This window comes from Phalacrocorax aristotelis, chromosome 1, assembly GCF_949628215.1.
Source record: "Phalacrocorax aristotelis chromosome 1, bGulAri2.1, whole genome shotgun sequence".
Taxonomy (NCBI): Eukaryota; Metazoa; Chordata; class Aves; order Suliformes; family Phalacrocoracidae; genus Phalacrocorax; species Phalacrocorax aristotelis.
Genome location: NC_134276.1, coordinates 4,690,649 through 4,801,489, shown reverse-complemented (window position 1 = coordinate 4,801,489; position 110,841 = coordinate 4,690,649). Strand labels below are relative to the sequence as shown.

Sequence of the window (110,841 nt, the reverse complement as noted above, 5' to 3'; positions counted from 1 at the left end):
CCTCCCCGGTTGCAACCCCAGGCACGACTGTGCACTGCAGGCACATGTGCTCCTCGCTCACTAAGCTTTGCTCTTCTCACAGCCAGCCAAAAAAATCCCAGCCAGACCCCATGATGGGAGACAGATGCGGAGCCACTCCCAACATCCTGCTCTGCCTCACGCGCTGTCTACCATATCACCACCTAAATTGGTTCCAGCATCATCCTTGCTGCTGATGAGGTGCAAAGCAGACGCAACACAGCCAGATCTCCCCGTGCCAGCTGGAAGAGGTGAGATTTGGTGTATAGTAACATGCTCGATTCAAACGGGTGCCATCAGTCAAATCTAATGCCAGAAGTTCAAAATACCTCTTCACAACATGGGAACTGTTTGGGCCTTGTATTTATCCTCAGTGCTGCATAACATTACCCATTACCTTTATAGCAAAAGATAGGAATTTCAAGGTTGAGCAAGAAATTTCTTGAACAGATGCCAACACATCGCAGAGTAACTGGGTAAGAAAGCCAACATCTATCCACCCCGTGTGCTGTGCGCCAGCTCTACCGTCTGCCCCACCACACCGAGGCCAACATGAAAGTGTGTGCTGGCCATCAGAGCCAAAAACAATGATGAGTTTGGGGCACGCAGTCAAAAAAGTCAAGTGGAAGAAAGAAGGTCGTGGGCTCTTCTTCTGAGGAAAGGCAACGGGAGGTACGTTGAGACTGATGTGAGTTGGAGCACAGGGCTGGCACTGGCTCCTGGATTAGTGGTGGGATCGCAGGGAGGCAGCCCGTGAAGGTCTGCTCCAAGTGAGGAACGTCACATGCAGCGAGTAGATAGGAACCAGGCACAGGAGCAGCAGGGAACCTGAGAGGCAGATTTTGGCTGCTTGCAATGGGGCTGTAACGCAGAGGAAGGCCTGGGGCAGAGACAGGACTCTGCAGTCTTTGGTCCCCTAGGTAAATATGGTTGACAACCTCCCCAACCAAGGTGTGCGACAGGGTTGAAGGCTTGTTGTGAAGTCTCTGGAATTTCTAATTCTTCTGGCACTGAACTGAGGCAGGAGGAAGCTTTGCTGCAAGAAGGCACCGCGGGCCAGTGCAGTGCTCAGCCCCAAGGGTGGCATGCTCAGAGCGTGACAACATTCTGCACACCCAGCCACCAGGCACAGGACCTTATGGAAGAGCATCTCTTACGTTGAGGTCAGCCAACAGGAATTTGCATGCAGAAGATGCAGCACCTGTGCTGGACTGTACTACTGGATGATGTTGGATAAAGTTTTCCAAGAGTAGGTGGTAGAGCAGAGCACACAGGACGTGATTTCAGTGCTGTTCGTAAGGACTTGGCCACCTGTGCAGAGTCTGATTTTCTGTTCCTGGCGAGTCCCATATTGCCATCTGTCTTCTCTGAACTATTCACGCATACATCATTGGCTCAAGCATCCACTACTTCAGCTGCTGCACCGCTGGATCCAGCTGTGCTGGGTGGAAGCTTGCAATGCTTCCAAAAAGGGGCTTGGCCGAGCAGGGCTGTAAAGGGACAGAAAGGGATTTACGATTAGTTAAGCACATATGCCTGTTCTGGGATGCTCAAGAATAGGACGATGGTGTAAGTGGCTTTGGAGCACTGTGCTGAGAGCCCGCGTGAACCTCTGTACTGTTTCTTCTCCCCATAGGCTGTCACCCAGTGCTGTACAGAAAATCATAAAGTGGTACCTCTGGCTTAGATGGATGTCAATGCAGAGCAAAACAAATACCCACATGCCTATTTATTTATTGTGTTATATGAACTTCTGAACACACACACGCACACACCCCACAAGCAATAATGCAAGGCCCGGATTATCTATAATCCACTGACAGCTATCGATCCATGAGGCTATCAACAAGCTGGAATGATACATATGTCTTATTCAATGTGCAAACATTTGCCCATGATAGCATTGGCAGCAAGAAGACCCAGATACATTCTGTGAATAACACGGTACTCTAAATAAGACATTAAGACTCTTTCTATACATCCTTAAACTGAATTACTGAGGAACAAGGCATTTTCTCTGTAAATTACTTGCTGCTATAATTCACGGATCAAGAAAAAAAGAAATGCGCTGTTTGAGAGCAATAATGGCCCAATCCTTTCCTCTGAGATGTCCCTAGACAGAGCCCTCCAGAGCATCAGGAGAGCTGTTCTGCTGCTAAGCAACAGGCAGATTCCCAGCCAGCTGATGGTTTTACAAAATAGATGAGTGCCAAAGGCAGAATATGGGCAAATGCAGAAGTAGATTTCTTCTCCCTCAGTTATTAGCCATGGCCAACAAGTTCATTCAGATTTGGCAGTCAGCCGGTGTTGTTTCAGATTTTCATCCACGTCTCCAGGTGAATGGAAACAGAAATCCTACGTATTCGTTCCCGTGCCACTAACACCTAGACCTAAGGAGCGCTTCTTCACTTGCTGGGAATGAGATGTCTCTTTGAACACCAAAGTCCAAAATTAGAGGTCAGCCTTGCCAGCTTGCTTGGAGCTGGCACGCTCCAGGGAAGGATTTAAGTCTTTATGCCAGGTGAGATTTTCCTTCCCTTGCCAGCTGATTTTTTCTGCATGCAGACAGCCCTGTGTGTGAAGGCAGAATGAACTATGGTGAGACAGCAACAAACAAGTTGACTGTGAGTGTGCATTCACACATGTTTCTGTGTGTCTCCTTGCAGCCATCTCATATGCCAAGGAAGAAGGCTTTAATCCAGGAAATAAAGCACGGTCATAATCTGTTCACAAGTAGCACAGCTGAAGTTTCTTGTAGCACCTTTAACCTGCAACTTTTCACCTCCAAAGTGCAGGAGAAATGCAGCTTTCCAGAGAGCACTACAAAATCAGTATTCATCTACAGCCACATCACAGAAAACTCACACTCCATGAATATAAAACGTCCATGAGGTGTATAAAATATTCCTTGAACATAAAACCAGGTACAGGGCTGAGCATCCAGAGCTTTGGAAAATGGGATCTTTCCAGACTCCTTTGGGAAGTGAAGGTTTTGTTTCCTTCCGTGCAAGCTTAAAGATATCTATTTGTGTAATTCAAAGAAGATCCAACTCTGTGGGAAATCAGTTCCAATAAATGGGCAATCTAGGGGCTTAAACTGAATTTGGTGGCTGTGCTATAGTTCCTTCTTGACAGTGCTGGCCACATCTTCCTGCTTCCTCTGCTGCTTGTCTTGCAGAGTCATTGCAATGCAAAAGAGCTCCATTTCCTTGAAGTCAGCAAATATTTTTTAAGCAACCACAGAATCCACCTAAAAAACAAAAACTGGCCTTTCTCTAGACACTTTTTTCAAGTTAGACATGTTTACAAGTTTCCTTTTGCATGATGGCTTAAAAAAATGCTCAAGAGTGGTACAGTGTGAAATAAATGCTAAGTGAGATTCCTCACCTTCTCATTGCCCAGAGAGTTTGGCTCTACCTTAATAAAGCCTTCCTCACCATGGAAGTGGTACAGATACGTTACTGATGGACAGCATGGATGTAAGAGAAAAAGTGGAGACCTTCTAAGGGCCTAAACCAGAATTGCTATAGAAATAGCAAACTAATCAATGCCACCGCATATTCTTTTCAGTGTTGTGCTATACCCAACACAAGGCTGGTTCATTGACTGTCATCACTTGAGGAGGAGGAAATCCATCACACCTTTTTGGTCATGTGGTCTCCTTTTGTATGAGGTGAAAGTTCATTATCATACATAAAAGAAAGCATCTTATCAAGAAGTTGAAAGCAGTTTATTCTGATCTCAGAGATCCTACACTCAACAAGAATGCAGAAAATTGTACATTTCCTATCCATCTGTAAAAAAAATTGAGAGCGCAACCCAACCACCAAACACTGCCTGAACCAGGACAGAAACTGTCCCCAACCACAGGGCTCATTGCACTCCCAGCTTTGCATCCTCATCTTTTTTTTAAAGAAAGAAGTGTCAGCTCTTCAGGTGTCAGGCGAAGTCCCTGGGGACTGGAAGAAGGGAAACATTGTGCCCATCTTTAAAAAGGGTAGAAAGGAGGACCCAGGGAACTACTAACCTGTTAGCCTCACCTCTGTGTCTGGGAGGACCAGATCCTCCTAGAAGCCATGCTAAGGCACGTGGAGGACAGGGAGGTGATTTGAGACAGTCAGCACGGCTTCACCAAGGGCAAGTCCTGCCTGACCAGCCTAGTGGCCTTCTGTGATGGAGTGACTACATCAGTGGACAAGGGAAGAGCAACAGCTGTCATCTATCCAGACTTCTGTAAGGCCTTTGACATGGTCCCCCACAGCATCCTTCTCTCTAAACTGGAGAGAGATGGATTTGATGAGTGGGCTGTTCAGTGCATAAAGAATTGTTTGGATGGTCACATCCAGAGGGTAGTGGTCAATGGCTCGATGTCCAGATGGAGACCGGTGATGAGTGGTGTCCCTCAGGGGTCCGTACTGGGACCAGTGCTGTTTCATATCTTCATCGACATAAACAGTGGCATCGAGTGCACCTTCAGCAGGTCTGCAGATGACACCAAGCTGAGTGGTGCAGCTGACACACCAGAAGGACGGGATGTCATCCAGAGAGACCTGGACAAGCAGGAGAGGTGGGCCTGTGAGAAGATCATGAGATTCAACAAGGACAAGTGCAAGGTCCTGCACATGGGTTGGGGCAACCCCTGGTATCCATCCAGGCTGGGGGATGGAGAGCAGCCCTGCCAAGAAGGACTTGGGGGTACTGGTGGTTGAAGAAATGGACATGAGCTAGTAATCTGCTTTTGCAGCCCAGAAAGCCAACCGTGCCCGGGGCTGCATCCCCAGCAGCGTGGGCAGCCGGGCGAGGGAGGGGGTTCTGCCCCTCTGCCCCGTGCTGTGAGACCCCCCTGCAGCGCCACCTCCAGCTCGGGGCTCCTCAGCACGGGACAGACACGGGGCTGTTGGAGCGGGGCCAGAGGGGGCACAGAAATGCTCCGAGGGCTGGAGCCCCTCTGCTGCGAGGCCGGGCTGGGAGAGCTGGGGTTGTTCAGCCTGGGGAAGAGAAGGCTGCGGGGAGACCTATAGCAGCCTTTCAGTGCTTAAAGGGAGCTATAGGAAAGAAGGGGGTAATCTCTTAAGCTACAAGGATGATCAGGGGGCTGCAGCATCTACCGTATGAGGAAAGGCTGAGACACCTGGGTTTGTTCAGCCTGAACAAGAGAAGACTGAGGGGGGATCTTATCAATACTTACCAGTCTTTATCAATACTGTCGTGGTTTAGCGGCAGCTCAGCCCCACACAGTTGCTCACTCACTCCCCCACTGGCAGATGGGGAAGAGAACCAGAAGGGTAACGCTTGTGGGTTGGGATAAGAACAGTTTAATAATTAAAATTAAAAGAAACAACAGCAAAAATGCAATGTAAAGGAGAACAACGAGAGGCGCAAAGACCGGGCCGGGGGGGGGGAGGGGGGAGGGGAATGAACCTCCGAAACAAACCGCCCAGCGACACGACTCCTGCCATGGCCCTGCCCCTCCCAGCCTCCCACCACACGGCACAGTGCGGGAAGCTGGAAAGGTAGCCGACCCCCCACGGTGAGGAGAATTAACCCCTTCTCAGCCAAAACCAGCACAAATACTTATAAATATCTAAAGGTGTCAGGAGGATGGGCCGGGCTCTTTTCAGTGGTGCCCAGCGCCAGGCCAAGGGGCAACGGGCACAAGCTGGAACACGGGAAGTTCCACCTGAACATGAGGAGAAACCCCTTTGCTGTGCGGGTGCCAGAGCAGGGGCACAGGCTGCCCAGAGAGGCTGTGGGGTCCCATCCCTGGAGACATTCACCCCCCGCCTGGACGCGGCCCTGTGCCCCTGCTCTGGGTGTGCCTGCTCCAGCAGGGGGTGGGACGGGATGATCTCCAGAGGGCCCTTCCAACCCCCACCGGTCTGGGATTCTGTGATCCTTTAGCAAGGCCTGTTGTGACAGGACAAGGGATGATGGTTTTAAAACAAAGGAGAGTAAATTTAGACTGGAAATAAGGAAAAAATTTTTTACAATGAGGGTGGTAAAACCCTGGCCCAGGTTGCCTAGAGACGTCGTGGAGGCCCCATCCCTGGAAACATTCATGGTCAGGTTGGACAGGACTCTGAGCAACCATGTCCCTGCTCACTGCAGGGGGGGTTGGACTAGATGACCTCTAAAGGTTCATTCCAATCCAAACCATTCTATGATTCTATGACTCAAAATTAAGGCATTGGGATAATGCCCCCATCTCAGACTGTGATAACTCATTAAAAAAAGCCTAAAGAAGCAGTTAATGAAATATTGGCACACCTGAAGTCACAGCCAGTAGCGAGAAGATTTTAATTCTGTAATTTAGAGAATCTGACAAGAAGGTCTTCTGTATTACTCAAGTTTCAGATCCCAAACATCTCAAATCTATTTCATGCCACTTGCTGGTGAAATTTCCATTGCATTCTCCTTGTTTGAAGTTATTAGCATGAATGAACAGCAATCCATAGGGCTACTCAGTTTATATCTTTGCTTTCAGCAGAAATTTCTGCTGACTCTGAAATAAATGCTATACTTGATCCCCTCTGCTCAAGACTTCTGACTAGGAATAGTTCCTCCACAGTACATGGGATATTTTCTTCCTGTTAAGCCTATGTTTCACCTACCCCAAAGTATTACTCAGCTTTTCTAACAGGGATTTGCAAAACTTCTTCATAAAGAGTCTCTTTGTATTCTCTCCTCCTGTTTAACTGCTTAGCTCCTACAGTCTTTGTATTTTTTATTTTCCTGGAGGCAAGTTTGGTGTAATCTCTGCTGAGCTTTCATAGCTTTTCAGAAAATGGCACTCAATGCCTTGAGACACCCAGAAACTCCCTTGTAAGCAGAGTCCACCTCTTAAAAATAAGTGGGACTCAGTAAAATGTAAGCCTGTGAAAGCTCGCTGTCCTGAGCTGGAATTTTGCCTGAACGAGGGACTTGGTGCGATTCAATAAATGGTCCACGACAACACCAAAGTCAGCCAGGAAAATGCCACTCCATTTCTGAGCCTGTAGTTGCACATCCCAAACAAACCCACTGCCACCTTGCCACACGAGAAATACACAGTGGACCAGATGATGCTTAGCAGTGATATCCCCTGCTTAACCGCAGGGAAGGAGAAAGACAACAGAGTAAAAGGGAGGCAAAGGACCAAGACACCCATGTTCTTCATCTAAAGCAGTTCATTTTCCAGGGTGGAAAAGCTTCCCCATCTGTAATGCTGCAGAAAAGAAAGCAACCGCGATGGTGTCAAGCTGCAAGGGGAATAGTGTGTAAATCAGGGGCAATGAGAGGTTTTGCTTTGCAAAGGAACGGCTACATCTCACCTAAAGAACTGTATATGTGATCCGTGACCTTGTCTCACATACTCTGCAATTACCCTGGAGGGACAGAGCTTTGGAGAATGACACAAAGCATTCGGAAATTCCTGGGTATTGGTATGAGGGAGAGTAAAGGAAACAGGAGTTTATTTTCACTGCAAGAGACAGTTGGGAGGCAGTGATCTAATTGCCACCTTTGGAAATTATGAAAAGGCTTGAAATTCCTCCTAGCAAACTGCTGCACGCTGGGAAAATACTGAAAGGTAGAAGCGTGCGATGTGAACACTGGTGTCGCTTTCACTGGAAGGGTAATAAACATATGGACCATATTACCGAGGAGATCTAAGCACAGCAAAAAAAAAAAAAAAATAAAGGCATGAAGGAGATCAAGAGGGAACAGGTGAAAAAAACCAACCGCGTTGGGACACCAGCAGTTCTACTTTCTCCAGGGACAGGCTGCACAGCCTTACATAAATGTTTTGCTCAGCCTTTCAAAGGCATTTCAGAGCTTTCCTGCCAGCTTGAATTTTAAGCATGATTTGCAACAGTGCTTCCCCCAGCTACATGTAAGGGAAGAAAAACTCTTGCCAGTGGATTTTGTGTCTAGTGCCAGATGAAAAGAGTGGCTTTTTGCAGGCTGAGGCTGGAGCTGCCCAGAAGAAGATCTGAAGACCAGGTTAGACCCTGCTGTCTCCAACGTAGCGTTGAAAATTTGGCTTGAGAGATGAAAGGGTAGCCAACTCTTTAGATGTTTGGTTCACAGAGGAGAGCACCATCCAACATAACATGCAGGATTACAGACAGCTCTTTGGGGAACCAAGCAATCAAGAAGAGCTTATTCTACACCAGGACAACTGGGAATTTGGAGAGCAGAGGACAGATGAAGAAAAAAGTAGCTAGTGGAGAAATGTCTGCCTGGGAGCCTGGATCAACAATGGAGTCTGGCATGGAGCTCCTGGGACCCTCCACTATGCAACTTAACTCAAGCTGGATCCCCTGGGAGAAGAAGAGCTGGGACTGGTATCATGGGATCCATGTGAAATGCATCTCTCCAGCGGCACCAGCGCCTGCTGTGGGGGCCTGAGCCCCGCTCTGCTGCTGGCTGGCTCGCCTCCAGAAACCAGTTGGCCAATTCAGAGCCTGCTAACAGCCTGCTGACATGGGAATAAGAAACTAATGAGGCCTTAACTTCTGTATAACTACAGGCCAGGGTTTGGCTCACAGCATAGCTTGGAGCTTGGCCAGGCTACGCGGGAAATCACCGCCTGCATTCGGAGGAGGAGGAGGGTGGTAGTGACTGCACGGCATGGTGAGACTGCTCCATTTAACAGCAGCAAAGTCCTCACCACCAGCTTCAGGCAGCAGGGTGTCAGCGGCACCCCCTTGAGTATCTCTTTACTGTGCCTGCATTAAAGCTACAAGCCCAGTAGTGGCATTTCATATGTTTTCTCTTTATTTCTCTCCATTTTTGTCAATTTACAGCATGGCAATGAAGTAGCAGCAATTTTTGGTTTGAAAGAGGGAAAGGAAAAGCACTTACTATAGAGAGACCAGCAAAGTCCCACTTTGGTGCAGAAAGCAAAGCAAAAGGCCTCATTTTGCCCATGAAGAAGCGCTTGGCTTGTTCTGCTGAGTTCAAGGAAAGAGCCGGTGCAGTGTGACTGTAATCTGCTGTATCTTTACCATCAATCATGTTTTAATGAGAGTAAATTGAAATTCCAGGCACACATTAATAATGAATGCATGAATTAACTCTGAGGAACCATGTGATGATGCTTTCACTAGGCTGTGGTGTCTAAAGGTTAGCATCACATTAGGTTACTTTCTGGACATGTATAGGGGAAACTTTGAAGTGAAACATTTGTGCCAATGCCCAGATCTGCAAAGGGACTTACGTGCCTCCATTTCAGATGACTTGGAATTGTGGAAGTCGCAAAATACGGAGACTCACAAAAAAACACCACTACTTGCCAGGCATCTCAGCATTCACAGCCACAAAAGTCATTGCCGTACATGGTCTTTCAATGCCTTAATTTTCACCAGCAAGTTTCACCAGAGACATGTTGCCCCTTAGGTCACGCTGCTCAAATTGTAGCTACTAGTATTTGCAATAGCATCCCAAAACTGGGATTTCTTTTGCTTAAAATCTGTAAAGCCTGTTATGGCCAAGGTAGGGGGAGAAGTCCCAACCCAGTTGAAGAAAAGATGCACTGTCACCTTTGTAAGATAGACATATCTCTATAGTTTTCACTTGGGTAGCAAGAGAGCTTCGTTTCCAAATAAAGCAATGTAGGGGATTTAATGTCCCCTTTCTGTTGTGAATGATGCCAGGCTCCAGGCAATCAAAGCAGACATAAAGAGTTTGTTGTCAGGACAAGCATCAGAAATCCCCTAAAATCCATCAACTGCATTCCCTGTAAGTGCAACCCATCACCAACATCACTTAAACTCCTGGTTTAACAAACCTTGGCTTCTCATTCTGGAGATTCCCAGCTCATTTCCCACCATGGCAGCCAAAATAGTGGCTGCTATAGCTGTTAAAATCAGTTTGGCTGGATCTGCAAGTATCACAGTATAGGATGTTTCCTGCATTTGGCCAGGGGATGCTTGTCCATGTGAGGATTTTAGAAACATCTTCCTTTGCAAAGCTCAGGATATGTCTCCTGTTTGATTTAAGCACTGGGATTCTCCAGTGCAGAGTTAGTAATGAGGTCTGTTATGCACCAAAAAAGATTGTTTAAAATCTTGGAGACTGGTGGCTTTGGCTGACTTTGGTCACTCTTTAGTTCCTTAAGAGCTGATTGGCCAAGGCAACCAAAAAACATCTGCTACACCCAAGTGGTTTACTTGAATTCACCACTGCCTTCTCCCCGAGCCTGTTGGCCATGTATCTTTGTAAACAGAAAGAAATTAATGTTATTGGGGCCGAGGCAGGAGTCGGCTCTGATCTTTCTCACACCAGGGTTGCATCTCCATGTTTCCACCACAGCCCCCAGGAGACCAGCTCCTCTCCCAAGACAAGGCCTCACTCCATCACGATGGGATTTCTTCACACTTCATTGCAGAGGAGGGTTTTATGGAGGTCTCTGTGCACTTTGCCACTGCTCCTCACTCACCATCTCCCCTCTCAGCAGGACGCTGCACAGGACACCCCACCCTGCAGATGTATTTCTGATTATACAAGCCTCCAAACCCACACATCTACACCTTAGAGCAGCTCCAAAACGCAAGGCATGTAACACCCAATCTTGTACACCACACTGCCAACTCTGTTCAACACCCTCCAGTTTTAGGGGCAAAACCTGCCTTATGCTGAACAGACCAATCACTTCTGGTTCAGACACATCGGTCAGATACAGTTCTCTCCTCCAACTCAGCACAGCTGGAACAAGAAGAAACCAGGCTGCTTCTCCATCTTACTTACCCTTTATCTTAAGCCTGCCTTTTGGGTCCCTCCACCCCCATCTTAAAATCCTCAATCCCTTTCTCCCCACCAGCTTTTTATTTTTTCCCCAGCAGCCTGTCAACATGCCTCTTGAACTTATTTATAGTCTTATTTATAGCGAGGCTTCAGCCACCTCACTTGTTAACCTATTCCATATGTTTATCCCCCTTTGTGTGAAACAACGCTGCGTGAGCTCTCCTTTATCCCTGGCGCCTTTTATTTTTCAGATGGTGGCCCCAGCTGCCCTGCCCCTCACTTTTTGCTCCAGCAAAAAAAAAGAACATCTCAGAATTGGTCCAGGGTGATGAGGGAGATGTACCAGCTCTGTGCCAGCCTTAACAAAGACGGCTACCCAGCAGAAAGTAGGTACAAGCCACAAATAGCAGGTTTTGCTCTTAATAACTTCCTAACGGGATGAAAGTGAACCAGGTTCACCTGTATCCAGAGGGATAGAGAGACTGGGAAGCAGATCTCACTGGGAATTTATCCCTGGATTTTCCTTCACTGAGTACACAGCACTGTGCAAATTCTGTTCCTAACTTCCCTCACACTCTGTTGGATCATCCCTGGGGCTGCTGTGATGCAACCTCCTAACCCACCTTGGAGCCACCACTATTTCTGGTGTCCCACATCTGACCAGTGTGCCCAGCACAATTTTTTCCACCCCAAATCTCAGGTATCAGCTTCCCAAAAGCAGCCAGGTTTGGGTGGTACTTCCTAGAGCTGCAAGTGCCTGAACCTCCAGGTCTACCCAAGGTGAAAGAAGAGCAACCTCCAGGCACCACCACCCAGACAACTGGCAGCAATTCACACTACAAGTTGGGCTGTTATTTTAAGGAAGAGGTTTTTCACAGTGAGGGTGGTGAGACACTGGCCCAGGTTCCCCAGAGAGGTGGTCGATGCCCCATCCCTGGAAACATTCAACATCAAGTTGGACGGGGAGTTGAGCAACCTGATCTAGCTGAAGATGTCCCTGTGTATTGCAGGGGGGTTGGACTAGATGGCCTCTGAAGGTCCCCTCCAACCCAAACCATTCTATGATTCCATGGTTTGCTCAGCTCCCCATTTCACTCAACTTGTCAACAGAGATGGTTGCTAAACCGTTCACATATCTTCTTCATGGTTGTGGGGTCAGTGACTCTGTGGCAGGGTTAATTTTCACACAGGGCCCCATTCAAAGACCACCCTGAAGGCACATCTGCCCTTCCCACCTTGTCTGCAAGCCCAGCTGCAGCCAGGCAGAGCTCTGCTCTGCAGAGTGGCCCCCAGTGTGCCATAAACACGTGAAATAAGGGCTTTCCTGGGGGACCATCGCTGATGGCAGCAAACAGTGCAAGCCCAACGTGCAATGTCAGAGACACAACAGGTCCGTGTTCAGCATCGGGGCAGCTTTAGAGGCAAGCAAGCTAATACAGCGTTGGATCTCTCCTTATTGACTTCTACTTTTCATGCTCAGGTCTCTCCTCTCCCTGGCTAGCAGCAATAACTTATCCTGGAAAACCCCAGCCAGAGGCTGCCAGCACCTGCTTTTCTTCTTGGCAGCTTTTTTTCCAGCCCTCTGCATGGGGCACTTTAGTTTTTCTCCTCCTGACTTGCAAAGAATACGTTGCTGGTACTTTTCCTAGCACCTCCTTGGTGTTTGCATTCCTCGTGCCCTAAACCCACCCTGTTGTAAACCCCAGCATCTCACAGCCAGCCTCTCCTCCACTAACTGCTCCAGCAGCTGCTCTCTCTTTTTTTACCATGCCAGCTTTTGTTCCTTTCAATACACATCCCTTCCCCATCGATTTCAGAGCAGGCTGTGAGCAATCCCCTGTTTCTCTTCTCTCATTTTCCAAAGAGAAAGGTTTTCGATAGTGAACTCCATTATTGTGGTGTTTCTTACACAAAGTGAACCAACAAACAACTCCCCCTTCCCAGAATAAACTACAAAAGTCATTTTTGCCCACCAGAAAACATCAAAACAGTCACATGTTACCTCTGCTTTCTTCTTTGCCCCTTTTTCAGGTCAGCTTTAGACAGGAAAAAACCTCAGGCTGACAGTGATATCTCTAAGGCAATTCAAGAGTCTCCCCTGGGAAGCAGCAGGAGTCTCATTATTTTATATTCTCCCAGACAGAATACTAAATTTGGGGAAAAGCCTGCCCCGGCCTTAGTAATAAGAAAGGAAACTTCTCAAATTGCTCTCTGGAGCCCTCGGATTCCTGTTTCATTACCTCAGCATGAGCAATCCCAGGTGTCTTTTTTAATCCCTGTTGATCAACAGGGGCAAGGCTCAGCACGTCTCTGGCCAAAAGGCTTGTTCGATATTATGAGCAAGCCTTAATATGAGCAAGGGGAAGGGAACATACACACTCTTCAAATTCACTTCACCTTTTCTGTTGTAAAACATGCTGGATTTTAATGATTTCTATTTACCAGGAACCTCAGATTACCTTTAAAGCATTTAGCAGTTATTTATTTTATTTTTTTTTTCCACTGTGAAACAACAAAAAAACCCACAACCCTGCAGGCGTTAAGTCAGAAAGTAGACAAGATTGCAAAGTCTCATTTTTCTGGAAAACCACTGTACCGGCTAGGCTAGAAAGAGATCGTTCAGATACAAAGGGGGGGTGGGGATCAGATTCAAATATATCTGCAGATAAATGTTTTACGCTCTTTCCAAATAGCCGGGTGGGATCAGCCGAGCACCCGAGAACCCTGTGCTGTGTGAGGCTGCCATCTCCTGGGGTGGGCAGCCTTAAGCCAGGTCATCCACCAGAGATTGGGTTGTATTTAATATTTTAACCCCAGAAATAATAACCTTGCTGGGAAGGCAAACTGATGCCTCCATCTCCAGCTGTTTATGGAGAGTGGAGAGTGGAAAGGTTTTCTCAGAAGCGGATTCGGAGTTTAAACACGCATGTGGGGAGCGGAGAGGGCAGATGTGCCCATTAGCACTTGAAGAAGTGATGCAGGGAACCGGGGTACGCTGCATTTCATCAGGCAAGCTACACGTTTCCCCATTTATTGCAGCTGCTGCTTTTCTATGGCAGTGGCAATTCCCCCTGTTATGGCTCCACCAGCCCATTTTCAGTGACCTCCGCTTTGTCCCTTCCACCTGAGTCTCCTGATGGCACCGCAGAGGAGGATATTGAGAGTTCAGCAGATTTTGCTGGGCGAGCAATGGTCTACGGCGGGGAAGAGAGGGGAGGTGATGCCCCATTACCTGACTACATAGCTTATGGTGTCCTCTTGGGCACCTTGGCTCCAACTATGTGGGCCAGAACACCCCTGTGCTGTAGGAGAAGGTTGGCTACAGCCATTGCTTACAGGGATGGGATCAGTCTGGGGCCTCTTGCCATGGTCTTGTGCAATGGGCAAGCTTTGGAGCTGGGGAGGGTGGCATTATCTTGACAGGGGGCAACCTGGATGCTGATCTGTTTTAGGAGCATAAAGGCACCGGTTTAATGCAGGAGCAGAGCCCCCCTGCTCTGTAAATGGACAAATATTAAAGGGTGAGGATCTCTCCTTTACCTTGGGAGTGAAGGATACCCAAGTTCAAGACCAGAAGAGGAACATTTTGTCAACCAGGCCCCGCTCCAGAGAGGTGAACTGCCTTCCCACACATTGCCTATATTAAATCGGATTACTTTAATTAGAGCAAAGCATTTAGTCGTACAGTGTGCTACAGATGGAGGACAGGCTAGATGAAGGTGCTGAAAGCCTGTGTTGGGAGGTCAAAAGCAACCAGATCCCTTGCTGCAAAGGACAGAAAACATAGGCCCCAAGTGTCCTAATAAAACGGGGAAATGTCTGACTTGTTCACTTGTAGGCTGTTGGCTGCTGGCAGTTTCTCGTGCACGGCCACAACCTGAACGGGATGCTGCAAGGAGGCAGCCTGGAAGTGGCAGCATGAAATGCCCCCCACATCCTGCAAATAAGTTTCTGCCTCCTTCCAGGGAGTTTTACTTACCAGGAGCAGACCCCCATAATCACTCTGAGACTGCTAGCAGCTCTCTGGGTTTCAGAGAGAAGAATTAAAAACAAATTAGAGGTAATGAGCTTTTAAATTGCTTCTGAATCCACTGTGTGGCTGAGAGTTTTGGTGGATTTGGATAATCAAATCAAGCAAGGCCCAGGGCATGCAGAAGGGTGATATGGAGTTTAAGAATATTTTTAAGCTTCCCATTGAATATTACATGTGATGCAATTGCCTTTTCTCATTGAAAACAGTAGTAAAAAACTCACTTAAAGCCATAGACAAGAACCAGACTCAGCCTGAAGAAATGTTGTTTCCCCCATATAAACTGCCAGCACAGCATTAGTTGACTTCTGTTATTAGTTACTTCTTCTATTCTGCTAGAATAGTTATATATAGTTATTCTTCTATTATTAGTTACTCCAGACCTAAATGGTTGCAGAGGGTCTCCAGAAAGAGAGACAAGATGATGGGAACTAAGGGGCTCTTCAGTTCTCTCCACCCTTTACTACATAGTAGTCCTACATGTGTTGTCAAGGCTTAGAGGAATGAGTTATAGGACTTGGGACAGGTTTCCAGAGCTGGGAAATGGGGGAAATGTGCTACATATTCTCATACCACAGATGGTACCCCAAGGAATGGGCCTGTGTTTGGCGGTTTGGATGCATGTCAGCGTGGACACCCTGCACCAAAATAACACAAGTTCAGTTCTGAATGTCAAAGGACGAGGTGGTGGAGCACATCTTGCTTGTTAGCAGATGGCTAAAGCTTATCTGTATAAATTCATTTACCAATCAAAATCAACAGTTTATGTGTTTTGGAAGGTGAAAACAGCAGATATCAGTACTTAGAAGCGGGACAGGATGAACCCTAAGCCACTTAGCGCAAACTTGTTTGCAATGCATTACTAATCCCCTCCTATCCCATCTTCATTAACCTCGTGTACACTGTACCTGTGCAACTGATAACACAGCAGTGTTTGGGAAGCAGATTTCAGACAGCTCCTGTCCTTCCCCACCGAAGGATCCCATCCAACAATGTTTTAAAGCAGGTTTTGTATCTCATTTGAAGTTTTTTTGCCTTAAACTTTTAGGGAAATAAAGCAAGCCACCCCCCTGGAAATGCATTGGTCTTTGCCAATGTGTCCAGCAGTCACCTCTGCGCGGAGGTTGGAACGTCCCACTCTCAGCCGAGCCCTGCCCTCGTGCACGGCAGTCGCCCTGATCAGCTTTCCCAGGTCACCCCTGATGGCAGCTCTGGATGGACACTGCCACGAGTGGATTTACCCTCCTGAAAAATGTCTCATGAGCAAAGAGGCTGGGAGCAGGGAGGGGACACCTCATGTCTTCAGGCTTCCTAGAGAGGTGCCCCAAGCCTGCCAGTGTTTAAGAGGCATTTGGACAATGCCCTTAATAACATGCTTTAACTTTTGGTGAGCCCTGAAGCGATCAGGCAGTTGGACTAGATGATCCTTGTATGTCCCTTCCAACTGAAATATTCTATTCTATTCTATTCTATTCTATTCTATTCTATTCTATTCACCCTGCAGCATCAAGGCTGCCTGGACAATACAGCTCCAAGGTTGTGCCTGTAAATGCCTTTAGAAGCCCAAGGCCACCTTGAACCTAAACTTGCCGCACACCCATCCAGCTCAGACACACGTTTCTGTGCAGGATCAGACCTGTGGGTGAGCCCCGGGGCAAATAAAGGGGAATGGCGAGCCCACACCGCTCCTTGCTTTGCTGGTCCCATTTGCCCAGCAGTGGTGGGAACAAACATGCCCCTGACAGTTTCTTATATGAAAAGGAGGGCTGCAGCATCCCTTTACAATCTCACCTGTCTCCCTCTTTCATTAACAAAAACAACGACAATTTTTTAGGCTTTCTTTTAACAGAGAATCAGTAACAGCCATAAAATCATGTTTCTTCCTTTGCAAGGGAAACAACCTGGGAAACCCCCACCTGACTCAAGCCCCTCCAACCTGCTCTGTCAAGCATTCGGAACTGATTTAAAATATCTTGTTACCTCAAAGAGGAGCAACGTGATTTGCTCACCACATTACTTGTCTCCTAGGGACACCTCGAAGCCCTGTTGGGTAAAACGCTGCACCAGGCCTTGTTCCAGACAGGTGTGACTCAATTCCTGCTGCAGCCCACGAGGTTTGGGTAGCCATCCCAAGGAAAATGTGTGTAAGGCTGCCTTAGCAATGCCAGAGCAAAAAAAAGCAGATTACCTCCAGGACTTAATCTTCCTACTTCCTATTTTCCTCTTTTAAAACTAATCTTCCCACTCACTGCAACCAGGGCACCAGGGCTTTATGCTCCCCACAGTCTGGGCAAGGATTTTGTGCATCGAGTCTTCTGGCAGAAGTATGGCACTTTCCCTGTGTGGGCCAGGATTAATATAAAGCGGTTAACTTAACTAGCAACATATGTCTGCATCTTTTTTCCCACTGCCATTTAATCTCTCTTATCCACTGACCATGCAAGTCTCCCATAATCACAGCCGAGTAATTATGTGATTATTCCAGCCCTCTAAATTACAGCTGCAGCTTGGACCCTAGCAATTGCAGGTGACACAGCAAGGCTGACTTTCTCAACTGTTAGTTAATTACAATTAGACAGAAGAGGGAAAAAAAAAAAAAAAGAAACAACCCCAACCACATAATAATAATAATAAAACAACCTGCCAGAAAATGCAACTTCTGCTGAGAATGTTCACCCCAATCTTTCTCATCACAAGGAAGATTAGAGTGGAAGCCATTAATAAGATGGCAATTTATGTTAATTTATCAGCACCTAAGCCCAAGAGCCTTAATAAAACTAGCTAAAAGGAAATTTATTATAAAAAAGGCAATTATGTTGTTGCTGTTATTACAGTGGCCTTTGAAATCCTGTTGTGCTGGGTGTTATTGTCCAACTGGCTTGGGCAAGGAGGAGGAGGATGGGGTGTGCAGCCGGAGGTCTCGCAGAAGGTCAAGGACAATGTCAGATGGAGTCTGCAGGTCCTCAGCAGACCCTGTCCTGCAACACCTGCACACCCAGAAAACCACAAGATTTAAAAAATAGTGAAATCAGTGGAAATGAAGCTTTTACAAGGGAGGGGGTGAACTGTAACTACACTAACTCGCAGTCCCTCTCCTTGCCTTTATGACCCTTTCCAGAGTGGGCTTTCCTCCAGTGCCAGGGTCTTTCCGATGCCATTGAACTGGGCTGAGATCTCTCCTCAGAGTAGGGAGGGGAACAAAGATCTTAAGGACTACAGGAGGTGCAGGGGTAGGAGAGCATCCCCCAAAAGTCACAGGCCTTTTTTTTTTTCCCTTTTGTCATAATATTCAGTATTTCTAATGGGAATTCATAACTGGTAAAGAAATGGTAAAATGTTAGACATCCATAGGGTTAGGTTTTAGGTTTATTGGCTGTTTCACTGATTGCAGCTTGAGTGGGAAATATCCATTAATGTTCTTTCTGAATCTGGTGAGTTTCAGCCAACTCTACGGCAGGCTAGAGTGCCCTGAGCTTCCCTTCCCCTGCACCCTGGCATCCCCAGCCTGGGGAAGAGGAGTAGGGCAGAAAGGTGGAAAGGGCATGAATGAAAATGAAAAGCAAGGGAAGATATCTTCCCCAGGGAGCACATTAGAAGGCTATAGGTAAGTTCCACCAGAAGTGAAGAGAATGTGATTTTAATCCTATGATGATCTACCATCCACTGAAACCAGTGGAGAAACCCCCAAGGACCCCAGATGGTGTCTTGACTCTGATGCATAACCACACACTCCTCCACCTGGGTTGAGCTGGGCACACCACGGGTCGGATCCTCCATGGATGTAAATCCTCATCACCCGCACGATTTGACGCAGCGTTTCTGTCCGGTCTCTGCTTTCTTCCATTCCATTCAAGCTCATCTCCCTGTGCCACAGTATGACTGAACAGAGGTCCTCCATCACACTTACATCTATCTACCGGGCACATCACGTTGCCCAGTCACTCCTGGCTTCTTTAAGGGCTCACAAAGGGACGATGAACTGGAAGCGTGGCCCAATCTTTAACTGTAATTGATGGCATCAGCAAATTCAGAGCCACGTTTGGGACTGAAATACTGTAAGAGGTCATTTTAAGAAAGAGATAGTGTTGGGTCAAATGCTTTATGGTGGTAACAAGCAGAGCCCTGCAGAATAGCAAACATGTCTATATGTACAAATACCCATGGGTCGCTTAGATTTTCCCCACAGTGACTTGAAGAGACAATGTTATGGTTTTGCAATGTGACATCACAGGGCAATAAAAATAAAAGCAAAGGGAGAAAAAAATCTGGTGATGAATTGCAAAATAAACTGGCTTTCCAGCAACCCAATAAAGGGAGAAGAATATCCTCCATTTCCAGAGGGAAGACGGAGAACGGCAGAGATGCACTTTACAGCCCATTCTGCTGGTAGAGGCTAGGGGTCTGCTGACATTAATTTTACGCATTCCCTTCTCTTCCCTCAAAAGGAAATCGAGCAAACCACTATGATTTAAGAAATGATATCCCGATAGACTTTCACTGCAGGCAACCTTCATCAAACATTAGCCTCTTGGCTGCACTGCAGAGCAGTCAGTTTTCAGTCTGTTTTAGAAGATCCTTATTTTATCCCTTGCTGTTTATGATCAGAATATTTCATCTATTTTCACAAAAGCCTTCTGCCAAACTCCCTATTCAAGTGAAAATAGCAGGAGTTTCCCAGTCATATTTGGGAAATATCATTAAAGTTCAGAAGGACTTTGCTATTGGCATCGTGTTTTAAAAAGAGATTAGAATTGATTTTGCTAAACCGCACTTCAAAAATATGAGAGGAAAAGCTTCAGCTGTTCTTCTAATCTGGCTTTGTTTGCTCTGTACTAATTTGTAAAGTGTTTATGTCTGAATTCATGTTAAGGACAAGCAACCATGGCAGTTAATAATTTCATGTATATACTGCATTTGGGCAGAGAGTTCAAGGACCTGAGGAAATGGAGGAACATCAAAGTGATCCAACCAGCCAAAGATAACATGACTCACTGGTGCAAATGGGAATGAAAGGCACATCTACTGGTTTGCCAAGACTCCTGTGAGCTATTGGCAGTGTCTCCACTGGAGGTTACAGCCAAAGGAGAGTGCTATGTATTCATGAGATGACCAGGTGGTTCAGAAATGCTCCTGGCCTTATAATAGGATGAGATGGGAACATAAAAACATGAAACACCTCTAATGCACTACATACACCGGGGAATTAAACATTCCCAGGGCAGTCACTAAGCTCTGCTTGTATTTACAGTCTGGGAGGATGCCGTGCCCCTCTTACAGCTGTGATACAGCGGTGGTAGTATTCATCCAAGCTGTGGATTGCCCAGCTTCTGCTCTGCCTTAGTCCAGGCCTGGGTTCCTCAATGGCTTTTCTAGACACCTGTTTTTGGATGTTTTGTAGCTGCAGCTAATTTCACTTCTGATTTCAGCTGGTGAAGGATGACTGCATCACCTGAAACACAGAAAGCCAGGAGTTACCAAGAATCCAGAATCACCTCAGAAGGGATGATCTGGTTGTGGCCTCTGCTATAAGGACAACACTACACAAAAGAGAAATGTTTGCTGAAGCAGAGCCCAGGCTCCAGGCTCCTTCTCTCGCCGGGAGCTCCCCAGTGCAGGGCTACAGACCGATCCACATTTTGCTCAGGCTAGATGGCATGATGCCCCCACTTCTCATGGGACAATCCCAGTGAGATGCACTGAGACCACTAACCCTGGGACAATGAACAATGACAGCCATGAATCTAAATGAAAACCCTCTGGAAGAGGAACCAAATGTGAGCCTCTCTTTTCCTGGAGAGGTGCCCCAACCACCACATGGTAAGGATTGTCTACTCCTCCAGCCCTGCTCAGTGCAGAGCAAAACAGCACAAGCCAGATATACAGATATACAAGGTCCACTTCATCACTCAACCTCAGCTCATGCTCACTACCCCCTAATACTGGAGAGATTTGGGGTGTTAGGAAAGGTTAGGTAGCAAAAAGTAAGTTTGTGAAGAACATTGCCACCTGCAGAAAGAGAAGTAACCAAGCAGGACAGGAGGATCTCCATTTTGCATCCAGCTGCCTGCAGGGCAGTAATGCCCTTCAGTGAACATAGTCTGTGGTATTTTAAGCACCTCCAGAAAGTGACGCCTCCACCTAAGTGACTTTAATCAGGCCCAAGCACTACAGCCCTTGTCCTAAGGGTAAGGCCAAAGATGCTGCTAGGGGCTCCATTATCTTTTTGTGCTCAGCTCATGCTGTTCTGTTTAAAAGATTAATGAGACATATATTCTCAATCAAAAAGCTATTTCAGAAGCTCTTACTTCCAATCAGTTGTACAGTTCAGTTAGTAGAATCATCTGCCCTTATTTTGGTTGGGACTATTAGCAAAATGATTTATGGATATTTATTTCCCAGAGTAGCACTTGCACATTGATGGACTGAATATTGATGGTGCTAAGGCTGGATAATCAATGTGCATCTAATGGAGCATGGAGTGTGCTAAACTGCCCAACAGTAATTTGGGGTAGGAAGGTGCATAGATGAGGATACCTGGTCTTCTTCCCTGAGTGACGTGTGTGTTTTTGCAGTTGAGGAGCAAATGCACATTGCCAAGAGGTGAATAACATCTGAGCATCTTACCACCTACAGCTGTAGATAAGTAAGGATCCACAGGTGGTGGTTCTCAGACAGGCTGACCTCACCCAGCTGAGCTGAGGAGGACTTCTCCCACTTTTCAAGAATTCCTAATTTGTGTTTTGTGGGTCTTGCCTTGTCCATACCAGTGCTCATTCCCCCGTGTTACGTCCAGCTTCAGCACAAATCCTTGGGAAATCTTGCCATCATGCATCAGCACCGAGCCATGGCAGGAAGACATGCAAGGGAACACCACGAGAGCAGCATATTGCTGTCCTCTGCTTGAGAATGGAAGCTAAAGCAACTGGTAACACTTCCACTCTGGACACCTAAAGTTGGGTTGCATGACTTGCATCCAGAAGCCAGGAAGCCAGAGGCCATGTCCTACTCTGTCACCAGTCTGGGGTGCTCAAAGCACAAGTTTTGGGCAGTGGTTTTGATGGAGGAAGAACTGAGGCATTGACTAAGGGCCCCATCAGGAAGGCAGCCTGATGCCAAACTTGCAGTGGAAAAGTCAGGTTATAGTTAAAACATTTACCTGACTCCAGAAGCCTTCCGGCTGCCTTTTGGGCATCTCTGGCCAGTATCACCTTGTTTCTTGTTCGGGAAATAGTCAATATCCTTATAACACAACTCCCTGTTTTTCAGTGGCAAATTAGCTCGCGTTGCAATTTGTATTACAGCACTTAGAAAAAAAACACATTCAGCTCCACTTTAACTGTTTTAACAGCACTCAGTAAGTCTCTCAGGAGCTCCCAGAAGCACTGTGTGTGCTGGCTGCTCTTCTAAGAGGCCCATCCATCTCTGTCCTACTGCTCATTCCTTTACAGCTCTGCAGCATTCTCATTTTTTTTCTTTACTTTTAAGACTATTTCTGTGGGTTTCATAACCCTATTCCTCTTACTCAGTATAGCTTGCAAGTGCACTCTGATTCTTCCACAAATCTTCCTCAGGAGTTTGTATCTCCCTAATCCTCTGCAACCAGCTGAGCCTCTGCAGTACCAACATGTACACCAACTGCAGGGTCTTGAACCACTGGGTCCTTCTCAGCAGATTTTGGGGTCCACAGTGCAGGCATCTACTTTTGCAGATGTCCTCCACTAGGTTTTCTTCATGGTTTTGGACAGAAAGGAACTCAAATTCGTGAGCAAGTACAAATTGTTTGAAGTCTTGTCCACTGAACCAGCAGGCTGTTATTGCCTGTAATTATTGCTGGGATCCTATGTCTGGCAAATACCAGACTAACATGAGTGATGATGGGTTTGGTGTTAGATTTTCCACTAAAGCAATCCTAGGGCAGAGTGAATAAGCAAAAACGAAGAAACAGTCACTGTTGTATCATGCACATGTGGAACATGGCTTCAAGAAGTCCTGGTTCATCAGCACAAGTTCTTGTCTGTACTGCAGTTTCGGCAAATTTCACAGAGTCACGGAATCATAGAATCGTAGAATCATTAAGGTTGGAAAAGACCTCTAGGATCAAGTCCAACCCCCAACCCAACACTCCCAGGCCTCCTAAACCATATCCTCAAGTGCCACGTCTACGCATTTTTTAACCCCCCCAGGGACGGTGACTCCCCCACCTCTCTGGGAAGCCTGTGCCAGGGCCTGACCACTCTGGCAGGGAAGACATTTTCCCTCACATCCAACCTAAACCTCCCCTAATGCAACTTCAGGCCATTAAATTTCACACATTTCAAGACTTTCTCTATGTCCACTTTTCATTTTTTGGCCCAAATAGCTCATTTTAGGCTTTTCTAGGTATGTTCACTGAGCCATCCTGTATTTTTCTGAAGCATTTCAAAGAATACAGCACCTCTGAAGCCAATGTGGTTATCTTCAGATACTTTGCTATGAATTGCCACGATGCTTCCACTGGAAGTGGAATATTGGTTAGGTGTGTGATTCCCTGGCCAGTGCAGAATCACGCCGTGATGACTTCCAGTGATGTCTCACCCTCTGCTGCAGCTTCTGTAAATTTATTCCACATTGGTTTTGAAACTGGGTAATTCTTTTTGATCAAACATGCATGTATTTTATTGTTCCCTGTATCAGTTTCAAGTACAGCCTCATCAAATACTCTCAGGAGTGTATCTACTATCAATAGTTGTTTCTTGGTTTATTGTCCTCTTCAAATCCTACAACTAACATTGGAACTGCAGCCCTTGTATTGCGGCAGAGATATCAGTCAGTCCTTTTGGTGCTGTGGATATAAGGTATCCAGAGTCAGGTTTTTGCCACAACCTATGAATTAATATGTAGAACTTTTTCACCTGAAGCCCCAGTACCAGACACGCTTGCACAGCAACATTCCAGTCCAGTAAGTCCAAATACATAAGAATTTTTCACTGAATTCCAATGTTCACATAAGAGATGCCTTATCAGGGCAGACCAAAGGTCTAGCTGGACCATACCCTTTTACTCCAAATGTTTTGCACCAGCAGTGTTTTGCACTTCACCTCCTTGCTGTGGGAAGAAATAAAGTCTTGTATATGTTGGGAACCTGGCTCCTTTTCATTTCATTTTAAACAGTAAAATACCACCACTGTAACGATTCTTGCATTGGAAACCCCAATTAGCTATTCCCTATTCAGCTTCTCCTTGTCACTCGTGATTTTATAGACTCCTGTCTCCTTCTCCGCTGCTCACACAGAAACGATGCCATATCTTTCATCAGTCTCGCTGCTCTCCTTTCTGCCTTTTCCACTTCTATTAAGTCGGTTTTGAGATGAGAGAAGCAGAACTGGATAGGGTATTTCAGAGGATTTTGCACAACAGCATGATGGTATTTTCTGGTTTGATCTGTATTGTTCTCCTAACTGTTCCTAAGATTCTTTTTCATTTTTTTTTTCTTTTTTTCACAGCTCCTGTGCATTGAGGTAGTGCTTTCTCTAGAAATTTTTCTTACCATTTCAGCCCTGAGAGGTGACAGTCGGCTCAGAGCCTATCACAAGGTACAATTAGGACTGTTCTTTCTGAGTGCATCACTTTACAATCTCACACTTTTGCAACAATATTGTACCACGCAGGCTGGAGCGACCTCCTCGAGACACACACGAGACACAGTACAAGAGAAGCTGCAAAAAATTCTCTGCTCTCCAGCCAATGAGCTATGCAATAAGATATTGCAATATGAAAACCCTCTGCTGGTAACACCAGAGTCCAGGTGGATCTTCCATCACTGGCATCCAGGCAGGGAGAGGCTGGTACCCCTCAGCAATCCCACGTTTTTGCTTTGAGAAATCCTGTAGCATGAGATTATGCACTGAAAGGTAAAGTCTTAGCAGCTGCAGAGGGAGATCTACCCATGACTGTCACCAAACGTCTCCTGTCGCTTGAGTCTTCTGCAACAAGTCTCTGTAGAAATACGAACCAAGTCCTTTTTATCCACCCACCTTCCCTGTTTACTTCTTTCGCAGCTCACTGTTCTTTATACTTTAGTCCTTTCTCTAATGCCCCTTTTTCTCCTTGCTATAACCTACGCCCAGCTCCTGACGTTTTCCATCACCTTATGGCAAATTGCTGCTCAGTTTTTTTAGCCCATGACTGCAGCAGGAAATTTCAACAAAAATTTAAATTCCAAATATCCATTCATTTATTTTTTAAATATTCCTTTGAAATTTCATATTAATACATGTGCAGTGATACCTCCCTTATTGAAACGGATCTTTATGAATTTCTTTTATAATAAACAATATATCCTTTATCATTATATATCACATAGAATTTTTGATGGAGCTATTCAATTCAATTCTTTGCTTCTCAATAATGACAAATACATCCCGCACATAAAATAGTGCTGCACACTAAAGTGCTCGCATATGTTTTATCTTTACAAACACTGATAAAATAAATAGGTAAGGAAATTGCAAACTTGAAAATAAAAAGCATCAATATTGTTGGCTTGCAAAAAAAGAAAGGTTACATCCTCTCATACTGTCATGCAAATGGAGAAGAAAATCTTCATCATTCAGGAGGAAAGCTTGGGAAAGACGGCATCATTATATATATTCAGTATAATTCACTATAACAAAGCATTGTGAAGTACCAGTAGTAAAGTCTAAAATCTGTGGAAATCATTCCCATTAATGTTATACATTTTGATATACACTGACATCATTGGGAATATTTATTAGCAAAAGGTAGAAGTGCAGTACCGGTAGTATCATAATAGTTACTCTAAACATTTACAGGTTTTATTCTGAAGGTTATATTTCACATAAAGTGTTTTTTCTGCATTTCCCCAATTTTTCAAGTTTTCTCCATTAGACTCCATGTAAAGGGGAGGGAGGGGGGGAAGCAGCCAGAGGAGAAACTGCAGAAGTCAGGCTTTTTACAGGCTCTTCCACCTCTACTGGCAATACAGTGCAGCGCTGGGACATCAGTCCAGGCTCCTTGGCTTGTTCAGTCCTGGCTTTCCAACCTGACTAGCGGTATTGCTGCTTTTATGCCTAGAACACCCTTTTGGCTTCCTCCACCCTGGGTTTGCCTTGGTTTTAGCCATAGCTGGACTAGCTGTGCTGTGGTGCACCCATAGGGCATATCTATTTAGGTAATGTCAGCCATAAGGAGTATGATTTCACTCACGTAATTTTAGCCATCAAAAAAACAGAGAGGTGGTCATAATTATCTAATTGGGCGTCTTCCACAGTAAGCAGAGAAGAAACATTTAGAGGAAGGACTGGCCCAGTCTTAAATACCCACAGAGCTCTCTTTAGCCAAGCTAGATCATGAGTATCCTGGTGAACCAGCTGAAGGCATCTCATGCAACTTCCGCCAGCACAGCATAGAGATATCTTCTGCATGCACCAGCAAACCCAGAAGAGCCAGGGTGCAGCATTTCAAGCCAGGCAATGCTTTGCAATAACATCATCTGCAGTCTGGCCCTGGTTTCATGCTGCCCAGCGGTGATCTGCTGAGGGCTGAAGTATGCACTGAGGAGAGGGCTGTGGCTGCCTTCACACAGACCACCCAGCCACCAGTGGACGTGAAGGACTTGCTGACCCAAAATGGTGGCCAGCAGGTGAGGCACTCCTACTACTGTGCAAAAAAAAATTTTCATACCTCCATGCAGCTTCCTTAATGCAACCAAAAGATATTTAAAGCAGTTTTACAGTGCAGTTAATTCATCATCTTGAGCCAGCTGCGCACGGTTTCATGGCAAGTCAGCAAATTCAAACTTATTTGAAGTAATTCCTCAGAATAATTTACCAAATCAATGGATTTTTGACTGTATATCCGTTAGACCTCCATTATTTTTTATTAATACATCTTAATTTAAATATATAATTAATCACAGATAAAACCGTGGTCCTTTGTAACTGGTTTATTGCAAATCAAATTAAAATGTCATACATCCTTAGACTCAAAAAAGGACTTGAAAAGTTTTTAATTATCTTTATGCTTTCTTAGAACTCATTAAATAAGTATTCCCTCCACTCTCCAAGGTACAACATCATTACTTGATGTTGTCCTACCAAGATTAAGTGTCTTTTAGGAAAATATATTTTAGTCCACACCAGATTTTGGGCTTAAAAGAGGAATAACAGGGTAGAATTCACCAGTCTGTTATACATCCAGTCACATCTAACAGTCCTTTTGGCCTTAAAATCGACAAATGTAAAATTACCCCTTCTCTTTCCTCTCCCTTCTCCAAATCAGTAGTTAAAAGACAGCAATCCACACGAGTTGAATCTTGTACTTTAATTACTAGTCTTATGTTTACACAGGAACCAAGTAGTTCAAAGTTGAATGTGCAGTAATTAAAGTATTTCCAGATGTGTTCAGTATCCTACTCTGTTTTTACAGCCTCCAGTTGTCATATATTTTCCTTCAGCAGCTGTATTAGACACGAAAGTTAACAATTTTATTTTAAATTGCATTTTTTGAACAAGAAATATTCCCGGATGCCAGAGCTGGTGTGACCAGTATCTTGATAATGAAAGCTCTGACCCAGCAAAACACTTCAAGATGAACCTCACTTTCAATATTTGAATCATTCCCTATTGACTGAAATCTCTAAAAACCCAACAAACAGAGCAGACAATTCCACAGATAATGTGAAACACCTTGCGGAATTAAAAAATGGGGGGGGGGGAAACTTTTCCACTAAAATCTGCTAAAGAAAATGTTCTAAATTTCCTTTTAAAATTGTGTTGTTTTCCCCTTTTTTCCCTAACAGACTATATAATATGATTATTTATCAAGTTCATTTTTCACATTGCTAAGCAAATACTGAGGACTGTTGACTTCCAAACTTACTTTGCAGATGAAACAGAAATAATGGCATTATCAGCACACGAGTAAAGTGTTCTTAGCACCAGAAAAAAAAAAGTGCAAAGTGAAAATCTAATCTCCACCCTGGCTATGCCTGAGCGCTCCTGCCCATCCCAGCAGGAAAATTACCAATTGAGCAAGCGGCAAAGATGATAGAAGAGGTTTCTCATGCAGAGAGATGTGCTGTAAGCAAGGGAGCACATCTGTAAAATCGTTAGGATGAATAAATTTGTGCACAATGCAAAAAAAAAACTCAAAAAAACCTACAAACTCAAAAAAGCTTAGCGGCAGCTAAGAACCTGGCAAACCTTTTTCTTTTCCTGATTGGTTTTGATAAGCCCTAATTAAAGTCCTATCTGGCAACTTTCCATTAAATCAGAAGAGCTTAAGAGAGTCATCTCTCACGTTTTCAGGCTTCTGAGCCATTCCCCTCCACACACACCTACCTCCACCCACTCAGGAGATTAAATATAACAGTCCAGACAGGATGAAATGCAGTTTTCCTACAGTTTTATTTCATTTATTAATAGGAGAGAAGTAACTAAGTGGGAGGAAAATAGGTCAAATGGTCTAGATCCTTATGAAAAACTAAAAGCACGGCTCATGATTTTCAGCATTTCTTTCAGATTGGTGCCATGTGTTTTCAAGAAGACATCAAGGTGTGGGAGGGGGCTGGAGTTGAGGGAGGAAGCCTGGGTCACTTAAGGATGATAATAAGTGGAGGGAAAAGCAAAAAGATGACTTTTCAATTGCCAAGCGAACATCCCACAGCCCAGAGGCAGCACAGCAATGGTGCCACACTCTTGACCAAGAGACGGGACAGCAGAGCGAGGCATTTCTACCGGCAGCCATGCCCACATCTACGAGATGAAACTGCCACTATGTCAGGCCCCCCCAAGAAGTTGTGTAAAACACATTCCCACAAGGAACATTTTCTCCTGTGCATTAAAAGGGATGTAGGGAACAAGGAACAAGAAACAAGAACAAGAAAAAGCTATTTCCCCCCATCGTCTACCTCTCTGGTTCCTGTGGGCCTCAGCCCTGTTTCTGTGATTTGTTATCATGTCCCTTAATTCCATTCTTCTCCATAAAAACATCCAGCTGTCTCATAAACCTCTCTTTGCTCTTTGCTTCAGTGGCCTTATTGGTTTTATTACTCCACCTATTACCATGCGTTGGTCCTCTAAGGAGTACGTCTTTTTTCTTCCAGGTGTAGACCTTGCTGTTATCAGTCCTGGGACATCCTGCAGGTAGTATTGTCCTCTAATTGACAAACGATGGAAAATAGCTGGGCACCACAAACAGCTGCTGAGTGTGTATTTTGTGATTGGTATCTGTATTGGGTCTGGCTGAGATGGAGTCAATTTTCCCCACAGCAGCCCTCACAGGGCTGTGCTTTGTGTTGGTAGCTATACAGGTGTTGATAACCCACCAGTGTTTTGGCTACTGCTGAGCAGTGCTGGCTCAGCATCAAGGCTGTCTTGCCAACAAAACCCCCTCACCAGTAGGCTGGGGGTGGGCAAGATCTTGGGAGGGGACAAAGCCAGGACAGCTGACCCAAACTGGCCAAAGGGATGTTCCAGACCATATGATGTTTGCTCAGCAATAAAAGCTAAGAGACAGGACGGTGGGGGTGTTCACTATTACGATGTTTGTCTTGCAGAGCAACCGCTACACGTCCTGAAGCCCTACTTCCCAGGGAGTGGCTGGACATGGCCTGCTGATTGGAAAGTAGAGAATAAATCTTTTGTTTTCCTTTGCTTCCACACGCAGCCTTTGCTTTTGCATTATTAAACTGCCTTTATGTGGACCCACAAGGTTTTTCTGATTTTGACCCCCCACCCTGTCCTGCTGAGGAGGGGAGTGATAGAGCGGCTGGGTGGCACCTGGCATCCACCACATTAGCGTTAGCAGAGTGTCTCTGTTTGACTATGTACAAGTCAGCTTTCCTACCCAGGAGAAAGGAGCAATGACATCTGGTGGTTAGACACTGAAATCACACCAGAAACAAAGTTCAGGTGGAAATAGGGAGCGATTTTCCTAGGGGTTTCCTGGGAAATGACCTACCTAGGAATACGATAGTTTCTCCTTAACTTGGAGTCTTTAAATCATGGTTTGGTGTGTGTTGGTGACCTCAGGAAGGTTACCAAAAGTAGACGCAAAAACGAAATGCTGCAAAAATGATTATAAGTCCCTTCAGAGCACTTTTGGTCTAGATCCAAGCTGCTCCTCTTGGCTCTGGGTCCCCAGGGGCAGATGCTCAGGCACAGCCCCTTCATATGCAGAGCACTCTGCATTTAGCCTCCACACCTTCTCCCTGACTCCCACCCTACTGAGCCTATCTGTTACTAGCTTCAGTCTTTAGAAGACATAAATATCAGCAAGCGAAAGAAAAAGAAGCATAAACATTTGTCAGGGGAATTTTTTTGACCATGTCATGTCACTTTTAGAAAGCAGTAGAGATCTACAATCTTCACAAAATAACTGAAGGCTTTCAAGGATGCTGTCCCCCTGGGCCAGACCTTCTTGTCATTTCAGAGGTCAACCAGCATCTGTGTCTTCAGATTAGCTCACCTGCATGTGAGAAAGGATAAACTTTTCAGAACCTACATCTCTCACACCTAGTCACAAGTTCATTTTCTCCATGTGTCCCATCAGGAAGCACATCCCTTCCCTTCCTCCCATGTAGAGTAGGGGAACAAAAAGTCCTCAAATTTATGACGGTGATCTCACATCCAACAGAATAAGAAAAATAACTTTAGGCTCTAGGCAGAGCTTTTGCAAGAACCAAATCCGGTGATGGGGGACAACACAGTACTGCATGTCACATTGCTGAGAAACAAAACTGAACCTCCTTTGAAACGCAGCAGGTTAAACTGATTTCTCAAAATAGCAAAGTTTTCACCATATTCAAACCATTTTAATTCAAGAGATAGCTCTTTCACCAAATATATTCTTATTGTTTGTTAAACTGGACTCACAGCCATGTGGGCATACCTTTCCTATAAATTTGATTTTGGCCCATCCGTATATATGTCTACAGAGAGATCCCAGTCAGTATTATGCTCATTCATAAGCGCATCACATAAAGATTATCTTCACTTTCTCTGAACAATACAAAGTAAAACCTTTGTCCTTTTTAATTTGGTACATGAACACAAAGCAAATGATGAATTACATGGGCTAAACCAATAGAGCCATCCAGCTGCAAAGAGTAACAGTTCATGATGTCACTCACAGCCCAAGGAAGAACGTCTTCTGACGTATCGCTCAGCTGGTGCCAGGGCCTTTCCTGGTTATATCCACAATTTCTCTGTGATGATCTCTCAGGGATGCAGCAGATTCATTCTCTGCTCAGGGCACTGACTGGGTGACATTTCTCTGACCTCGCAGTGAACCAGGGGTAAGCATAAAATTAACAGATAACACAAAATGGCTATTTTAGTCCCAAGCTGACTTTATAAATGGAAATTACAATGCTGTGTGTAAGTCAACATAGAAAATGGGGTTCATAACTTGACACACATATATTCAGATTTGTCACATGAATATCTTTCTAAGAGATGTGCTACAAACTCAAGCAAAAATTATGAACCCAACACAGACATTAATGGCTGATGTTCTTTGCGCTTTGTTATGCAGAAGGTGGGACTATATAATCATAGTGGTGTCCTTAAAATCTATAAATACAGAGCTCCCCTTGTGATTAAATCGTCACACACCTCCCTGAGGAAAGGGAGTTATTGTCTCCCCTTTATGGAGTAGGAAATTAGGCACAGCTTTACACCAGTCATAATTATCTTCTCCACCTATGGGTACATAATGGCTCACTGCGTGGAAAAACTCTGCTGTGTGAGTAATTCATGAAAATGACCATGACTCATTTTTAACCTATCCCCATGACAAAATAGGCCAAAATGTGTAGTTGTAGATGTGCCCTTTCAGATGTCAGCAGGAAGGCTCCAGAGATGGGATGGAAAGACAGATGTGGTCGCAGGGGGCTGGAGAAAGCAAGAGGGTGGTTCCACCTGTGGACCCTCCATCATGCCCTGAATCACGTAGGAGATGGGCTCTCCCATGAGCTGGGAGGACCACAGAAAGGGAAGGTAGCTCCTGGGCTATAAGCCTTGCAGGCCTTCAGTCCAAGGCATGCTGAGAGGAGCGGTCTGAACATAAGGAGCTGCCTCTCATCACCAGAGGGAACTGCAAAGTGATTTTGCACTTCACATAGCCACTTCTGAAGAGGGGAACGCTAGCTATATAATTTGGATTTCGTATGCCAGGCCTCTGCAGAGACTCTGGATTCTCATCAAAAATGCCTCATAGAACGAAAGCCTGCGGGGAAGAGCTATTTTACTTGCTTTTGAATTTTAATAGCAGACTATTTTGTACTGTTACCAGGTGCCTGGAAAGCATCTGGATTCTCTAGAGAAAAAGATCCCTGGGAGACGCATTGCATTTGTTTCTTGTGTAATGTTTTGTAGGGCGATCGTGGTCTATAAATGTCAACAAGTTCTAGTCCAGGAGTGACCAAGAATCATTGTAACTGCATTTGACTTTACCCATGTTAAATGACATTGGCGACTGAAGTCCATTTATTGTGGGACAGACATAATTATCAGTGTGTAACGGCAAAAAGAAGAGTAGAGGGTTAATATGGGACAAGAGGTCTTGGGATATCAGAAACAGAGGCCTTGAGTTTCTGTGTTAGATTTGGGATGGAAAGGAATTCAGGGAGAAGAAAAAGAAACCTAGGGAATTACAGTACAATGTGCTCTGGGCAGGAGGGCTTGGCCATTCCATAACCCTCCTGACCTGGAAAGTTTCAAATGGGAACCTATCTAGGGACAAGAACAAATCCCCTGAGAACCCTGCTCCTGTCTCCTTTTGCTAAGGGAAACGTGGTCAGCCTCCAGAGTGGATCTCTCTTTTCTTCTGTGGAGGATCTCAGCATTGCTGTTGGAGGATCTGAATTAGAAGGAACCCAGAGGTTGGTTTCAGCTCTGCACACAGGTGTCTACATGCAGGTGTTTACATTAGCCACGTGTATGAGGTCCTGCTGAGGTACATGAAGAGCTAGTCAGGGCACTCTTGGGGTTGGGAGAGTAACTGAGCAGTGAAGTTGTAGGTGTCTGCTTCCATACAGGCTGAATTGCTCCCCAGTCTCCATGGGGTGTATTGACGAGCAGCTTCATTTAGCTGCCTACGCATATGTGTTCAGTGCATTTGAGATGCTCTGGTGTCCTGCATGGACTCCAGTTGCTCATCCAGCAGTGCACAAGTGTCCCATAGATTCCATGTCAGACCTGTCAGTCCCCTTTCAGGTGTGCCAGGTACCCCCTAAGTGCTTCCGCCTAGGGAATGCAACACGTTTAGACCTCCATTGCCTTAATGCAGAATATCTAGTAGCGGACATCTAGTCTAAGCGAGCCCTCTGGGCTTCTTGCATCATCACTGGAGGGAATGGTAAGACGTTCATCCCATTATTCAGCCACATTACTTTCTGCACTGCATCTTCTCTGCCACAGCATCGTTCTCTGCTATGGCCTATGGTGGCCTCTACACAGCCTTCACACAGTCTGTCCACACTTGTCACCCATGAGACCCAAACGAATAACCTGTACCAGGGACTTCTATCTCAGCATGTCAGTGAGTGACAGCTCTCCTGTTGGAACATGGACCAAGGGAGTGACATAGCTGCTGGGCTTCTGAAGTACAATTTCCTTTTCCTACCAACACTTGCAAAGCAGCAAAAGGCATCAGTCTCTTTGTGATCAGGAATACAAGTAGTGAACAGTAACAGTAATATTGTGGTCAAATTCTGCCCTGCAATACTGACTCCCAGCCTAGCAAAAGGTGAACCTAAATCTTTAACAATTGCAAACCTTTTCGGTGTCCGCTAAACAACCTTAACTAATCAATCCTCATCTCTCCCATGGAAGATGGGGGAAAAAAATACGGACTAAGAAACGGGAGCACAAAAAAGTTAAGTGTAATGCTTCAATCCACCTGGAAAATTGTGATCAGACACAGGACTAGATCTCTGGACCACTTGACTCCAGGCCAGTTCCTAATCCAACCCTAGCCGCAAGCCTTTTGCCTGGTGGTACAGGAAAAACAGCACTCCGGGCTTACGTGAGTTTTGCTGCTAGCTAGAGGACTGCAGCCTCCAGGGTTGTCTAAGCACCTTTTGCCAAAACTGAATTGTAACATGGCTTATGCAGTTTTGCTTGATTTACTTTGTTCCTTTGATGTGTAAGGATTTAGCGACTTGCTTAGCAATACGGTAGCATGAGACACATTGCATAAAATCAAATCACTGCTGGGGCAGATGCTTCCAGATTTAAAAGCTTGATTGGTACTACAGACACGTAACTGCCTAACTGCAGGCTGTTTCTCCTGACACTCAACCTGTGGGGGCTTCTCAGGACTCCTTTCAGTCCCAAAACTGCAGTAACAAGGTTTAGAAGTCATCCATTGAACCTCAAGGTGAATGTTTTAGGTCAACAGTAGCTGACCTATAACATTCAGGCTGCACCAGTGTCTCTAAAGGTCTGCTTTCAGCTCTGATTCATCAGCAAGCATCACGCATCTCCCCTCTCTTCGCCATTCTGCCAGCTGTGGACATGGCCAGGGTGACCTAGATGCTTGTCACCTCCAGGCTGGATTTTACCTTGATTTGCAGTTTCTAAAACAGGACAAGAAACAGGTGGACAGATCCTAGGTCTTTTACATAGGAACCGCTTCATGCTCTGGGACATGGCAAGCAATGTTCAAGGTCCTCTGCTGGTGATGGGTCAGCTCCCAAACATAGCCAGGCTCTCCCCGTGATCCATCAGCCACCACCTGAGCCATGTCTCCTAGGGATAGGGCAGCTCCCAAACTGAGGATGAAGCATGTGACATCAGAGAAAAAGCATAATCAGTGACATCAGAGGGAATGAGTACCTGTGTGGGTGTTTATGAATATTCTGACTACCTATAGCTGCAGGAGCTTAAATATCTTTCTCAGTCTGTTTAATCCACTCCATTCTATCCTGCCCTCCTGTCCCATCCTATCTTATCCTACCCTATTCCATGGGATTCAGATGGACATAGACTGGGCTACTCAGGACACACAGCAAATGGTCTCTGAGCTCTTCCTTCCCAGGGATGGGATTCATCTCATCTGAGTGTCAGGATTTAGTCTAAGTGACTCATCTAAGCTTTCCCTTCATGGCCAATGGAGGCCAAGCTTCTTTTGATGCCTCCTAATTCCTAACTTAGATATCCTTCTTGGGAAGGGCAGAACCATTTTGGGGAGTTATCTCCCTGGCTTTTTTATCGTATAGGGATCCTATACTGTCAGTGTAGTTTGACTACCTAATATCACAGAATCACAGAATCAAAGAATGGCAGGGGCTTGGAAGGGCCCTCTGGAGCTCACCCCGTCCCACCCCCTGCTGGAGCAGGCACACCCAGAGCAGGGGCACAGGACCGCGTCCAGGCGGGGTGTGAATGTCTGCAGGGAAGGGACCCCACAGCCTCTCTGGGCAGCCTGTGCCCCTGCTCTGGCACCCGCACAGCAAAGGAGCTTTTTCTCATATTCAGGTGGAACTTCCTGTGTTCCAGCTTGTGCCCGTGGCCCCTTGGCCTGTCGTTGGGCACTATTGAAAAGAGTCCAGTCCCATCCTCCTGACACCCACCCTTCAGATATTTATAGGCATTGATGAGATCCCCCCCTCAGCCTTCTCTTCTCCAGGCTGAACAAGCCCAGGTGTCTCACCCTTTTCTCATAAGGGAGATGGTCCAGTCCCCTGATCACCTTGGCAGCTCTGCGCTGGCCTTGCTCAAGCAGTTCCACATCCTTCTTAAACTGCAGGGCCCAAAACTGGGCACACCACTCCAAATGTGGTCTCATTAGGGCAGAGTAGAGGGGGAGGATAACCTCCCTCCGCCTGCTGGCCACACTCCTTTTAATGCACCCCAGGATATTGTTGGCCTTCTTGGCCCCAAGGGCACGTTGTTGGCTCATGGTCAACTTGTTGTCCACCAGCACTCCCAGGGCCTTCTCAGCAGACCCACTTTCCAGCAGGTCACCCCCAGCCTGTACTGGTGTTGGGGGTTGTTCCTCCCCAGGTGCAGGACCTTGCACTTGCTCTTGTTGAATTTCATGAGGTTCTCCTGGGCCCAGCTCTCCAGCCTGTCCAGGTCTCGCTGGATGGCAGCACAGCCTGCTGGTGCATCAGCCGCTCCTCCCAGCTTGGGATCATCAGTGAACTTGCTGAGGTTACACCCTATCCCTTCCCCCAGGTCACTGATGAATGTGTTGACCAGGACAGGACCCAGCACAGACCCCTGGGAGCACCACCAGTGACAGGCCTCCAGCCAGGCTCTGCCCCGTTGATCACGACCCTCTCAGTTCTGTTGTTGAGCCAGTTCTGTGTCCACCTCACTGTCCACTCATCCCACCCACACTTCCTTAGCTTGCCTGTGAGGATGCTATGGGAGACAGTGTTGAATGCCTTACTGAAGTCAAGATAGACGACATCCACTGCTCTCCCTTCATCGACTCAGCCAGTCACGCCATCGTAGAAGGCCATCAGGTTGGTTAAGCATGATCTTCCCTTGGTGAATCTATCTTGACTGTTTCTGATAATCTTCTTGTCCTCTACCTGCCTGGAGATGACCTCCAGGATGAACTGCTCCATCCCCTTTCCAGGGATGGAGGTGAGGCTGACTGGCCTATAGTTTCCCAGGTCTTCCTTCTTGCCCTTTTTGAAGACTGGAGTGACATTTGCTGTCCTCCAGTCCTCGGGCACCTCTCCTGTCCTCCACGACCTTTCAAAGATGATGAAGAGTGACTCAGCAAGAACATCCGCCAGCTCCCTCACCGCTTGTGGGTGCGTCCCATCGGGGCCCATGGATCTGCGAGGATCCAGTTTGCATAGGTGATCTCTAACCCAGTCTTTCTCAACTGATGGTAAGTCTTTATTTCTCCAGATTTTTCCTCTCTTCTCTGGGGGCTGAGATGCCTGAGGGCCAGCCTTAGCAGTGAAGTCCGAGACAAAGAAGACAATCAGTAACTGCGCCTTCTCTGCATCCTGCATTACCAGGGCCCTTTCCTTGTTCAATAACGGGCCCACTGTATCCCCAGTCTTCCTTTTACTGCTGATGTATTTAAAGAAGCCCTTCTTGTTATCTTTGACATGCATTGCCAGATTTAATTCCAAGTAGGCCTTGGCCTTCCTCATCACATTGTCACATCTCTGCATACCCTGACAACATTCCTATATTCCTCCCAAGTGGTCAGTCCCTTTTTCCATGTACCATGAACTTCCCTCTTCCATTTGAGTTTCTCTAGAAGCTCTTTGCTCATCCATGCGGGTCTCCTGGCTCCTCTGCCTGAATTCTTCCCCCTGGGAATGCACCAATCTTGAGCTCAGAGGACGTGGTCCTTGAATACTGTCCAGCTCTCTTGGAACCCCCTGCCTTCCAGAGCCCTAGCCCATGGGATTCCTCCAAGCAGGTCTTTGAAGAGGCCAAAGTTGGCCCTCTTGAAGTCCAAAGTTGCAACCCGACTTGTAGCCCTGCTTCTACCTCGCAGTATCCTAAACTCGACCATCTCATGGTCACTGCAGCCAAGGCTACCCCCAATTCTCCCATCCTCAACCAGCCCTTCCTCTTTTGTTAGGATAAGGTCGAGCAGCACATCTCACCTTGTTGGCTTCTCCACCACCTGCATCAAAAAGTTGTCCTCGATGCTCTACAGGAATCTTCTGGATCGTGCATGGCTTGCTGTGTTGCTTTTCCAGCAAATATCAGGGTGGTTGAATTCCCCCATGAGGACCAGGGCCTGCGATTGCGAGGCTACTGCCAGCTGTCTGTAGAAGGCTTCATCAACCTCCTCTTCTTGATCAGGTGGCCTGTAGCAAACTCCCACAACAGTGTCACCCATATTTGGCTCTCCCTTATTTTTTGCCCACAAGCTCTCATCTTGTTCTTCTTCCACTCCAAGGCAGAGCTTGATGCATTCCAGTTGCTCCCTCACATAAAGAGGAACCCCCGCACCTTGCCTTGCTGGTCTGTCATTCCTGAAAAGCCTGTAGCCATTCACGACCGCATTCCAGTCATGCGAGCTACCCCACCATGTCTCTGTGACTGCAATGAGATCATGGCCCTGCGGCAACACACAGACCTCTAGTTCCTCCTGTTTATTCCCCATGTTGCATGCGTTGGTGTACAGGCATTTCAGAAAGGTCCCTGAGCACACAGGTTTCCCCAGAGGGGTGTACGAGGACCCACTACAGCCATGCAAACCCTTGAGGTGGTTGGTCTCCTGGTTGCCATCACATGAGGCTGCTACGGCACCTTTACCACTGCTCAGTTTGTCCTGTCTTATTCCCCCATTTGTGTGTGATGGCATTAGCATTGCCAGTTTGTCCCCCCCGCCCCGGTCCCTCTGTCCCGTCCCCCCACCCCGAGTTTCTAGATGGCTACAGTGAACTGGGAGGCATAATTCCCTAGAAACCTCCAACTCAACTACTGAGAACCACTACAGCATGACACTAAAGTAACAGTATCATCTTCTCTCCTTCATTGAGCTTTGGGCTGGAGACTGAGCAATCAGAAATGAAAATGCTGACTGTTTTAGTTTTCCATCATAATGCACTACAAAGCTCTTTAGGGCTGTGATCCTGCACAGTTCAAGCCAATAGGAGCAGAGGACCAAGGATGGATCATGAAGGGCTACCAGTATCTGTAGGTTATCACTGCCTTTGAGAGTGAAAATTATACTGCAGGGAAAACAAAGGCAACAACCACAATCTCTACAGAAAACAATGTGGAAGCTTCTTCTAGTCACTGACAAGAAGCTTGAAATACATTTTCTATTTTCACCACATCTGAAAGATTCAAATGGTCTTGGTATCTCCTCTACTCTGGTTTTGACAAGGGCAAAATCCTGGACCGTGCCCAAGAGCTGCAGGCACCGAAGATTGCTGTCGGGGATTTAGATTTGAGAATTTTGTAAAGAAAATCCTCCTTGTGAAATATTGTCCCAGAATCTCCTATGAAGCTACAAATAAATCACACAGAGTGTCTCCTAAAGTGTCCTGGTCTCTCCTAAGAGCATAGATCATACCCTCCCCACAGAATACCTTTGTATGATCAGAGACCTGGTTCAGTTAATCATCAGACAAGGTCCATGTGCTCACGCAGAGCTCTTTGCTAGACTACGGCCTGAATTGGCCCCCTCAACAGCATCCCAGGTACAGAAAACACCCATTTGACTGACTCATGTTTCAAAAACCCCAGTGTTTTTGAAGCATGTTACCTGCACCAGGTAAAGGCATTCCTGATAAAAGAACAATTTAAAATTAAAATATTATTTTTAAAAAATACCCCATTCCACCCCTTATCTAACTCTCAGTTATCTGGTCTATATTCCACTGAGAAGAATTAATTACTGTAAGCACTAAAATCAATCCATCCATCCATCCATCCATCCATCCATCCATCCATCCATCCATCCATCCATCCGTCCATCTGTCCGTCCAACCATCCTGTCTAAAGCATTTATGCTCATATCTGGGTCCCAATTCCCAATTACTACAGAAATTCCCCCCCCCAGAGCCACCTATTCCTTGGGAGCTCAGGTCTGTGTCTGCAGGTGTTGTACAGGAGCAGGTTGTACAGGGCTGGAGGGTGTTCCAGTTGCCTGTATCTGAGTGCTCCTGTTGAATTAAATGAGGTGGATAGTGTGCATCTTTGGAGAGCACAAGCCTAGCTTAAAACAAAATTTATCAAGGAATCTCGTAATTCATGAGAAAAAATCTTAAAAATAGGATGGGGGTGATGGAGGCGCTGAAGCAGGAAAATGCACATGAGTAGCTCCACACAAAAGGCGGCAGTTTTGACTTAAATAGTGTATTTGTACATAAACTACCACAGAAATAAGTAGATAAAGGGTTGTTAAAAGTCATCAAGGTGATTTGGGGCACCCAGCAGGCTGTCCCAGCCATGAACTGCCTAGTAGAGAAGTGGTACCAGCCCTGCGTTCAGAGCGGTCCTTGGTGAGAGGTTATGAGACCTCTGCTGTCATCTAGCGACAAAAGGGAAGAAGTAGCTGAGAAAAATTAAAATCTTTGGATGAAAGAAATGTCAGCACAAGTTATGATGGGGGAAGCAGGAACAGTGCATTTTGGACACCTGGAGGTCTCACCTATACAGGCAGAGCCAACTGAGATTTTTTTTTAAGATATTCCCCCCTGCACCGCAGGATTGCTCTAGTCATTGCCTACAGCCAACACACCTTGAATGGGTACATCTCCTAACCATGGAGGCTTCGCTGTCTGAGACTGCCATCACAGGCCCTCCTTTGAGCATGCTCCTAGGCTATTTTAGATGTCTGCTTTAAGATGGGACATCTTACTCCGTGGAGGAGCTTATTTATCTTCACCTATAAAGGCAGTGTGAACAACAGCTCAGATGTAGACACTTGCATGGCAGAGGTCTAGAGTTACGTGAGATGGCTGCTGTCCTTTAAGTGGAAGGTGACACGAATTCTGGTCAAAATTTCTCCTGCAACCTCGTTACCCATATCCTCGTTTTTGTTGATTTTGCGGAGGAAAAACTCAAACTGGCCATCCCGCAGAGCAGCTGACTACGAGGCAGCGTCTTCCTTCACATGGAGCAAGGAGCTCCTCCAGCCTTTTTGGCACATGTCCTATATGTGGACATGTCCCCTGTGGGGACACGCTGGAGGCAGCAAAGAACATCCCTAGCGGCTCGGAGAGGTTGAAGGCAGCAGAAACTATCCAGAGTGAAATGAGGCATGAGAGAAAACGAGCTGATGGCGCATGCACAGAACAAGACAGCAGAAGGTCAGAGCTCAAATCCCATGCATGACCTTGACCTTTTGTGTGATTTGGGACAAGGTGTTTCACCAGTATAGCCCAGTAGAACAACAGGATACTGGTTTCCCATGGGAAATCTCCAAAGGAATTAAAGTTTGGTGGCTTAAAACACCAAAGTGATGCTGGGCACAGTAGCACACAGTTATTCCAATCTGAAAGAAAATCCAGGTTTCACCAAAGAAGAGCTGGTTTCCTCTCCCTACTTTTTAAGTACTATGAGTGCACAGTGGTTAGAAAGGCTTAGTTTTTCTCTTGTCCGCAGGGCTGAAGCAACTGAATCTGAATGTTGACTTTATTTGCTTTTCCCCCACAGTATTCTTCAGCCATGCTGCAAAAGTGGGTATGAAAGACTACCAACTCTGTCCCGCTCTACTGGTAACAGGCCCTTGGTTCCTTCTGTATCTCTATGAATCACTTCATTAGGTTCACAGACCAGCCAAAGGATATTTCAGAGATTTTCTTTTAAGTCTTGAAAATAAAATATTAAGCACAATCAATCATTTCTTGTGACAGCTTCTTTGTCCATGAACTATTTCCATTCATTAGAAGCCATCTATTTAAAGTCCATGGAGCGTGGGAGAGGGGTAGATATTTAAAAAAAAAAAAAAAAGCCACTACTTGATCCTAACACCAAAGCATGGCCTGATTTTCTTTGTTTTCCTGCTAGATTCACATATTTGAGGCTCAGCCATGCCTTGAATAAGGCAGGAGCATTACAGATGCTCAACAAGGTCCCAGCATCTAGGGCACCACACTAAGGGCAAAGACCCCGCTTTCACAGCAGTTAATTTTTCTCTCAGAAGATCAGCAAGCAAAGCTCAACAACAAGCCCTGAAATGAGTGAGAAACTCATTTCTGTGCCTGCTGAGGTCCCAACGTGAGCTCTGAAAGCATGAGTTCGTGCCAGGAGCTTAAACCTCAGGGGTTCTGAAGAGCATGAAGCTGCTTGAGACTGGCCAATGCTGGGGACCACATTGGGCATCAACAGTGACAGAGGCTCATGCATCCAAATTCCTCCTGCAGCCCCACAAAGTAGCAGAAAATCAGCTGCCACCTCTAGATTTTCAGGACAAGTGGGATATTTCTAGGCAGGATTAAGGCCTCTCATGTTGTCCTGCTGGTAAAGGCAAGCTGAGGATGAAGGCAGGGCCAGGGCCCCAGCTTGCCTTGTCCTTTACAGTCCTCTGCAGCAAGGAGCCACAACAATTCTTCACTAAGACAGGGTTTCCTTACAGTGGAAGGGATGCTGCGAGAGTTGGCAATGCACCCCGCATCGCCTTGGAAGCGGCTGCAGGGCCCCCCAGGCCAAAATGGTCGGTGTCTGCATGGAGAAGTGGAAGCACATTGTACGTGGTAAACAAAGGCAGCCTTTCACATCAGCACATGGTACTGGCAGCTCACCTCAGGTAAATATGTCACAGGTGAATAATAAAAAGCACTCTGGCTGCTTGAAGCAGCGGCTTTCATGGAAACCCTCACAGCATGCGGCATATTTTAGGGGAATAACTTAGAAGTGACAGAAAAAAGGGCATTGTCTCTTGGGAGGCGGCAGGATTCAGAGCTGAAACACGCTGAGCAAGGCTGAAGTTTGGGCTTGGGAAATCTTCAGCAGGTTGCCCATCCAGCCCAGGACATATGACAGTCTTTCAGTACCTTTCCTGCAAACTGGAGTGGATATTCCCCTGTTAGGTGTGTTGAAAGTGTACAAGTCCTTCAGGACAACAAACATCCCTGTGTGTTAATACTTAGGCTGCCATGGAGGAGACCCTTTGTAACCATGAAAAGGTGGTTGTTGTGGGTATCCACCATGAGGTCTGGCAGCTAAGCTTGAAGGAAAAGTGGTGGAAGGGCTCCATGTGCACCACTGACCCTGCGAAACATGGTCCAGAAGACCACGGCCGGTGCTGCACCTTCTCCAGACCAGCATCCCTCAGTGCTGAAGACTCAGGGTAGCTCCACGCTACATGTATGATCTGAATTAACATTAACCCTTTTTTTCCAAACTGGGTTTTATCCCCTCCTTACTGAAAGATCACAAACCAGGATGCTGGTTTCGCTCCAACAGCTCACCAACATGCAAACACCCTCCTCCTGGCATTTGGTGCCGGGGTTTATGTCTTAATTGGCATCCCCCAAACCACTCCAGCAAGAGGGCAGACAACCCGATAAACACAAGAACCTGCCCTCCCTTTGGTACCTTTTGCACTGCGCTTCCCCTTCCAGGCAGCCTGAGCTGTTTTATCACTTTCTCAAAAGGAAAGCGCTGCTGAGTCCCCAAACCTCACAGCAGCAGGGCGCTGGAGATAAGGCAGGGAAAATATTTCACTCGCAAGGAAACTGTGCTCATCTCGTGCTAACGTCCCCATCCTCTGGAATCTAAGGCAATAATTACAGCAATTTGTAGATAATTATTTGTTAATTAAAAACAGGCTTGCTGGGTACAGTTACCAATTTCCTCTGCTGGCTGCATAGGGCTGCACAAGGAGACACTGGGGGATTGCTGGTTTTGTAAAATCATTTGCTTGTTCAGTTTGGAAAAAAAGCCCCCAGTGGGTCATCGCCCCCCTCTTCCCACATCCTGGCAGGTCTGATTCATTCTCCTAAGACATCCCAGAGAGATCCGTGCCTGGCTTTCCCTTGGAGATTTCCAATGAAGGTGACTGCTGCATCTCCCCACTGCAGCCTGTTTCCCCGGCTAATTTAATAACCCTGTGCTCACACAGACTCAGTTAAATTAGTAGCTCCTAAAGAAGAAGTCGTGACCCCAAGTTGAGATCATGAGCTTGAGAGAAGCTGACCTCCATCCCATGTTTATATTTGCAGTAATAAATGAACAGTGGGTAAATAGAGTTATAGCTGGGAGCAAGCTGAAGCTGCTGGCTTAAACAGTGCTGTTGGAGGCAATTTTCTGCCCTAGGTTGGGCAGTCTGATGTTCTTGGTAGCTTCCCAGGAATAGTTTCCATGACAGCTGTGAGATGAAGTAACGACAAGATTTCAGATGTCCCCCACTAAATACTGCACCCAGGAGGGGTGTGTCTTGGGATGATGTCCTTCATGATGTGCCAGGATTTTGGATCTTGTGAGTCCTCTGTCTCTGTTTCTCCTGTGGAGCGTACCTTCTCCTGGGCTCACCATGACCCACCATCCCACCAACCTGCTCCAGGGTCCCCCACAGCTCCAGAGCCAGGAGGAATTATTTAGCCCTGGAAGTAGGAAAGTCACATTGCTCCTGATCTGCTGGATTGAGCTGGCTCTGGGTGGTCACTTCAGATGTCCCTTCCTCTGTGGCACTGAGGAAACAACGCATGGAGATCTAAGAGTTGGCTGTGTGGGTTGTACACCAAAATAGTGCCAGTAGCATCAGTATAAACCCTCACAGAAAAGCAAGTCCCTGGGGGAGTATGGTGAGAAGAGAAAGTGAGCAGCCTCCTCATCCTGGTTGTAGCAGAGCACCTTGGAACCATGGTGACAAGGACAGGACCAAGGAATAACATGGCCATTTTGTCATCATGTGCCCAGAAACAGATTGTTCCCATCCCCCTTAACAAAACAGTGGCATCAATGAGAACAAACCAGTGATAATGGGGAGGGGAAACAAATTAGACTGTCAATATCCTCTTCATGAAAATAATCTCACAGGTTGTTAGTCACACAGGGCTGGCTTTGCCTCTCTAATATTCTTCTGTACGTGGGCTTTCGTGTTCCTCTCATCACCTTAGCGGCTGAGTGCCTGCACCATGTGCAGAGGAATCACAATTAAGCAAAATGGCTGGATGTCTGATATATGGGACTATGTCTCTGCTTCAGCAGCAGAGAAAGCTAGCAAAGAGCTGAGATTAAACACCGGGTTAATTAGGACATTTAATTAGCTCTCAGTTATTAAATCCTTTCAGACCCTTAGATAAATCGCTCAAAGTGCAAAACATTCCTTAGAAGTGCCTTTATTTACTCCCCTCTTCTCTCTCCAGGTGTGTGCAGGGCTGGGAAGCTCTAGCTTTCCCCCTGCAGGAGCAGAGTCCTTCCTAGGCCTCAATGGCCAAACATCAGTCCCTGAGATTACTCTTGAATTTGCAAGCCCTCATTTCCAAATCCACAGTTCTTTTGAGCGGGGAAGAGGCAGTACCCTACTAACATGGACAATAGTAGGAGGAAAGGGAATAGTGTTGGAAAAAAGCTGGGAGCAAGAGCTCCTCTTAACTCTGAGAGACAGAAACAGATCCACAGAGGTTTGCTGTGGACTTAGTCACTCAGCAGTGCATCCCTTTCCATGTTGTCTTCCTCTGTGGCTGCAGCAGACAGGCATGGCAGCCCTCCAGGAAAAGAGTAGAAGTGGCTGGAAGAACTGCTCATGCAGGCTTGGGAGCATTGCCAGTCACTGTGCCAGCTAGGTTGAGGGATCGGAAAAGCAATTCCAGGCTCCTGTCTCCAATTCCTGTCTCCCGCATTTGTGCCCCTGAATGACTTTCCTGCGGTTTCCATGTCCATCGTAACAGCCCGTGGATGCATCTCTGAACTGAAGCCCTGGAGCAGCTGCCAGCCTGCTCCTTCTCCCTCTCACCTCCAAGTGCACGGTGGTCCTGTGCTAACCCACCACACACAGCTGCTGAAATCCATGGGGTCAGCTGAGCTTCAGAGAGCCCATGACAGCCTGCCAGAAGCTGTTCAGGTAGGGGAATCCAGTTTCTGAGATGCTCTTGGAGACCTATCCAAAGCATTTATCACTTGGATAATGTGGGGCCCTGAACACCACAGGTGGAACAAGTTCAGGCTCTGGGCAGGCTGGAAAATTGATTCCTACAGAGTCAAATCTCTATGCCGTTCTCCTCGTAGCTCACAGGGAAACTGATGTTTGGGGCCTAAGGAAGGGAGTTTCAGTGTTTTCAGCACCAAGTCTTCCCTTCCCTAGTTAATAACAGCTGTGATGGTGGGCAGGGAATTCGAGTCTTTCTGATGCTGGTGACCTAAGCCCTTAGGCTGAGAATTAATGGGAGCAAAGGGCTACATTGGATGTGGCTTGCTTAAGGGAGTTTGCTTTAGAAAAATTAATAGTACAGGATTAAGCTGAGAGATATTCCGTGTTGCACCATGAAAGATACCACACAACAATGACTTACCCAGTACTTGTTTGTGATTATAATAATCCTAAATTATTAGAAAGGAGAAAGCAAAGGCTGGGATAAGAGGCTGTTACTTAGCAAGCCAACATTTTGAGAACAAGAATGCAGCTTTCTGGAAGATAATGTTCCCTCATTTTTCCCTTGCGCAGTTTCAAAGGAAAGGTATCTAATCATTCTATAAATAAGTATGAACGTATTTGCTTCTAAAGCCTACAAAATATGTCTGCAACAAGGCAATGTGGAGACATTTGGGATTGAAGTAGCTAATTTGATCCTCATAAGAAACCATAACCATAGCCTAGGACTGTATCTCAGAGGACTGGGATGACCTTTCAGTAGCTGATGGTAGTTCTAAAATGGCTTCTCATCACTGAAAGCCCAATCTAACATCAGCTAAAATAAATTAAAAGCTATCACTGACTTCTGTGGATATTGGATTAGACCATATAAAACCCACTTGAATGCTGGGAACCCAAGGAAATTATCATGGTAAATCTAAATTCTAGTGAAGCCTTACAGGCTTTAAAACATCTCTCAGCAGCCCCATTAAGAACAGGTTTCTACTTAGCTCATGATTAATTCACCTTTCTTTTTTCTTCTGATAGATGATGAGTACCACCACAATGAAGCCTAAGCCCAGCACAAGGCCCAGCGTTCCAGTCACCTTCTTGCCCACGGCAGATCCAGAATGTGTTTCTGTTGCAAAAGCAGTTCAGAGACTTTTCTGGAAAAGAAAAAAATATCTTTTCCAGTTTCTTGATGTCCCCATAGAGCTAGAAGTGGCTTTCCTCAAGACTTTCTGATCTCCTCATTTCCAATCTCTTTTTCCAGGCCACAGTGATGGGCACTGGCAGGCTGACTGGCTCCACCTGGCAAGCATAGACATCCCCTTGCTTTGGTGTGACTTCCAAAGTGACCAGGATCCGGAAAAAACAACCTCCATTTAGGAAGAAGTCCTTGTACACAACTTCAGCCATTTCCTCCTGCCCATATTTGAATCACTTGATCTTAATTTCAGAAGAATAAAACCTGGTTACAGAACAAACCAGCTAGTTAGAATAGCCCCATGGCTCTGTCTGTGTCAGAGAAATTTTTACTCTGAGTTTAACTCGGAGAGAAAGAGACAAATGGAGAGCGCTGGCAGACAGGTTGCTCCTCTCGTCCTGACCGATCCTCCTCAGGAATCGTTTGTAGCAACAGGACCTATGGACATCATACAGATTTCTCCTCCAAACCCTCTTCTCAACACATTTGGTCCAGACCTACTACCTTCAACATGACCTCACATTACACATCTCCCAGCCACATTCATGCTTAATTGTCTCTCTTTCTTCCCTCAGCAAAGGACCATAATGGAAGATGCACTCTGCTTCTCCATCTCAGGTGGGTCCATTGGTCCAAAAATGGTCAGGAGGGGAGGTGCATTTGTTAGGCTTGGGAGTCCTGTTCCATGTTTTAATGCAGGGCTCCTGCAAGTCATTTCCATCAGTCTTAGACTCATAATAAAGATGTTAACTGCTCCAGTCCGTGACACTCATTCTCCCACCGCCCCCCTGAACTCAGACCTATCTCCCACCATCCACTGAGCTCTTCTGACATCCAGTGGCTGCCAAAGAGGGACACGGCAGAGGGGGTTAAACGTGGTCCCACGCTGGGGAAGCTGAGTTTCCCCATGCCACTGTCCTCTTCTCCTCCCCTCCAAAGACACACTTTTCCTGTCTATCACACTCTGAGTCCTCCTCCAGTTATAGCTGCAGTATTTCTCCCTTGAAGCCCACAGGTAGCTAAGCCACTGCAGCCTGTTCCAATACTCAGCAATTGCACATCCCATCTCTATGAGGACCATGTAGAAACCCACCCCACTGTCATAGGAACAGATCTCCTGCCGGTCCCAGATGATCTTGTCTGGGTACCTCATCTGCTGAGTGCCATTCGTGTAGTGACACTCCTGTTTTCACTGCAGCAGGAAACGCTCTGGTGGGAGACACACGGAATAAGGTCAGGGTGGACATCTTCCTGCTGCTTTACCAGTATCTGGCAACATCACCAGGCAGAAAAGTGTTCAATTTCTGCCTTTCACTAGAATCTTTTTCGGGAGAAGGCAGAATAAGGGTTTCACCAGCAGACACTGTAAATGAGCAATATCAGAGCAGAACAGTCAACAAAGCAGCTAAGATACTGCTGTGCAACACCTGGGCCTCCATCCTTGGGGTGTTATCTCTGGGCTGGCTCCTTCCTGGGACCCAGGGGTGCTCTCAGAGGACTGCGAATACAGCCTAGCCCCAGCAGAGCAAGCTTAGAGCATTTCTGAGCATTGTGTTTACTCATCCACCAACCTGAGCGAAGATTGGCACCATGGAGCCGGCCCTGTCCTGAAACCTAAAGACAGCCAGGCCAAGTCATGTGTTACCCTCTGACAGAAGGACAGGGTCTCCCCTTCATCTGCTGGGAAACACAAAGAAAAATTTGAAGGACATGGTAAGAAGCAGTTTTTGCATCTGATTTAGTTTTGTTTTCAGCGAAGGGTTCAGGAAAAGAACCTGGAAGTTGAGATAGAAAAAATGAAATATCTAAACTAGTGGTTTTCTTGGGGGAAATCAACTTTATTTATTGGAAGGAATGTGTTACATGTTGTATCTCATTTCATTGGAAAGTTACTGCTGTGAAACAAAGAAACACAAATCCCTTACTCTGGAATAAAGACAAATGTGCTTCATTTCAGGTGACTGAGATATCGTGAAAAAAAGGCCAGCACTTTCTAATCACAGTGTCCCCATTCCTACATCTAAGGCACAGCAGGATGTTGTGTCAAACTAGGACCTTTAAGGACACCAAGGGGCATCCACTGGCACAGCGAGGAGACTTCAAAACTGTAGGAAGTCTGTCAGATTGAAGAACTGCATATTATCTACAGGTTAACAAGGATTTCTCTGCCTTACTCTTCTTTCTTTTGGGAAGACATGCTTATGCCCTTCATGCATAGTCCTTTATTTGCCCAGAAGGCACTATATCGAGCTTCAAGTAGAAGGCACAGGTTGATCTCCCGGCAATGTAGTCAAAAGGATGCTGGACTTTCTGGGGATGCTCAGGACGCCAGGTCAGAGGTCCATGATCAGTGGACACCACTGCTGATAAAAGCCCTCACTGAAAGAGCCGTCCAAATCAGAAAGAGGTGCCACTGCTGGGAAATACGTCTCCATGGCTCTCAGAAGGAGATATGGAAATGATTTCCATGCCCAGCCCTGAGGGGAGAGTTTTTCTGTAACAGCATCTCCAGTTCTGAATTATGTGGAAAAACAACAGGTTTGTGTCATCAAACACCAGGCAGATGAGAGTCATCTTGGAGGAGGCAAGATTTCATTTCTTGCTTCGTACCACTTCCACCCTGTTCCTTGCCTTTCTTAGGAGTGCCACTCCCTGGCTAGATCTGGAGGCTCTGAGGCTAAAAGCCTCAGAGTCAGAAGGGAAGAAGGACAGGTGACCTAAAAACAGAACTGCATGGAGCTCTTTGTCCTCCACCTGCTAGAAAGGACAAAGTGAAGGAACAAAGACGTAGAGGACATGGGTGAGGAGGCTGCATGTGGAGACAGTCTCAACCTAAAGCACCACGTTGAAACATCCACAGAGGATGCACTGCAGAGTACTTCTCCTGCCAGGTGAAGGCTGGGCATTGCTGTACGGATGATGCCAAGGAGGTGGTGCCCTACAAGCATAAGGCTGATTCTCTGCTCCTGCCCAAAAACCGACACTACCTCTTTGGAAGCCCGTTCCTACCACTGCTCCATGCTTTCTCCACAGCCCCCATGCCCACTGGGAGTGCAGGCATTATTGCTCATCATCCTTTAAACCTCCCTCCCTGCAGACACCCTGATAACCAGATTCCTTCCTCCCAGCCCAGATTACATTACTACTCTGATCCACAAACAGCACCAGTGCCCTCTGGAGAGCTTTTAGAAGAGCTCTGCTCTACAGGGAAAGAAACAAAATATACATTCAGACACTGCCATGTCTCTGCAGACACCCTCATGTACCAAAGAGGGAATGGAGCTATGAGTTAGCTCCAGCACTGTATGGACTCATACGGACCTACTGAAACAGCCTGAGACCAGGGCTCATCACTGAGTTCATGGTACTGATGTTGCCAAACTGCTGGCCAGTGAGAAGAGCACCCAGCAGTGGAAAGGGGATGGTCAGCTCTGCGTGGGAACTAGTCAATGTTTGTTGGAGAGCTCTGGGAACACAGTAATCCCTGTCTGTCCCCCTGCCGTCTTAAAAAAAATGCTGGACACTGTGCCTGTCAGCACATGAACACACGGTCAGCAGTCCAGGAGCCTGGAACGGCTCACAGCGACATAAGTGAGCATCAGCACCAGGTGAGGAACTCAGCAAAAGGGAGTATGGAGCAGATAGGGTTGCAAGGAGCAGCAGCTGATGTACAGCTGAGCTCCAAGGGCAGAAAATCCACCCAAGAGACCATCAGCTTTGCACTCCGTTAGTGCCTCATCATCATTTTCTTTTGGACACTGATGGACCAAATTCCTGTCCTCTACAGTAATACCATTTGGTCTTTAGAAGGAAGAAAATTTAACTGGATTGGAAAAGTTCAAGTCCAGCCTTAGAAATTTGAGGCCAGACTTTGCCATGTTACCCCCTTCTCTTCAAAGACCCACAGCTGGCCCTGGAGCAGATGGGGAAGGACCTTTTTCCTGGTGCATTTAGACACCATGATTAGTGTTACTCACTAATTATTCCCTAAATTAATTGTTTAGCTGGCCTGGAGAGGTTTTTATGAGTCAAATATCCCTGGAAAAAATATTTTGGGATGCTATGGGCTGAACAGGAGAGGAAAAACCTATAGCTGAGAGCAATAATAAAAGCACCATCTGTGACCAGGCAGAGAGAACACAAAACTTGCACTGAAAAGTCATTACACACTCGTTTAATTCTCACATTAAGGCAGGAGTTCCCCGAATGATAGAGCACTAATTTCCTACCAATTTATATCCTGCATCTCTGCCTGACACCGCAGCAGTACCAGCTCCTTCCTGTGTTGTGATTCTGACCCAACATACAGCAAAGCTCAGTGCTGGCCCTTACAGGAGGGGATTAACACAAAACTAATTTTGCACACTCAGAAGCCCCAGGACATGGGTGTCCCTGTGTTCCCATCCAGCACTGAGGCAGTAACTTGCATGTGTCCAGGCAGTCTGCCCGACTCGTTGCAGCAGCACAAGGACAGACATTGGACAAGTTGTCCTCATTGGCTGAGGATGCACTTCTTGCCCAGTTCCCACCTACCCTCCCTGCACTTCTCCCTGCGGTCTCCTGTCCTTCTTCCATCTTTCTTATCCGCCTGGTTATGCCAGTGACCCTGTTCTGCAGCTCTAATTCCTTGGGATGGCCTTTCAAGGCAGCTAAGAGCTCAGGTCTAGACTAAGAGCCATGGGTGGGGACATCAGCTTACTGGGAGCAAAGGTAGAGGTGAAGGAAGGCCCCAGCAAGCAGCATGGGGACTTTGAGGCCAAGAAGCTTTTCATGCACAGATAAAAAGCACCACAGGGGAAAGTCAAACCCAGGCATCTACAAAGCTTTTCTCTGCTCTTTGCCATGAGCCCAGCTTCTTTCTTTTAAATGAACTCTGTAGCCAGCAATACTTTTCTTACCTGAGACTTTGCAGGGCGCCAGAGATTTGTATCCCTACAAGCAGTGTCACTGCCAAAGCTGCCTCCCAGCACCCCCTGGCCCTGGAGCACCACACTGCTGCTGTCTCTTATTTCACCCGTGGTACTCCAAAGACTGATACACAGGAATGGGACAACCTCTGGCCACAAGCGCAGCAGACATGTTCAGCCACTGCCTTCCCACAGCATGACTATGCAGGTAGCAGAGGGATGTGCAGACAAAGGGCAGAACAGAGCAGCAAACTCTGGGCTGCGTGGGGAAGCAGCACTGGCTTCACCCTTTTCTCATAGAATGGTCTGGGTTGGAAGGGACCTTCAAAGATCATCTAGTCCAACCCTTCTGCCATGGGCAGGGACATCTTACACTCCATCAGGTCACTCAGAGCCCCATCCAACCTGATCTTGAACACTTCCAGGGATGGGGCAGCCACAGCTGCTCTGGGAAAACTCTTCCAGTGTCTCACCACCCTCACTGTAAAAAAATTCTTCTTTATGCCCCATCTAAACTTACTCTCTTTCAGTTTAAAACCACCGTCCCTTGTCCTGTCACTAAAGGCCTTGGTAAAACCTCTGTCCCCATCTTTCTTATAAGCACCCTTTAGGTACTGGAAGGCTGCAATAAGGTCTCCTCAGAGCCTTCTCTTCCCCAGGCTGAACAACCCCAGCTCTCCCAGCCCGGCCTCGCAGCAGAGGGGCTCCAGCCCTCGGAGCATTTCTGTGCCCCCTCTGGCCCCGCTCCAACAGCCCCGCGTCTGTCCCGTGCTGAGGAGCCCCGAGCTGGATGTAGCTCTGCAGGGGGGTCTTTCCCTGGAGACACTCGCCTTCTTGACAGCTGCTTCTCACCTGCCACTCAGAGGAGCTGGAAGAGGCAGAGGGTCAGAAGGCAGGTAAGGGGACAGAGGATCTTGTCTCCCAGCAGGGCTTGCAGAGCAGAACAGTCGTGTGTTCCTGATTAGAAAAAGCATGGGCTGACATGGGGCTTATAGAATCACAGAATCATAGAATGTCCTGAGTTGGAAGGGACCCACGAGGATCATCAAGTCCAACTCCTGTCCCTCCACAGGACAACCCCAAATTCACACCGTGTCGCTGAGGGACATGTCCAAGTGCTTCTTGAATATCGCCGGCCTTGGTGCCGTGGCGCCTTCTGGGGAGCCTGTTCCAGGGCTCCACCACCCTCTGGGGGAAGAGCCTTTCCCTAATACCCAGCCTCACCCTCCCCTGGCACATCTCCCTGCCATTCCCTTGGGTCCTGGTGGTCACCAGAGAGAAGAGATCAGCGCCTGCTCCTCCTCATCCCCTTGGGAGGAAGCTGCAGAGCGCCATGAGGGCTGCCCTCAGCCTCCTCTGCTCCAGGCTGAACAAACCAAGGGTGCTGTGGGACCACGTATGGAGTTGGGTGATGTGGGACCACCAGTAGGGTTGGATGGTGTGGATGTGTTGGATGGGTGCTATGGGGTTCGGTTTGGTGGTGAGAGGCCAGCCTGGGCTTAGGCTGCTCCTGGTGCCTGGCATCTCAGTGAGGAGGGGACAGGCTTGGCGCTGGTTCCATGTTCATCAGTACTAGTCTAACACTGGCTTGGTATCACCCGAGTGCAGCCCCAACTCCATCCCTTTATGCTTCTTCTCTGTATTTACTCAGCTGAGAAAAGCCCTTCCTACAGGGCTCAACATCCATTTCCTCCCCAGGGATTTTGTCCTGGCCCGTCCCCAGCCCCGCTCCTGCAATGGAGGCGTCGGGAGTTCAGCTGGGGCTCCTGAGGCAGACAGTGACAGCGCTGCCGAGGTCCCAGAAAGCAGCAGGATCCCTCACCCCCACCATGGGGATCCCTTGTCTCCCGCCATGGGGACCCATTGCGTTAATAGGTGGAAATTTAGCACTGTCAGCCCATGAGGGTTGCACCAACAGTGCGATCACTATTAGCCCAGTTGTGTCACAGCCAGAACACTAATAGTGCAGTTTATCACTATTAGCCCAGTCATGTCCAATGATAACTTCTCACGTCCACATCACTGATAACGCAGCTTATTGAAGCAATAGAAATACAGGTTCTTATTGGATTGCTGGTGATAAAGGTACTGTCTGCAAAGCAGGTGCAGGTATAAAGTGCTATGACAGAAAACACAAAATAACAAGCTTGTTCTCTAAATTTCCCAGGGAATCGCTGGGTATAACCAAGTGTTCGAGTCACCCAATAAGCGTCCATATGGAGGGGAAAAGAGGTTCAGCCCGTCAACTGATCTCAGTAGTCCATGACGGTATCTTCCATAATATCCCTCTCTCTTGAGGTCACTTGATACTACTTTATGTGTAGGTGGAGCTTGAGTGACACTAGTCCTACATGCCTTCGTTACTGACTGGTGTAGATGTTTCTCACTTTGATATTAAAGAGAAACTCAGAGTGTATGCTCAGTGAGGGGTGGTTGTACCTTGGAGGAGGGTAAATTTGGCATGGAGGTGTGTGGTTTAGTATTGTAATGAGGTTATAATGAGCAAAGTTCACCCACAGGGCCCAATTTTGCAATCATACTGTGCTGGTCAGCGCATGGTTCCATGCTCCATCCAGTTCCCGGACCTGCAGTGATTTACGGATGAGTTTGGCCATGGAGCCTTCGCACCACTCCCTCCTCCAATTATCTCTGTTAGAGCTGGTACACCGAGCTCCCCCAGTGTTGCCAACATCTAAGAGGGTAGGTGGTGTCGCTTAGGGAAGGATCACTGAACTGATTTCCAGCATGCTGACTGTAATTCACTCTGGGAGTTAACTTTTATGAAATCTGGAGATAACTTTAGCCTCAGTAATTTCATCCTCAATGATTTCACCCCCAGTAATTATTCCACGCGACCCCTCCCGCGGCCACGGGGATCCCGCCCCCCCCCCCGCGCCCTCCCTGGCGCCATAACATGCCTCCACCCCCTCCGCCATGAACTACATTTCCCAGAGGCTCTTGCGCCGACGCGGCCGCCCGTCGCGCCGGGAGTCCTGCCGTTCCGATTGGCTCGCTGGCGCAGCGCTCGGCGGCCATTGGGTGAGGCGGTCACGTGAGGCGGTGGGAGGTGCTTCGCCTCACGGGAGCGCTGCGGGAACGGTGCGGGATGCGGGCGGGCGTGCCGAGGGACCAGGCCCGCTAGGCCTCTGCCATGCTGGCGGCACGGGGCGGGCGGCAGGCCCTCCGCCGCTGGCAGGCCCTCCGCTGCTGCGCCTCCCTGCCTCGGGCGCGGTTGCGGGTCCGCGAGGCGCTGGGGGCCCCGGAGCCGGCTGGAGAGGTTAAAGTGCAGGTGTGTGGGCGGGAGGTTGGGCTGTGCCTGGTAACGGCCCGGCCCGGAGCCCTAAGGGAAGGGAGAGGACCTGGAGTGGGGTGGCCCGCGCTGGTTTCACTGCCTGTGCCTCAGGGAGAGAAGCTGGAACCTCTGCAGCACGCTTTACTAAGCTTACAGATCTCCTTTGCGTTCTCTAGAGCCAGCTCTCGCGGTATTTGTGCAGTTTGCTTCAGTTTGCTTCACTTTGATCAGATATGAAGCTCTGAAATTACTCCCGGCACTTGAAGGGAAAGGCTGTTGCTGTGATAAATTATACTGAAACATGCTTTGTACAGTATTGGTTTGGAAAAGTGAACCATTGCCTCTGCACTAATGTTTTTAAAGATTTGCTTTTGGTCTTCTTCCACATCTATGTGTATAGCAGTATCAGGTAGGGCAATGATAACCATTTCACTGATGTACGTGTACAGCTTCTATTGTGAAACAAGGTAGCCTGAGATAAATTGACTTTTTAGCAATGGGTTGAGTGTTCCCGACTAAAAGAGAAGTGGTTGCAGACACATAGTCTCTGTTTTAGTGGAAGGCCCATGGGTAGAACTGTGAGGTTGCCAGTGTTTCTGCGTGAATCTGTAAAGGACTAGGGTGCTTTGTGGATGAAATAGTGGACACGAGCCAGCAATGTATGCTCACAGCCCAGAAAGCCAACTGCACCCTGGGCTGCATCCCCAGCAGCGTGGGCAGCAGGGCGAGGGAGGGGGTGCTGCCCCTCTGCCCCGCTCTGTGAGACCCCCCTGCAGCGCCGCCTCCAGCTCGGGGCTCCTCAGCACGGGACAGGCACGGGGCTGTTGGAGCGGGGCCAGAGGGGGCACAGCAATGCTCCGAGGGCTGGAGCCCCTCTGCTGCGAGGCCGGGCTGGGAGAGCTGGGGTTGTTCAGCCTGGGGAAGAGAAGGCTCTGAGGAGACCTTATTGCAGCCTTCCAGTACCTAAAGGGTGCTTATAAGAAAGATGGGGACAGAGGTTTTACCAAGGCCTTTAGTGACAGGACAAGGGACGGTGGTTTTAAACTGAAAGAGAGTAAGTTTAGATGGGGCATAAAGAAGAATTTTTTTACAGTGAGGGTGGTGAGACACTGGAAGAGTTTTCCCAGAGCAGCTGTGGCTGCCCCATCCCTGGAAGTGTTCAAGATCAGGTTGGATGGGGCTCTGAGTGACCTGATGGAGTGTAAGATGTCCCTGCCCATGGCAGAAGGGTTGGACTAGATGATCTTTGAAGGTCCCTTCCAACCCAAACCATTCTATGTTTCTGCTAAGCCAGAAACCAGTCTGTAGCACACCTGTGTTCCTGCACACACATAGAGGAAGCCTGATAGGGTAGGAAGAAGCTCATCCAGTGCAGGTTCTTTTCAGCTGTAGTTTTATGAATAATGCAAGCTGGAATAAACTGATGCTAAACTTAGCAATGCTGCCTCCCCCCCCAACCGCCCCCAGGTTCTTGCTGCTTTGTTGCTTTCTCCCCTGTGCTGGCAAAAATGTTTTCTGTATTGAACTGGATTGGGGAACAGGTCTGGCTTAAAACAAGCCTTATTAGGGCCAGTTTTAGTTGTAGGAATATGTAGCGTGGTCTGAGTTGGGATTCTCACTGCGCAGTGCTTCTGGTAAGGTGTGAAGTGGTGAAAACATTGCTGCCACAACCTCTGCTGCTGCAACACAAGCCTGTGGGTATCCTCTTACTTTCTATTGCAGGATGCAAGACTCATTTAATTTAACAGATCCCAGAGCAGTCTGAGGTGGAAACAAAGCTCTTGAGAATGTTTCTTTATTCAGGCATTTTGGGTGTTTTGTTAAGAAGCGTTTACAAGGAAAGAAACTAAGAAAAACATCTGCCATTATACATTAAAAATCACATATAATGTATATGACATGTTCTGGGGATTTACTGGAGTACAGAGGGTAAGCACAACAGCTTTAGGCATGTTATTGTATGAACTATCTTTTAAACACCTGTTACTTTATCCATAAGAATATGAGGATGTCCAAATGATCAGGCTTTAGTTTTAGACTCTTGTTTCTTGCATTAGTTATTGCCTCAGGTGGAACACCCTGCAGAGGTCATTTAGGTAAACGCCTGTCTGGAGTGAAAGCTGAAGTTTCGTTAATCATTAGGTTTATGGCTTTAATATCTTCCATAGTTCTTGTCAGCAGTTGTCGTCCCCTCCCTCCATTATACAGGCCTGGCTAATGCCTTGTCTGTGTTAATAGTCATGCTGTAATTTTAAGAATGCTTTACTTTTGGTCCTCTTTAATTCTTGAAGTTTGTTCATTCTGGACAATAGAAGTAGATGGATTCACATTGGTTCGTCTGATATAAAATCCTTAAAGTACTTGCACAGTTTGAAGTTATTGGCACTACTTGGGTGCTTAGAGTTAAGCAAGAGACAAAACTCATCGGAAAAGAGGTGGTTTGCTTGTTTGATCAGTGCTGTTTTCGGTTGTTCTCTCCAGTATTATAAGATGAGCTGGAAGCTCCCCAGCAGGTACTTTTGGTTTTAAGGGCAGCTTTGTGTCAACTCTTGTGAGCTGGGGAGCAACTAAGGGAATTGTATGCTGGATTCTATTACTTTTGCTTGGTGCCTTGGTATTGACTTTGAATTTTAATGTCTTTTTAAGGGAAGTGTTATTTCCCCCTGAAAAACTCAAATTAAGACCCTAGCCTGACATGCCTTCGCTCAGTTCTACAGTTTGACTGTTACAAAGAACTCATGTGTTATTGCTTTAATTCTTTTAATCAAACTGGACAAGAACTCTTCTAGATTTTGTCTTAATTTTTTTTTCCCCAATGGGTACAGTGTAGCAGTCCTGATTTTGAGGTGTAAAGAGCAGCACCCAAAATTGTCAGAGTGTTAATTTTGATTTTTGTTTTATGTGAATGTGCAATTTTTCACCTAATGATGCTGCAGCCAATTGTTTTGTTTTAGCAGTCCAATGGCTTGGGGCATGTAAACAACTAGTGAAGAAGTTTCAGTTGGAACCTTCCTATAGGTGATACAGCAACAAAAATCAGTACTAAAATCATCAAAACAGCCTTAAGTGTGTTATTGTAAAGAACTGTGCATTCCTAGTCTCTTCTGTTGCAGTAAGAAGTGTTTTGAAGGGACATCACTAATAAGAATATGTAAGTTTCTAAAATGCTTTTCATCTTCAGAGCACTTTTGCTGCTTTCTGTATTCTCAGCTCTCCAGAGATGCAGGTAGATTTTAGTTATCCCTGCTGTTCACAGGAGGAGAGTTGATGTCTCTGCCTAAGGATTTGTTCCTCTTTGCTTTGAAGTCAATAGAAAAACTGCCACTTTTTTAATTTATTTTTTTGCCCCTAAAGAAATATTTCCTTTGATTTCAGCAAGAAATAGAAATAGGCCTGAAGTAGCATGTCCAGCTCAGCTGAAAGAAGAGCATCACTACACAGAGTCTATACCAAGAAATAACAAATTCCTTTTTCTTTTACCTCTAGGGCTGGGTCCGCTCTGTCCGATCCCAGAAGGGAGTTTTGTTCCTGCATATAAATGATGGGAGTTCTCTGGAAAACCTCCAGGTGGTTGCTGATCCCAGCCTGGAAAATAGGTTCGTCAATTTGAGATACCTGGAGAAATATTTGTGTTGAACAGTGTTTAGAGGTGTCGCTCAGGCTTCTTTTCCTGTCCCTGTGACTCATGAAGCTGCTGGAGGAGCCTCCAGCAGCTGGCCCCTGACCACAGGAAAGGCACTTCAGCAGTCTGGGGGCTCTGGATGTGTTTTTAGGATGGAGGGCATCTGACTACTCTGTCTCCACTTAGTGGAGGCCTTGTGGTTCAGTCGCTTCTCCTGTGTGATTAATTTGAACCTAATTTTCTTAATAGCAGTAGCAGTGTGGCCATTCTGGACTATTGTTGGACTTGCCTGGAAATCACACAATGTAGCCAGGGGTAACTGTCCCCCAGGTTTTTGGAGAGCGCTGCTATTCTTCGTATAACAACTTGAGGGCTGACTCAGTACTCATGCCCCCTAGATAGGTGTGCCTGTCTGTTAGAATAAAATAATGCACTTATTTTACAGTTTCATTTTGCTTGTTACTCTTGATTGTTTTTTGGGGTAGTTTCGGAGGTTTCGGGATGATCCAGGAAGCTTCTGCATATAACTTGATTTTTTTTTTTCCTAATTTTTTTTTCCTATAAGCCTGGTTTGTCCCCACCAATAGCCCCTTCTAATGAAAGCCTGTCTCTTTCCCACTCACTAATCCAACATTCCTACCTTGTCCTAAATTCTTCTATAGCTTTGTGAATCTATTCCCACCTATCCATTTAATGATTTAATAATTTTTCACTTCATCACTTAAGCCCTATGGCTACAGTATCTCTTGTGGTCTCAAGTGGTCCAGCTAAATTAACAGGAATCCTTTCTGAATGTAGTTGACTTTGCATCAGCGTCTAGTTAATCTGTTCTTTTTTCTTGGTTTCTTAGAGACCTGACTTTTGGAAGCGCAGTGGAAGTGCAAGGAAAACTGGTCAAAAGTCCTCATAGGATGCAAAACGTGGAGCTGAAAGCTGAAACCATCCGTGTGGTGGGACCTTGTGATACTTTGGTATGTCACTGCAGCAGGAGTCCAACTGGTAGGACCACTTTGGGAATTAATTTCAAAAGATCCAATTATCCAGCATGCTTCAAACTATTTTCTTTAAGCCTGAGTGCTCCTGTGGGCTTTGATTTGCCAGGGATGTCTATAGGGTATGACAAAGCAGAAACATGGGATCACCATGAAAGCTGTCTTCAGAGGCAGAGCTGTTTCTACGTGGAAACTGGCACACATGCTGGCATATAAGAGTGTGCATTTGTCCCACCCTGAAGTAGTTACCTGTGCCATGTGGTTTACCTGGTGGGTAGGGGCAGCAGGACTGGCAAAACACTCCAGATTGTGCAGGTGGAAGAACTGTATCTGCCACAGGCACATTTGGAACCGGCTTGCTGTTGTGGCAGTGAGATGAGCAGCTGGCTTTCAATGGGGCTCTACATCCAAAAGGTAGAGTATTTCAGAGTGCTGCTACCTTCTCTTGTATTCATGCCTCTTGCTCAGCTGCAAGCATTATAAAATCCACAAATAACTAGAAAAGATAGGCAAAAGCATCTAGTCCTTCTCTGCTCTGTAATGATGATTGTGGGATTTGTGGGTGTTGGTCCCTTCTCCCAAGTCAGTAGTGATAGGACAAGAGGAAACAGCCTCAAGCTGCATCAGGGGAGGTTTAGATTGGATATTAAGAAAAATGTCTTCCCTGCAAGAGTGGTCAGGCAGTGGCACAGGCTGCCCAGAGAGGTGGGGGAGTCACCATCCCTGGAGGCATTCAAAAAAAGTGTAGATGTGGCACTTCGGGGCATAGTTTAGGAGTCGCGGTGGTGTTGGGTTGACGGATGGACTTGATCCTAGAGGTCTTTTCCAACCTTAATGAATCTATGATGATTGAGTTTTAGTAGGCAGAGGTGATATTCCATGAGTAGCAATAAAACTATATTGACTTCAGGTTCTCTTTTTTTTTTTTTTTTCTTCCTGTTTGTAGTCATTTCCCCTGAAAAGGAAGGGGAGGCACCCACTGGACTATGTCCGACAGTTCCCTCACCTGCGATGCAGAAACACCACACTTGGCTCCCTCTTGAGAATCCGCAGCGAAGCCACTGCAGCCATCCACTCATTCTTCCAGGTAGCCCATTCTGTACCGAGCCTTACGTGTAAAACACTCCCCCAGTTTGGCTTCACAGGAGCACATTATGAGGGAGGGAGTGTAACATCTTCACTGCAGGCTGTGGGTTTTGGACATGGTGGTTTTCTTTCCAGACCTAGGCCTGATGGAGGCGTTGGCCAGACTGTTGCTTACGATCAGGTTAGCCCATCTGTGGTCTTGTTAACATCTTTCCACTCATTTCCTGTTAGTTATTTTATCTCTTTCATTAAGTTGCAATATAATTTTCTGCGAGTGTGTGTGGTCTGTGGAACACAACGTAATATGGAGTCGTTTAACCCACCCTCAGCAGTGACCTTACGGTCTTTGGACAGAAGCCTCCTCCCACACGGAAAAGTCTGTGATGCAGGAAGGCTACCAACAAACTGACTCAGAGCTTCATGTTATTCTTCTTGGTTCTTACCTTTCTGTTACTGCATTACAAGTCTGTGTGGATGCTCTTAGCTGAGATTAGGAGACTCCTGTTCTCATGCATTTCAAACTGGTGGGTGGGAGGCACCTGCATGTTCTGGTGTGTCACTCTTAAGCTCTGGGCATGGCACAGTCTTTGTTCTGGCGGTGGTGGCAGTGAATTAACTCTGGTTCCAGATGCTGTATAGAGACCATGCGGTTCTAAGTCCTCTAGCACAGCTGAGCCCTTTCATTGAAAGCTGCTCAATGAAACAAACACGTTTTCACTTAGATAAACTGGCTTTAGTTTGAGTAGAATCATATTCAGAGCATTCTGATTACAAAATTCATATGTGGTAATTAATGTGGCCCAAAGAACGGGTCAGAATTGTTGAGATTGAATTTCTGGTCCTGAGTACGCTGGTATTTGTCATTTGTAGTGGCAAAGAAGGCTTGCTTGCTCTAGGAGTTATCTGTATGGAATTGCATAGTATTTAGAAGATTTTGTTGTTGTTGTTAAGAGCCTAGTAGAGATACTTTGTCAGGTAAAGGTGCTGTTGCTTTCAGCATTGTGCCAGCTCGTATGACAGAACCCAGCTCTGCTGGGAATTGGTCTTCGCTGGTGTCAAGCCACTAGATGGCATTGCCTACAACAATTTGATTTCAAACATGCGCAAGGAAGCCAGCTGAGATACAAAAAAGCATCTTATTCTGACAGAGACTTTTCTTCTCCACATTACCTCCAGCTCAGACTCTGACATATCTTACTGTTTAAAATGCTCAAGAGCTGAGCAGTATTAAAAAGTATAAAATGTCATTAATTTAGCAGCAGCGACTATGCTAAAGTTATTTTTAAAGGGATAAGGAAGATTTAGTCCCAGACCTGATATTTACTAATGCTTATGTCACGATTCTCTGAGCACCAGGGACGTCTCTGGTTTGCTCTGCTGCTGATGGAAGGCAAGCAGTCTTTTTAAATTGCCGCCTACATCATCCCAAGAACATTACCATTTCCAGCTTGACAATGTCAGAACATACAATAAGTAGAAAACATAATTGGAGTGTTTTCACTGTGCAAAGCTGTAAAGAGCTTAATGGTGAAAGAAAATAAGTGGGTTTTTTTGAATGCACACTCAAAATTATCTAGATTCCCTGTAACTTTAAAAACCTTTTATTTAGCCCATTCATTTCCAGCAGTGAATGACTAATGCCAGATGCCTTTGGTTTGGATGTTGAAGGCTAAAACGTCATCTCTGAATCTTCTCCTGAGTATCATGGCCCATGTGGGATAGGAACGTTGTTCCTAGGCACAGTAAAATAGTCGCAATGTGAATGGCAATCTCCACTTTGCACATGAACCAACTTCCAGTTTGTCAGAGCCAGTAATGCGACTTGAAGTATTTTAGGAGCTTTTAAAAGGGGAACTATGCAAGAGGTTTTATGGGATTCTCATCTTTCAGACCTGTGTAGTTCACAATCCCTTCCAAACCATGTAAGGAATCTTTTGGGTGAAATGTGCTTCTTTCCTCTTACAGTGGTAGCGGTTGCTGTAATTTAGGCAATTTTCCAAAAACTCATGTAGGGTTGGGAGGACACACGATGAGGAGGCCTCTGGAGTATATATGTGATTGTGGCAGAGGCCTGCATTTTGTATCGATAGGCCAAAACTGTCTTCCCTGGGCAAAGCAAGTAGTTCTGGCTGCAAAACTTATTTCTGTGTGGTGATTGGATCTCAGCGAGGAGCTCCTGCCAGTCACTCGGCAAGCCAAGGTCTTTGCACCTGTAACCAAGGCACCTAGAGCTGACTGCAGGGACTTTGCTCCCTCTAGGTCATGTTAGAGTACTTCCACAATTGTATTGCATGTCTGTACGAGCTTTTTAGTCCAAATCTGTTTGATTCTCAGAATGGGCAGTAAATACTGCTCCTGTCATCTTAGCCTTTTAACTGGTTGATGATAAGGACCAGGACCTGTCATGTGAATGGTCAATTTGTATTGTTCAGCTTAAAGCTGTGAAACCAAGCTTTTAGAAACATGTGCCTTTTTAATTTTTTTATTAGTATTTTGCATAAATAGCCAATGGATTGTGCTATATGATTGTCTGTATCAATGTAATGCTGGCACACCCTGGTTTTAAAGGGGTTCCCTTTGTGCTAGGCATTACAGTGATGCAAGAGAAAACAAATCCTTTGTTCACAGCTGAAATCGGCTAGTTCCAGGTTCTTGTTTACCTTGACACGCACAGGTATGATCTCTCTGCTCTACTGGTAATCTCTGTAGTGAGACTTAAGTGGGGAAGGTGACATTTAGTAAGTCCTGTTGCCTGTTTTGCCTCTAACATGCTGTATGTGATTGTCTGAGGTCCCCTTTATGTACCTATCCACTGAAAATTGGGTTGCAACTCATTTAAAAGCCTATGGCTGTACTTTAGAGAAACCCAGAGAATAGGGGCTCTGTCTTCATACAGCCTTGCTGGTTTCGGAGGCCTCTGCTGGATCCATGAGCTGTTATGGGAATGGGTAATTTCTCCAGGTACCTAGAACGTGACCAAGCCAGGGTATAGCCCGTCTCTTAAAGAAATCAGTTTGACTTTGATATGTCAGATCATGTGAGGTGGGACTGACATTTTCAAAGTGGCTAGGTGTTTTTAAGGCCTCTCCCCCATGCAGTGTGTGTCATCTAACACACTTAATGATTTCTCTTAGTGGAGAGTGTCCTCTGCCTAACCACCAGCTTCCAGAAAGCTGGAAGAAACTCAGTTGCTGAGGCCATAGGCATGAATTTGTTTGGAACTGCCCAAAAATGTAAAAATACTGGAGGAGGTGAAAAGAAAGGGGAATGGTGAGGAGACGGGCAGTTGCAAAAAACCCATAGTAATGGCATAAATTTCATTTCTTTATGAAACATGGAGGAAGAAGCGCAAATAATAAACATTGATTTGCAAATTGTGCTAGCATTTAGTTAGTGCTCTGTCTTTGTCCACGTAAGGCAGGAGTTGCCTAAAAGAATACTTATGCTGTCCTGGTCGGGGACTAATAGCGGAGTTATGATGTGTGCTGGTTGATGCCATCCTTGAAGTTGATATTTAATATCTTTAGCTACTTAACTTTAGTGTTCTGTCCATTCCAGGATAATGGCTACGTGCATATTCATACCCCCATAATTACATCAAATGACTGTGAAGGTGCTGGGGAACTCTTTCAAATTGAGGTAAGTGGGGTTGTGTAAAGTTTGTTTCGATTTTTGCTTGCAGAGCAATTCTGGAGTTATTGAAGGTTAGAGAAAATGTTTGTCCTTACGTACTTCTGTGATTATTTTTTAATATAGCAGTCCCTTGCTTCAACTAATACTTTAGAAAGAGTGAAACAGATGCATTACTTTTTTTTTTTACTGCTGTTCTGTGCATTCATCAGCACCTTTTGTACTGATGAGGTTTTTCTATCCCTGATGCTATGGAAAAGTTTACAAAGAACAGCAGAGGGAGGTGGAACATCTTGGCAAATAGAAAGATGTGATCATAAGAGCCCAAGAGATGGGATGGGATATTCAGGATAGCCTGCTACATGCAAATATTTCTTAGCTTGGAAATGAGGAATATAATTCACCATGATGTAAGTCCTTAAAAGAAAGTCAGCAATACCTAAAACTTTTTTTCACCTGTGTGTGTATTCCTCCCTACAAGCTGCTCCTGTTGGAAGTGTTGGAATTCTCCCCCAATGTTGCCAAGTCTCCCCATCCATCCACCCAATTACCGCCACAATCTATCATTATGTAAAGTACTTCACGTCTTGGGTCAGTACCTCCTATGAAACTTAAATACAGTTATAACCACTGAGATCTTCCCCACAGATTTCTCATGGTTCCTAGCCCCCACATCAATGAATCATAAGAAATTCCATCTGCCTTTCATACTTCTATATTTGAAATTTACTATTCTGTCTCAAACAATTACCTCCATTGCCACTTATGCTTACTGGCTCCAGCCTTGCTGGTGAATCATCTGTAAGCCAAAGAAAAATTGTTGAGGTAGCAGTTGCTCGCTGTGGGATCACGTCTTCCACTCTCTGCACAGCCTCGTGACAAAAAGCCTCCCTGTACTGGTTCTTCAGGATCTCGAGGTCTAACCTGTGCTACTAGTGATTCCCTTCCAGACCAGTACATGTGGCTCAGCTTTTTTTCTTGCTGGGACAATAGAGTTGATTAGCTAAACTAAATTGTTCCTCTTTAATTGAGTTCCCTTAATGCTACCAAAGGTTCGTTCCAGGCTGTTGCATGCAAATTAAGATGTGAAAACAAGTGACACTTAATGATGAGAACATTATACAGTTTGCAGCTGTACAGTGTATTACATCTTTGGTACAAATTGTATCCACTTGAAAGCTGTAAAGGATGCAGCACTACAGCGTAGGTGGCTGGTAGTAACAGAGGCACTGATGCAAATGTTGACTGAGGTGCTAAAGTGTGAGTCTGAACCTTGCGAAAACTGGATCTTAACTGAATGCATAGTTCAAGGCAAATCTCTTGCTCTCTCTCCAGTGTGATTGCTTAGGTGTAAATAATACCTGTCTTGGAGAAATGTAGTGACAGCTGTGCTTGAAGGTGTGGAGTAAGTGTTGAGTCAGATCCCATTAAATGGCCTGTGCCACAAAGAAGGGGCTTCAGAAACCCACTCGCTGCTGGGAAGTGGGAAGTTCTCCCTGATTTCCTGTTTGTTCTTTGAGCACCGCTTCATTGTCTGGCCTCCTTTAGGACTTCGTTTTGTTTATGCAAAGCTCAGTTCAGAATTGGTCTTGGCTAGCAGAGATCCAAGACTACTTGCTATCCCACTGTGACCGCTTCACTGGAGCAGTGACACTGTTTCTTGACAGTGAAAAGCTGGGGAAGATTAAGCCTTCCTTGGGCCGTGCATGTGAAGCTGTCAGAAATAAAAATAAGGGTGTGGTATTTGCAGCAAAGCCCACAGTCTCTGTATGCTTTTAATCAAACCAACCATCTTTGCATTCTCCATCTGCTGTATTCAGCCACTTTTAAACCAGCCCTTAATGCACTGCTCGAACAGGCCAAGGGAGAAAATAAATTCCTGTTGCTCTTGTATTTGAGCAGTAGCCAAGACTTACGGAGATGGGTATCAGTGAAATCAACCTGCAAATTAGATTCTTCAATTTAAAAAATGTGTAAATCCTGGACTTAAGGTTTTAAGACCAATCCTCTAGTTGCAACCGCAATGTAAATTGGTGTCCTATTGCTCCTGAACTTGTAGTAGTTATAATACACCTGCTGCTTACAGGTTGTTTCTTCTGCCCTTTATTTTTTTTCAGCTCCCTTGGGTCGTGTATAAAACCAAAAATCTCACCAGTTTAGCTGTCCTGCTGTGGGTGGAATAAGTTGAAAACTTTGACTGAGTAGCCTTTAGGATGCAAGTAGAAGCTGCTTTTGCACCTACTGTGAACCCTCGCCTTTTAATAGCTGACTTCTCCTGACTGGCACAATTTTAATCCTCTGACTAATGTCTGGTGGCTGCTTAGGCCCATGCATTCTTTGGAGATTGTGGAAAGTGAAGAGAGTAGGAGTCTGTTTTTACATGAGACTTGAAGAGATGGAGAAAAAAGTTGAGTTAGAAGGAAAAGGCTTTTTGAAGGCGTATGATCTTTATTTCTAGACCTCTTAATCCTGTAGGATTTGTGTTTGTTTATATGTCCAGCTTCCTCATTATCTTTGTTTGGTTTTGGGCATACTGATTAGTCTGTACATAGCTTTGGCTGGGGTGTTCTCATACTAGGACTTGGGATGGGGGAGAATCCCTTCCCTTTCTGCTGGGTAAATCAGTTCAGCCAAATATTTTTAAAATGAAGTACTGTAACAGTGAAGAGAGGGTGGTAAGCAGAGGAGATCTTAAAAAATAAATAAATCACAAGACAGTAAGAACTCCAGAGAGTCTCCACTTGAGATTTTCTACACCTGAAAAGTATAGGTTTGAGAAGTTTGAGGAGAAACTGCCAGAAGTGTGAGAACAGCCAGGCAGACCCTAACCCACGTGGAGAACATCAGCAACACCAGCTTGTGGATTTCTGCACCTGGTTGGAACCCTGGAGTAGGGGAAGCCTCTTGCTTATGCTGCCTTCTTTAAAGTAAACTTACTGAAAACACCAGAAGAGTTTTGAATATTGAAAGCTGGGTTTTAGTAGAATGTAAAGTAGGACGAGGTAATTTTTGAAATACGGAGAACACAGATCAGCAGGGTGAGACTGCCCTTTTTATTTTAATTTAATCTGAGAATAATTCCTCTGTACCAGCACTCTCGGCACCTCAGGGCAGATCCTTTCCTCGCATTTTTCTTCTGAAGTCTAAAATTCTTAGCAGCTTTGTATGCTATAAGAAACTCTACTCAGTTCCCTTCTGGGGCTGCTTCCTAGGAAATCTGCCCTTGTTTTGTGTTTGTGACCCGGCTGCATGTCTGTTCCCTGCTCTTTTCAGTAGCCTCTTGCTCTGTCTGCAGTGTTGAAGGCTCCCTGCTTTCTGGGTCTCTTGCTCTGCCTTTTCCACTTTGCTCCTTGGAAAGTTTCCTTGTTTGACTGTCCTCAGCTGGTGTGGAGAAGAGGCCCTGGACAGCCACTTTCCCTGCTGTCCAGCTGCAGCCTTTTAAAAGAGCTCAGCATGCAGTGAGTTACAAAGCACAACATCTGTATTGGCATTCACAGCTCTTTAAAGTAGATCTCACATGGATTTTGTGTTGCCTGGGGCCTTTTTCCTTCCTGGGGACCTTGCTCTGTGTTTGAGTGCTGCATTCTACCTGTTGCCCCCAGCAGAGTTGTGTGTTCTGTATCAGGCTTGTCTCTTCCTACGTGCGTACCTCAGCGTATCTGGTGTTGTCTGACTGAACCCAGCGTCTGGATCAGGCTATTTCATTATTATTTGACTATAAACCCAAAAAAAAATCCAGGTATTGTTCTTCTCTAAAATATATCCAGACATTGTATGGTGGTTGGCTTTTTGGATTTTTTTCCCCACCTGCTCACAGGAGCGAATGCAACTTTCTAGATACCTGAAGGGTGCAAGTTCATGGCTGTGCCCACTGTAGTGCCAGAAATATGTGCCTGCTGCTGAAGATGCAGAAACTAACTCCTACCGTTCCTTTGATAATGCTGAAAAATAGCCTTGTTAGCACCAAGGAAGGCTGGGATCTGCTGGGGAGAATCACAGTTAAGTGCCACAGTATTAGTGTCTGTCAGGTGTTCTCCCCTTAGAGATGCATTGCAGTATGGGAAGCAGCCAGTCCCTGGGAGACTGGGACTTCAGAGAGGTGCTCAGCAGGATCAGGATAAGCTGGAACTGCGCTGAGGGAGGGCTTGCTCTTGCCTTTTCTAGCTCTCCCAGTTTCTGCTCGTCTCTACCTGGTTCATCTCTGCCTGTAATTCCAGTCCGTATTTATGAGATGTTTGTCTCACCAGAACCAGCTGCTATTGCCCAATGCAAGTCCAGCTGATCAGAATTAGGACTGGAGTTGCAAGGAGGACTTCTTGGAAGTCTAAGAAGGAAAACCTGATCATGTTTGTAATGGGACATCATGGAAGACAGGTCTGGATTAAAGACGCAGTGCTGTGAAGCTTCAGCAGTGTGGTGTTGTGGGCCTGGGCTATGAGCTTTTCAAGTCGTCTCTGATCCCTTTGTGCGTTTGGCTTGCATAGCGTGAAAGACAGAATCAAACGGTTTATACTCTCCTGAAGCTAATTGCCTCAAGTAAAAGTTAATACAAGACTGACATCAAAGGGAATAATTTTAAATTAAATCATTAGACATTTGAGGAGATGGAGAACAAAACAGGTACTAAATCCAGTTGTTCTCGTATTTAGAATGAGAATAAAAAGCCTTTGATGATGATGTCAAATCCTAGTATGTTTATAGCACGTTTACTCTGAGACACCAAGATGTTGCATACTGATTCCCCCTCCCTTTTTTCCCCATTGTAATTTGGGTAGTTTTTGACTAGGGAAGGGAGAGAACTTGAAAGCAAACACATTAGTCCCCCCATATCTTTTATCAAGTAGGTATTTCGGGTTTGGGAAGTGGGAGGAAAGTCCATCTAATTGAAATAAAAGCACCACAATGTTGTCACTTTATTTTGCTAGTCACGGACATGAAAAATGATCTCGCTCAGTGTCAGCAGTGAAGGGATAGCATCACCTACTATTTATTATTTGTCTTCTGGTGACTGTTGTTGTTTACAGTAAAGAAGCAAGCTTCATCTAAAAGGCTGAGCCTAAATCTGGGGCACAGGCACTTGAAAACATTGGCCTGATCCTGTGCTTGAATGTGTAAAGTGGAGTTAACCAACTCCAACAAGTGGGTTAGTCAGTATTTGTATGTGTGAATTTGCTAATTACAGGATACCCCCTTGCTGAAGGGGTCCCTTCTGAAGGAAAAGGGAGGCATTTCATTTTCCCTGCATAGTAAGTGGATTGACTTTTGCAGCTCACAACACCCATTCATCAAGCTTTGTGTCTCAAAATGAGGGAGAGGAAGTGGGCAGCTAAGGAGAGGCGAGGCAATAGGATGGTGTTGGGGGAGTAGAATTTTATCTAAATATTGCAATGTTCATTCTTCAGCTTCTGTTGGAACCCATCCAGGAGTTGCCCACCATGCAGGCAGGCATCTCAGGATCTCAGTGGCCTCTGAAAGTGGCTGCAGGTTTTTCTAAGTCCAGTTGAGCTGCAGATTTTCTCACACTCTTCCTCCAGTCGCTTACTGTTGTGTCTATTTTCCCTTTGTCTCCCTGAGATTACATCTGATTTGGAGAATTAAAAATGACACAAAGTCATTATAAATAAACCCAGCCCCAGCTCCTGGAGACAGCTGTATCCTGTTTGTGGATTTGGGGGGGGAGTGTTGAGATTTCATGGCTGATTTCTTCTGTTCTTTTCCTGCTTCCAGTCTGTTTCTTTCTCATTGTTTAGAAGTCGCATCCTACAGGATTAGGTAGGATTTTTTCACTGGTGGAACAAGGAATGTAGCTGAACTACGGTTGCACTAGGAGAAACGGGAGTGGTACGTGGCTCTTCTCTTTAGTGTTCTGGCCATGTCTCTGAGGCTGTTATGTGGATGTTTGTATGTTTATTAATATCCTTATTGTTTCTGAGCAGTTTTGGGTTTATTTGAAGAAAACAATAGGGGCCTGCTTCTGCAACCTTGGGTGGTGTTGTTTGGGTTCTTGAGAACTGCAAACCCCATGAAACAAAGGAAGCAGTCCTGGGGTTACAGCCACAAATTGTCATATCTCCATTGATCTCTGGAGCGAGGCAAGCTTGCTCTTTTCTTTATGGTGATGCTGTGAAGAGATAAAACTGCCTTGTGATAAAACTGCCAGCTTTTTGAGAACAAAAGCAACACCTCCCAGATCATTGAGAAAAATGGCAGGTTGTAGAATATCAAAGGGTGGCAAACAAGCCTGAGCCTAGTAACTTCCCTGTGACAAAGCGAGGTGGGGAGCAGGGTGGCTGGAGGCAGTGGCATACTTAGCTGAGCTAGCAACGCTTAGCATAACTCCTAGGAACTACACTTCGAAAAGTGGGTATTTCAGACTTATCTTGGAAGAAAGCATTGGTTTGGAAGTGAATGTAGATCAGCCAAACCTCAGATTAGCTTGGAAGCTTCCTTCTGTCTTTCTCATGAACCTTTGACTCCTCCAAAGCTTAGGGGTGATACTGAAATACAGAAAATGCTGAAACAAAAATCTCATTTGTCTTCATGGTTTTTTAAAAGTCACAGAATTGTGACCTCTAGAGATCGTCTAATCCATGTCTCTGGGCTCAAACAGGGTCGGCTAGAGCAGGTTGCCCAGGACTCTGTCCTGCGGAGTTTTTAATATCTCCCCAGATGGAGACTTCGCAGCCTCAATCAGCAACCTGTTCTAGTGTTTGACCACCCTCTTGGTAAATAGAAGTTTATTCTTGTATTCAGGTGAAATTTCATGTGTCTTTTTTTAATATCTGTGCCGTTGCTCATCTCAGCAAGCACAGCTGAGACGAGTCTGCTTCCTTCTTCGTTCCCTTCCATCAGGTATTTATACCCATGGATAAGATCCCCCTGAGCCACCTCTCCTCCACTCTGAACAGTCCCAGCTTTCTCAACTTCTCTTCATGTGAAAGATTCCATTAATCACCTTTGTGGCCCTTTGTTGGTCTCACTCCAGTACGTCCACGTGTCTTTTGTACCGGAGTGGTGAGCACTTCGCCCAGCCATCTTTGTGAGCCACCAGTGCTGTGCAGAGGGGAGGGATCCCCTCAGCCTGCTGGCAGTGCTCTGCCTCATGCAGGCTGGTGACTTTCTTTGGTCAGCTTGGTGTCTGCCAGGGAAATGGTGAAGCATAGTCTTTATGCTCAAGTAACTTCTAAAGTGCTCAGTATAAGGGTCTTCTAATTTTTCCTTTGTGCCTGTAAATTAAAAAGAAAAAATATTCCATCGCTTTAATAGGGATTTTTTTAGACCATTTTTCATAATGAAACACTGAACTTGCTAAATTTTCCATTACTCATAGTTTTTTATGCTTAAAATATCTGGTGACTTGAAAAAAAAAATACACAAAAGCTGAAATGAAACGTAGTTTGGTTTTAAGTGCCTGTATAATGTGTAAATGGTGATGTTTCCAACTCCATATTGTTTCAGTTCTGCTTTTTTTGAAGACTGAATAACAAGTTGTAGGGTATTGCATTCCTTTTTTTTTTTTTTTTTCCTGATCACTGTTGGTCTTTTTGCAATGGAAACAAATTAATTTTTTGTGTGAAAAGGAAATAGCACTGGTTTTAAGTCTGCTGAAAGTGTGTGTACCTGACATGGAAAATACTCCTCCATTTTTCTCATCAGACTTGAAATTGAATTTTGAAGGCAATGCTGCGTGAAGCTTCTGACTTCCAAATGATAGAGATTCTTCCCTTCTGCCCCTCACTGTTCATCTTGGTAGGAAAGAGAAAAACCAATACTTACAGTTGGAGACTGGGTTTATAGACTGGCATTTAACGAGAGGAAATGGCCTCAAGCTGCATCAGGGGAGGTTTAGGTTGGATATGAGGGAAAATGTCTTCCCTGCCAGAGTGGTCAGGCACTGGCACAGGCTGCCCAGAGAGGTGGGGGAGTCACCGTCCCTGGGGGTATTTGAAAGACGTGTAGATGTGGCACTTTGGGGCATGGTTTAGGAGGCCTGGGGGTGTTGGGTTGGGGGTTGGACTTGATCCTAGAGGTCTTTTCCAACCTTAATGATTCTGTGATTCTATGATCTTTCCTTTGTATGTTGCTGGGCAAAACGTTCCTCAACAGATGTTCCAGACAGATTTTCATTTTTGTATGTCTGCATTTCCCAGAAACATGGGATGTGGTTTCTCCACCTGCTCCCAAACTTGTAGTTAGACGAGCCCTTAGCTATATTCATGTTACTATACTGGGGAGCCAAAAATCAGGGGCTACTCTAGAAAACCTGCACTTCTACCTCTATTTTTCTTAGACTTGCTTGTAGAATGGTGAATATGTTCTTCCCGACATTTCATTTTATGTTTTGTTACCTCCTTCCTTTCTACAATGTCATTCCTAATTCAGCTCATGGATGTTTAAACATGTAAGTTACACAATTCTTTGAGTAAAACTTAGAGCTCCTGACATACCCACGTACAAAGGCAAGAGGTGAGAAGTGAAGAGCCACATATTCTTTTAGCTTTGTATGAACTCTGTGCTACCCGCAAAGTTCTGGGCAGTCAAACTCCACAAAGCTGTGTCATTTTTAACAAGTTACTTCCCTCTCAGCTGAACTGATAAAACTAATTGCTGGGGATCCAGTTTACAGTCCCTGTTAGTTTGAGAAATGTCTGAAAGAATTGCATATCCTTCCTCTGTGCTGGCATGTCCAAGCTTTGCTGGTGACACTGGGGGTACGTCCTGCTGTTCACAAACTTGTTCTGCAAGTTGTTGTGATACCTATAACCCATACCCTTGTAAGTCACTGAAAGTGGCGGTGGGAGCCATAGTGTTTCTCACGTAAAGTATGGCTTTTCACTACAGATACATTATTTGCATCAGACCCCTAGAAAGAGAAGTCACCAGGAATGCTTTATCTTGAGGGTTTTTTTTCCTTAATGTGTTTTGCTTTAATAGGTTTTAGAGCCCATCAGCAGTCTGAGCAAAGGTGTAGTATGAGCATTCTGAGCATTGTAGTATGACTTACTACACTGTTGGATTCCATCTCGGCAGTGTTTGGGTTAAATCTCATGGAATTTCTTAAGAGTAAAAAGGGAAAATAAGCTGGGAGCTGTGATTTTTAGTCAAACACCAACAGTCTAACTTCTTGCTCATGTTTTGACTTACAGACATCAAATGAGGCAAGGGAATCTGCGGAGAAGACCCATTTCTTCAATGTGCCCGCCTTCCTGACGGTTTCTGGCCAGCTCCATTTGGAAGTGATGGCGGGGTGAGTAAAATGAGAAGTTTTTGGCTTGGCCTGTGGGATCTTCTCAGTCAGTAATTTTGCCCCATTGGTATCCATTAGGTATCTGCCATGTGTGCCAGAAACTAGTTGAGTATCAGTGACTGGATGATGGTGTGAGAGGCCAGCCTAGGCAGGGGAAAATTAGACTGCTTTTTAATTCTGGTCTATGAACTAGTTTTAAATACTAGGAGTCTCCTTCTGCTTGCCATGGATTGGGAATATTGGATGGAGACATAATCTTCATGGGAATGACTGTAAGATTGTTGCTAATAACTGTAGTACCTTAAGAGTCTTTTGTCATTCATATCTGGCATGTCTCAGCAAGAAAACCTTTTCCATATTAGCTGTCACATTCCTTTTCTTTTTTACTCCTTTTTCCCCAAGCTTCCTTTTTCTGTCTCATTCAGTCTTCCTGTGGTGTTTCTTCCTTCTGCCATTCTCACTTCTCTTGTTTCACGGCTTTCACACTTGGTGCTTTGTTCATTCTAGCCACTAAAGTGATCACAGTCAAATATTTAATACTGACTTTGATTAAAAAAAAAATCCGTAAGCTTTTAATGTGAATATTTCACTGAGATTGTTAGGGGTGAAAGTGTCAGTCTGTCAGATGGTTCCTTTTGATTAGGGGGTTTGGTCCTCATCTATGCTGAACTTTCCCAGTAAATTAACTAAATTACTACGTTAAACAGATGGAGTCAGATCGGAACAATCCTTTATTTGAAGTCACGGCTTTCTGGGCACTTGCAATGTGGATTCTCCTCAGATGTGGTGCTTCAGCCAAATTACTGCCTGCCAGCTGAATGCTGATAAAGCCTGTCAGAAACCAGGTCTCAGGCAGGTAGCACTGCAATTGTTTGCCACTTGCCAAGGGGGGCCGTCATGCACTTACAGTGATTTAAAATGGCTTCTTTAAAGGTGATTAGTTACTGTCCAGTGCAAACCTCCTGAAGATGAGAGGGATACAACCCTAGCTTTAGAAAATGTAACCTTGGAAGATCTGCTTTTTCATGTGGAGGTTTTAATGAGTATTTCTAATAGTCTTAGTATTTACTGTCCATGCCTCATATCCAATGTTGAGAACCAAATAAGAAATGTTGAGCTGGGGTTTTGTTTAATCACCATTGCACAGTCTAATTGGCTGCTGCTAAATAGCTGCAGTCAAATTGTTCAAAGGGCAAGTTTTGCCTATAAATCAAAAGGTATAAATTTCTTCAAAAAGCTTTTTTTTCTGCCTGGTTTGTTATCTCTGAGAGACAGTGTCTCTTCTCAGACCACCTAGGCGGCTGTGGGCTGCTGAAATAGTCAGGCTAAAGGCTCTCGATGGACAGGATGTTTCTCGTGTGGTGCCCTGGCTGCTGTGACAGAAGCACAGGTCACTTGGCAGCCAAAAGCTGATGCGTCATCTCAGGCATTAGCTGGTGAATGTTAATGAGGAAGAGGCTTGTTTAACTGTAGGGGTGGTGGAGTTTTTGTGTCCCTGAAAGAAGATGGGATGACATGCGATTGTACGTGTTAGACTTAATTGACCATCATACGTTGTGACCTTTATTGAAAGACGTAATTCTACAAATCAAATAAGTCCAAAGAAAAAGTACGGATTGTAATGATTAACTTGAAATACAATCTCACTCTTTTACATCAGTCTGTTTCCTTTAAATAGTACACAGCCTGCTCAGGGATGGAGCAGAAGGCTAAACTGGGCAGGTGCAAGACCTGTCTGCTCAACACTTTTTCCACTGATGTCACTCAGGTGCACCTTGCTCCCTAAGGATGTGTAAAAAAATCAATGCTCTTCAGCATGCAGTACACAATATTACAGCTTCGTGTTCCTATTTTACGGTAGCATGTTGTTCTTACAGACATTTTTAAATGGATGCAGTGCCATCTAAATTTAGATAAGCTGTGTTTAATCATAATGGGGCGTATCTGTTCTGTGAACCTGCTCCTTTTATTTTTATTTTGTTTAAGCACACTGAGTTCGAGGCCTACAGATCAAGTGGTATTGAATCCCTTCAGTCTTCATAGATCAAGCTCTTCTGGATGCTGAAGCATCGTAATGATACATTGCAGTATTAACCCTCTAGATGCCGTGAAACCCTTTAGATACTCTGAAGGTTTTAGTTGTGATTATCAAGTTGGGTCTTACTCTGAGTGGGACTCCTACAGGATCAAAGAATGTACATGCATAATAGTAACCAGAGCTGCTTGGCAAATGAATGTGTTGTGATGATCCTTTCAGAGTGGGGAAGAAGTGGAAGTCCCCTCCCCAAAGCGGAAATGTTCTGGTCTTCCCAATAAACAAAGCAGCCAAAAACAGTGAAGACTGAAGTGTTTTGGATTTGATCCTGTGAAATTTACCCTTTGTTTTAGCCAGACTAAATTTTTCATACCCAGAAAAGAAACTATTGTTCAAAAAATTCCCTTTACCTTAAATAAAATGTTGACTCACTGCAGTTTTAAGGCTTTCAGGAACAACTGGTGCCTAAGAATTTGTGGGAGGAAACCACAGTAGAAATGATTGGGAGACCCTTCCCCATCCGATCTTGGCCCGTATCCTGTTGTGACTTGCTGGGGGATGTGAGAGGGCAGAGGCAGATCCTGCAGAAGTCCATTGGAAACCAAGGGTGGAGCAGGATAGGTATGAGAGGCAGGGAGGAATTTCTCCATGGGGTTTATGTACTAGGGAACAGAAAGTCAACTAGGCAGCCGTGCCTGTTTGGAGTTAGCTTTTAGCTTTACAGAGGTCGTGAGCGACCTCCAAGCTGTGGTTGGAAAAATTTGGGCAGGAGAGGTGTAGAGAAGGCTTACCACATGTGTCTGGAACTAAGTATTCTGCTGCCCTTGCTGAGAGTTCATCTGCGGCCCATGAGGCATCATCTGAATACCCGTGCCTGTGTGTTGTCCTGGGCTCAGGGTTCCATTTTACAGCAGGGCTGCTTGGTGCTATTCCTGATTACAGGGGAGAACAGTGAGCCACTTATTTGTGAGGGTTTAACCTTTTTCTTTGAGGGAAAGTGGGAAGAGAGGTGTTCCTGCATTTATTGACTTACTGCTGTGCTGCGTATACTTGTTATTGAAGGCAAGGTCAGAGAAGTTCATCTTGTTTCTCCGTGTGACACGGCCTAGTTGGCACAACTTCTAACTTCATTGTAGTTCATCTTTGCAGTGATGGCGTCTAGGTTGACTGCTCAGCGTGCCTGAATCACTGTCAGCTGCTGTAAATCTATAGGCTCTTTAAGGTCTCCAGAAAAGTCTTTATTCAGTAATACAGCTCTCCGCTTCAGCCTTCTCAGTCTTGGATGAGTCAGTAACCAGTGTATGTGGTAGCAGTTTGTAGGACTGTGTGTGTCCTGATAACTGGTTTTAAATGTCATTGGTTTGCTGTGAAGTCCTCGTGGTATTTCCTTGCCCCATGATCCCCCAGTGAGGATAAAGGCCCCTTTGGGAACCTGAACTAGGCTGGAGGGTCTGTGATAGCTGAAGATGATTCAGAGGCACACTGGAGACAGCCAAAACCAATTGTTGCCAAGAAGTACAGCTCACTGGCTGTGTTCACTCATATTTTTTTTTCTTCCTTTCACCCGTCTGAGCTTCCCAGAAGCTCTACCTGCTCCTCTCCTTTCAGCCACTCTTGCTAATAGTTTATACCATTGTTTTGCATTGATTTTCCTTGAACCATGTTTCATCCCAGGCATTGTCTGTTCTACCTTTTGCATCATGAGCTTAACTAAAACTGCTTTTCCTAAAAGCTCTGGGGGCTATCCCCTCCCTAAATCGCAGAATAAGTTCTCTCCTCATTCCTTGCTCTCCCTAGCTCTGTTTTCTCTTACCAGACCTTCAGTAGGTTTCTCCTCTCTTGTCTCACGTTCTCTTGAAGTTCTCTGCAAATGGGTAAAAGGCTCAGGGGCAACCTAATAGCAGCCTGCAAGGAGGTTATCAAGAAGACAAACCCACTCTCTGCAACGGTGAACAACAAGAGGACAAGAGACAATGGGGATAAGTTGAAACAAGCGAGGTTCTGAGTGGATATAGGGGAAAAAATTCACAGATATCAGTCAAGCATTGGGGAAGAATACTGAGAGAGACTGTGAGCTCTTCATCCTTAGAGGTTTTCAAGACCCAGCTAGATAAAGCCTTGAGCAACCTGGTCTGGACTTCTCACTGACCCTGCTTTGAGCAGAAGACTGGACCAGCGACCTCCTGAGGTCCCTTCCAGCCTAAGTTACTCCGTCCTAAGTTTATTCTTGGCTTCATTCTCATTTTCCTCTCCACCAATCTCATCCACAAGACCATCTTGGTGAATCCTCTCTCTGGTTTGCTTTCAGTTCAGCATCTCTCCCCAGGACCTGTATTTTTCTGCCTTAAAAACTCAGCCTTTCATACTGACATCTGCCTGTTAATGTCTAGCTATCAGACTTGGTTTAGTTGAAATATAATCCCACTCCCCTCTCCTCAAGCACATCACCTTGATTTCTAAACCATCATGGATTTTGCCAGTGTTCTGCCTATTCCAGATATTCTCCACAATCTTGCGACTGGTTTTTCTGGTTGCAGAGAGGCTCAAAAAAACTCTTGTCATCCAGACCATTTTAGCTGTATCTGCCTGAGTTTGTAGAGAGCTGAAAGCAGTGAATTTCCTGCTGATTTCCGAAGATACTGAAGTCACACTGATTTCACTTTTAAAGTGCCAGTACTTCACTGCTTTTCAAAGCATGGATGAGGTGGAGACAGAGTGCTGCCATTTTGGGTCGGTGTTCAAGAAAACACTGCAGAGCTGAAGAGATGTGTTTGGGGCCGCCTTCCATAAAAGAGTCTTCGTTTTCAGCAGTCTGGCAAATGCAGCCTTAAAATTTCATTCCAAAATTACTTGCTAATGATGGAACAGATTGCATTGTCTTCAAGCAAATATTTGTTCTACATTGTACAATTTTAAATACTTTTAAATGCAGCTGCAGTAATGATGTCCACTTGTATAACATTCCTGTTGCTAAGAATTAACAAAAATAAGTGTAATTATTTATCTTGGATGCCTGAAAAAAATCTCTGACATTTCTTGCGCAACATTTGTTTGAGTCTGACTCACAAACAGACTCTTATAATTAGCACACTAACTTCCATTAATTAGGCTAACACTTAATTGGAGCTATAAAAAGCAACCTTGACATGTCTGGTTTTAATCAATTACCACAGACTTCAGCCTGGTTCATGACTGCTGCAGTGATTGTTAATGACTTTGTGTTACTGGGAGACTCAATGCATGAACTTTGGTGCAACAGTGAGCCTAGGGTTGCTTGGCTGGTTGGAGCTTTACGCTCCGCATGGATATGCTGTTGGTCCTTTCTCCCTTCCCACTTTTTGGGGAGGGGAGGCAGGTAATTCCCTTGCAAGAAGCATGGTGACTGTGCTGAGAGTAACTGCAGTTCAGCCATGTCCCTGACAGCTGTGCGTGACAGGCTGAATGCAATTCCAGCAGCGTTTTGGACTACCTGCTCTTAATATTTTGTCTCCTGACTATAAAAATCATGTGCAGGTAGCAACAGAAGAGCAGGTTTTACACTTACCTGGTGAAAGGTGTCATCAGCTGAAATTCTTGGCGGTCCTTTTACAAGTAAGCTGAGATAAACCGTTCTGTTTGTCTTGAATCCACCGCATGGACCTTTCTCCTTCTCTGAACATCGTGCTATCCCTGTCTGAAACAGTAGAAGGTGTTGTACGATGCGTGTCAGAAGATCACAGCATCCAGGTTTGTGTAGGGCCTTGCAGCTCAGCTTCATGCGTGTGCCCAGACAAAACGGTGAGAGGTGCAGGGGGTTAAGAAACTGTGGCTTTGTGAGTTACAATAGTGAGTTATAACCCTCTGCCCGTGTGTTTCCCCCATACCATAGTAGCCACATTCACGGTGGCTTCTGTGAACTTGTTTTACTTTATCAGTGAGGCAAGCAAGAAGCCTGTGGGCAGCCTGTTACTGCAGCTCAGCTGACTGTCAGCGGCTTACGACACCATGCCAAACTTGATTGCTTATGAGGCTGTTCAGGCTGCAGCTCCTGCTTCTCAGGGAGCCACCATGCCCCAAGAATTGGTTCCAGTATGAGATGTTAGGGCAGGCAGCTCCATCCCTGTTTGCTCCCACAGCCTTCCTTAAAAATCCAATACTGTGTGCCCTGAATTTCTTCACGGTTTGCTGCCACTGTGCTGGAGTAGAATATAGATACATGTCATAGTCAGCTGGAACGTGTTGCATTTAATATAGCTTTTAGTGATTTTTGTTTTAGTACAGTTATTTACTTTCTTTAGTTCCTGTAGAATTTGAGGCCTTGCAAAGTATAAATAGTTACACCCGAACTTTGAAATGTGGCCTTAACCATGACTCCCTTTGTGCAGTAATACACTCGCTGATGCACTTTCTTGCTGTGATTCATATCTGCAGGGTTTGTAGAACATGTGTCCGTCTGAAAAAAAAAAAATTGATTAAAAAAAGAAGTCCTTTTCATAGCTACTATAATGCAGTTTATGGAGAACATGTGTTTTTTCCACTCTGAAAGGAAAAAGATTTAACACAGTTGCTCTCCCCTCCCCATGTTGGTAATGTATTTTTGTGGCTTAGAGTAGGAGTCACTGGAATGATTAAGTTTTCAAAGAGATCTTTGCTCCCTGTTTTATTTAAATATTTGAAATGTTTTATATCGCTCCTTTGTAGAAGATCTCTGTTAGCCAGGGCATGGGAAATGGTTATTTGAATAAACGTGTAACTACTCTGGTGGCTTTCATCAGCCCAGCTGGAGTTATCATTGCTAATTGGTCGTTTTATTGACTTTAATTAGAAATAATAATATCAAAACTAGGACAAAACAGGACTCCACTGAGAATAAACTACAAAAGTGTCGCATGAAAGGGCGGGGGACCCAGGCTGATGAGTTCTTTGAGCTTTGTGTGGCTCTGCATAACTCTGTTTCCTTTGTGTCTTTATTTTCCCCTATTCTGCCATCTGTAAACACAGAATACAGCGTCTAGGTGTGCTGTGAGGCTTAATAAACAAAGTGCGGGGTACTTTGCCAGATCATTAGCGTATATGGGTCATGTTGTTAATTACTCAAGTGTGCCTGAATTGTCTCCAAGCAGAGGTGGGTGACCTGCGGAGGATCCTTGTCCCATCTTCTTTCTCGCTGCTGAAGCAGGAGCAGAGGATGGGTCAGGGGAGAGCCAGTCCCGGAGCGTGGCAGGAGGGTGCTGCTGCGCAGGCAGCCCTGTAGGCATGGCAGGGCTCTGCCCTTCCGAGGCTGCAGTGAGGGGAAACTGCTGTGTTGCTTCAGTCTGACTGGCTGGGGCAGGGAGGGGGGAAGTTTGGCACTTCCCAGTCCCTGTCTGGGAACTTAGACAGCATTTTTTCTTTTAATTTATGTATTTATTTTTGGCTGCTTACAAAAGGAAGTACAGTCCCATCTTGTCGCAGCATGAATTGAAACCTTAGCACTCAGCACACCAGCTCTGCTGCCCAGGCCTAAGCCTCATGTACTGCTGTAAAAGCTCTTGTCAAGATGCAGCTTTTCTCATCTGCGCTTCCTCAGAGGACAGGCAGAAGTGGCACGTTCTGTGAGGAATCTTTTAAAACTCATTTTTCTGCTTCTTTTCTGGATGAAATTCAGTCCCCACCACCACCTTTTCAACAGAAACATGCATTTTCACTGTGCAAAATCCAAATGACCAAACAATGCTAATGGGAGTATTATTTTTACATTGAGGTTAAAAACCAGGTATTTCTGTCCAACTCTGAGGTTTCATTTTAACACAGCCTACCCAGTTCAAGGATGTAAAACGTTCTCTTCTTCTCCTAAGCACTGGGCACCTGTATCTTGCTAGCACCATTAGGAGCCTAGGGTTTCCTGCTCCTCTAAAAACCAGACCCTGGAGGCATTGGATCGGTGTGTTTGAATGGTTGTCTGTGTGAGTGTGGTTTCTTGTGTCGGGTCAGAACATCTTGCAACATAAAAATTTTAGCATCCCTGAGCAATCCAAATCATGCTTAGGTCAAGCACTGCAGCCAGCTGGTGTCTCCTGGCAGCTGAGCAAAGTCATCTGCCTGTTTCAATGGAGCAGGCAGGTCTTCCATCCTCAAAATGAATATGGTCATGCCGGAACAGAGTGGAATTAAATTGGATGGCTCACTTTTATTAATTTCTTCCTTTCCTAAGGGAGAGGACAGTGTGGCTGACAAAGCCAAGCTCCTGGGCTTTAGGGTCACCTTGCTCTCCTTTTCTTCTCTGCTGACATCATGTATTGTTCTGTCCTTAGGTTAGAAGCTATTGTTTCTAGATTTTCTTGCAATCTAGATTTTCTGGGGGGAGCATGGGGGGGTATTGGTGGTGGACAATGGTGGAGGGGAACATCCTGCATTGCAGGGTCAGGTGTTGTGTTCATTTAGCATGGCCAAAGATAAGATTTGGCACAAATCACCTCCCAGCTTAGCTCTTCACTGCAGACCTTTTCAGAGTAATCACTGCATTTGTGTTTATGCAGACACCTGTAGTATTTGGGGGTGAGGAGGAGGGCAGGTACAAATGAATAGCTGCATGCGCTGGTGTGGTTTAGCGCTTAGCCCTGAGTCACAGCGACCAGCTTCTGCCTCCAGCTGTGTCACTACCTTGTGGTGTGACCTTGGCATAGGCTGTAAGCTGACTGTGCAGGGATTGCATCTTCTTGATTAATAGCCTTGCTCAGAGTTATATCCCCTTGGTTTGACAGCACAAATAATTCTTTATTACCCCAGTAGCAGCATGGAGTCCTGGCGCAGAAAGGAGCACAATGCACTCCTGGCTTGGGAACCATCAGCACAATTAATTATGTTTGGATTGCAGTGTAAAGATTGCCAGTAAGGCAGAGACATTCAGGCCTACAAACATTGCGTGAGTTTAATTAAAAAGATGATTTTAAGCAGCTTTGGGCACAGATACTTTATACTTTTCTATTGGTTTCTATCACTGCCTCAATAATGAATTGTCAACAAGTTCAAATGAAATGAGCTTTCATTCTGGGTGGCGTAAAGCTCTCAAAGCGTGTAAAATAAGGGTGAAAAGGGGAAAGTTTCTCTCTTCCTGGGTGTTCATAGGATGGAGATCACAAACGCAGCCTGTGCAAGAATGAGCCTCCGCCAGTGGATCGTCCGTGGAGAATACAGCTGTGCTCCAGCAATGCATCCCAGCGCTGCCTGCATCCAAAGGGACTCTTGTGAGCCTGCACCTAGAAGGTGGCTCAGCCCTTCGCTGGGCTGGGGCAAGCAAGCTCAGCGTCTTGCAGGATGGGGCCCTGGATTTTGCAATGTTTCAGTGGGTCAGAGGGAGCGCTATGGGTATTCCTTTGGCCTCCACATTAAGCTCTCAGATTTTCCCAGAGAACTGGGCAGAGCAAAATACAGTCCCAGAAAGGGAGCAATTAGTTAAGCAGCTCTGTGCCTTCTTCTGGTGTCGACCCTGGCAGTGCCTGTGAACTGCATAAATGCACTCAGGCTTGCTGTCCAGAGCTCTGATCTGGGTGAAGCGAACTGCAAAGGGACTCGTCTCAAAGACTCTCTTGTGTCCTTTGGTAGCACGTACAAGGACAGTATTACAGACATTACTGCTCTGCCTGTAATGGCTAAGGAAAAAGGCTGGACAGATTATTGGGCTTGCTTTTTTTTCCCCTCCTGTGTGTGTGCTTTTGTTGGAGATGAGGAATTAGCACTGCTGATTTTTTGTTTTTTATTTGAAAGACTCTTGAGTGCCCACAACCCCAGCTGACCTAGGCACTTTTGGAGACTTAGCCAGAATTTTCAAGTTATTTTTAAATGCTGGAAGTCTTGCAGAGGTCTGGGAATGTTAAATGATTGATTATTTGCATCGCAGAGCATAGGAGTCACAGCCCCGGACTGAGGCTTCATTGTGCTAGGTGCTGAATGCACACAGAATAAAATGACTGGTTTTGCCCTTGGTACCATGAAATTGGAGCAGAGTCAGCTCCCATCCCTCTTTTCAAATATATTTATACATGCTCAGTGTGATACATTTGTGATTTGATACACTGCTATGTGTTTTAATAGCAGATGAAGTACAAATAAAGGTCGGATTTGTGTAGCATGCATTTGCTTAATGTCTTGAATGGCAGAGCCCAGTAAACAGTATATGAGTGCCTGGATGAACAATAATTGTCCACTCTTAGAGTTGATAATAGTGACTACATGTATTTTTAGCTGTGTTTCTCTGTTATGTCCAGGCCTCTGGTCAGTGCTGCATTGCCATTACCAGATGACTTGCATTTACTGTGCTCCTTTGATCGCTTTGCCAGCATAACATCTGGCTAGTTTCCCTTTGCCAGGGTCCCCGGATTGTGGTGAAGTTCTCACAGTTATTTGTGTCTATCTTTTCACTTTACAATTAGCCTGAGAAGTGAATGATTCCTTCCGTCCCTGCAGATGGGGATTTATTTTGGGTTTGGGGGTTTGGATTTTTTTTTTCCTTCTTCCAAGGGGCGGGCAGGCAAATTCAGCCCTACAGCAGTGATTTTAGGTTCTCTGCAGGCTGTCACAAAGCCTTTTCCCCTGCTGTTGTTGAGCGCCTTGGGGTAGTCCATGAAGTTGCAGTGTTAATGGTTCGTTTTGTGCTCCGTGGTGCTCAATGTACAAGTTAGAGAAGATTGGTCCCAGCAGGATGCCTAGAGCTGAGAAAAGACTGAAATCAGTTCTTGTGGGAGTCGTTCTGCACTTGTCTTCCCCAAAAGCTCCATCTCAGGCACGGAGAGGCTTTATTCTTGCAGCACAAAATCTATCTGTGACTGAAGTATTTGACCACGGTTGACATCTTGAAGCAATGAGGATTTGTAAAATTTTTTTTATTATTTCTAGGTACCTTGCAGCCAGCGAGCCCCTTGGAAGATAATTACCTAGTTGTCATGCTTGGGCTGCTATTCAGTAGGAAACAAGTACAATTCAAAGTGCTCGTAGCAGCCTGCATTGCTGGAGACTCTCACTTGCCACAGTAACCTACGCTAAGTGAAGTGTCAGTGCCTGTGCCTGGACAGCAGCTGAGAAATGTGTGTCTCCCTGAAGCCAGACTGCTGCTCTGTGGGACAGGATCTCCTGCTAGCCAGTCGGTATCAGGCGTTGCTTTTTGAAAACTTCATGCCAGGGAGAAATTAAGAGACCTGCACATCAAACCCAGCAGTCCTGGGTGGGTACTCCAGTAATTGCAAGCTTTTCAAAATATTTTTGTCTTGCATCCAGTCCTGGCCCAGTCACAGTCTGAACGTGTGACTAATCTGATTTATTTAGGGAAAATTATTTAACTGAAGAGTCCCAAATTGAAATATTTTAGCAAAAGCCTGAAACATGGGCACAGGTATTCCAAGAACCTGTCTCTCTTGTTTCCCACAGCAGGCCAACCTCCATGGCCTGGTAAGCAAAAGTTCTTGACCAGTTCTGCCTTAAACATTGAACAGTTTTGGCTGAGTGAATTATTGTTTAATATTTATTGTTTGTTTTGCTATAGCAGTTGAGGCTTTTAAGCTTTGGATCCAAGACCTTGTTGTGCCAGGTGCTGTAGGAGCATGGAAAAAAAAACCTCACAAGGCTGTGAGGAAGAACATGCGTTTCTCTATAACCCAAGACAACAGATGGCTACAGATGGGGGACCACAAGGAACTGATGAGATAATACTGACCTGTGCAGTGAGTAATAGTCTTGCTGCATCACTTATCTAAACATTGCTGAGGTTTTATAGACCTATAGCAAAGGGCAGTTTGAAGGAGGATGATCAAGTGACGGCAGAAGTTTACAGTAACATTGCAGCAAGCGAGAGAGGCAGCAGAGGGAAGAGGCATGCTGAAAATGATGCTTGAGGAAAGATACTTGCTGCAAAATCTGGTTAGCATTGTAGATGCTGTGGTCATGTGTGAGAGAGTGCAAGTACGGGAGCAAAGTGGAGAGAGAAAGTGTATTTGTTGGAAAGTGTATTTGTTAGAGCTGGGAAGGCAGAGCCAGTGGGAAAAAGAAACCTACAGCCAGGCTATGTATTCACAGTCTTGATCTGGAACTTCCTTCTCGTGTGTTTACTACTAGCAACTCAAGGAAAAAGAAAGTGCTGTTTCTTTCAAATGTAACCTTTAACCATCACGTGGCATGAGGAAAGAGATGAGTGAAGCAGAATATGTGTGTTCCTTTATTTGCAGTGCAGATGCCTCCATAAGGGGCAAAGGAAAAATGCTGGGGTTTGTGGCATTATTAAACTTCAGTTTAACAAAATTAGCCTGTGCTGAAACTTCAGTGAACATCCTCTTGAAGTTGAAAGCTTGCAGAGCAAGATGCAAGTCAACCACCAACCCTAGCAATTTTCACACATCCTTTCATGAGTGTTAAACTGCTTAATCTCTGCTCATCAGGTTCTTTTTCTCCTACACACTGTCTATGGCTAAGAATGATGTCAAGTTAAAGATGCACCAAAGAGAGCAGCTGCCCAGTCCATGATTTTTCTGAAGCTTGCTCTTGCCGTGATCATAGTTTGCTTCCCATGCGGCATGGGAGGAAACACAGCTCTCACTGCATCTGTTCAGGAAGCTTTTGCTGGCGTGAGGATGTCCAGGAGCCCAAGCATTCATAGCCCACAGTGTAAAAGGTATCGCTTGGAGTGTAGCTTCCCCACGGTAAAAAGAAAACTTTTAAAGGTATATTGCTGTTTAATAGGAAGCTTTCTTATGAATAAAGTGGAGAATTAAGAAGGCTTTTATATCCTGTGTAACGCAGCATGGTGTGACTGTAGAACAACAGAGGATGTATTTAAATAGACTGCCAAGAAGGTTGCTGGAGAAATAGTTTCATAATAGGAAATGCATTGATTGCTTCAGCATTAAATGGTATCCCAGAGGTGTTCTCTGCAGTAGGGACCCCTTTTAACTGAACCATTTTTAGCTGTGTGAAAGGATCCCAGTTGTCTAAAAGGCTCTTTCAGCGACAAGCTTTGGTCTTGCCACTAGAGGGGGACTGCAACCTGTACACCATACATCCATCCTGCTGGGCTTCACCAGTCCCTTCTCAGGGCTATCACCAGCTCACCAATTCCAGCAGCAGGACTCTCTCTGCTCTGTTGGGCTCTGGGGTGTCACAGCACCCATAAAGGTCGGACCTTGCAGCCAAACACATGTGAAGGGATTTGGGCGAGGGGAGCCTGACTGGTGCAATTGGCCGGGTGCTTCTCCAGTGATCTGGTTCTGCAGAATGTAATTTTTTTATTTCCAGACAGCTACAAAAAGTGTTCTGAGCATGAGTGGTGTTCAGTGAAAGCTGAATAGGGTTTGTGCAACGTCAGTGAGTCATGGAGAGGTGTGAATAAACCCTCTGAACGCCTGGCTGAAGCAATGTAATAGCAGCATACCCAACAGTGCCATTAAACTGGTTAAAGATGAAATAGAAACATGAGTGCTTCTAGATCCTGGGAGAAAAGTGAGCTTGTGGATGGGGCTTTCAATATAAAAGACTCACTTGTGTACTGGGCCTGACCTACCTGTTTCTTGTTGCCTTGCAGGGCTTTTACCCAGGTGTTCACCTTCGGCCCAACGTTTCGAGCAGAAAACTCGCAGAGTCGCCGGCACCTGGCAGAGTTCTATATGGTGGAGGCTGAGCTGTCCTTCACTGAAAGCCTGCAAGACGTTATGCAGGTGGGTACTCCAAATGTCTATGCAGGACCAATGCCAGAACCACCTCCTCCTCCCCGAGCTCTCCTCCCTGCCCTCAACTAAGGTTGCAGTTCCTCCCACCCTGCGTGAGCCAGGTAGAGGTTGCACTGGGGCTTTCCAAGGATCAGGGTTTGCTCAGCAGAGGTATGGTCGCAGAGAGGATTTGGAAGGGAAGATGTAGGTGCGAACACAGCCCCCATCTGAATGGGAGGCTGCACAGTTGCTGTATTGCCAGGAAATGTGTAAATGTGCTTGACTGGTGCTAATGAAAGCGACACTCTCCCCTTCAAAACCTTCAGCATCTCTCCAGTGAATCTGAGTGGTATTTATGCAGTGTGTCCCTTGGTGTGCTCTGTAAAGAGCTCCTTAAAACCAGCATTAAAATCTCAAATAGAAACAACAGTTCCTGGCATACACTATTCACTGTGGCTTTCGCAGAAGACTGAAATCCTTAGAGTCAGCTTGCTTTTGGTTTTTCAGGATTGACCTCTCAGTTGCAGTCTAACCACATGATGGATGCTAATGCATCTTACTAGTCTCAGCATAAGCCAGCTTATGCCCAGTAGGACTTGTGCGTAAACATCCACACATGCTCACATCTATCAGATAAGCTGCTTGGAAAGCTATTGGAGAAATAGCCTTAAAAACAAAAAGTCCTGAGGCGCTGGCTACAGATGTATAGAATAGCATCCAGGTGGTGGTTTCTTCAGCCTAGATCATATACAGTCTGCTGAGTCAGTATGGCCTGAGAGTAGAGCCAACATACTCTCTCTTGTGTGTGTGCTGCTTCTGCATCTTGGATGTCGGAATGGCACTGGGCTGTGTGGACTGACCTGTTCGGAATCTCTGTGCTCTGTCATTAACAGCATCCCACTCTTCCTTTTCTCTCTCCTTTTCTCCAGAACAACTTTGTGTATTCTTAGAGCATAGCATATGTATCTGTTTATGCCTTACTTCCTGAAGCCCCTGTTTCTGTAGATAATCAGGAGCTGATTGAAATCTTCACTGCTTTTATCTAGTATAATAAGCAGGGTCTTCTTTACGTGGTGTTTCAGCCCTTGAACACAGCATGAATATATCTGTAACCTTGTGCTGAGAACCCCATTTTCTTGGCTTTTGAAGTATAGACAAGCCAGTTCAGACAATTCAGAGAATTAGATCTGAGAACTGTTCTGGAACATGTAGCACTTTTATTTGTAGGGACAGAAGGAACTTCCCCCTTTGCCTTGGCTTTTGTTGTGCTAAACATCTTGCGAAGCCTCAGCTTGTGCTTTGCTCTTTCACTACTGCTCCCTGTCCCAAAGTCTTCGACAGGCATCTTTATAACAGAAAGGCTGCTAGCAGCCATCATTTTGCATTCCTCATAGTGAGTCTACGTTGCAACATGCTTACTTTTGTGATGTTCTCATTTGCAGAGGCGGAGTTCCCTGTTTTGTTTGTTTTTAAATTCTTGGGCAATCTCTCTTAAAAAAAAAAAAAAACAAAAAACAAAAAACTAAAGCCAAAACTGCCAGCCGCTCTAAAGCCTAAGTTAAGTTTCTTTTTCCCCGCATAACTGACCTAAATTCAGTGTTCTCTGATGTATCTGCCTGTTGGGCAGTTGGTCTGTTTGTCATCATCTGCAAGTTCTTTGTTCGGTGCAAAATGCCCAGTTGAAAACCTTGAGGGCTCTTGGCCAGGGTTAGCATCTGAACTTTGTCCTCACATAAAGAACTGGGTTGTTTAAAATTTATTTTTAATATTGGTATTCAACATTTGGCCTGAATACCTCTAACTTCAGCAAGTTGGTGTGCTGGGAATGCTCAGCTTCTTCAGGGGCATCTTGACATATTTGCTTATACACCGTTAAAGAGCCTTGCTACAAAGATGTATACGTTTACCATTCACTGATGAGGCTTGAGATCTTTCTCTCAGACAAAGCTCTGAAAGAAACAGAGCTTCCCCTTACAAAATAAAAGGAAAAAGGGGATTTGATAACAAAGTTACATGTATTCAAGGGCAAAGGGCCTGAAATCTTAGAGCAACAGCTTTTTTTCCCCGCTGTAATTGCACAGAATAATGCTTAGTTATTCCTAAATTAGTAACGTGGTTCTTGTGAAGTCTCATGCATCTTGATCATGCAATCTAAATTTCTGTGCCAAAACGTGTTTTAGTGCTACAAGGAAGCTTAAACTCTCACAATACTGGTTTCACAATACTTTCTGTGGAGTGCAGTACTCTACGCTGCGTTGCTGGGTGATGATGGTATTACTGCTTCGGTGTACAGGGCGTACGTCGGTGTATCTTAAGGAGAGGCCTCTGTGGCCTCTTTCCAGAAGAGTCTAGTCAAGAAATTGTGTCAAGTTGCCCCAAGGCACTGTTCCTCCAAAATGGATGAAAAAGGAGAGGAAGTTAGAAGAAGGCCAGGTAAGGCAGTGGAAGGGGTCAAATCTGTATGGAAGTGTGTGGACTCACTGGAGCCATCAACCCTCCAGTCCCTGAATTGGGGCCCAGGGTCTCCAGTCTCCTCTATCCTGAGATGCCTGCTGCCACCCTGTCCCTTCAGTGCTGTCATGTAGCTGTATTTGTAGGTCATTATCTTCTATTTTTTGTTCCACTGTCTTGGCAGTGCAGTGGATTTAAAGGATGCCACTTCACTCGCGATACTAACGGGGTCTCAAAGGGGCCATACGATGCAGTCACTATTGAATTTCACCAAACGCACAAACAAAACCATGCTAGAAAAACCCTATTATTTAGGCTGTGAAGTTAGGGAATGCCAGAAGGAAGTTTTCCTGAGGGTGTTTTGGGGAGTTTATGCATAGGGTTAAGTCTTCCTTAACAAGATCACATCCTAGCACCACTGTCTCTAAGAGATGCAGAATACATCTCTAAGATGGAGAATACAATTTAACACAGTATTTTTGCTCTGTCCTGAGGGCAGAAGTATTGTCTTTCACTGGTTATGTACTTCATCAAAATTAATTTGCTGTCATTACAGCCCAGTGACGTGGAGCATTATTACCTCCGTTTTACAGAAGGGAATTCAGGCATGAAATGAAATCAAGAGTAGTACTGATTTTTGGGTGTCAGTTTCAGGGACCTCAGATCCAAAACATGGGTGTGGTTTGATTCCCAGAATAGTTTGCACTCGGAGTACTTTCTGTCTTCAGTGCCAAGGCTAAGACAGTTGGGCAAATCTGACTGCAGTCTCAAGGGAACAAACACGGGTAATCACATGGGAAAGGTTTGTGACAAGTGTCTTGTGCAGCACTCTGGGGTATCTGCAGGGCTATACGTTCCTTCTCTGACATGGCATCCAGCTGCCATAGCTGAGGCTCTTTCTGTTTCCTAATTCCCATCAATGTTTTTGTTGAGCTTTGATGGTCAGTGAAGCAGTGATCTGACAGACAAGCCTCCTTCCTTTCCTAATAACAGTGTCTCTCCAGAGTGGGTCCTGAGCTGTTGGTTATTTAGCTGAGAGAGGAGACTTTATGACCAAGGTCAGATGTGAATCTGCCCTCTGTATGTGTGTGTATATGTGCACACACGTACGGTGTGTGTGAGTGAGCATGAAGGCAAGAAATAATGGTCCACTTGGTGAATGTTTCATATGTCGATACCCTGTGATTTACACTGCATGCATATGCATGCCCCAGGTAAATGCATAAACAAAAATCCTACTGGCAGTTCTTGTGATTTTTCTGAAAGTGTCTTATGTGATAACGATGATGATTTGAACTGTTTTTGTAGTGCGCACCACCTTCAATTGCTGCTACTGACATTTACCCCTGTTTTGTTGATGGTTTCCTCTGTTTCAGCTCTGGTCATTATTTTATGTGGGAGGAGGAGAAGCTGCAGCATCAAAAGATGCAAGTTAAAATTAAACAGTGTGGTTGAGAGCTGTTCCTAATCAAAATGGGAGAGCTAACCATTCAGTTCACAGCAACCCTGGGGGAGGCCAGGACTGATACTGCTGAACTTCTTTGAAAGGTGAAAATCAACAGATAAAGGCTGGCAGGGTGAGGGGGAAGGGAAAACTTACTCTGTCCTCCTTGAGTGCCTTCCTGCCAGCACAATTTCTACATTTCCATTATGAAGCAGGCAAATTAATGGGCTTCTGGACACCGAGAGTCCCATCTCTGAGATGAGCTACTTGCTGTGATTCCCAGGGCTTTTTACCTGTGTAAGTCTCCTATCAAACATGTTTCTTATAAGATATATTCAAACCAATCACTTGGCCTGTATCACCAGCTCACATGTTCCCTCAAGCCAGTGGTTATGCTTTTCCACTCATTTTTCATATAGCCTACTTTCTAGTCCTTCATTATATTATCTTCTTAAAGCAATAACTTCTGAGTTGGAGATTATTTTTTTTTCCCCTCCCCTTTTCTTCTTCCCCTCCACCATTCGTGCCTAGTACACATTTGGCATAAATAAGGGTAGTGAGGAGGCCAATACATGACCCACGTGTCTGTCTTTTTTGCCAGAATAAAACCTCAGTCTCAAACCTGGAAATATTTCTCAGATTGTTTTTCCGATACCACCCACATCTTTTTTCCACAAGAGGAAGCTGCCTATGTTGAATGCTGTGGGAACCTAATTGTTACTTTATCGCACAGTGAGGAAAAAAAGTGCTAATTAAACAACATGCTTTGCTGAAAACAGATGATACTTTCATTTTCTAGAAAGAGGAAGCGTAATGTAAAATCCCTTCGTCTCTGCCTGGTGAAACCAGATGAATTGCCAAGAAGTTTTCTAATTTCATTTGCATAAGCCTTTTTCTAGCTACTTTGAAGAAAGTTCAAAGCTGACTGTTTGGTTATTTGCCACTCAGCAGCAGGAATGCTAGCTTTTCATTTCCTCTGTGTTTGAGTACCAGTAGGGGTAAAACCGTTCATCTGCATATGATAATGCTGTTCCTTTATTTGGACCTTCCCTTTTTAAACAAAGGGCCTAGGTTGATGCAGGAGTCAAAATGGGCTGATTTACCAGCTTCTCTAGGCTGGTGGGATGCCAAGGTGGCTCATCAGCACAGAGCAGTGTTTCAGCAGTTTGGGACAGGTGAAGAAGGATGTTCTTCTGAACATGAGAGTTTGAACAACATGCTTGAAATCTCGTCTTGTCTATATCAGTAGCCCAGCTGCTTTTCTGTGCCTTCTGTTCGTCATGCCCTGTAAGGTCTGGTTCCCTGCGAGGCAGAGACCTGCTGCTTCCCCAGGTCCGCTGACTTGAATGTCAGGTTCATCTTTTCACAGTCAGTCACCCCTGGGCTTTGCAGTGTCAAGGGACTGCTACTCACCATGGTATCATTGGTCGATACTTCGCTTCTCTCAACTCTGCAGTTAATGAAGCAGTTGTTATGCTCATAAGAAAAAAAAGTAGGAATGTGCCAGGACTTCCAGAGGTGTTTTTTGTTGGAAAAAACCTGGGGCCATCCCAGGCTGAGATGAGGTGCAGCCCAGCTGCACGGCTCTCTTGCTTACGAAGAGATGAGAATAAGGACAGTGATTTTGAAGAAGAGTTGGGATCATCAGTACTACGCAGGTATCAACTACCTACTTTGTGCAGGCGTGGGACTATGAGGAGTTCTGGGAACTCTTAATCTGCATGACAGCAAGTGTCTTGGATGGTCTGCTTTGCTTAACCAAAAGAGAAAATTACTTTTAAAACAGGTTGATCAAAATGCAGTGGCATCCCATGCGGGTTTTTTTTTTGTTTAGAACCAAAATGGCATTTTAATTTCGTCATGGGTGAAGCCCGTTTTACTGGATAAGTATATCCAAATTGGATGTTAATGTCATTTAGCTACTCCATATTAGTTTAGGGAAATGAAACCACATCTTTTTATAGTTTCTCAAATATCCCTGCATTGATGTCAATCAAATATCCCACCTCCGCTTTAGCGCTCTACTTGTCTCTGTACATGTTCTCTTTCCTCTGCTCTTACGGTACAGTCCCCCTAGCTGGGATCTGTTTGATGGGCTGGCTCTACACAGTACACATTTATTCTCCTCTCCTTTAGTTCTGCCTTTTGTTAACAGCAAAGCAGAAAACCTGAATTGCTCATTACAGGAAAGGCACCTGACTAATCATTAATGTGAGGCCATTCATCACAAGTGGTTGTTATGTTTATGTTTGTGGCTGACCAGGGCTGCTCCTTCAATATTTTAGTTGTGCTTTTTTCACTGGAGATACCTGACTGAAGGTACTGAGGCCACCAGCAGACAGTGAGGCCCTAAACCCATAGTAGAAACAGAGATTCCATTCCTCTTCAGCTGCTGAGTAAGCCTGCTAATTAGGAGCCTCTATCAAGCTGGTACCCTCTTATGCAGTCTGACCATGCAGGAGGACAGAAGCTCCTTCTGTATCCTTTGGCTGATGTGTACTTTATTTTTTTTTATAGTCTGGGACATCTAAGCAGTGTTAATTTTTCATGGACTCCTGTTTTCTCTGTTAGGTTATGGAAGATCTTTTCAAGACAGCAACAAACACTGTGCTCTCCAAATGTCCTCATGATGTTGAGCTTTTTCATAAATATATAGCTCCTGCCCAGAAGGTAATAAATGTGAAAAGAAGTAGCTGCAATCCTTTTATGCATTTTGGGGGCTCTTGTCAACAGGGAGGCTTAATTATTTTTTTTTTAATGTGTTGTCCTGTGTTAACAAACTCTGAAGAGCCAAAAGTCAGCCTGAACTTCAGTGACTGTTCAGGCTGACACAGGGAGGACACACAACTTTCTGTAGCTCCTAGCAAGCGTTGTAGAACTGTAGCTGTCACATCATCTAATAGGCTCTGAATCCTCAGCTCCGAAAGTCAGGTAGCTTTTTAGCACTAAATGACCAGGAGCGGGTTTTGATTCATGTCTCTACAAAGGTATCTGGGTACAGGCTGGATCAATGGGCTGAGGCCAACTGTATGAGGTTTAACAAGGCCAAGTACCGGGTCCTGCCCTTGGGTCACACCAACCCCAGGCATTGCCCCAGGCCTGGGGCAGAGGGGCTGGGAAGTGCCCGGCGGAGAAGGCCCTGGGGGTGCTGGCTGACAGCCGGCTGGGCATGAGCCAGCAGTGCCCAGGTGGCCAAGGAGGCCACCAGCCCCCAGGCTTGTGTCAGCTCTGGTGTGGCCAGCAGGAGCCAGGCAGGGATGGGGCCCCTGTGCTCGGCCCTGGGGAGGCCCCACCTCGAGTGCTGGGCTCAGGTTTGGGCCCCTCGGGACAAGAAGGGCCTGGAGGGGCTGGAGCGTGTCCAGAGAAGGGCAGCGGGGCTGGGGCAGGGTCTGGAGCACAAGTGTGCTGGGGGGTGGCTGGGGGAGCTGGGGGGGTTTAGCCTGGAGAAGGGGGGGCTGAGGGGAGCCCTTCTCGCTCCCTGCAGCTGCCTGAGAGGGGCTGGAGTGAGGGGGGGGCTGGTCTCTTCTCCCAGGTCACCAGTGACAGGACAAGAGGAAACAGCCTCAAGCTGTGTCAGGGGACGTTTAGATTGGATATTAGAAAAAATTTCTTCCCCAAAAGACTTGTCAAGCATTGGAACAGGCTGCCCAGGGAAGTGGTGGGAGTCACCATCCCTGGAGGTATTTAAAAGTAGACTTGGTGCTTAGGGACATGGTTTAGTGGTGGACTTGGCAGTGTTAAGTTAATGGTTGGACTTGATGATCTTAAAGGTCTTTTCCAACCTAAACAATTCAATGATCTAGAGCACATTGCAGACCTATAAATCAAAACTTAGAAGGAGGTACCTTTTCTGAGTTTCCTCTAGGTCCCTGAACCCTTAAGAGTAGCTTTACATTTTTATTTTTTTCTTGTTTTGACCAAGGACAGGTTGGAAAAAATGCTGAAGAACAAATTTGTGACGTAAGTACTTCTATTTCAAAATGATTTGGAAGTGGGCTTTTGGGGGAAGAGTTCCTATTTTGTATATGTTCTTTTTCATTCCCAACTCAATGTCTTCTGGGTTAGCGTAACATCCAAAAGAGCATGAATTCCAGTTCCCTTGGTCCTGTTTGCCAGCTGCCCTTTCATCTCCGCATGAGACTGGCATCTGAATCTGCTGGCCTTTGGCTTTTGCTTCCCTGGGCAAGATCGTTTTTGTATCAGGATATCCTCCTTCCAGTATGTACCTGCACAGTGGTTTGCTCACTGTCTTGATCAGTTTTGGCTTTGGTGCTCTGCGTTCCTTCGCACTGCCACTCCAGTGGCTCTCTTTTGATGAAACTATCTTTTAATTTTTAAAAACCCCAATTGATTTTCCATTCCTGGTTGCTTGTGCAGCTCCCTTTCACAGTTCCCTCTGTGCTAAAAGACTGAAGGGTTTTGGTTTCCCTCCTTGGCCCCCAGGAATACTTCCTTTTCCCTACACTTGCCCATCTCTTCAAATAGTGGTGCTCTCAGTTTATCCCACAGAACATTGCAGGGCTGCTCAGCCCAGCGCTGGTTTTTCTGTTAATCGGGTACAGCCACGCTTGCACAACAGGATGGTGATGGAACCTCCCTGTGCCTCGTGCCTGCATAAGCACAGTGGACCTCAGTGAAGTCACTCTCTGTCCATTTCAGTCCTCCTCTCTTTGGACCTAGCTGATATTTGTGAGAGGACAGGGTTGCACTCAGCTGCTCCCATGGTCCAAGGAGAAAGAGAGTGAGTCAGCCCATCTCTGTCTCCTACTCTGTCTCTCTCTTTGACTGCTGGCAGGTCTGAGGCATTCCTGGCTTACACACATCAGTTACATGCATGGAACCTGTGCCAGTGATATACCTCATTTGGACCATGGCCTCGCATAACCCAAGCACATGGAGCAATATATTCTTTCCTGAGGTATTTCCTCCAGAAGCCTTCCCTGTGTTAGTGAAACTTTGTAGCTGGGTGTAAAGAGCTGATGCTTTTTAGAGAATTTAGTTTATAATTGGATTTAGCCAATGATACAGAAGGATGAAATTATTGTTATCAGGTTATTCTTTCTTCTCTGTCCACAACATCTGCTTGGTATGTGGAAAACTTGTCAACAGTTTTATCTTCCATTGAGTCTTGATTTCCAGTTATCAAACCTGCTGCATTTTTCACTGCATTTTTTCTGTTTGCTCTGCCATGATGCTGCTGTTTTCTACTGGTGGAAGTCACTGGTGGGAGTCAGAGAGAATCTGCTCTCAGATCTGTCAGAGGAGTAGAGGAACATTGCTGAAATATATCTCGCTATTTTTACAAAATAAAATAAAAATGTTTGTGTTACAAGCCTTTTGCACTCTGGGCTGTTACTTTTGCCTGACACCATGCCGAACAGTGGAGCTGTGTGGTTGGAGCTGTGCCAATGAGGGCACATTGTTTCCTTAAAAAAAAAAAAATCCACAAATTTCTGTGAAGCAATTCTCTGCAGAGCTCACTTCTGACTGAAATGCAACATTGCAATAATGCAAAAGTGTCTTGAGAGCTTAGCACTTCCTGCCCTGCATGTAGCTGAAGCACAGGGAAACATAGGATTCTTGCTATATAAAATGGTTTTTGGTTTCTGTCCAAAGAAGCATTGCTGGGAAGTCTGACATCACAGCACAGATTGGCATGGTGGTGGGGAAATGCCTCCTTAATTTTCCAGTGTGGCATTTAGCCAGAAAACTTTCCTGTTATTCCTTTCGTAGTTATCTTAAAGACTTTTTTTTTTCCCCTTGCAGAATTTCCTACGGTGAAGCAATGGAAATTCTGAAGCAAGCTTCTCCAAGTTTCACTTTCAAGCCAGAGGTAGGTAGTTGCCTGGTTGCTTGTCCTTATGCCTGCTCATGCACACAGCCAGCCTGAACTTCGTAGGTCTCATTTCTCTCTTTCTGGTACCACAAGTGGTGTTACTTTGCACAGGTTATCTGCCTCCTAGGGTGTTTGCTCAGCTGTAACCCAGGTATAACTTTTGCCCTTTGGGGGAGAAATGGGACCAATATAAGGAGTGAGTTCTGTAGCAGAACAACATGTAAAATTTGCAGGGAAGGAGGAGGTGATGACTTTGCTGTTGAAGGACCAAGGCTTTGGCAAAAGTGATTCTTTTTCCTATATGCGAGTAGTGCCAAGTGTGTTGTGGATTCAGTAGCAGTCATCTACTCTGTAATGGTCCTCAAATAAAGGAATGTTCTTAGGACAGCACCAAAAGTTTGACAAGGACTAATAAGCCAAAACCATGTCAAGATACCATGTCACCCAGATGTAGGTAAAGGGAATCTTTTGTCTTTCCAAAGTATAAATGGTGACTGGGAAAAAGAATCACAAGCTAGTCTTTCTAACACGGTTAGATCATGCCTTTCTGAAAATCGTGTTTTACCCAATTTCAAAAACACACCGGTTCAAGGTGGTGCTCATCTCATGTGTATATGGATTAATTTGTATCTCATTCTGATGCTTTGAGGAAAATAACTCTCTGGCTGAAGCCACCTTCGTAGCCAGTTGGGTAGCTGTCTCGTCTCTGTGTACAAGTGGGAATAGAACCTCAAAACCTGCATCTGTACTGCCTTGATCTGAGACAGCAGACTCAGGATATTTTCAGATGAGGAGAGTCTGCAGAATACCTGTTCTCCTCTTCCCCTTCCGCTCCCCCAGTATTCTTTGTACAACCTATAGCGTTCTGGAGGTCTCTAGTCAAAAGCCACAGAATTTATAACATTGCTGGAAGAAAGGAGAAGTGAAGGACATTGCAAATGTCCAAGGTTGCTGATAATAAAGAATTGATTGATAGGATACTGGGTTTTCCTAAATGAGAATTAATGTAGCATGTAACAGGACACAGCAGGGAAGAGAGCAGTCAGCCTAGTAAAGCTGCTTTCTATATACCAAAGGTAATGCTGAAATAAGGCTGGTTTGTTGGGATGAGTAAGCAGGTTTTGGATAGGTGCCTATTTCCCTTAAGTGATGCAGTGTGTGGTTTTGGAGGTTTTTTGTGTTTGTTTGGGGTTTTTTTCTGATTTGATACCAGGTGCTTGGGCTTAATGCAGGGATGATCTGGCCCTGTTCTGTGGAAGTTAAACCGTGTTATTTTCATTGCTTTATTCAGCCTTAAAACTTGTGAAACTCTTAGCAAATTCTCCCAGTGGCCTGTGTCAAGTTGCTGTACTCGTGCAGCTTTGAATAACATCAAACTGTCTCCCCTACGCAGGGATTTTGCTGGGTCTCTTGCCATAGACGGGGTGCACCAAAGCAGGATCTTAGTCCCTTTTGCTGTCTTTACAGTGGGGCTGTGACCTCCAAACAGAACATGAAAAGTACCTGGTGAAGCACTGTGGTGAGGTTCCCGTGTTTGTGTTCAACTACCCATATGACCTCAAACCTTTCTACATGCGGGACAATGAAGATGGAGCTCAACATACAGTGAGTCCATAGGTCACACTTCCACCTCTTCTTTGGCTAGGTATGTGTCTTAGCCTACTGATAGATAGACAGGTGAGGATAGTCATCTGCTGGGCCTCCAGTCAAGAAGTACAAGATAAGACATGACCATCAGGTGATCCTGTTCAGTTCTTTTCCTGTTGTAGAATAAATCTACAAAACAGGAACAAAAGGAGGAAGATTCAGGAGTTAAGCAAAAACTTAACACTGCTCAAGTCCTTTAAGACAGATTTGCCATAGTTTATTTTGTTTCCTGGTAGACTTCTCTACTACTAGGTGAAATGCCTAGAATTGCATGGCTCCATTATTCTCTTGTTATCCAAATCTACCATCCCTGTAATCCTCAAAGAGCAGATGGACACAAGACATAAACTCTTCCTCCACAGGTCTCATGTTTTGAAGATGTGGTTTCCCAGCTGAACTGATACAACCTGAAACACTGCTTCTACTAAAAAGAGCAACTGCCCCACTGTATAGGGGATAGAGGGGTAGTTGTATAGGGCTGAGAAGGACCTGGGAGTGCTAGTGGGCAGCGAGGTGACCCTGAGCCAGCACCGGGCCCTTGGGGCCAAGAAGGCCAACAATATCCTGGGGTGCATTAAAAGGAGTGTGGCTAGCAGATCGGGAGAGGTTATCCTCCTCCTCTACTCTGCCCTAATGACACCACATTTGGAGTACTGTGTCCAGTTCTGGGCCCCGCAGTTTAAGAAGAACAGGGAACTGCTGGAGAGAGTCCAGCGGAGAGCTGCCAAGGTGATCAGGGGCTGGAGCATCTCCCTTATGAGGAAAGGCTGAGACACCTGGGTTTGTTCAGCCTGGAGAGGAGAAGGCTGAGGGGGGATCTCATCAATGCTTATAAATACCTGAAGGGTGGGTTTCAGGAGGATGGGACTGGACTCTTTTCAGTGGTGCCCAATGACAGGCCAAGGGGCAACGGGCACAAGCTGGAACACAGGAAGTTCCACCTGAATATGAGGCAAAACCCCTTTGCTGTGCGGGTGCCAGAGCAGGGGCACAGGCTGCCCAGAGGGGCTGTGGGGTCCCTTCCCTGGAGACATTCACACCCCGCCTGGACGCGGTCCTGTGCCCCTGCTCTGGGTGTGCCTACTCCAGCAGGGGGTGGGACGGGATGAGCTCCAGAGGTCCCTTCCAACCCTTGCTATTCTGTGATTCTGTATGCCACTGTCACTTCACTGGCTTTAACTGTAGCAACAATTCAGCTGTGGGATAAGAGAAGTAATTCTACAAAACAAAACAGAAGAAAACCAGCCCAAACCTAACAGCATAGGTGATAACACTGAGATCCTAACACTTGGATCAGCACCTCAGTGCCATTGATCCATTGGTGTCATTACCACTAAAGCTGGCTCAAGGAATGGGGGCAGCTGGGGTAAACACAAGTTACAAGCATCATAGCAGCTTAAACTCCAAGGGAATCAGGACTTCAGGAAACTTGCCTATGTGTCTTTGCCTCCTTGGGAGCTGCTGTTGGGTTCTTTACACCCTGCACGGGCTTGCCTACATGCACAGGTTGTCACCAGAGTAACCCAGTGGGATTCAGTTCATGCCACCTGCTGTAGGTGTCCTAAGGCTGGAACACCACTGCACTTGCTTAGGTTTTCTGATTTTTATCACTGTGAAGTTCCCTCCCAGCCTTCTCCTGTCAAAAACGTACTTTTCAAGCATTTGCAAATACTTACCTAAGTGTCCTGGACTCGGTAAAAGAATTACAGTGGCTTTTTACAATCAGCCATCAAGTGTCAACTGTACTTCTGCTGTAGACTGTATGGCTACATGGCATGACTTACGATAGGTTTCTTTCTTTTAAGGTTGCAGCTGTTGATCTCCTCGTACCAGGAATAGGGGAGTTGTGTGGAGGCAGCTTGAGAGAGGAGCGACTGCCCTTCCTCGAGTCACGCTTACAGAGGTATGGAAAACCCACCAGTTGCCAGGAGACTACTCTGACCAAGAGAGTGTTTCAGCAGCTGTCAGTGGTTGGCAAGACAGAGGAGTGGAAGGGCAACTAATGCTATTTAAAAAAAGCCTATTTTTGTCTTTTTGATCTACCTTTATCTGAGTAGGTGATTGAGAAGTGGTGAAGAAGTTCTTGTGCTTCTGTTGTAGGTATGGAAACTGCCTCTGTTTTAGCTCATCAGAGAAGAGGAGGTTGTTTTATGCTAGGAGGCAGAGCAGCAGAATGCCTCAGCTCTCCTGGGACTGTCTAGAACAGGGTCTTGTTTGAGGCACTTCATCCTTGAGCCTTTTCTTTTCAGATCTTATGGCCGAGAGTGGATTGCAAAGGTGCAAGTTGTCACGTAAACAGAGCTTAGATATATTCGTCATCACATTGTGTAACTGAGGAACTGCAGTTTTGGTCGGAAGCTTTACTAGCTGCGATACAGCTGGCCTCAGTGGCATCATTTAAGAGAATATAGTTTTTTGCCAGCAGTTCAGTGGGAAACTTCATCGGAAGTGCCTGGGACCTGTACTGAGTCATATGGCTCTTTCCTTGCAGCTTTGTTCTGGATCATGTGACTTTGAGTAATTTTAGGCTAAATTCAGTGTCAGAATATCAGAGCTGCTGTTTAGTTAACAATAATTGACGTTATAGATGGGGTAATTCTCCATAGACAATTACTCCCTGGATCCTGTCTGATTGTTCAAAAGAACCTTTCATAACTCAGACGAGTCCATTTGGGCCAGTCATACACTTGTGCAAAGCAATTTTGAAGGAAGATTAATCCCAGAGTAACATCACTTGCACATTGGGAATGCATTTGTGGCTTAAATCAGCCGCATGCTCACAGAGATATATCTAGTCAGTGGAGAAGAGCAAAATCCATTTCAGCATAATGAATCCAAAAGGCGCAGGGCAATTAAAATCACCAGAACATTGGTTCTCAATTTGTGGTGTAGGATGATACTGTTCTCTGTGCTTCCTGTTACTCTCCCTGCGAATTCTCCCAAAGCAGGCATGCTTCAGCTGAAGCAAAGTACAGCGTTGTTTGCTGCATTTTTTCACTTGAAATTTTTGCTAGTGAGACCTGGAGCCCACAGCCCGCAAGGTGTGGGGCTGCAGGAGTGGTCCTTGTGGAGGCTGAAGCCAGACTTTCTTGTTCATCATGAAAGTTGTAGGAAGTATTTCAGACTACAAACAGTGTGTCATCGGGCACCTTAAAATACAGCTTAAAATACAGCTCTGCATTGAAGATGACCTGGAAACATAACACCTCTCTTCACATGTTTTTCTTAATTTTGAGTATTCAGGATCTGATCTGCTGAGCCCAAATGCTTTGATAAGGCTTTTGAGTTATAATTGCTGCAGACACAGCGTAACTAAGAGAGATAAAGAATGGAATTCTTGTCTCCTTATACACGCTTCATACAATAGCTCTCCAAGTCCTAGTTGGGGATAGCTGCAATGCACTGAAGATGAGAGAGGTGGTCTTTCTTTGCCTACGGTTTTCTGTTTGTGTTCAGAGAAATGGGGAAAAAATCACAACAGTTGCTGTGACTCTACCAGGGCAGGAAAAGGGGAGATAGTGCACTGGTAGCAGTTAGAAAAAGACATATTTTATTTAGTAGTTTACAGAAGTTGATACACATTAATAAAGCCATGGGAGCTGAATGGTTTTATGCACCATGGAAGGGCAGCCACATAGCCACACGTGAAGAGATTTTGACTCACTCATAAAGGAGGTTGGCTGCACATCATTGTGAATTTAATATTCAGGCCTGTACTCCAAACATTCACAAGTAGTTTACTGATATGCTTAAAGTTAAGAATACACACAAGTCTTTGCACGAAGCTGGGATCAACCCTGTGTGCTGTCAAAACAAACTACATTTTAAGCAGCATGTTGGGAATCTGTTCAAGATTGTCTACTGATTACCAGAACTGACAGGCACTAATTGTGTCTTCCTTTTCAGACTGAGCTTAGTCATCAGACCCTCCCTTTTCTTGTAGCATTCTCTTCTAAGCAAGTGCTGCTTGTGTGGATCTTCTCTGTTCCTTTACTTACAAGGGTTTTTCTTTTTGTTCCACAGATTAGGACTCAAAGATGCCTACCAATGGTAAGACACTGTCTTGGTCTGTAAGCTATATTTCTTCTTCTGAGGCCCTTTAAGCAACTCTTCTGGTTTTGTGATCCTGTTCTTGGCTCAGTTGCCCCTGCCGTCACTGCCAGTCTAAGTGGAACAGCCAGTTCATTTAAATGAAGTTTAATTTATTGCTACGTAGTCTATCTTCCCAATTTGTCCACTCACAGCACAAGTCATTCCTTTCAGGATTGCATGAAGTGGATTAATTTACAACCCATCAATAATTTTTGATATTAAATCATTAAGCTGTGTTCCATGTCGAATAGATTCTGACCACCATTGCATGAGATAAACAGATTGCAGAACCACAAGCAATTTGTGACCTTTAACAGCTCTATGAATAACTCCCTTTGCAATTGACAGGGCAATTGGGTCAAAAAATCTTCCCTAACAAAGCAGTTGAAGCAATTAAAACTGTCCTGCTAAGGAGACAGAACAACCTCTGAATTAACATTTTAGCCTATTAAAACAACAGAAGGATCTTAGCGTTCCTCTTAACAAGTGTTTCTTGGTACGTACTTTGTCACAGCTACCGAGAAGTGATAATGTGGAGAATTTTAAATTTAGAAGATTATATTCAAATACTTTGCAGTATTTGGAATGAGCATTAGGGAAGCTCCCTTAAAAAAAGCAGAGCAAGTGTAGGATTTTTCAGTCTCCTCTTCCCACAGTATGAAATCACTTAGGAACAGCCCAGTGCATGGCAGACCTTTACGTCATCCATTTGAAACAGGGTGAATGAAATGTCTTCCTTTATTGTTTGCGCTGATGGGCCAAAATACACCATATCACTTCATCTGATCCCAGGGTGATCAGCTGTGTGGTTAGATGCTGAGATATAGCCTGAGGAAGTCTGATGTTCAAGACAGAGCCTTCCAGCGCTACTGAGATAGCTCAGCCCTGCCTCCTGGTTCTGTCAGGAGAGAAGATTAAGACATTGCCTGTCATCCATTTGCATTTTCATGGGATATGTAGCAATCACATTCTGGAAATTCATTCCTTCTAGGATCTTGTTCTGGAGACTCTTTCCTCCTCTATTCCCTCCACTCCATCACAGATGATGTAACATCCCAGAGGAGATTAAAACTGTTGTTAGCCTCTGCCATAGCAGGGTCTGGTGTCCTAGCAAGGTTCAGGATAGGAGTAATCCTGGATGCTTCTAGACTATAGTCCAGAATCTGCCAGAAAACAGGTAGGTGGTTTGCCAGCATCCATCTTTTCAGTGGAGGTGGCAGGAGAGACTGAAATTAATCTCAATTTAGTGATTAAATTTAGTCTCCAAAGCTGGCTCTCAAACTCTTTGAAGAAGAGTTGAGTCATTCTTTTTTAGATATAATATTTGCTGACTTTAGAATGGGTATGAGATGTGGTCCCTTTTGAAATCCCTTATATGTTGCTGTATCTCTGTTTCTATCTGTTTTCTCTTCCAACTAGGCATGAGGATATTGTGGGGGCCAGATACTTCTAGGACAGCTTCAGGAGGGTCTTGTTTGTGGGAGAATCATTGGGCAAAGAGGCAACTGATGATCTGAAATACTCTTGTGCTTCTGCCCATTCCTACCTTTTAGAAAGCTTTTCAAAAAAAGTAGATAAAGGGATGTGGTCAAAGTCCTCTTAATCTTCTTCAGTTCACTGCATCTTTCCTGTTGTGAGGGTTTCTTTCCATAAAGAATATGAGTCGCAAAAGTATTTGTCTTGATTTTGCAGAGTTATTTTATCTATTTTTCACATTCCTTCCTCAGAACTGTAGATAGAAAAGAGCTCAGTGCTGTAGATGCCGATCTTGGCTAGACTTGGAGAGGTCTGTGGAAGTGAGGTGGGAAAGTCAGGTGATCATTTTACTCTGGGAAGTCACTTGCTTTCTCTGTGACCAGGGAGTATTGAGTGTATTGCTTTGTAAGCAGGGGTCCTGATCCTGTTTGCAGCCTCCAGGTGCCAGCTTAGCATGAGCAATAACAAAGCAGGGAACAACATGTCCCCGCTACCATCAACTTGAAGAGCATTTCAGACAGCCTTTCTGCATGTGAGGCAGCCATTTCCTCAGTCTGATCATCATCGTGCACATCAGTGGAGAAAATGGCCTCATACTGAACCCTTTATGGTCCAGGTACCTTTCTGATCTTATGGTGGAGCACTGGTGAAAGCACACAGTGGCAGAGCAGGTGTTATCGCTGTTGTAGAACGGATCTTACCGTGTTGTCTTGGCCTTGCTCCTGCTTTAGATGGAGAAGATGAACCTGTGTTGAGGTCTTTAATTCCTAATTTCAATTGCTTTGAAGCTTGAATGCTGAAGTGTTCTGTCGGGTCCTTGTGTGCTACGGTAGAAAGGAGTAGTTGGACTTAAGGAACAGCAGCACTGGTGAGCCACTTGCAATCCATGGCCTGCCACAGCACAGCACCCTTTAACCTCCTTTAGAACCCAGCAAAAACAGGAAGCCCATCGCTCTCCTTGGCAGGCACCTGGTCCTATTACTCCTGCTTTGCGGAGAAACCAGAGTGCTGTGCTGCACCGTACAGAGGCAGGCAGAAAGTCAGTGCTAAAGCTGGCCAAAATATGCCCAAACCCCACTCACATCAATGGGAGTGTTTTAGATTGGCCTCCCTGAATGCTTTTTGTGGTTTCCTGAAAAGTTGTAGCAGAGCAGAAACTGTCTGAAACCAAAGACAGTGTTTTATCCAGCATCAGAACCTGGTGATGCTTTGCATGTTTATTTTTTGAAACATTCAACAAAACGGTCTTTCAAATGCCATTTTACTCGTAGTTTTTCATTACCCTCATTTTTTTCCCTTTTTCTTCCCAGTAGAATATTCAGCTTCATGGACTGCAATATCTTTGTTCTTTCAGCCTTAGGTTTTTCAGACTAGTGCGGAGGCTTCAGTATAACAAAAGGGTTACATAAAAGATCAAGATTATATTTGTTTTGAAAGGAGGCCGAACAGGATACATTCTGCTTATGAATGGTCACTAAGAGAGCACTGATCTTCATAGTGCCTGGCCGTGCAGCGCAGGAGCTTGTGATGATGATAAAAGGGTATAGATTTTTAAAAGGATGAAAGGAAATGCTCTTCTAACTTGGCACATAACAAGCTCCTGGAATTCATTGCTGGGGGATGTTGTTGCAGCGTATACTTTAGTAAGATTCAAATCTCCGAAGAACTACCAGTCCTCCAGGTCCAGAACATGAATTCTGGGGCTACCTGGGGTCGCAGAAACTTACTTCACCCGTGGAATAATGTTGCACTGTCCCCCGGTGCAACCAGTGGTGGGCTCAGCTCTCCTCTTAAGTATGAGCTACTAGGAGAAATAGCTAGACTAGTTCATGACTGTTTTTGAGGTGAGAAATATCCAATGTCTGGAGATGTCTGAATGAAGGAAAACCTCAGGGAGCATTTTCCAGCCTAAAGGGAATTTTCTTTCCATCTGCAGGCAGTTACTTTTTCTTTCATCTGGGAAGAATGGAAAATTTCTCGATTCCTTTGCTTCTTCTAAGCACAGTCATCAGAAAGGATTCGCAGGCTTGATCCTCAGCACGTTTAATTCAGTTGACTTTTTCCATTAACTTTAATGGGCTTTCTTTCACTCCTTTTGCCAAAATGGCTTCTCAAAGTGCTTTGAGATCTACAGATGAAAGCTCTGGATAAGCAAGGGTAGGATTTATTATTATTGTTCATCTGGAAGAAGCTGAGTTATTTCATCTCCTTAAAATGACTTTATAAACTCTGTTGCCAGCAAAAGGGGAGAAAATATGCTAGGCTTAGTCTCAACTGTCTTTGCACAGGCTGAGATGTGTTTATAGACATCATCAGAAATGTTTGTGCTATTATTTATATTACTTGTTGCAGCTAGAGTTGTCACCAGCTGGTTTTCCAGTTCTGCTCAGAACTACTGAGCTGGTACAGATTGATCTGCCAGGACCAACACCCACATCGCTCACACTTAGGAGGTCTTTCCTGTTTCACAAGTCACCACCCTCAGCATCAGAGGCTGGTCATCCTTTTTGCAAACTCTTGAAAAACTGTTAAGTGGAGCTCCCCGGGGGCAGTTCCCAGTGTATTAGAGGAAACTCAAGTTCTTCTTAACGCGGTCTGTATAAAGTGGATAGAGATGGACCACCGTGCTGTTGCACAGACTATGTGTTCGTATTCTAAGCAAAATCTTTACCACAAGGTGTGGGGTGGGTACAACTGAGCCTTAGCAAGCCAAGCTAGCACCCAGCAGCACCAAGTAGAAAGCATAGGGATCAGAAGACTTATGTCCTACTCTTTAGCCTGCTGTTCAACTTCCCATATAGGCATAACTGCACTTTTTGTGTCAGTGCTAGTACGAAGAGGTAAGAGCTGCTGTGATTCTGTGAAGTCCTGCTTCTGGTTTTACTACTTGGGCAGTGGAGGGGAAAAAAACCCTGAAGATTGGGTTGAGTGTAATAAATGGCTTCCCAAATTTAAACTACTCTTAATGAACTGCAAGAAAAAATAGTATTTCATGGTATAAAAGGTGTACTGTTAAACTGAGTCTGGCAGGGCAATCTCTTGCAGCTGTAGAATTTGTGGGAGAGTATTTTTATTTTGCAAGTAGAGGTGATCAGTGGCATTACTTTGGCTTCACTCTGTTAAAATGTAGCCTTCAAGCCAACAAAATTCTGAAGTCCAAGCAAGTACACTTAAATATATATCTGTTTAAACAAGTGCACTTAAATATATATAATGTATGTTTTACATATTAATATATGTATAAATAGATATCTACACACGAATATACTTTTTCCTTGCAGTTCATTAACAGTAGTTAAACTTTTGAAACCATTTATTACAATCAATCCAATCTTCATCCTTTTCAGTGTTTTTCCCCTTCTATTCCACTGCCTAAGTAGTAAAACATTTATGCTTAAAGCATTTATATTTAAGTGTGCTTGTTTTTTTTGTTCTTAAAACTGGGATGATAAAATATTCATACACAGGTATTAGAAGCATGTAATACATCTGGTGTCACTCAATCCCTTACTAGTGCATTCATATAAAAAAAGTAACTTTGTGGCCTCAGGAAGCTCAGAAGTGGCCCCATAAATCAATAGAACCATTGAGATGTTTTTCACTCCTATTAAAATAAAACTGTTGGTGACAATTTATAGCTGCAAATATAGCTCCTGTGTATCACATCAGCTACAGTCTGGCTGGGAAATGGGGAACTCTAAAGAAGAACCATCATAATCTTGTTGACACCCATGGATTTGGAATTTCTGCTTCCAAACACTTTGAGTTTTCTGTGCACAGCAGGTGCCCTTTTCCAAAATGAAATGTCTTGTTCCAGATCGTATTTTTGGAGAAGATCTGTATGTCCAAGATTTTTTGCTGACTTAGCGTGGAAATAAATGAATCAGTCTGTAAGAGCAAATGGGGAAAAAGTAACAAAAAGCCATCATAATTACTTTAAAAGGAAAAAAAAATCTGAAGGAATATTCAGCAGACAGCAAGATCTGTTTAGGCTTCTGAAGAAGTTACTGGAAATCAAATTACTTAAATTCTTTCATCTTCTTTTCAATAATCTGTTGTAGGGCAGATTGCAGCACCAGCGTGGCAAGGGCTACCCAAACCCAGGCAGGCAACTCCATCTCCAGCAGCAGAAATGTTTTGTGCCTCTGCTAGGAATGTTTTAGATACTAAAACTTGCAAAGATGCTTTCCATGTGAGCAGAGCTGTGATGTTAAAGCGGTTCTTCATGCCCAGATGAGTTCTTGCTCCAAAACAAACCAGGCTCTAGCGTATCGGCAAAGCATAAGTATGCTGGTTTAAATGTGTTTGTACTTGGCCTTTCTGCTGATACAATTCTGCCTGTCTGGGAGCCGCACCTCTTCGCACCCCTGACCAACGCCGGCTGTGTTGGCAGAAATCCACAGTGGTTAGGGTCAAAGGGAAATGATTAAGATGGAAAGGAAAACCCTAGATAAAAAGCTCTGTGTAATTACATCAGCATAACCATGCTGCAAATATAACTCTCTGTTTAAATTACAGGTATCTAGACCTCCGAAAATTCGGCTCAGTTCCTCACGGAGGCTTCGGAATGGGGTTTGAACGCTACCTGCAGTGCATCCTGGGAGTTGACAATATCAAAGATGTTATTCCTTTCCCCAGGTTTTCTCACTCCTGTCTCCTGTAGCTCAGCAGTTGACTCATGTGGAGCAAACTGCAGGTGTGACTGTATGTATATAACATGAGGATGTGACTAAGTATGTTTTAGTAGGAAATTGAGATAATTTTTACAGCAGTGAAACTCTTGGTAAATTTAATACTGGCTTACTGAAAAGAATATTTGTTCTGGTGAGATGATGGAAGCACACGTGCAGTTAATTTGATAGCAGTTCATGTCTTCAGTGCACTTCCGGAATATTAAGAAATCCCACTTAACTAAAGGGTTAAGTTTCTCGTGAGACTAGTACAAGCCATGGAAGTACCGAATAAGCGTTGTTGGGAAGTAGTGGGCGTTTTATGTGAAATATTAGTAAGGAGGTGTGACCTCCTTAAAACGTACTGGGAGCCAGGACTGCTGTGAGGCTTTAATAGGTTTTAATTAAATGCCTGCACAGTGCTTTGAAGGTTGAGTGTTATAAAATGTGAAGTATTGTCTACTGTAAACCGTGATTCTCCCCACCCTGACTTAAACGCCAATATTGTTTACCTTGGAAAAATCAGCCAAACCTAGTAAGGAAAAATGTCACATTGGAACTGCTGGAGTGAATTAGGTGAATGATGTTTGATTTTGTGAATCATCAATAAAGATGTACACTAGGTTGTTTTGTAACTCTGTATGGTTTCTTCTTCTGTCACCAAACCGTAGCACTCAGCATCGTAGTGTTCCCTTCAGTGTCTGTGGTAGATATTTCCTTTTCCGTATACCCAAATTAGTTGCACAACTTCTGCAGGAGGGAGGTGTTTTCTGTCTCCAAGAGAACACATGTTCATAGCAGAAAGAAATGTTCAGTTAGATGAGAGCTCATTCATCTCTCCAGAGCCAACTTGCAGTTAATTGGTGTTTTTTGTTATTGCTTTGCTTTTTTGTTGTTGATATTGAGAAAATATCTCGCGCTCATGGACCAAGCAGTTTTGTCTATATTTTGAAACAATCAACATATGCTCTCAAGCACTGCATATGTATTAAGTAATTGCTTATCACTATAGGATCTGAACTCCTTGCAGTCTTTAATGGGTTTACGCTCTCAGCTTCCCTGCCAGGTAAAGAAATATTCATTTCTGTTTTGAAGACAGGATTATGGGAAGATGAAGTGACTTGCCCAAGGCAATTGGAAACCAGTGGTTTATTTGGGACTTGAACTGAGGCTTTCCAGCATCCTTCTTCCCTTCCAAATGATCACAATCCAGCAAATGGTCATTTGCATAGTGCGTACTACTCTGGAGCCCCAGACGGCTGCAGTATAAACAATATATACAACGAGAAAAAGCAAGGTAACAGCCTTATTGCTAATGAACCCCATGTAAATTGCCACATACAACGTGAAGTGACTGCCGAGCAGTCCTGAAGTCTTCTTTTCCCAGCAGATGAAAGGGATTGAAAAATAGTAATCAAATAGCATTGCGCTGGTAATATTGCAGTCACAGTTCTCTCTGGTAGGGCTGTATAATACTGCACCTGCAGTATCTAAAAATACATATTTATGTCAAGTGGCACCTGCCGTGTTTCAGTTTGGTCCGTGGCCGGGGCTTTTACGTGTTATGATCATGCAAAACAACATCACCGCAAGGTCATTGTTTTGGGGTGTTTGTTGCATGCACTGAGACATCTCCTGCATAGCAAGATTTTTTTTCACGTCTCCTTGATCCGCTTGATTAGGCAGGTGTTAACTGTGCATTTGCTGGTTTGCGTTTCCCAGTACAGCCTGAGTTGGTAAGTCTGGTTCCACGAAACGGTTCAAGCACCTGCCTTGCTTTTGAAACCACTGAGAAGTTCTATGTAAAACACCGGAGTATCGTCTTGCATTTGGACCACCTCTCCTTTTAATGCATTTGTCTTAACTGTTACTGCTGGCCTTTATGTTTTGGAATTACTTCTCTCAGCAGAAAGATGTGGAAAGAGTACAGCTGCCAAACAGCCCCATCCGTGCCGTGTTCCTAAACAACTTGTGATCAGCAGGTGTCCTTATGAGATCCTTAGTCACTGGATCTGTCACAGTTGCTGTAAATGAGAGCGCTTGAACTGGAAGCCCATCTGCAGAGTGGGTGGATGGCAAAACCATCTCCCGTCCACTCTGCTCTCATCCCCGCAGCAGCTTTGGGCTGGCTGTGTTGGTTTTGGCATCAGCAGGCTTTTCTCACCGGGAAGTCATTGATCACCCCATGAGATGCCAGATCTGATGGGCGGGGTGGGGCTCAACAGCGACAGGTGAAAAACAGGGTGTGGAGAAGACGACTACGGAAGGTGCCAGAAAGGCCTATGATAATGTGGCCGTGAGTCACAAGTTACAGGGAGGGA

The 110,841-nt window shown here is 45.3% G+C and overlaps 1 protein-coding gene across 2 annotated transcripts; it reads left to right on the top strand.

The window, feature by feature from the left end:
- The first annotated feature begins 54,406 nt into the window (after positions 1 to 54,406).
- NARS2 (asparaginyl-tRNA synthetase 2, mitochondrial) lies at positions 54,407 to 109,155 on the top strand. 2 transcript variants are annotated; one of them, XM_075075865.1, is made up of 14 exons: positions 54,407 to 54,641; positions 58,131 to 58,240; positions 59,117 to 59,237; positions 60,205 to 60,345; positions 63,903 to 63,983; positions 73,121 to 73,221; positions 86,781 to 86,913; positions 93,371 to 93,469; positions 94,722 to 94,759; positions 96,566 to 96,632; positions 98,103 to 98,240; positions 100,088 to 100,185; positions 102,306 to 102,332; positions 108,369 to 109,155. In XM_075075865.1, the coding sequence occupies exons 1-14, from the start codon at positions 54,504 to 54,506 to the stop codon at positions 108,511 to 108,513; spliced, it is 1,437 nt and encodes a 478-aa protein (XP_074931966.1). In that variant the 5' UTR covers positions 54,407 to 54,503; the 3' UTR covers positions 108,514 to 109,155. The 2 variants fall into 2 exon arrangements, with proteins under 2 accessions (XP_074931966.1, XP_074931885.1); XM_075075784.1 differs by having other exon boundaries at positions 94,716 to 94,759.
- The last annotated feature ends 1,686 nt before the right edge of the window (positions 109,156 to 110,841 follow it).

What these genes read in the sequence shown, in the direction of transcription:
- NARS2 (XM_075075784.1), top strand. Translation starts at nt 54,504, where the DNA reads ATGCTGGCGGCACGGGGCGGGCGGCAGGCCCTCCGCCGCTGGCAGGCC. An exon ending in TGGGACCTTGTGATACTTTG is followed by an intron (nt 59,238 to 60,204) that starts GTATGTCACTGC and finishes TCCTGTTTGTAG; the next exon opens with TCATTTCCCCTGAAAAGGAA. An exon ending in CATTTGGAAGTGATGGCGGG is followed by an intron (nt 73,222 to 86,780) that starts GTGAGTAAAATG and finishes GTTGCCTTGCAG; the next exon opens with GGCTTTTACCCAGGTGTTCA.